Raw genomic sequence first — 144179 nt, 5'->3', positions numbered from 1 at the left:
ATGAAAAGTCTTTTTTTTTTTTTTTTCCAGAATTCCCGTGCAGTTGCCCTTCACTGTGTTAAGCAATGCCCTGGCAGCAAGCTGCTTAATCACAGGCAAAGGCTTCGATGAGCAGTAACTACAGTACATGAGACTAATGAAGCCTGGGAGTCCATACACTGTACTTAATCATCTCTTTTACATGAGCTTTGGACAGAGTGATGGAACCCCTCTATTTCTAATTAGGCTACTGGCTAAATGGGTAATGGGCAATTTGGTCCATGTCCAAAAAATAGCAGTAAACACGAACCTGGCTCACCCATTACCTTTGGTTTATTATACAATTGCTCCATTCACATTCTCTCTGGATGCACAAGTGATGTGTTTCGCGTCAGACCAAGGACACTTCATTCACTCAAAGTGCAGCCAAACCACCTCTGCTATGCTCCCACTAAACTTTCCCCATCACGACAGTTATGCACTGGCTGACACAAGTCTGCATTTCACCTTCCATCCTTTTCTGTAGTTGTCTGTTTCTGTGGTGCTTTTCTCTGACCTTGGTCCTTTATTATGTATTCTGTGTGGTCTCGGCAGTCAGTCTAATGGTCTGCATGTAGTCACGAGTACATAATCAGGCTGTCTCATAATCTCACAGCCCTGTCAAAATGCTAAATAACACCTTTAAACATCATCTGCTCCTCCTGTTTATTGCCGTGGAACAGAAAGGTTTTGACCTATGTTTTTAGTTTAATTGGAAATGGGAGACGAAGTAAACAAACCAGACAAAGATTTTTTTACCAGGACCGCATCATGGTTAAATATTTAAATCCAAAGTTATTGATTAATTTTCTATTACAGCATGTTTTTGATAATAGTTTGGACTGTAACATAAAAAATAGGTTAAAATAAATTCCCTTGTTGTAACATATTATACTTTTTTTCAATATTGAAAGCTCATTCACAGGGGCTTTCCTGGTAAGCAATCTATATAATATAATGCTGATAATATACAATTAAAAAACAAAGAAATAAAATTTTGGAATCATTAATATGGAGATATTTTTTGTTAGGACATTATTATGTTGCATTTATGAAAGGAGTCTCAGAGGTCAGCAGTTTGTAACAGTCAGTATCTTTCCACCACTGGAGAGTCTAAAGGACAGACATCAATCAGTCATGACATTAACACCACATAACATTCATGCATTAAAATGATTATTGGTTATATACCAGTAAACCAGTGACACGATAGTAGACACCCAAGGCTCATTTATGCCTGTGGGAAGCAAAAGCCTGGCCATCCCACAGAAAAGCCAGTGCAGCATAACTTGCCAAAGTTAATCTATGCTGGTCATGACAAAAAGGTAGCAGAACACCCAGTTCACCACAACCTGCCATGCACGAGCCCGGCAAGCAAAGAACCCAAGCCTCTCCCCAGATCCTGATCCAATCAAACACCCATGGGATGCTCCAAACAACCAAGACTGATCCAAGGAGGCCCTACCCCACAAGCCACAGCACCCGAAGAATCTACTGACCATCTCCTGGTGCTAGACAACACCACACACCCGAGAGGTGTAGGGGAACCTACACAATACTGGGCATAATATTTTGCTTTGTAATGTTATGGCTGATATGTGTAGGTGATAACTAGTTAGAGCTGTTCTATGCCATTAATGTTATTATAGTATGTTTTAAAAGCATGATGTAATTTATTAATAAAATAAAACGTATTCATTAGCAAATTGATGTCATATATGAGAGGTTTCAGAGTGACATCATAATAATACACTTTATGGTGGATTCACATCAGGCTATATTATACTGCTATTTTTTTTAAATTATTATTATTTTTTTTTTACAAAATTTTGTTTTATTCCTTAAATAATGTGGTATACTATACGTCCTAAAATACTTTATTGTATTCACACAGGTAACAGAGGTGGACTGGATGATTAAAGTGACAATTTGATCTGCTACATACCGTTGATTTCAATCAAGTAGAGCCACTTGTAAGCAGCCATTTCATGTCTCTCTCACTCACCAATAGAAACAAATGTGTTTACTCTCTTCATAATGAATCATCACCTGAAGAACACTTGTTTAACAGGGTTAACAGTAGCCCTGTTCACACCGATTTCTATAATTAGTGTGTAGAGCACAATGTAATTTAGTTCTACAGCCGTAATCATGCAAAAGGCACATGTGACAATGCAGCTGAAATCTCTTTTCTTGGAAAAACTGTACTGTGTAAAAAGGAAAGGTTTTGAGGATCTAATTTCATATCAAAAAGTAAATTCACTAATCTATATAAATAAAAAAAGTTTTTTCTGTACATTGGTCAGAAATCGCTCTTCAATGATATCTTTACGTTTCATACATCGGAGGACCCAAACCCAATTTTGTATGTCAGTTTGTATGTCTGTATTTCTGTATATCTGTATGTCTGTCCAGCCAATTATGTTACAGCATCATGCAAAACTGGCTGGATGGAATTGAATTAAACTTTGTTTTTTTTGGGTCTTTCTTGTCTAAGACGAAATGTAATCCTTATCTAATCTACTTTTTAGATTTCCCATCTTTGATTTACTCTAATTACCAAACAGGGAATGTACTGTATTTGTCTGATGATGGAAGAACAACTTAGCATAGACAAGGTGTAAAATACCTTACTATATTTTATTTCTTTGTATTAAATATACAAAGTACAGAAAGACAGGCAGACATCTACGTGGCCTTCAACCTAAAAGAATAATATCGCTGATTACATTAAAGCTGACCAGCTTATTTTTTTTAGCTTTAACCATTTAACTATTCCTACCAACTCTCTTCCCGTCAACTACAGGAACGACGCTACTGCTAAATATTTAGATAGTCTTATTGCAATCAGATCATTAAACCCTAGGCAGGACATTTTTTTTATTCTAGTTGTAATTGCATTTACACCTAGATGTAAAAAAAAATCAACAATAACAATAATTCCCTCTACATTTGTCTTCTATGCATTTTATTGAGCATTTTCTAAAAGCAATTTGCAAAATAACTTGCATTTCATGCCTTTCTTTGGTTTTTATTAAAATATTACAACCCACAATAATAATTTGCAAAGATAACATTTTATCCACTTCCTCTCTCCCTGTCTCCTTTTTGAATTAATCTCCTGCAATCTGCAGTCTATTTCGAGGGCAGTGGTGTGAAACGTATAGTGTTGCTTAATCTTTTGGTTGCTCCAGCTGCTGTGACTCTCCTACTCAATATTAAGTCTAATAACACTCAAACCCTTTCATCACATACATAAGAAAAAACAAAAAAACACACACACACACACACCCACAAAAAGTTCACAAAACCCACAAATGTCTCATGGACATCATCAAGATCAGGTGAGGTGATGTCTGACCTCCTCCAGTGCAAAACCTTTGATCGCTCTTCAAAACAAGATCTGATCTGACATTAGGGTGAAGTCTGGGGGAAAAAAGTTCCCTGGAATAAAACCTGGAGTGAATGCCAGTACATCAAAAGCTGCACACACACACAGACACACACACACGCACACACACACACAAATAGACACATGCATGCACACACACACACATAGACATACACAAATACACACAAATATGTTATATATAAATATGAAATCTATATTTGTTGATCTGTGTACAAGCATATTTTGGGGAAGTGGGAGGAAACTGAAATCCCCAAAGGAAACCCATATTTGACCCAGTCTGTGAAAGACCAGCTCAACGCACCAATCACTTTCAAGGCACAAGCTCACTCAATCACACTACGGGTAATTTGGAAATGCCTGTTAGCCAATTCTGCATGTCTTTGGACCGTGGCAGGAAGCCAAAGCACCCGAAGAAAAACCACCAAGCACAAGGAAAACATTCAAACTCCACACACACTATGTTGAATGTTGAATGTTTCAAACTCCACACACACAGACCCGAAGGTGGAATTCGAACCCTTGACCCTTAAATAAGATAAATATTTTTTTATGATGCTATATCCTTGGCTTATTTTAATCTAATTTTCATTCGTTCATTTAACTCCAATCACTGCTTTATCCTTGTAGATGTTTTATTCTTTATAATGGCTTTTTAGTAAAATGCTTCTAAATGATGTTTGTTCTGCCTGGGCGTTTAGCAGTAAGCTGCCATTTTGCAAAATACATGTAAAAATGCACAAGCTGTCCAGGATCCTAAAGCTAAAAACTTGACACACTGTTTGAAATTTTAATTAATGAAGTAGGTTGATTTTGTGGCATCACCTAGAACATACATAATACATAAAAAGTTTTAATGTTATTTTATGAATCTTGAAAGCAAAATGTATTCTATTCTGCTGCAGATATTATACATAACATCTATAGTTGCATATGAAAACTGCTAAACTCCCTGATTCACAAACCTACTCAGTGAGACACTGTATATTACAGTCAGTGTGAAGTTGTGTGTGTGTGTCATAGTGAGTCGATGATACTGAGTGGATGTGTGTGCGTGTATGTGCGTGTGTGTGTGTGCGTGTGTGTGTCATAGGTGTTAATCCAAAACTGGGAATCATGCCGCATGTGTATAGCTGCCTGTTTAAAGCTCACTAGTGTCCTGTATGGGTTTCAGTCTGCCTGGGTATTTTGCATAATTGACCCCCTGTTTGAATATATTTCAATATATTAAACCTGATTGGTCATAAACTCTTGCAAAAGTGTTTTATATGCAGCAGCAGGTTTTTTATCTTCAGTCTCCAAGGTGATTATTGATGTCATCTGATATCATGAATTTTGCCTCATTTGAAATGAGAGCCATAAGGAAGTGGTGGACATCTGTGGAATGAAAATGTGAAACGGAGTTCTCTGTGTAAAAAAAGAATACAGAAGAAATCACACCCTGTTGTATTTTACCACGTTACCGAAAATGATTTTTACTCAGACGAAAGAAAAATCCACCCTGAACAACTCGCACATTTTAATGAACATGCGATCTTCGGTGACATTCAAGATTTATTTTTGTAATGAAATTGAGGTGATGTTGTATTGTTCTTTTTTTTTTTTTTTTAACATTTTCATTCTGGTTCATAGATACCAAAATCACCTATAATGCTGTTCAACTACCCACCACTACTGGTGGTTCCAATGGAAGTAAAAATATAGTTTATGGCACAGAATTATTGTTTTGTAATTGGTTACAGGTAGACAAGGAACTTCAGGTTTATTGATGAAATAAAGGATACCATTAAAACACATTTCATAGAATTTCAATAACTGATTAGATAATTAACAGGAAAGGATATGATATAACAATAAGCCCACCGCCAGGTGAATTGACTGACATCGAATATCAATTATGTACCAGTAAACTGGTGACAGGATCATTGGCACCATTTATTATCTGTGATAAGCAAAGGTCCTTCAATCCCTTTTGAGCCCACAGAAAAGCTAAAATGTAGCACAAATGTCTGAAAAAAAGTCACTGCTGGCCAGGATAGAAAGGTATCAGAACACTCAGTGCATCACAGCTTGCTGTTACAGGCAAAGAATTAAAGGTTTTTGATCTGGCCTGGAAATTCCACAGATTTCACTAAGTTCCGACAGTGTGAACCTTGCAGCCTCTAAATCAGATCTAACACTACCTTCTTTGCTTCCCCATCATAGAGCTTGCATGAAGTAAAATAGATACTGCTGGGCATTATTATTATTTTTTTTCAATACAGATTTAGATTATAAAATGATAAACTGATTTAAAAGTAGTATGACATTAAATCATGTCCCATAGCTGGCACTGCATTTTGGATCTCTGAGTCCGGTGTTTGTTGTCTCTGCTACTTCTACCGTACTGAGTGAGAAAAGATGCTCCAGCTTGTCATAGACATAATGTTACACATTAAGAGATATTAACTGTTAAAGCAATAAATCTAACTCTTCACACCGGGGTAACAAAATAAAACATCTGTCAAACACCTGTACCAATACATACATTTGTTTGAAAATGAGTAGGTTTATACAAAATGTGTTGTGTGTCTAAGTTGTTTGACACATCTGGATTAAACCAATCTAGAAAAATAATGCAAAAATTTTGATCTGTCATCTCTTATTTATCTATTACTCTTAAACCCAAATGTTTTAGTGTATGGCAAAACCAACAAACTGGCCTTGCTGTTCCAACACCTTCAGATGGGACTGTATAATCTCAGTGCTTGTGAACCTGCAGTTGCTTTGTGCTGGTTAAAGCATGGAACATTCTGTATGTGGAAAGAGTGAGCAGAGCCGTGAGTCTCAGACTGACCCTGAAACGTTTAATAACCGTTCTTACAGCTTGAATTGAAACTCTTGTGAAAAGAAAGATCTCTCCTTTACAAGCTCTTCAACTAATAAACTTTAACTGGCTGAGTTTGGCCCATGTACTGCAGTTAGAGTGAATAGGATATAAAGACATTTATATAGACCTTTGGATAATTTGATAATAAATGTCAGCATCTGCTTGGTCATTACTGTTATGGTCAAGTTACTGTGCCTGGTTTAGAATAAGTATACTGTATATACTGCGTGTACTATACAGTACATGCTGGTGTGCTGTGGGTCAGTATCCGGGTGATCTACAGAGGAGCTCCATTCAGTAAGTGTAGCCATATAACAACCCATGAACAATACAGTAGTCATCATTGCTGGTGTTTCCAATAAAATAGTATTGGAGAAGATATTTAATATCCATACCATACATCCATACATACAGTATAACCCTCAAAAACCATTACTCCTAATAAAACCTAATTTCAGATCCTCAATATTCTGTCAAACTGCAAAATTGCCCTTTCTACTTTAACTGTCACAGACTGCAGCATATTACTTCTTTATTACTTGCTCTTTCAATTGTGAGTCATTTAAATGCCTTGATTAGTGAACAGAATGGTCTATTAGCATATAAAATCACAGTACACCTAAAAAAAATTAAGTGCGTATGTGTAGGTGTGACAAGAATATCTGGTTCGTGCGAGCCTTAGCCCAAGGCTTGACGAGTCATATTTCTCAACTCTTGTAGCGTAGAGGCAAGTGGCCATGCTTCAGTGGCCCTGATAATTATTTCTTATCTCCTCCGCCCTGCTCTTTCTTTCAATTTCTTAAAATTTCACTTTCATGTAGGGCTGGACTTCCTGTCCTTATCCCAGTGGAGATGGCATAGAAGTAGGAGCATCAGTACGTCTAAAGTAGATTAGATCGCATTCACTAAAAGAAAAATAAAGGAATTAAATATAAATGTACTTTCTTATCACTCTGGTTGGGTGATTGTGGTCCACACTTGATAAGAAGCCTCCATTGGCTATCACAGCAGCTCTTTTTTTCCACAGCTATATCTAAGAGGGAACATGATACAAACAAAATGATCAGAAGACCAGATTTAGTGTTTGTTTGTGAATAATATGTCCTTGTGGTGGACAAAGTCAATTAAAGGTTTAATGGCATGATGCGCATGAAATGTAGGGTTGTGGTCAGCACGACTGCCAGATCTCACTGTGACCAAAAAAAGGTTTTCTGCCAAAATGTACTGGAAATATTAATATTTTTACAAAACTCAACTCTATTTTAATGAAACAGTCAGGAGAATGCTTAAACGTCGGCAACTAAATGTGATTTCATCACACAATTAATATCATAATTTGATCAAATTGTTATGTAGTTATTTCATGTGGTATCATGAGGAAATGATCAAAAGTCTAATCAGTTCAGTTTGTAATCAGATACAGGCTGAAAATGTCTATAAAGCTCATGCATGGTTGCATCAACATCATCATCAAAATAGAGAGGAGTGATTACTCACACACACACACACACGCACACGCACACAGTACAGAGAATGTTTTAAATGATCTAAAAAAGAAAAAAGTATCAATTTAGATTAGTGACAAATTTAGCCAAAGGAAGAGAGCAGCTGAATTATCAGCAATTATTTTCCCACTGATGTACAGGGCACCAGTGATTCAGCTGTGTGAAGAGATGGCAATGAGGCTTGTGTTTAACGGTCATGATTGACTTTTACCTCATACGATGAGACAGAAAATGATGGTAATAGTGTTAATCATCAAAGTGAGAACTCATTACTCAACAGTGGCAGCCAACAGCGCTGAGAAAAAAGTGAAATTCAATGTTTTAATGACATTTAATGACAAAAATATATATATTTTTAAATAATGCTTATCTAGATAATTAAAATAATTAGTTATACAGCAGTGCTATAAAGCAATCGACATTTAGTATGAAGTCTTTATTTCTTCAAAATCTGCTGGATCTGGCTGGGTCTCCGTTTAAACCTAATTTAATGTTGTGCACAGAGAGGACTAATACAGATGGTGAATGTTGTCCTAATACTTTTGGCTACCATTGTTCAAGTTCAAGATTCATATATTCAAGATTAGGTTATAAATGTAGACGCAGGTACTGTAGAGTGCCTTTCAGTGGAATTGGGGGTTACCATCTGGTTAGCGTCTAACAGTGTAAGGATATATTTAATGATAGAAACATCAAAGCACTTCTGTAAGTGCTCTGATAAAAGCATCTGCCAAATGCCTAAATGTAAAGGTAAATGCTTGGGATGTATACAGAAGGGGAAAAAAATGTTCTGTTCAGAAGAAATTAGACCATATGACGCCTGCGATGTCACATATACAGCAATCGGCCATAACAATGATCAAAACCATCACCAGGTGAGCGGAACAACAGTGATCACTAATTACACACCAGCAAACTGGTGACAGGATCAGGGGCATCCAGGGGTCACCCATGCCTGCAGGCATCAAAGGGCAGCCCCTCCAGGCAATTCCACGAAAAACCAATAAGGTATAAATCTCCAGGTTGGCCAGAAAAAGAAAGGTACCAGAACATTCAGTGTACCACAGCCCACCATGCATGGTGCCCAGAAGACAACGAGCCCACAGCCGCGGACCCAGCCTCTGAACTCCCCAGATCATCATTTAATTGAACACCCACAGAATGCACCGGGCCAACAGGACAGCTCAACAGAGATCTCCCTATGCAACCCACAGCACTCAAAGGATTGGTGGCAAACTTCTTGGTGCCAGACACCACCGCACAACCCAGTGGTCTTGTGGAGTCATGGCCCAAGGAGCCAGAGCCTCCCTGGTGGCCAAGGGGAGCCTAAAAAAAGACCTAGGTAGTTTTGATGTTAACGTTCTTAATGTTATGGCTGATCGGTGTATATTTATAGCTTAATCTTGTTTAAAAGCCAAGTTTGGAAACCTGTGGTTTAGTAAAATGCATACTTAATTTAAACATGCATGTAAGCCTACAGTAGGACTGGAGACCCCTAAAACAGTCCTTATTAAAAAACAAACAGAAATGTTACATAACTATAGAGTAAAAAAAAAAAATCACATATTGATATATCTTGGCCTGAGTGCTCATTTAAACAAAATGCCTTTAGTCTTTCGGCTGCTCCCTTCAAGGGGTTGCCATATCCAATCCACACATAACTTTGGCACAGGTTTTATACCGGATGACTGACCTGATGAAACCCTTCCATTTTATCACGGCTTGGAATCGGCACTGCATCCAGTGGCTGAGGTTTGGGCATTGAGTGGGAATTGAACCCAGGCTTCCCTCATGGCTGGCAAGAAATCTACCACTGAGCCACCAATGGTGAAACAAAATGGCTTTAATTCAAACCTCAAAAACGTAAAAACAAGTAAGCTACTTGGACATAAAATGTTCTGTCTGTGGAAAGGCCAGTAATAAAAAATAAGTCTAAATAGGCAGAATGTTATTGTACAAAGCTCATATTGAAATAGTTTAATCTCATTTAATACAAAAACATACAGAAATGGTCCATGAATATACTATGTAAAGGGCTTTCCGGTTGCAAAAACTATGAGAACCCTCGATATAAAGAGCAAAGATTATTGAGCCCATTGTGGACTGTAGTGTGTGAAATGTCCTGAACATTCCACCATTGAACAGCATCTAAACCTGACCTACATTGTACTCTGTGTAAGTATGTTGAAGTACGTTTGGTCAAGTACTTTCGACTTACAGCTGAATATATTATCTCTGTCCTATACCGTCCTGCTTTAACTTGTGTGATGCAAAGATGTTCGCTTAATAAAGTGATATACGAGTTTGTGGTCTGACATATCCCACAGCTTGAATTATTTTAACTGTCATTACTGCTTGTATTAATATGAATTAATATGAGTTTCCCCCCTGCAGGTTATCTAAGTATAGTTAAAAAGATGTAAATGCTGATGACAGTCAGTAAGCGGTGAGTGTCCGCACTTATCCACCCCACAGACATTCATTTGTGCCAACAACAAACACCACACACACACACACAAACAAAAAGTCCTGTATTTTATTATGGATATGCAGAATAGCTTGTGTTGATTGGCAGCTGTTAACACTGAACCCTGAGCCTTAAATGAACCAGCGAATATATTTGTGCAAGACTGGCTTGTTTGGATGAACACTGTGTGAATTTCTGTTCTCCGTCCCGAATGTGTGGCTGGCATCTCCTTCCATACACACACACACACACACACACACATACAGGATTACTTTCTCTCCCTCTCTCTCTCTCTCTCTCTGTACAAGCACAGCGTCTGCATGCTGCACTCCACAGATAAAATTCTACACAATGCCTCTAAAGGACTCCATAAAGACTCAGAACACAATGTTTCAGTCACACGTCTTTGTTTTCATAAAGACTGAAAGGTAGATTAGTTGTGTCAGGCTGGGTTACAGTATTGTTGCTTCTGAAAGATGTTGTAAATGTGGATTCGGATGATAATTCACGCTTTCATATAATCCCATGGGGACGAGTCTCTGATGCCTCAGACGAGCATGAAATGTGATGGCTTCGTGTAAAAAAAAAAAAAAAAACGATATATAATCCACTGTTGTTTTATTTGTTTAGCATTGTCAAGTGTGTTTATATATTGCTTCTAAGTATGCTACAGTTTAATCTCCTTTCATCCTGACTTAAAAGAAGCCCCAACTATCCTGACTGCTTGCCATGAATCCCAGCAGTAAGCATGTTAAAAGAACACGAATGCATTAGGTACACACTGGAAATGTCTCCTTCGGACATTTTAAATCACTGCCTCGACAGTACACACTGGCTAATAAATGTGCTATAACCTACTGTATAAGCATGGCTGCTATCTTTCTTCAGCTGATATCTGTATCTCTGAGGTACTGTAGTAGCTTTGTGTGTGTGTGTGTGTGTGTGTGTGTGTGTGTACTCAAATGCGCAGGTGTTTTTTTCTGAGCATCTCAGAGACGGATTGTGGCATGTCAGAACAGCGCTGCCTGACCCAGATAGATGACACTTTCCAGCCTTCCAGCTTTCTCCTTCCCTCCACATCTCCCATGGGTCCATTCTCTCGTCCCTCTTTTCATATATGACTTCTCTACGGAGCAAACAGCATCCGATGCTGAGGTGAAAAAAAAAACAACAACTGTAAGCACAAATGTGCCTCAGTGAGCTTGTTCTTTATATTCCATGCGCTTTTGTTAGGAAGCACATTGTTCCTTAATCCTACAAACAGATGCAGCTCATTATACTCATTAAAGCTCTGATGATGGCTGTGAAGTCTGAGATTCTTGTTCCTCGTTGGTATAAAATGCTTCTTTTGTTTGTACACTGACCAACTTTATTTGAAAAAAAAAAAAGAAATATGGAAGAAATGTAATTAATATTCCATTCTAGATGATGGCTTATGCTTCGTGACTAGCGTTTATAGCACCACTGAGCATTAGCATATACTACAGACTACGTGTTTACTTGTGGTTCTCTTTTGTCTGCTGTCGGTTTATTTATCACTCACTCATCATCTATACTGCTTTATTCTGGATACATGGTACACCAAATTGGTGCCAAATTGATTAATCCATCGCAGGGCACACAAACGCTAATTCACACACTATGGGCAATTTGTGAAAACAGCCTAATCTGCATGTCTTTGGACTGTGGGAGGAAACCAGAGTACCAGGAGGAAACCCACCAAACACGGGGAGAACATGCAAACTCCATGCACACAGACCCCAAGGCGGGAATCGAACCAGCACCCTGGAGCTGTAGGGCGACATCGCTAACCATTAAACCATAGCGCTAGCTTTAATCATGTTATTGGAATTGTATCTCTGAGTTTTAATATGGAGTGCCCCTCCATACTTTTCAAAAGTTAGTGCCCCCTCTTTTAATTCTTTGTGGGGTTGTTTTGTGTGTAAAAACATAAAAAAAATCCTCAGATCAGAGCCGGTTGCAGTATTAGGCAAATACAACCTCAGACAAATACCACTGTATAACTTATATACATCACATTTGTTCTTCCTGTATATTTATTACCCTTTTTGTTTGAGCTACAGGTATAAGTGTAATCTAATTCACAGAAGGATCATATCCGCACAGAGATGTTTTCTCTGTCTTTAATAAATTGTTTTATTTGCCATTTAAATACTCTTAGGATCTACTTTTAGGATAGTTATTAAAAAAGACATTACATAAGGCATAAAGACATTACATCCAGATCCATTATCCTTTTTGCAGCCTTCTCACTTCTGCAACCCTGCCATGGAGTGTTTCTTCTCAAATAGGGCTCTATTATTAATAGTGAAAAATCACCTGATTATTCACTTCAATTTTATTTATATAGAGCTTTTAATAAAGGTCATTGTCTCAAAGCAGCTTCACAAAATCAAAAGAAAATTATGGAAGTGGGTATGAGTGAGAAAATTGTGCATAAATCATAATGATAATGAGCAAGCCAAGGGGGACGGTGGCAAGGAAAAACTCCCTGAGACGGCAATAGAAAGAAACCTTGAGAGGAACCAGAATCAACATGGAACCCATCCTTATTTGGGTGATAACGGATATTCTATGGTGACATACTGTATCATGTGTTAGGCAGCTGGAAGCTCAATATTACAGAAGATGACTAACATGGAGTCCAGTTCAGTTGGGGATCAGGATGGCACAAAGATGAGTCAGACAGGTGCAGAGGGCAGCGAGGGTCTGGATCACTGGGAGCTCAGGAGCAGTGTGTGTGGCCCCGAACCATCACGAAGCAGAATCCAGCTGGAGGCGGTCCTTCTCTGGATGTCTTAGGATCCTCGCAGAGTTGGCGTCTGTCTACTGGAGATGGCACAATCTCCAGATGCTTCGGCATGGGTAGTAAAAGAAAAAAAAGGTTAAAAAGAATTAGTGTAGCTGCCATTCATTATATTAGCAGCACTAGATGAGAGTGTGCATTTAAATGTACTGGAGTATAAGGTTATGGGTTAAATTACTGTATGTGTAAGCCAGGTTAAAGATAAGTTACCATTAATCGTCCTACATCATTTCCAGGGTGCTGGAGTCTGTCCTCAGGGCACAAGGCTGGGTACACCCTGGGTAAGGAACCAACCCATTACAGGGCAAAAGCACACACACTCAGACACCCACTTATACACTACAGGCAAATTGATATTGCCAATTAATCTCACGTTTTTGATCTGTGAGAGAAAAGGATATCCAGAGGTTGCCTGTAGAACATGCACACAAGGAAGATCACAAAGTGTTAACCACCAAGCAACCCTGCCTTGACCTTTATGTCCAAAATCCTACATAAAATGAAGAAGATAAATGTTTGTTAAAATTGCATCACATTTTATTTGCAATATGATAATAAAAGGCGAGTTAAAAAATATATAGAAATGTGTGTGAAGTACTGTATATTGTTTATTAAGAACCATTTCTCATAAGTGAGCAAGCCAAAATTGATCCAGTAAGTGATATCAGTTGGATAAAAATATAATGTGTATCACCAAAATAATCACTGAACAGTTTAAAAGAAGGATCTCACCTCTAAGCCTCTGAAATGCACATGTGGCAGTGAGATCTAGTTAAAACCAATGGGTGTCGCGGAAATTGCCAAACATCTGTTTGTTTTAGAGCAGATTAACTGGCATCAATCAGGCTTTAGTTCATGTAATCACAGTCCGTATGCTTAGCAAAGAGATTAACAGGCTGTAACCGGTATTTCACACGTTTCTTGTCAGCTCAGTGTCACCATTATGCTTTCATTCAAAACTCATCTAAATTGAATCTTAACTCTAATTAAAGGTAAGCAGTTATGAACGAGTTTGCATCTTGCAGATTGAAAGAACACTTCTACCTACAAATCCACCTGAGGACATAAAATGTAATGTTCAGACTGGAACCAATATAAGGTGTAGTCAAAGATGACTGAAATTGCTTCATATAATTTACATATAAACATATAACCCTGAGGCAGTCTGAAAAAAAAATGCAAAACTACAAAGAAATAAGAAAGTGGAAAGCATGTATGGAGTGCAAATGTATAAATCACTAACAAAAATAAATATGGTAATGATCATGCCTGGGTACTTAGAATTAAATGAATGCCTCTGTCTCAATGTTTCATTTTGTTATTTTGAACCTTTTATGAACAAAACATCTAATTTATACTCTCACTATAAACATTAGTGTTGTGTTCCTTGAGAACAATTCAGTCTCGAGACAACAAAACAATGGCCCAGTGCTGTCGTCAAACCAGAAGGAAATTTTATTTGTTTCAGCCTGAAATGTTTTTCAGATATCACCCAAGATCCCCCATCATGAGCTCTATCTGTATAAACCATCTATAATTATTCATTTAATGCACTACTATAAAATATGAATGCCTATCTCTGCCTGTGGAGTTATATTAAGCCTAGAAATTTCACGTGACGTTTTCACATGTACTAAAACGCATCATCTCCCCATGTTCAAACTCATACAGCACTAGAACTTGTAATGCACAGCTGTATTTGGTCTAACATCATAGTATTAGTTGAAACTAATTCTAGTTTCGAATGCATTTTATTTATCTGCTGTTTGCTTGAATCAAATCCATCCTTAGATTTAAAATCTTTTTTTTTAGTTTGTTGTTCTAATTTTGTTTTTGTATAATGAGCAAACTTTATTTAATTTCATTTACCTAATGCTTGCTCACTAGCCTCCTAATGCAGGGCTGTCAAATTGATTCCAGAAAGGGCCGGCGTGGGTGCAGGCTTTCATTCCAACCAGGCAGAAGCCACACCTGATAGTCTATTCCCGGCCAAGAACGACTAATTAAACAGGTGGAATCAGGTGTGGCTTCTGTTTGGTTGGAATGAAAGGCTGCATCCACACCAGCCCATTCTGGATCCAGTTTGGCACTGCTACCCTAATGCAATGATCTGATTACACTGCAGCACAATGGCCTATATGCAAGTCCTATGTATAACTTGTGTAATCATTTGCACAAAGGATAATACCAAAGAAGATGGTTTCTTATAGTTAATTCAAGAGAAACTTAATCTGTTAGGCTAAAAAACTATTATTACCAGCTAATGAAGATGTCAAATCCTCTGGTTTTGGTCTTTAGATAACTTCTCCATGTGCGACAACGGTCTCGTTTTGGTCTTGCCAACATACCATGCTTTGTTTTGGCTGAGATGGTCTTCAAGGCAGCGCTATAATGTTCCTAGTGTGTTTATTAAAGAATTCAGCATATATAGCCTTGTAAAGCATTTACCCTGGTTCAGTGCTACCCCCTGGTGGTGACTTTGTGGTTTGCAGTCACATTCTTGAAATCTGGAAAGCAAAGTCAATCAACCTGCTGATAAGATTTACAACTAATGATACTCATAACTGAAACTGGCTACACTGTCTAATTTAAAAGCAAGAAAGAAAATTTATCTTTCTGAGGCAAAAAGGTGCCTTTGGAATTTTGAGCCATCCTGTATACATTCACCAGGCTCTTTGCTGTAGGCATAAGCACACTTGCACATTCATGCAGTTCTGCAGACGGAAATGTCTTACTGATGAGAGAGGTCAGTGGAGAAAATCCACACTGGTTTGACCTGACAGGAAGTTTACTAGAACTCAAATAAGCATGCTTTACAACTAGGCTCTGTTTCATTAATTACTACTAGTAGATAAGCTAGCGCTCCCAAGTGGAAGGTCTCAGGTTCAACCCTGCTGTTGGGCCACCGAGCCCTTAACACTCAACTGCTCATATGTAAAATAAGATTAAATGTAAGTCGATATGAGATAAAATGTAAATGTCTGCCCAAAGCTGTAAATGTGCCGAGCAAAAAAACAAAACAAAACAAAAAAAACATGCACCATAAGGTGGATTAACTCCAACAGCAGAAAACAGATTCGGAAATTCTTGCAATATGGACTCTTTAAAGGTAAATAATAAGTGATGTAAAAAAAGAAAAATGCCTGTTTCATATCTTTAATTGTTCAGTTTAGTGATCAGATCCAGTGGATAACGGTAACATTTTACAAAAAAAAAATCTACAAAAATGGGAAGCTTGCCAGTCTAATGTACTGTACACTTCTTTAGTGTTGCATGTAGGGTCACATAGTTGCAGAATTATAACACTTTCTCAGCTTTTCAGAAAGATATTTTATTAGTTATTTGATTATCTGCAGTACACCCTGTGTCTAATCTGATCAGGATCTTGATAATGCACTTTAGGCACTTCCTAGAACAGAAAAATGTCTGGTACTGCCCTGAAGAGCTAATTTACTCACACAGTCAGGTTAATTTTTGGAAAAATCAGAGCAGGATTTATAAAAAAAAAAAATATCTACAGACTTCCAGTGGTTTCAAAAAAACCATAAAGCAGCAGAACCTTAACTCAGGGAGTCCTGAGGGGGAAAACTGCAATACACTGAGACTGGGGATGCTCATCTGGCTCTATTCCATTAACCCATTTAATTTTGAAACACACACACACGGCCTACAGAGCTGTCTCTTCCCCTCTGTGTGAGGTCTGGTCTCTCCTTCTTATGGCTGCATCCGGATGGCTCCATCCAAGCGAATCACTTCACCATTGATCATGGGGTTTTCAGCAATGGAGGTCACAAGGTGAGCGAATTCGGCAGGGTCGCCCAGGCGTGACGGGAAAGGCACCTGTCGTGCGAGGAAACTCTGCACCTTCTCAGGCAGACCAGCCAGCAGGGGCGTAGAGAACAGACCTGCAGTGTGGTAAAAAGGGATGAAACGTAATGTATGATAAGTGTGATAGATTACCCCAATACAGTATATATTCAGTAAACTTGTATTTACTGCTATTCAACACTGAAACTGTCATGTAACTAAAAGCTGATCAGTTCAACCAGAGATCAGTACAAAAAGCCAGATCAGAACCGTCTGATACTCAGTGATGCCACAAAAGTTCATAGTTTAAAAAATCTGTCTTGTAGGTATAAATGATTTTACTATTACATTAATTATGTTTTAGATTTTTTTTAATTAAATATTTAATTATTTAATTTTGTTCATATTAAATTCGCAGAGCCTTGCTTGGTTAGACTGTGAGTAACGTAGGAATACATCCTGCATTTGACCCCAGAGCAATTTCCCAAAGCTAATCCGGCTTTGATGTTTGGAAGGTGGGAAGAAATTGGAAAACCCAAAAGAAACCCATATAAACATAGAAAAAACATGCACTACAACTCCACACTAAGGAGCAACATCTTATCTGAATCTTTGCTTTGATGGTTATCTAGGTTAAAATGTTATATGTGTGCAAGCTATTAATTTCAAACAATCGCAATCTTAACAGAATATATTTTTTTAGGGGGATTTGGGTCTGGATGATGATAAGCAGTGAGTCAGCTATATTTGTTGAGGTCCAGAAAAAGGATGAAAGCCAGCTGTTTTAGCAGCTATTGCTAGCGCTGCTGCCGGCGCTGAATGACATCAGCGTGTATATTCTAGCCTAACACATACAAAAATGACTCAGATGTGATCAAAAAAATCTATTTGTGCGTTCACACAGCACTAAAAAACAACAAAAAAATCAGTTCTGTGTCAGATTTGAGTCACTTTAGGCTGATGTGAACGTAGCCTCAGGATATATATTTAAAATACCACATTTAGCAAATTTTTACATATTTCACATTCATCCATAATTTGTAAGCTCTTAAAGAGGAATTCCCTGAAATGTCAATTAGCTATAATAAAAGTTTAGATTAATAAAATGCTATAAACATGTTATGTTTAAACAGCATTTTTTGTTAAAAATATAGAAACAATTCTTTCTTTTAAAAGCATCTTTACAGCAAAACATTTAACTTGACTAGAATTATTTATAGACTAGAATTGAAGAATAAAAGCCTTATTTGCATGCATACTTTTATAATATCAGGCATCAGCTGTATTACTTAAGAAATCTTAAAAAAAGAAAGTGTTACTTTGTATTGAATATACATCTGAGCCTGTGAAAGGTAGAATGCATTACGGTCAGGTGTACAGCATGCTCAGCATCAACAGACTTGCCAACCTGGAGCAATAGTGACCACACGGATGCCCATGGGAGCGAGATCTCGAGCAATTGGTAGAGTCATTCCCACAATACCGCCTTTAGATGCAGAGTACGCAGCCTGACCCACCTAATAAACAGAGGAAAGAGAAAATGAAGTGCCACAGCAGCACTCAAAAGCACTGGAGAGCTTGGAGGTTTCAGTGTCTGATTTACCTGCCCATCAAAAGCTGCAACGCTGGCTGTGTTAATGATGCATCCTCTGTGACCATCAGAATCTGGCTCATTCTTGCCCATCATCCCTGCTGCCAGCCTTATTACATTAAAGCTGCCTGCAATATTTACCTTGATGAGATAAAAAGAACAGAAGAAAGAACCAAACAAGATAATTACTTATATTTTACTTCTTTACTTATTATTACGTTTTATATATATATATATATATATATATATATATATATATAAACATATATATGATATAATTATATATCATCATAAATAAACAATGCATACTTTGTACATGTGTACATGTTTAAGCATGTATATATATTATACACTGCGTTTCAAATTATTATGCTAAAAGTGTTTAGGAGTGATAAGGTAAGAATTTTTTTGTTTGTCAGTTGAACTCATGGATGGTGATGTGTGTCGGGGCTCTTTATATCACTGAAAGCAATTGCAGACACCTGTGCTAATTAGTTTGGCAGGTGTGTCCATTTAAAAGCAACACTACTTAAGAAGGCTGTCCCACATTATTAAGCAGCCTACATTTTCAACCAAAATGGGAAGGAAAAAGGACCTGTTGGCTGCTGAGAAGCAACAAATTGTTGAGTGTTTAGGTCAAGGCATGAGAACAATCAACATTGCCAAGACACTTTATCGCGATCATCGCACAATCAAGAAGTATGTAGCTGATTCAGAGCACACACGTGTGCGTGCTGATAAGGGAAGATTGAGGACTCTTTCCAACAGGCAATTACATCGGGTTAAAAAAGCAGCTGCAAAAATGCCTTGTCTTAGCAGCAGACAAGTTTTTGAAGCTACTGGTGCCTCCGACGTGCCTCGAACAACAAGATGCAGGGTCCTCCAGAGGTTTGCAGCTGTGCATAAGCCATCCTTTCGACCTCCCCTATCCACTGCACACAAGCAGAAACGGCTCCAGTGGGCAGAACAATACATGAAGACTAACTTCAAAACTGTTTTGTTCACTGATGAGTGCCGTGCAACCCTCGATGGTCCAGATGGATGGAGTGGTGGATGGCTGGTTGATGGCCACCCCATGCAAACAAGGCTATGGCGCCAACAAGAAGGAGGTGGAGTAATGTTTTGGGCTGGAATCATGGGGAGAGAAATTGTCAGCCCCTTTAGGATCCCTGACGGGGTAAAAATGACATCCATAAAGTATGTGGAGTTTCTTAAAGCGCAATTCCTGCCATGGTTTAAAAAGAAGAACCGTGCATTCCGCAGCAAGATCATTTTCATGCATGATAATGCACCGTCTCATGCTGCAAAGAACACATCTGCATCTCTGGCTGCTATGGGCATAAAAGGGGACAAACTTATGGCATGGCCCCCATCCTCCCCTGACCTCAAATTACCTAACCCTGGAAAATTACAATGACTGCAATTCATACAGGTAATTTGGAAAATCTAAGAAAAATATGTTTTTCATAATAATTTGGAGCGCAGTGTATATATGCTTAAACACGTACACCTTTCATTAATGACAATTCATATAACCAAGTATGCATTGTTTATTTATGATGAAACCAAACGAAGTAAAGTAGAGTGTCCTAAAGCAATTACTTCAAAGGAACATTTCACATTTAGAATAATATTTTACATCTAAAATTTATTCATGGTCAACTTCTTGATAGTCTTTCAGCTGTTCGAGTCTAGGATTTGACACAGCGGACCATTTGATCCTCACAACAGATGAGAGACCTACCACTGAGCTACCAGTGCATCTGTCTTCTGGTGGATCTAAAAACCTAACCCAGGATCACTTGGCACGAGGTAGGAGAATTCAGCCCAAATAAGTATAATCTTCATTTTCCATCAATCCATCCATCCATCTAGGGATCTCTGTAGTCCAACTAGGGACTGTGGAGGCCAATGGTGACCACGTGTGCGTATTCCCATTTTCACTATCGTAGTAGGACCTCCTGTCAACATTCACATGCACTTTCACACACTGGGGGCACACTGGACGTGCAAGGCGACAGTGCTAACAACCTCCTTTTTTACGAACAATAATCCAGTTCTACAACATTAGCGTGGTGCTTGGAGAGAGAAAAAACGTACATTAATGACCCTACTGAAGTCCTCCAGACTGTGAGGGATGTCCTTTTTGAAGTTGTATGTCTTAACGGCGACAGCAATACCAGCGCAGTTCACCGCCAAGTCCAGTCGACCAAACTTCTCCTTAGCCAAACCCACAGCTGAGAGCACATCTGACTCTGACGTCACCTGGATCAAGTAAAGCACATTAAAAAGATCAATTTATTTCCACGCCTACAACAGGCAGCTGTACAATAAAATATCTAAAAGATTTTTTACAAAGATAAATTCCAGTCTAAACAAGTCTTATGGCTTCACATGCCTGTAACAATCAGGAATACGTACCTATTTCTGTTTCAACTTATTACAATATGCTTTTATATCAGGTTCAGTAATTATGCATTAGCCAATTGAATTTTTTGCATATTTGTCACAATTAAATGAATGAGATTATCAAATTTTAATATTACACAGACACCTGACTAAATACGAAATGCAGTTTTCATTTATTTAGGGCTAAAAAGCTGTCAAAACATTCCTGACCCTATGTGAAAAAGTAACTACCCCCTAAACCTAATAACTGGCAATGAGTCGTTCACATTGCAGTGGAGGAATTTTGAATCTCAATCAGATTCAAGCCTTTTTTTTTATTTAATTTTTTTTATCATTGTCCAGCTTTATAACCTAAGTGCACTTGAGCTTGAGGTCAAGAACTCATGGCTGGACATGAAGGACTTCTCCTTCAAGATTTTCTGGTAGAGCGCAGAATTCATGGTTCCATCAATTATGGCAAGTTGTCCAGGTCCTGAACCTTTCTCACAAAGGGCCAGGTAGGTTTGTACAGTGTTTTTCCCATAATGAATTAATGAAATCATTTTAAAACTGCATTTTGTATTTACTTGAGTTATCTTTGTGTAATATTCAAATTTGTATGATGATCTCCATCATTTACTGTAAGTGTGACAAATATGCAAAAAAATGTTTTTATCAGAACTAAAAAGTAAGATACAATGTTCGCCTAAAATCTAAAGCCTTGGGATGACAAAGATACTTTAACTGAATAGTGGTACTTACATCAGCTGGAGCGAATGCACAGCGCTCGCCAAGACCTGCAGCCACACTCTGGCCATCTGAGCTGGGCAAGTCAAGGATTACAGCGCTCGCTCCATGCTTGATCAGCCTCTCCACTGTTGCCTTGCCCAAACCTGAGGCGCCTCCTGTGACCAGCCCCACCATACCCTTAAAACATAGAACAAAACAAGGGCGTACAGACAGACAGAATTAACTATTTTCACCTAGACGAGATACAGACACTTTCTACTGCTGTATCATAAACATGCAATCATATTAGTAGGACACAAAGTAAGACTTAAGTATTAGTACTTGGGTAATAAATATACATTGAAATGGACACAGAAATCGAGGGCAGTCCCTTCCACCCTTCCACCATTTAGGTGCTCTGGATCCACTGCAACCCTGACCAGAAAATAGTGGTTACCAAAAAAAAAAAAAAGCATGAATAATGATTTGCCACCTCACATCTATATCTGATTTGCCTCTCAGTTCAAACTATATCTGGGATTGCTGTTCTTATATAATTCCTTGCTGTATCCATGTGGCTTTTCTCCAGTTTTTTCCAAAATTCCCAAAATCATTCGAGGAGGTGAAACAATGTCTCCAAGTTATCTCAATTTGTGAATTCATTTATTCATTGTTGTTGGAGGTCGCAACAAAGCGCAACAGCTTGGGTTACGCGTTGGATGGCCTTTCTTAAGGAACCGTCCTATTTTATACGGGCTTGGGCCCGGCACTGCATCCAGTGACTGGGGTTTGGGCAGTGGGTGGAAATTGAACCCGCATGACCTGCAAGGCGAGAATCCTACCACTGATCTACCCATGCCCAAATTCCTTCATTCATCTGTATACTGCTTATCCTGATACAGGGTCGTGATGTACCTGCAACTTATCCCAGGAGACTTTGGGCATGAGGCAGGGTACAGCCATTGTAGGACACACACACACACACACACACAACCTGCGATTTGGGAACGGCAGTTAGCCTAATCGACATGTCTTTGGACTGCATGGGGAGAACCACACACAGACCTGAGGAAGGAATCGAACCCTTAACCCTGGAGGTGCGTTCCCCAGTGCCACCCAAGTGGTGATCATGTGTGTGCATCGTGCCCTGTGATGGACTGGCATCCCCTACAGGATGTCTCACCTTGCAGACCCCAACAATATTAAAGCAGTTACTGAAGATGAATGAATGAATAAATGAAATAGAGAAATTGATGGATATACTTAAATGATCCCATGTGGAAGGTGTAATGGACAAAAACTTTGCAGGAAGTCCAGTTTAATAAGTAAGTAATAGTGTTAGGAGAGGGCATGTTCAGATTGACCTCACCAGCGCTACACATCAGCATGTTTCAGCTCTTATTACAGAAACACGCAGGGGTCTGTACCCCCTCAGGTGAGGTTCGGCTCCGTATCCTAACTGACACACTGTGCACGCGATGCTGTAGTGAATTAGCAGAAGCTACAGGCTATAGCTTAAAGCTCACTCACCGGCTCTGCACTAGCAGCACCATACTGTCTATCTGCTTACTATGACACAAATACGGCGTCGAAAATTTACCTTTAACTTAGAAGCAATGCTTCAATATGTATATCACAGAATATAACGCCGCTTGGATATATGGGTTATTCATTATTCTCATTCAACTGCTTTCTCACCTTGAGATTTCTGATGTTCGCCATGTTTGCAGACGGCACCGCTTCCGCGTCAGAAACACGTCATTAAAAAAAACGACACAAACTAAGTTTCAGACCAATCACGGACACGTACACTGCCCCTCCCTTTATCCTATTGGCTAAGGGTTATTTGATTGACACGCGCTCAATCACGCAGAATAAAGACAAGGGTCGTTAAGGTCACTAATGCACTTGTGTATGGTTATACCACCATATACTGATGTTTATTAACACAACACAGAATTATAAATTAATTCTTAACTGATTCCTAAAAATATTACAATTTTAACTACTTAAAAAATTACTAATTTTTCCAAACGAAAACAGGAGATTTCTATAGATATTAAAACATACACCAAGCCAATACTAGCAGTAGGTCTGTGCAGTAATCATCACAGCAGGTTACCTGGTGTGTATCCCTCAGATTATCATTACACAATGATGTCCGTGTGAGCTTCCTTCAGGTTGTCAGATTTCCTCCTACCTCCAAAATCATAGCAAAAAAGGTAGACTGGTTGGACTAACTTAGTCACCCTGGGGTTTGTGTCTGTGTGGCTGCTCTGCTGCTCCGGATTCAGTCCAAACCTGATCATAAAATTAGAGTGCTTATAAAAGATAAATGATTCGATGAGAATCATCCATCCATCACACCCATATACATTCAAATTTAAGCATCTCAATTTTATTTTGTAAAATTTTAGTTTTGACGCTCATTTCAAAAAGTGAAATATTTCAAGCCTTTTTTTCTTTTTGATTACTACAGCTTATGAAAATAAAATCAGTATCTAATATTGTATTATTTAAAGATTAAGTAAATTACAATACAGTATATTGTGCATCACTTTGTTTAATTTAATACAAAAAACATGATCAGACTGCTGCCTTGACAATCGTCCAGAAGACGATCATCGACACCCTGCACCAACAAGAAAAGCCACATAAAATAATCACTTTCTGTTCAGAGTGCTTTATTGAAAAATGCTTATTTATGGGAAGCTGAACGATAAGGAAGTGTGGTTGGAAAAGGTACACTAAGAAAACTTCAGGAGCTTCACCAGAAGTGGAGTGAGGCTGGAGTCAGTGTATGAAGAGCTATCATGCACAGATGTCTTCAGGAAATGGGCTACAACTGTTACATTCCTTATCTAAACCTGGGTTTAATGTTCTCTTTACAAATTAAAGTAAATTTTGTTTTTCATTTGGAAATGTTTAAAAAAATAAGAATTGAGAGGCACAGAATGCAAGTTGCTTTATGTCTACGGTGAATTTTTCTCATCAGTGATAATTTTAGGTGCCATGTCTTCTGCTGGTGTTGGTCCACTGTTATTTATCAAGTCGGAAGTTAACACTTTTTTTTTTATTATATAATCTTACAATAAAAGGGCAAAGATAAACTTATGTCGTTTATTGAAATTGCTCCATGAAGAAAAGACAACATAACATCCAGAAGCAATACATAATACTATTGATGATGAAATTTTTTTTACAGTAATTGCTGCTGTTCAGGACTCTGGCATGGAAGGCAGTAAGATGTATAGTTATCTCCAAAAAAAGGGCAAATCATAGCAAGTCCCTAAAACAACACAACTTACTACCTCAACACAACCAAGCCACACATGGACACATTCTATCCTTCACATTAGATCAAAGCATGAGTATTTAATTTTCTCTTCTCCCATAATGGAGCGCAGGATGCAACGCAGTAGCCGTGAGAAAGACAGTAGACTGTATAGTTATCTCCTAGATCTGGTGTGATCCCAAACTATACAAACTACTACCTCAGCTCACAACCCCCAGCACCACTGTCCACAATCCAGGCACCATGGCAGAAGGACCCACAGATGTAGTCTCTTCAGTATCGTATATACATCAGGTGAAAGAATAGTAAACAGAAAAAAGTGCTGAATGTGCATTTTGAGAGGTGAAGATTTATCAAAGTAAGCAAGAGAAAAATTTACATTTTAGATTTACATACATTATATTTAACATTGTAGTTATACAAACTTAAAGTTGCAAAATTTATTTGCTCAAATAGACTAGAGTCTAGCCTTTATGCTGAGTGAAATAATCTATTTCTCAGTCTCTATGCATTTTTTTCATACCTAGAGGTGTTAGAACACATGTTTAATTAAAGGTATCACAGTATATACATTATATAATTATACAGTATATACATTATATCCAAAGAGGAGTTTTTATTAATCATTACTGAACCGACACCAACAGTAGAGAAGAAATACCGGCTGCGTTCAGATGCAAAATCATCTTTCCAAAGCTCGGCCAAACTGTTCACACCATCTTTAGGAAAACATGGGTGGATCCTCAGCATGAGCCTAGACAGAAAAACACAACAAACAAAAACTGATATTTAAGGAGGCACAAAGAAAACTAAGGAAAAAGGCAGGTTAAACTAAAGGCACTTTCATTTATAATGAAATGGATAAATAACTGCTTTTAAGCAAATCTGGACCCTCATCTCAAAATACAAATATATACAGGTAATGGTTTATTAAAGCAGTCTTCGCTCTTTGACAGGAATACAATGAAATGGTGTACATGCATACTAACAATTTATGCTTTAGATTTTTAGCACCTGTTAATGCATAATGAACAAGCACAAAAGTTTCATTTTAGTAGCTACAAACTGATTTAATTTTGACAGTAATATTTTCCCACCAAGTGCTTGAATATGAAACAGATGCAATAAACAGAAGTCTTTAGCAGATTTGCCCGATTTAATGGATTATCCAAATTTGTAAATGTTTTGTTGGTCAATTTGATTAACTGAACTGATTCATCAGTTTTAAATTCAGAATTGATTCACACTTTGTTTACATAAAAATTAAAACATTAAAAGCTCTAACTCTAGCTAACTAACTCTGAACTAATTGTTTAAATTCTAAAATGAATGAACCAGCAACTTTTTACACTTTCATCAAATTTATGAGTGATTGCACAATACTTCCACAGACTGGACCGCAGTAAGAAGCATAGGATTGTTAGAGAGAAAAGGCAGGGGATTGTCTGTTTGTCTGGTTTGCCCCCCAAACATTTTTCCCATTAACTAACTCATTACCATGAAACAGATGCAATAAACAGAGGTCTGTTATTTCTTCAAATACATAATGCTGTGACAAATTGTAATTCATAATTATACCACAAGGCGGCTCTGTGATGACCTCAGCATGTGCCATGGTTTCCTAAGAGAAGGACTGCACTTTTGCCTTACTTTAAGCACAAAATGCAATGGATTATAAAATGTTCACCAACATGACCAAGTAACAAATAAGAACCTTAAAAATGAGTTGACAGCTATTTAGAGAATGATTAACTTTACCCAATTTGTAGAATTAGTAAAAGTAGTGCAATTTATGCCTATGTAGTTGTACTGTTGTTGGTTACTTCATTAACCATGATGGTTCAGTATACGTCTTGATATACTGGGTTTGGTGGTTCAGCACCCATCTAACCAAGTGTCTGTAGAACCAAATTAACCTTCACAATCAATAAATAATTTTCTGCCATCACTGTGATCTGGGATGATCCTAATGGGGCATTCCATCAGATAGTGAGGATAAAGGACTTTCTTCAGATGTTACAGAAAATGATTGTAAATATTCTGATAAGAATTATGAATATGATTGGAAGACTGATGTTAGAAAGCATGTTTATGCTGTTGAATATGACTGAATAGATCTGATCAGACTGCTGATCTGTGTATAAGGAAATAGCTTTTTTGATATGATGTTAAAAAAATGGAAAGACAATTATATTAAAAGCAAACATTTCTGCTGTGTTTTTAAAGCTGTAAATGTTTTTTTTTTTCTTTTTTAAGACCTCCGTTCCCCATACACAATCACTAAAGTAACCAAGCTAAAACTCTGAAGTTGCGACGCAGGTAATCAAATCTATTAAAAAACAATTTTCCTATTATTTTATACAAATCATTAAAAAAATATATACAGTATATTCAGGCCAATATCCATAGTAATGCATTGATGGGCCATGCAAGTACTTAGATCTTCAGAGGAAGCGTGTTGCCATAATTCAATTTAATAATTTTTTTTTTAAAAAAGGGCATTAATAACTGTTAAAGTATGTATACATTTTGGGGGGCCCTACTTATACAACCTACTATCTTCTACACATAGCTAAAAACTTTATTTAAAAAGAATTGAAAGTTAAAAGGCAGAGATACAAGTGCTTGCAAACAAGTTTTCATATATGGGAACAAGTTGATGTTTTTAAATCTTTGCCAAGTCAAGTCAACTTTAAATGAGTTTCATTTTTGTGACTGACTCCAGGTTTTTTTTTTCTTTTACTCTTTGCTTAGCGTCATCAAAACACACAGACATTTTTTAAAGATATTGTTTTGCAAAATGTATTTTGGTGCAACAGGACTCCCCTGAACACATTAACAGAAAATATCCACTAATAGTCGAATTTGTAAATGCATCAAATATTGATGCATTTACAAAAAGGGGGGGGGGTTGGGGATCCTTCTTGGCTTCTTGTTTTTTGTAATACAGAATCGGTCACACTTGTTAAGCTTTGAAAAGTAAACGGCAAACAGAGTCAAGTTTATATTTGACTGAACTTTAATTACATTCTGATGCAGGAAACTGCCGGTCCAAATCGATTTTTGTCACTCATCTGTATGCAGCAAAACTAACTTATCTATTTAAACATGCTGCTCGTAACTCACTGCCTTTGGTGAAATGAAATGGAATTCTAATGTGGAATGTGAGGAAGCGAGTTCATAGTGTCGCTCGGCGCACACACAGCCGAGCCTGCACACTGAAAGGCTTTAGAGTTTGGCCAAATGTTGTTTTGCAATCATTAGAAAACTATTTTAAAGGAATTTCTTTAAAAAAATAAGATAGAAGTCAAAACCTTGCCTGCACAATCCTATTAAACACCAACAATAAAATATGTACACTGAATTAAAAATGCCACTAATCTACTCCCTCAAGACAAACACTTTAGAAGGCTGGTAGTATTTGATCTCTGATGCATCGCATCAGCTCTGTATAGCTTATCCAGGTCTACCTGAGACTCTCAAGGCTACAAAGATATCGTTGTATACATGAAGGAACTGAATACACACGAAAAGCATTCAGTTGTGCACCTGAAGAAAACCTACTGAGAAATCTCAGCACTGGGAGCAACAAAATCACCATATTGCTATGTTCTCACTGTCACCAAGAATTCCCCAACAAACTTTTTAGTAAGTTAGTTTTTTTTAGTTTAGTAAACAAATTAGTAAACATGTTGTACTTTTAATCTCATACAACATTTAATATCAAGAAATGATCATAAGTCCATCCGCTCATTACTTATAATGATAAAACAGTGTCATTCCCTCAACATCCTCTCAAAGTTGAGGTAAAAACACACACAGATCACCACAAAATATCAAGGACTCATTTTTCTTTAAAGTTTTAATCGATTTATTATTCAATTATGCCAATAATAGCTCTCTGCATTTATGTTTTATGCTTTTCATGGAACGTAGTATGGACGTATTATATAAACCTACCGAATACAGTAGGTGCAGTTTTACCAAATCTTTTGCTATGCACAGTTCATCCACTTTAACCCAGGAAGCAGTGGAAAGGAACCCGAGCAAGTCGACCACTGACCTTTCCTTCATTTTCTTGTGATTCTGTAATGCTGCTCCTCGACAATGACCATTGTTAAAATCGCTGTATAAATAAAACTGAATTGAATGGAATATTCTAGGTGATGGAGCATTTTCAACACAACATTGACAAGGACATGAAGGAACTGCAGGAAACCACATGCACAAGCATGCACACCAAACTACTATTTTGGACATGGGTTAATTTCCTCCGTATTGTTTTGAATATTGTGCAAGCATGCTAAGTGCTGTACAGTAACTTTAAATACAACCATTTGCGTTATGACTTGACATAATGCAATGCAAATGTTCACCCATAAAACAGTACTTCAATTCATACAAATTTTATTTACGACTGAAAATACAAGCAATTTTTTTTCTCGCAACCTTCCGCTTAGCAGACCAAAACCTTAACTACTTCCTTCTCTTACTTCTCAGGTTTTCTTTATTCTGCGATGCTCAAAAGCCCAGCAACACTTCGGGACATGTCCTTCTCTACCATGCAACCCAGCATGCTGAAAATGGTCGCTCACAGAAATATCATCAGGTTAGAGTTGGTCTGGGAGTGACCAACAACCTGACAAACTGTTCATAGCAGCAGATCAACTACAATTGAAGACATATAAAATAAGAGTGCAACCTTATACTGCTATATCGTATCAGATAAACTGCTTGGCTCAAAAACAAAAAAAAAAGGTATGGAAGCATAAATATTTGTCCTTGGAGCAATGGAAAAAGGTCATGTGGTCTGATGAGTCCAGACAGACCTTATCCCAGGGTGCGTCAGGGTTAGAAGAAAAGCATGTGAAATGATTCATCCATCATGCATAGAGGCCACTCAGAAGAGATCTGCGGTTGTTTCCGTTGATCATGGCTAGGTTCAACAATAGCAAAAGCTGTTGACTTGAATATACTGATAGACCGAGTTATAGCTGGCCTATGGATTTTTTTTCCCCCTTACTCATGACATGGGCATATTCCAGCAAAGCCAGCGGCACCCAAACAAAATCTGTGCAACTTTTTTTTTGCCAGGCAGTGTATTTGATCTGTATCTAACCCGGATATGAGCAGGATGTTTTTTTTTTGGTTGGTTTGTTTGTAATTGCTAACATTTCCTAACAAATTTAGTCATCTCTGAAACCTCTAATCTAAACCAGATGCCATATCGAAATTTCTGTATTTTTATAGTTTTCGAAATCTCACCTAATATTGGAGAATAATAGATAAATATACCTAATAAATTATGTAATTAGACTAAAAAGCAGAAAAATAAGGGTGTGTGTCTGTACAAGTATGGCCTTTCTGGTGATTTCACTGGTGTTACTAAGTCTACTGCAGTGCAGGGATAATTGAGGGGCTTTCACATTAGGGCCCTGGGGCCGTTTCCTAGAACACTTGACCCCTGGTTCATTATGATCAGTGAGAACACAATTGGTCCACGCTCCGGAAGCTACACAGGCATAGCTGATAAAATAAGAAGGCACGTAATAGAACTGCTCTTGATTTTTTTTTTTTTACATACATAATAATATTAGACATTGCACGAAGGTTAACTCACTCATTCTCATTTTCCCTGGTGTTTCATGGCAACTTACAGATCAAGCAGGTGCATACAGTCGAGAACAAAAAAACATTGGCCAGCGGTGGAGCAACCGTTCCTGTCGTCGTAGTGATTACTAGACAAGATTGCATTACAGCAGAGACGCATTTTACTACACATCTTGCCATTTAACTTTTCTTCTATCCAAGTGCCAGATGAGGTAGAACCTACAGCTTACAGACATTTTTCTTTCTATAGGTAGTGTATGTACAGTGTCCCGTGTATGTACTGTGCCCTGTTCTGCATTCGGCTTAGAAGCTCTGCGCCCTATTATTAGTTTACGGTTTATGTACAGCAATGATAAACCTCCCATGACTTAAGTCATAGAGTCGAATGTGCAGTTCCTAAACATGAACACAATGCTAGAGTATCCCTGCATTAACTCGTTACACAGGAACATTTAGATAACAGACCAAGTTCAATGCTAAAACTCCAAAGTCACTAGCTAGCTTAAGTCAGTAACGTTAACAGGCCAGCATAATCCCACCTGTCTGATTATTAAATGTAGAGCTCTATAACCTGTATATTATGAGAGTCTGGATGTCTTGGTTAATATTACTAACTGGCCATAATATACAAGTATAAAGCTGTACATTAAATCACAGCTTCATCCTCACGCTTTCCTCAGCTAAGTTAGCCTTAGCACGCTAAAACGGTGAAAACAGCGCTATTCACGTTATACGCCTTAATAAAAAAATACACAAATAAATAAAGCGTCTTAGGTTAATAGACATTTTCTGGAAAATATGCTGATTAAGGCTAGCTTAGTACAAGCTGATAAATCATTTAGCTAACGTAGTTTTTGTTTTAAAAATGGCCGCTGAAGATGATGGGCAATAAATTGCACGTTTCAGAGATCCGCCCTTTCCATTCGAGATGTTTCTTTCCGCGTTTTTATTTCCAAATTAATGCCAACAGAATGGAAGAGCTGCTCTCGAACATTCTCGAACCTGAAACTGAATAAAGAAACGGTTTAATTTTGCTCACCTGAGACACTGACTCCTACATGTCTTCGCCATCTTAGAAGAGCAGCCAGCCAGCCAGACAATCCCGTCCTATCGCGAGATTTGGATTCTCGCAGCGGGGGGCGTCGGCCATCAGGGGGCGTTTCTATAGAAACCGGAACACTAAAAACTGCAGCCAAGTTAGATCAGTTTGGCCAAAATAAAAGTCGCACAAATCTCTAAGGTTCCATTCAATCACATTTAGCTTTAATTAACAGTGCATAATGTGGTGGCCAGTTCGTGTGTTGTAATAATTGCTTATGCTCACAGAACCACTGTTTTAAAATTTGAGTCCTGAAATATCCCTGTGCCATCAGGGAAGAAAAACTCAGTTGATATAATAACCTGGTCATTCTGTACATTCAGCTCATTAGTTGACTTTATTTCATTAATTACCACATTAATGTTTTTGAGTCTGGACTCATGTTCAGAAATGCTCTTACGTTCACTATTGAACATAGCTATGCTTTTTTTTTTTTTTTTTTACTGTTGAACTTTGTTTTACTTTAAAACTTCACCAATTGTTAACGTGATTTCCATTCATTAATTTTTTCGATCATATGTCTTCCACAAAATTGATGGTCAGCACTGTTCTTCAGGTTTTTATAATGGGTTGAAGAATTTTTAACCCAGTTTTAGGAACTTCACAACTCCTTAGTTGTTCTCTTTGCATGTTTTAGTCCAATAATTTGACCACCTGAAATGGCAATTTCTTTAAATTTTAGCCAGGAAGTGTAGATTACTAAATAAGTTTTCCTCTGTTAAGTGACAACACGATCTTTCACTGACCAAAACATTTATACAACAGTAAAATATATACTCATGTAAACATACATGTATGCAAGTGATTATGTTTATATTTCAGGCTATGTTTATAATACAGAGTGCATTCATGACTTCAAAGTTTCCAGAAGCAAGAGAAGTTTATTGCATACAGGGAAACAATGTTTTTCTCAGTTTCTTTCTTGCTATATATAGCCATTATAAGTACAGCAGGTAAAACAAGGAGAGATATGAAACAGCCACATTTGGAGAAATTTAATTGTTTGTCGATGGTATAGAAAATTGTCTAATATGCATTTGTGCACTCGGGCTGAGTAACCAGAGCCACAGAGAGCAAAGGCTAAGAATTGGGACCAAGAGATTCATAAAGGGACACAGAAAGTATTTACTATAAATACCTTTCTTTCACTAGATCTTGGAGCTCTTCTGTGCAGCTTAGGAGTATGGTCAGTGCTCACTTTCGTCTTTTAAAGCTGTGATAATTTCTTTTTAGCTTACACTGCACAGTGTTAGAGACTGCTCTATTACATCCTCACAGCATTGAGCCATCAAAACAGCCAGAGAGAATCTGGTTCTCACTAGCAGCTCAACCTTCCAACATCAAGAATGGAAAAAAGGGGGAAATGCAGAATACTTAATTTGATAGTCTATGTTTGTTGGTTTGGCCACACAGAATGGGGCAGACTGTGATATAGCAGTCCAGACTATACTCTATATCCTAAGAACTGGTCGACAAATGGGGTTTAACCCATCAGCTGGTCTAAAGTGCTGCCATTTTTACAAGGTCTTCTGGAAATTGACAAGTCCCCACTGACAATGTGTAAGATAGACATTTTAGTTAACTACAGCACCGTGTAGGGCACCTCGGTGGAAACATGAGACAACAGTTTTCTGAAAGGAGCCGGGTGCCTTCTTCCACAAAGCTCATGCTGTAACCCATGCAGGATGAGAATTTAAAATTGGTGTCATTAGACCACATTTTTTAAATAAGCGGACCCTGTGTATTCTGGCAGGATTTCCAAGTGATCTTGTGCCCAAACCAAAGTTTATGCCTAAGGTTATTTTACTCAAATTACACTCCCTGCTGTGCAGCACCTACTCTTCGATTGGTCACAATGCAAAGACACTAGGTGCTCCAATGTCTTCGCAAAGACTGGTCCACTGGGTAAGCAAGGCTGTCACTACATGCAGCACCCATAATCCATGATTGCTTTAACTACACTGGGGCAATTCTCTCAGACAACTCCTATCTTCGCTTAAAAATGCTTAGCTGGGATTCCTAGACTAAAAGTGATTAAGGAAACTTCTCAGAGCAACTCTAAGTAAGGAAAGTACAAAACCCTTTATCTTTGTTAGAAGATGTGGTTGACCCCATTGCTAGAGATGATGCATCAATTCATTGCTCCTCCTAGTATGTGTGTGTGATGAAGTTGGCCACATGTAATTGGGTATCTTTTAACCTTGTAGCAAAGGATATCTGACTTGGTGTCAGAAGACCACTGTGGTGTGCCATTCCAGGAGTGATTTATTCTCAATAGATTCAACAAGGTCCTCTCTACTGAAAGACTGTGCAATCCGTTTGAAGTACAGTGAACTCATTGCCATGTTCAAGCAACCAGTTCAAGTTAATTTTAGCCTTGTGACAGGGTGTGTTACCTGGCTGGAAGTAGCCATTAAAAAAAGGGTAGACTGTGGTCATGGACATGAGGCCCAAAAAAAAATTATCATATGGTTACAACATCATTAATACAAGGCAGGATGGATTCATGCCTTCATCTCGTTTACACCAAATTCTGATCATACCATTCAAATGTTGACAGTTCCTTGTTCTCAACAGACAGGAGTGGCACATGGTGTGGTCTTCTTCCACTGTAGCCCATCTGCTTCAAGGTTGTGCATGCTGAAACGCACTTCAGCATAACTCATCTATAATGAAGCGTTATTTGAGTTAATGTTGTAGAAGCTCAAAGCAGTCTGCCCATTCTCCTCTAACCGCTGTCATCAACAAGGCATTGTTTACCCAGAACTTCGATGTTTAAGAAGTTTTGCACGATGTTTAGCACTAAAAATGATTTGGACATTTAATAAAGAAAGATATTGACAAATTAGGGTGTATACAGTATGTTTCACACAATACATAATAGCTCTTTAAGCATGTCTAACTGTATACTCTTTAGCCTTAAATCAAAACGTACATTAAAAAAGGAAATACACAATATGCATACAGTACACTTAAGAAAAAAAGAGGAAAACCAACTTTTACTAAAAGAATAAATTTTATTTCAGCACTGTAAGTCATTTTCCAACCATACAAACATGACTGCCAACTTCAACTCTTTCTCTCTCAGCCTTTTGGCTTTCTTCTCAATGCATCGTGAATTCAGACCACAACAGCAAGACAAATAAAAAAAGGTTTCTTTCCCCAAACAACCTGGTGCTTTCTTCTGACTAAAAATGAGAAACTGTTAATAACGATCATAACCATAACAGCAATAATAATAATAATGAAGTTTTACCCTTCACTACACAAGTTCTTTTGGAGACCTTGATGCATGCATCATCGCGTTTATCCTGGTGAACAGATCAGATGACAGAATGTGTTGCCTACAAATGAGACTGGGTCGTCACTTGAAAATGTTGACAACATTGCAGGGGCAACATGCTCTAAAAACATAAGGATAAAACAAGGGCACTCGTCCAGCAAACGTAGGGGAGAATGGCAGGAAGCCATTATACACAACACACTGCTGTTTTCGCTAACGGGCTCAAAACCTTACAACACTGGTCAAAAGCACACAGACGGTCCTGTGAGGTGAAGGGCTTCAAAGCTAGGATAGAAGGGAAACTTTTCAAAGCAAAAATCAAATCTAATCTGCAGACACAAGTCTATAGGAATGCACAGGTAGGGATTCTTCACTTGTGAACAGAACCTGTTAACAGTTAGGTGCTTACATTTATCCTAGCCATGACTACTGACAAAGCTTCGTTTCCCAAACTGTAACTGTAGTGGGTGCTAGGATTTAACCGCATCAAGACTTGCATCTGAGGCTACACTTCATAAAAAGGGAAAAACTGTTAGCGAAGAAACCGGACAACACATACCTCTGCCACATTTCACTAAAAAGATGTAAATACATTGTTTCCTTCATTTAATATTTGCAAATGGACCCATAATGTACGTTATGATTTTAATTACCGAGGAATAGAACTCTCATTTCCACAAACGAAAGAAAGTGGAATTTGGGTTGACAATTAGTAAGATAGTATGCACTTTGGTTTTTAGTATCAGAGATAACTCTGTTCTGTGCAAGGACGCAAGGGTTAAATGTTGAATTTATCAGCTTTTAAAAGATCTTCACCGATTAATTGCATCTTAAAAATGTTCGACAAAGTTGTGGTTTAGTCTGATGGCTACAATTTTACCCTAATGGTGAAGTGGTTTAAAACAATAGCAATAAGGTAAAGATACCTATAATCATTACAGTTTCAAATATCTACCTGTGCTAAGTGTATTTAATACTAACTGTAGCAATGGTCAAAGGAGTAATATATATATATATATATATATATATATATATATATAAAAAAAAAGAAAAGCAAGAATTTTTTTTTTTTGCACAATTTCAAACCAAAGTTGGTTAGGTTACTTTTTTTTTTTGTTAGTTTTTGGTTGTTTTTCTTTTCCGATGCTGAAAAATATCCGTTTCCAACTTCTGGCTACAATTACATACAGACTGATAATAAGCGTAATTATTATTGTCGGTAATATCTTTACTGTTAGTATGATGGGGGTAAGGAGACAACACTGCAGCAGGAGCAAGAGAATCCACAACCAAGACATGATAAGAGAAAAGATAAGAGTTTAGACATGATGGAACAAGAGAAAGAAGAAAAGGTGATGGGCTTTTTTTGATGTGTTTTTTTTCTCCTTTATATAGATATGGAGGAAATCTGGTTGCTATTTTAAAACTACAGAAAGCGAGCATGTGAACTTTAAGAGTGTGTATTAGTAACAATATATTCAACACCAAGACAGGGATGATTTCTTAAATCAGCAACGAATAGTGCAGTGAACTAACTACCGCCATATGAATAAATCCGCACATGTTCTATATTACCACCGTTTTTAATATGACCGATTAGGATAAGGGGGGAAAAGGTTTAGTTGTACCTCAAAAATCCGAAACATAGATCCTTTAATATACTTAATACTGTAAATTATCATACATCTGCAGCTAGGTTGGGTATAGTGAACTCTTAACAAATGTCTGATTAAAATGGCAAATAAGAAAGAGGTTAGAACAGTGGAAAAAAAATACATAAAAGCCAGATAAGAAGCTCTGCAGAGAGTAACTTGGGAACCACACATCTGAAATCACTAATTAAGCATTACAAGTAATCAACTATATCGAATACAAAAAGAAATCCTAAATAACGTTACATTTTCTCTTGTACTAAAAGGTGTCTCTCTAAAAGAAAACATCTACATATGCATGTAAGTGTGTGTGTGTGTGTGTGTGTGTGTGTGCGCGCACTTGTGTATATGTGTATGTGTGTATGTGTACATGTTCATGTCCATTTCTGGGTGTGTAAATGTCTTCAAGACTAAGATTAAGTTAAATGAACTTTGATGTCTGGTAAATCTATGACGATCTATATTTGTTTAATGAACTTACTGAAATTTTTATCTACTGTAAATGGAAACTGAAAACTGAAGAATGATCTACAGAAAGTCTGAAGCAGTTCAAAGTTGTTTGTCCAAAGGTACAAACAAGTGTATGTGTGTATGTTTAGGTGCATTTTAGCATGCTTAATTCATGATGGAAGATTCTTCCATTATGAGCACTGCTGAAATTATCATCAAATGCCACAACCGAAGCCTGAAGTTCAGAAGAATTGGTTGTGCATGATTAGTACAGTATCGGGCTTAAATACAATTTGCAATGGTACGGTCTCGATTAATACCGATAGATCATGGTTCATGTTATATCCAAGACGGACACATCATGTCGTTGCCAATAACAAACGAATTGTGTAAAAGTTGCTTTTTGTGTATGTCTCTGCGTACACGTATATAAACTTAAAGTTAAGCTAATGGAGGGGTTTCGGCAAAACCTTTAGACTATACAAACATAAATATGTCTGTCATTCTGCAATATTTAGAGCTTTGATATACAATTTGTGGCACATGATATACTATCATCTATCCATATTGTAACAAAATAAGGTGCATCTTATTAACATGCCTGCACAGACACTAATGAAAATCAGTATTAAAGATTTCTAATTAAAATTATTTGTCAAAAGATCCTCTATCTAGTGTATTTGTTCTTTGATACAAATTGAAGCTCAATACCAACATCCCATTCATTACTAGTACAAAAAAAGGTCACAAAGAAGCACTTCCTTTGTGTGAAGGTGTCAGATTGTTTTGAAGCTAGAGGATTTTCATGTTAGATGGATTTAAACCCATAATCCCTCAATAAAATGCTCTCGCAAAGTGCACAAGGTCCACGGGCAGTCATAGAAACAACACATATGGGCTTAAATTTACAAAAAATATATATAGAGAGAAATTAATGTAATGAAATAACTAGAAGTTATTTCATTAGAAGGGTTTTTTTTTCTTTTCACCCAGCTGTCAGAAATTTAGGAGTTCCACTTCTTTTCCCTAATTTCTTGGTCTGTGGACTGGTGACTGTGGTTGTACTGATATATAATTATACATAAATAACATAAGTGCTTTACGTTGGGTTACAATCAGTTTCATAGAGCATTTCTTTTAACATTTTGGTGCTGGGGCTTGCACATCAATATTTATATCTTGGGGCATAAGGTGCTTTGAAAAAATAAAAATAAAAACAAAATATGAAATATCATTCCCGTTAAAGGGAAAATTTAAACATACAGTGTGGCTGCCTGATGAATAAATTCTGGTGCTATGCTCACTGTTAAGCAGCTATAAGGACAATTATGAGGACAATTCCATTGATGCTAAGCTACGACAGCACTGGAGTGTCTCACTATGTGCGCTGCTTAAATCAGAGATAATGTATTAACTCTAAACAGGGTCCTATTTCAATATTTACCTTGGCTGCAATACAGTCACAGGGTTTTTGCTTAATTTCTATGAATTAGGTTATAAGAATGTCATTTAAAAGAAAAAGAACCGTGCAAGTTTTGATAGCTACTGCGATCCAATTAGCCAAAACTACGTTTGCTTAAAATTACAAAAAAAGATCAAAAGAAAAACAAAAAAAGAGGGATCTATATCTACATCTAAGCATTTTAGATGCATATAATAAATGTCAATGCAATTTGTTTGATATACTTAAGTAATATTAATTACAAAGCTCATGACAACAATTAAATGTTGTGTATAAATGAAGGGAGAAGCCATGGTGCACTAATTATGCATGAAGGCTCATGGTTCAACTGTCAGATGCGTGATGTGTGACTGACAGCCAGGGTGATAAACAGCATTGGTTAGGTGATGCTGGGTTCCCTGGAATCAATTAAAAAATGTTTTGGGGCTTTAAGGGTAAGTATGCTGCTCTTAAAATGCACTGGCTGTAAGTGTGGATTTAAGTAGGATATACTTTGGGCAAAAAGGGGCCTACTGTCGCCATTTTTAGACAATATTACAAATATTACCAGGAACCTAAAGTGTTCTAAAAGTAAAAAAAAAAAAAAAAAAAAAAATGCTAGAAAGGTGAAAAGACTGAGAGCTTGTCACAATGCTACAACCCTGATGGGGCAGTGGAAAGGCTGAGGTCCAGAATCAAAAAGATTCAGTGCAATGTGCAATCAAAAGGTTGTGATTTTTAACTTTGCTCAGTTTCAAATCAGAACCTACTGTTAAGGTGACACAGACCGCACCCCTTCTCACACTGTCCATCTCTAGTTTCCAGCATCTGTAACATCATAAATTATTCTTATGACGACAACACGAAGTGGCTACTGTGCCTAATTATGTTTTGCAAGGAAAAAGGCAGTCAAACTTGGAACATTTCCTCTCAACTCGATCATTCTTGTTAAACTATGGGATGTAATTACTCCTCTTTTTGTAGTGCACCATCTGACGAGCAGTCGTCAAGGCAACATGGGGCCTCCACCTCCACCCCGTCTCCTGATTGGTTTTCTTTGCTGGCTAAGGCACACTGGATTGGCTGGGCCAGTGGTGGCAGGTCAACGGGTTGGCCAGTGGCACTTCCTGAAGAACTGCCATTCAACTGCTGGGATACGACGCCGGCTCTCTCAGCAGGCCTCCCCACTGTTTTTGGCTCCTCTGCCAGCTTTGGGGGGCTGGATGAGGGAGGTGAGGAAGAGAGAGTCTACAGAGAAAAAGATTAAAATGAAGGGAAATATCATGATAAACTTGTATCATAAATTGATTAAGCATAAATTGTTGACCTGATAGAAATCATATGAATGGTGTAGGGAATAAAAGAAATTGGACAAACAAACTTTTTTTTTTGTTAAATAATCTGTTCAAAAACAACTCAAAAATGTATTAAATGCAAAGTGGTTTCACTCTCTTAAATTAACCCTTCTCACTATGTAACTATGACTTATATAAAAGATATTTTATAAATTAAGTAATGTTAAGATGCGGTCACAGAATTTTCGCATGTTTGTAAAATGATGACCTGAGGTTTTTTAGTACGTTATATTAGAAAGCATATATTTTCATTACCTGTGGTCGATTTGTGGTAATTTTCTTTCCTCCTCTTCCTTTGGGTATCATTTCTTTGCCCCTTCTATAACAGAGACAGACCGGAATGCTTCAAGTCCTTAGTATTTTTGTTTGATATTAAGTTTGCCTCGCTAGGTAAAATAAAGTAACCTATTAATGCTGAGGTAACTTACCCTTTTCCTCCTCCCACTGATACCACCTGTACATTAAATCCTCCTCTGCCACGCACTGGCTTGTTTCCAGCCCATTGGCCAACAACCATGCCAGCAATCTCTAGCTTCCCACCTTGAGGAGGTATAGACTGGATACCTGTCAACAGTGAAAAACTTTAAGTGTCAAAGCTTTACAGTGCAAAAAAAAATTACTTGTAAACAAAACAGCCTTTAGATAAATCTGCAATTCATGATATAACAGCCTTAAACATCATACTGGTTTAAAATGAAGGACATTCATAATACCATCTCTACTGATTCTAAGTAAATAAACTGTTAAGAAATGAAATGAGAACTTAAGTACATTCCAACTAAGGCAAGTGGGCTAAAACATAACAGTCATTAAAACATTTTTTAACCTAATCTTCAACTTCTGCATCTGAATATGTGCAATTACCATAGACAAGAATTTCCCTTTATGAAGAAGGGGGGTGGGCGGTTAATTTTCATATTTCACAAGAAAAGCCGATTTAACAATTTGTTCATGTTACCAACTGCACCAACCTAGCTTTTTTTTTTTGTGGTGTTCTCTTTTCTTTTCTTTGTCAGTTCAGGGAACCATGTACAATTTTTTTGCTTTGGTAATAGAAATGCTGTGAATAGACATTAGGTTCAAGGGTACAGGAGTATCTTCTTAAGTAGCTCACCTGTCATCTCACCAAAAGTACGAGCTCTGATTAAACAGAACCTTTAATCATAATGTGTGACTGTGATCAAACCTGGGAAAGCTCTTGGTCGGTGCTGGTGGTGAGGAGGAGGCATAGAACCCAAGGGTCGAGGTGGGTACAGAGGGTGCATAGGGTAGAACGGTGGCACCATAGCAGGGGGCAGGAAGGCTGGGGGTGGCAAAGGTGGGGGTGGTGGAGGAGGCCGAGAGAGGTTGATGCCCTCCAGAATAGCCTGCCTCATCTTCTCGACTCTGGACACCAGCTCCTCCTGTCAGAGTGAAGCGTTGTCTTTTAAATCATTAAAAAAAAAAAATCTGAGGTTATTAAAAGGTAGCAGAAACAAAAATGAAGAGCTCTGTACCTGGCCTTCACACATGTCCAGCAGAGCAGCCCTGTCTCTGGTAGCCTTTGCAAGTTTGCTCTGAAATAGTTTGCCATCGAAGAAGCCCCATGGGCAGCAGTGATCCCAAGGAAGAGGCTGGCCACACACATCATTCACAAAAAGAGCAGTGTCCACGCCACTCATAAACAGAGAGGCCAGCTGCACACCTCGGTTGTCAACTTTCTCCACCTAGCCATTGCAATATCAGACAGACATCCACTTCAGGATCCACTTCACTTTATTACAAGCAAGCAACCAATCACTAGTGTTCTATACATGGAAATGCTGTGCAGTGTAATTGAGTTACGATTTCTGGACACCTACCTTGAGTTCCTGCAGTTGATCAGGCTCATAGAGCTGATTGGACACCGCTTGAGCCAAAAAAGCGTCAAGCTCATGACGTTGGAGAATGCGGCCACCAGGCCACTGCATCATATACCTGCATGCAAGGAATAAGATTTTCTGTAATTTCCACTGACTATAATTGAACTCATAAAAAAGAAACGTAAAATGCTGGAAGAGAAAGGGGTCGCCAAAGCGGACAATCCAGTCCACACATACAAGCTTGGCACAAGTTTTACACCGGCCTTTTATCTGGGCTTAGGACCAGCACTGCATTCAGTGGCCTTAATTAAGTTAAAATGTTTCATTTATGAAGATACATTTGTTAAAATATTTTTTTCTTTATGCTAAAGTACTAGAAGCTATACAATGTTGTTGGTTGAAGCTATAAGACGTTGAGGTTGAAGATGCTGAGGTTCTCTCCGGGGGTGACAAAGATGGATAGGATCAAGAATGAGTCCATCAGAGGTACAACCCATGCTAGATGTATTAAAGATAAAGTCAGAGAGGCCAGATTGAGGTGGTTTGGACTGAGAAGAGATTGAGAGCATATCGGTAGAAGCATGTTGAAGTTGGTACTGCCAGGCAGGAGGTTTAGATGAAGACCAAAGAGAAGATTTATGAATGCAGTGAAAAAGGACATCAAGTTGGTGTGAGAGATGACGGTAAAACAGATGTCTCTGTGGCGACTCCTAAAAGGGAACAGTCGAAAGACAAAGAAGACTAGAAGTTATACTATGTGTCATAAATTCATGTATCTGTTTTCACTACCTGAGTACACAGCACATGAGCAGCAGGTGTGATGGCACACAGGACGGGTTAAGCAAGGCAGGGCAGTCTGATCTCATGCAGGCCAAGAAGGCCCGCGTGCGTCGACTGCGATCCTCAGAGGCACGACCAAGCCACAGACGCCTCAGATTAGGACAGGTCCACTCACGGAAACACATGGCTGGAACCAGCTCAGGAGTTAAGGCTGACTTGGCCTTACTGGCACACCACTCCTTAACTATTACTGGGGGCACTGTGGAGGCACATAGAAAGAGAGAGAGAGAGAAACAAACAACTTGCGTTAATCAAATATTACAAAAAGATCCAATGGAAAACATCTTTTTTTTTTTTTTTAAACAATGAGTAAGCCAGTGCCAGATTATATATAAGCAATTTTCTTTAAACTATGTAAACAGTTTGCTTAATTGCAAACATCGTAAAAGTAATAAAACCTTCAAAAACATTGAACAGTGCATTATTTTTAATAACTTTGTAATGGACTTAAGCAAAGTATGAAAAAAACTTCATCTGTGCTTCAATCCTTACATGAACACTTCTACACATACAATGCAGTCAGAAATCTACATACACTCATCATTACCATGAACGTGATGCCAATATTGGGGTTTAAAACTTTTTGAAATGGTATTTTTCTGTGGCAGAATGATTGTACAACAAACATCTTAAATAGAAGAAAACCTCAAGAATTTGGTGCAAAGATCTAATTTATTTTTAATCTTATTTATTTTTTATTATTATAATTTGTGTAAATCTACATTCTGATACTCATATCCTTACTAAGCTCCTTGGACTTGCCAATCAGACTGTGTGTTGGATAATCCAGTAAGTTATATCCAGTCAAACGAACTATTTTATGTTGGCACAGAGAAGCTACCAGCTGGAGTCACTAAAAAGTGGCTGAGAAGCCTTGGCAAATTAAAAGATGCTTTAGGAACACAAGGGGGTGTAGGTTTGCACTCTATACACTTTAGCTTGTGATATAAGAAAACCCAAAATGAACATCTTGTTCCATTACTAGAGTTTTATTTTATTACAAATATATCCGGTATGATCATCCTGAAACCCTCCCTGCCTCTCTGCAAAAAAGACTTGAGTTTTCTCCATTATAAATGCGAGACGAGTTTAGTCCGGGGTTCGTGAAAAAAGGAAAGCGTCATGCAGTGGAGCTACGGAGGGTGGTGTGTGTCTGTGTGTGTGTGTATATATATATATATATATATATATATATACACATACACACACACGCGCACACACACACACACACACACACATATATATACATACATACCTATATATACACACACACACACGTACACAACTTGTGTATAAATATATAAATTCCAATTATTAAGCTGTTCCAATTACACTCTTGAGCCAACACTTACCCTCTAGTGGAGCGCGCTTGCGCATGGCCATCCTTTCCAATCTCCGCTGAGTCTCAGCCAGGCTAAACAGCACGCCATAGGCATACTGCCGTGCTGAGCGGAACAGCAAAGAAGCAGGAGGCAGGTCAGGGTTGCACTCATCTTCTATACATACTGGCATCTTCATCTCCCCCTACATTACACAGTGAGCAATCAGAAAAGATTTTAACAAAATGTGACACTGTAAGGCTGAACATCTAATTATTTTTATTTAAAGCAGTGATCTATCACTGCTGCTGTTGAAAAACTATAATATAGATTGTACCCATGCTGGACTCTCCTTGTCGTAAAGATCTTCCAAATATTGGCTTTTGACCACTGACAGATGTATCTCAATTTTTTTTTACTGACTTACATGACAGACATTGCTCACTGGGGGTTTCTTTGGAATGACTTACATTTGCAGAATTTATTAATTTCAAATCACAACACCACTGTAAGGGAAAAAAAGTCAGTACAGTTTTATAAACTGTATTTAAAAAAAAAAAAAACAGTAGAAGAATACACCTTAGAACATAGTAGAGAAGTCACTCAAGTTCAGAGATCTTTTTAAAGGACCGCACGGGGAGCGAGAGACTTGAAAGGGTTACGGGGTGGTAGAACAAGTAAACTATTTGTTAAATAAATTTTACTAAATAAATACAGGCATAATGACTCAGATGGATAATAGGATCTGGATACTGACTTTTATTTCCCCAGATCATAAATTTAAATATGATTTTTAAAACCATGTTAGTCCAAGAAGCATGGCAAAACCATAACATATGTTCTGAGGAATCTGCTAATATTTTTATCTACTTTGCCCAGTTTTTTTTTTTCATGACTATAAAATTAGCCTAACCATTTCAAGGATTTTCGGGACATGTGGAACCACTGCATAAGTATCAAATTTGTAAATGCGAAATATATAAAAGTAATGCACAAACATAAAATCCTATTAAAATAGTAAAAAACAGGCATAACAATTTGGCCTCGTCAAATTAGTTCTGATCCTTCTAATCACCAATCCTTCTGTTATAATGACTATAACAAAAAAGTTTTTGTACCTAAGCACTTATATGTGCAGCCAAAAGCCTTCAATCTTTTGTACAGTTTTGTGTAAATGTTTGGATAAGCCAAACCAGACAAAGGTCTCTACTGGGTTTACAAATGTTTTGTGAATGCATTCATGTATGCTGATCACGCGCAAAGTGCAAAGCCCTTTTCTGATGCCGCTGATTTGCTAGTAGCGACATGCAGAAAAACTCGATATAACTGTACAGACAATAGGACCAAGTATAAATGCTGAAAGACAGAAGAAAAGATTATGCACTATAGAGAAGAGTTGCAGTATAATCTAGATTTTCCTCTAGTTGCCTTCCCCATAGGGTTGAAAAAGAATCTAGATTTTTTTTTACTTGTTATAAAATGCAAGTGTTTTTATTTATTAGATGGACTTTGAAAAATATAACCTTGGTGTATTATTTCCAACTTCGAGTTTTCTTCCTAGTTCATGAAGTGATGTTAAATCAACATGGCTGAGCACAAAATCAGAAATAAAGTAAAACCTCTTACCTTTAACTGAGCTATACTGTATATATTTACTGTATACTATATTTAGCTTAATCAAAATAAACACATTCTTAAATCTAAAACCCTGAGGACACAATCTGCCATGAAAGAAAAACATTTATCACTCACTTATCGGTGTTAGCTGCCTATGTTACTACATAAATACGAACATTAGCACATCACTCAGCCTATCGAATGCATTGGATTAGGTCATAAATAAACATGGCTTTTTAAACCTGTATCAATTCTAAACCCCTAAATCAAGTGATAAGTTAACATTTTGCTATGAGCTCTGTCCTTAGCGAGATGTGATCTGTTTCGCTATTTCTATGTGCTTGTGCACTGGAAATTTTTTATAATTCTTTTTTTTTATTTTAACAATATTCCTGAATGAATTGATTTGATTGAAAATCTGTATAGAAACTCTAAAAATCATGTTAACATATTAATTAAAATTGAGCTAATTACTCGAGTCACAAGCAAAAGGAACAGTGAAGATAATGTCAGTTTGAACATTTACATTTTAAGTAAGATTAACCACAGAGAAGAGGAAAACTGCAGTACCTTTGTGAGGATGTGGTATATCTGTGGGTACATGAGACCTCTTCTGTGTCTGTGCTCTGCCACTCGTAGCACCTCAGCGCTGACCTGTGGAAGGGGTGGAGTTGTAATGTCCATGTGACTCCGTGTTGCCATGGACAGCAGTGACGGAATAGTTGACCCGCTCCCGTTGCCTTGGGGACCCTCTCCGGAGGTGCCACCCCCACGGCCAGTGGGCTCTTCCCATCTAGAGGACTTGTCAGCCAAATGACTGAGAAGGACATAGAAGGCAAGAAAGGACATGGTTAAAGGCACAAACAAAGTATTCTTAAATCAATCATGGTAGTACATATGTGTACACATGGTATCGGCCAAAACACAGTATCCTTCCTGTTTGTTTTGTTAGACATATAATACGGAAAATGGGTGAGCCAAAGAAGCTTCTACTTAAGTTTATGCATCACAGAGGTAACCAATCTTCCATAAAAATATCAAGTTGCTAACTTCAGCTGTTTTAAAAAGATTATTTTATCTTGTGCCCCCAAAATGGCCTTTTTAGGCATTAAACTGTCTCGCTTCAAACAATAATAATTTAAAACGCACATTCATATTTCTTTACGAGTTTTGATACTTAAAATGGTGTAAGCTTCTAAGAGCATATGACCTGTAAAAATTGTTGCTTAAATTAAACCATTTTCTTCCCCAAATTACCAACAGTGGTTTTGTTTAAATGCTCCAAATTAGACAGATTATGTGGCCATAAAACATAAAAAACTATAGTTTATTCAGGTAAAATTGCTACCTCAGAGCTTTGCATAAGAGATGGTTTTTGGTAAAGGCTAAAAAAAAAAAAAAAAAGGCAAAAAATCTGTAGTGTCCGTAACCATGTCAAATTTATTTTTTATTTTTTTAAATTTAAAATAATACCCTTTTTCAGGTTTATGTCCTTTCCTGTGAAATCGTAATCGGCTAACTTTCATCTGAATAACAATTAAGATAACTACATTTACATTTAGGCATTTGGCAGACGCTCTTATCCAGAGCGACTTACATTTTTATCTCATTACACATCTGAGCAGTTGAGGGTTAAGGGCCTTGCTCAAGGGCCCAACAGTGGCAACTTGGTGATTGTGGGATTTGAACCTGGGATCTTTCGAATTGTAGTCCAATGCCTTGACCACTAAGCTACCCCTGGCCCTAAAAGATGTAAATTCAAAAAAGGCACCGACACTACATAAACGTGCAAGAAATTGTATTTAGCAAATACAATTTCTTTTTATCTGGGAAAAAAAAAAAAAAAAAAAAAAAAAATCAACTGTGGATCAGGAGATAAGAAGCAAAAAGTGGTGTTAAATGATCCCATACAAAAATTCACTTGTATACTTGTGAGACATTTTTTTAGAATCAATACCATGTTTTATGCAATATAAAGTTATCCCTTTACTGTTACGTCGAAGATACAGCATAAAACCTGAACTTCAATATGTGACCTTTTGACCCTGATGCTTGGGAATAAAAGGACAAATGAGTGCTGTTCCTGCTGTGTTTTTAAACACTCCTGAATCTTCCTAATTGTGTGTTTTTTTTAAATGCATTTTCTGCATCATTGTAGGTCTTGTATTATAAATATTGCTTTATCTGGACAATTATAATCCTACGAGTTCCTATATTTGAAGAAAAGGTCCTGAACAGCAACGCATTTGCTGATACCCAGTTTAAATAGAACTACAATGACTACCTGTAGCCAGAAACTCTCAAAAGGAGTGGGGCACTCTCACATCCATTATATTAGCACTAGTCAATCAGTTGGGGGTGCGCTTTACTTCTGCACTTAATGGTGCATGTGTAGCAGGTCAAGAAGCTGGCGTCTTGGTGGAAACAAATGACAGCCTTCATTCTCCCTGTCCAATTGAAAGTCCTGTAATCTTTTGCAGTTTCTGATAAAATGTCTTAATAAAAGGAGAAAATCTGTACTGGCCATCGGTATCGGCCAAGAAAAATGTAATCAGCGCATCTTTAGTGAAGACATTGACCACTGATCCTACCTCCAAAGTGTTAAATGTCAGAACATGCACATGCTGAACAGCAGCACTTTACTGTGAAATCATAAAATCTGATTTTTAAACTGAAGGTTAAAGACTAATGCACAAGATTTTTTTAAAACTAATTTGTGTACTTTGTTGTTAATGCATCTGGCTTTTGAAACTAATTTAACTAGAGATGCAAATTAAATAACATTTTCCTGAAAATTTTACAAGTAACAGGACTTTCTCTCACACTCAAACAAATCTCAAAATATAAAAGTGCTCCAGGTTATTAGCTTTTTTTGTACAAATAAAATCCAATTAAAAATTGAGGCAACAGCTGCCAACCAGGGAAAATGCAGTAAAAATGCCACCCCGCATCGAGAGCACAGTCAATCAGCTCCCAAGACTTATCCAGAATATTTACTTGTGATCTCTGATTATAAGGGCCAAACACTTTTCTCTTGCATCACTCTCTCTTGCATGTTTGGCAAAAAAAACCTGCCATGGCCAACCAAGTTTTAAAAAAAAAACAGCTGATTCTAGTCATGAGCCGTTTGTTTTGGTCCATTTTTTAATTTAATGCCATGATATTTACCCACGTGGTAACGTCAATGCTGATATAGTAGGCCACCACGAATAAATGTATAAATGTGTTTTTTTTTTTTTTAAGTGACCATGTAAAAAACAAATAGGAAACACTGAGATGAATGTTCAAAAATAATCTTACTTAGTGCTGGTGTCATTTTGCTCCTCCCCATCTGAAGAAGACGACGGTGATGGAGAAGGGCCTGAAGGAGCAGCAGTGTGGTGATTGGGCATTCGGTTGCCAACTTGAGTGGAATCATAAGGAGCAGACCAATCACCAAATCCCATTTTTCCAACAAGAGAATCGTTGCATTCCTGCAGTGGTGGAGGCGGGTTCTGGAAAAGAAGGGCAGAGGCTGGGCCGGGGCCATAAGGCCCACCGGGATAAGGCACCTTAACACCTGATACCTGGGGTGGACCAACCTAAAAGAGAGAGAAAAAAATTAGGTAAGAAGAAGATTAAGAAAAACTGAAAACAAAAAAGAGAGAGAAAAAAAATTCTTATTGAAAATACTAAAGAGATTTTATATTAAACTACCTGGGCTTTCCCAGACTGTACTGGCCCCATGTGGCCCAGAGGACCACCAAACTGACAAGGCCCAAAACCTGGCACTGTGAACAAAGAGAAAAGAAAAGACTAATTATGGGTGAAAAAAAGAAGAAGAAAAAAACAGTAAGATTGCACACACTCAGTTTAAGGCAAGGGGTCAGACAAACATTACCCGAAATACATACTTAACACTACCCGATAATGACCATTTGAATTTAAATAAGCAATTATTTAATGAGTGAAAGACATTTCCCCTGATTGTAGAAAAGATGTTACTGCATTTCAGAAGGGTCAAATTACTGGCCTGCATCAAGCAAATAATTAATGAAATTACAGAAACTTGGTTATGAGCAGTAAATAAATAGCAGTAAAACATACTTAGAAAAAAATGGTGCATCATTTAAGAGAAAGAAAGACAAATTCAAACAAATCAACAGCACAAATGTTTATTAGGAAAGTAAGAATTTCTATATGTATAATGTGATTAGCCTCCCAATCCTGTGAGTTTTCATAAAAAAAAAGATGATGTGGTCCAATGAGGTCAGAGACGCTATTCCAGAGCAATAGGTGCATCAGAGTAAGAAGTGATGCCCCCATCATTCATAGTGCGCACTGTAAAAGGCTTGGGGAGGCAGTGTTTTGATCTGGGGTTGCTTCAGCTGATCAGGTCTAGGCTCAGCAATGTAATGTGGCAATAAAATAAAGCCAGCTGACTGTCTGAATGTACTTGAATGTACTAAATGACAAGGTTATCACATCAGCAGATTTTCTTTCTTCCCTGATGGTACAGGCATATTCTAGTTCTCAGAGCAACAAAAGGAGTCAACCAGAAACAGGTTGTCAGAATGTATACCAAAGAGTCTGATTGGCTTGTAACATCCCTCCTCTAGCCTCTGACTGACTGAAATTAAGTGAGTAAGCATGTGTACATGAGAGAAAGAGTGTAAACTGACTTGTATGTTTACCCCTGGCTCAGTGTCACATGAGTGACAGTGGAATGCAGTGAATAAGGGCAGGGAGACGAGAGAAGTGATTAAGTTGTAAGTCTGAATTAGTCGCCTATCTCTGGCATGAACAGTGAATTAATAGTGTTTTATGTTACACTGTGTGAGTGTGACCAATGAGTGAGACTGATATAGCAAGCTGGGATTGTTGTCAAGTAAATAAGAGAACACGTGAATGCAGCGTGATATGAACACAGGGAATGAGATCACATTTATGTACGAATCAAGGTTTTTCTCAATTAATTGTGCAGCCCTACTAGTGAGAGAGATTTTTTTTCAAGGCCAGGCAGTACACAAGCCATCCAGTTTTACAAAAGCATCAAATAAAAAAAAAACAATACTCACAGAGGTAAGGAGAAGGTCCCATGGTAAGAGGTCTGGGTTTACTGGCCGCTGAAAAATATTCCACTGCCTTCTTAAATCTTTCAATTTTATCTTCGGTCCGAGACTAAGCAAGGGATAAGTATGACAGTCAAATATACTTTTCTATTACAGGACAATTAATTTTGTTTTCCATTTCTTTTTGTAACTCGACACCACCGTCATGAAGATTCAATGAACATAAGAATTATGATGTACCTGAGACTGTTTGAATACATCTCTGGCCACAGCATCTAGGTTTCCAAGATCCTGAATAGAGGCGACGTACTCTGATACAGCTTTAATCACAACCTCACAGGGAGGGAGGACTAACTGGTGAGCCCTTACCTAAAATAAACAGGAGATAAAAATTAAAGCTCATTTTCTGACATTTTACATATGAACTAGTTATCAGTGGGTAAATGGAAAAAAAAAATATTAAAATGGAAAGAATAACAGCACCTTGAGAGAGGCAAGAGGATGTTCTGGACCCAAGAGACTCCAATGAAAGGCAGCCAGGTCTTCATCTGGCAGAATGTGGTTACCTGAGAAAAGAAGTAAGATTAGATAAGATCATTCAAAACAAGCTTACATGTATCAGACACCTGTCAGAGCTGTTATCCTGCTTACTGAGGTGAGTAACTTACCAAGTAGGGCAGCAAAGATGGGCAAGTGCTGGGTTTTAAGGCCCAGCTGGCGAGCAGCCTCAGACAGCAGGTACTGGTGAGTGGTCAGATTTTTGCCGTTCCAGGAGAGCTTAAGCGCATGAGAGCTAAAATAGGCCGGGACATTGCATAGAGCAAACTCGGAGTCCTGTGCAATCAGGCCCTGAAATCCAAAGTCTCTGTACAGAGATAGCACCTCCTGGTGGTGGTCCTCAAGGGTCTGAACCACCTGTAGTAAGAAAGGAAAACAGATTATAGCCAAGGAATTTCCCTGTCTTATTTATCTTATATTATACTCCATTCTGGTTGAACAATAAGTACAAGGGCTTAACGGGACACATGGGTATAAATATATATATGTTTTTATTTGGTTATAAAAATGACCAAGACGTTAATATTATCACACTCCTTCTAGTCCATTATTGCTTCTACAGTTCTAAAGTAATAGAAGGGCATGAGTTTGTCTTTTATGAAAGTCTCAGGTTTAAGCATAGGAAAGGCTTCAGATCATGCAAGTTTACACTATCCTAGTTCTCAATGAAATTATGTTTTTTAGAGAGAGGAGGGCTGGCAATGGAATGACTAGGAATTAATTTCTCTCTCAGATATCCCAGAGTATGAAATCTAACCAAACCTTTAAAGTGTGAATTGTAACCACTGGCAAATAACTGTATAGTATATACGTATTGTGAAATAACACACTCCAGACTGTGCAGTAATCTGGAAATAAGGAATTTTTGAGGGTTGATTGGGGGATACAATCCACATTTACACTTCAACAGAGTCCATCACTTCTGCAAATAGGAGTAATGAACAAATTTCAGACTCTGTATCATGTTCCTTTAGCGGTTTCCTTAACAGAAACTGATAAATCATTATTTACTTGAGACCTCACTATCAATGAGTTAAGCACTCACATTTTTTAAAAGCTGATTATTGTGGGTTATCGATTAGGTTTGACATGGGTCCAAGTTCTCACTAAATACTGTTCAAGACCCCTGACACTTCAATATTGGATCCAAAGAAAAAACTACATGAGGCCTAAAATTCTTGCACTTGACCAAAGCCACAACATATCCCTTTTTACATGAAACTTGCGATAAAATCGGTAGTCATGTTTAAAAAAATTCTGACAAACACAATACCACATCACAAGCATTCCCTGAAGTGGAAAGTCTTAGTTATTAGAAGTACTTCCTAGTAATGTGTTTAATGTAGGAAATCATATTTGTGACCTGAGGAAAACAACAGAAAGACACTGAACAGTGTTTTGGTTGCTTCTCCTTGCAATACATAAAAGAGATGTTTTTCAAGCTGGGCTAGTGTGTTCACTTTAGCTGAGCATGTTCAGCTGTGAGTTGATTGCATGTTGTACATTTGGTTGAGATGCATGATGTCTTGTGCTACACCGTACTGTATTATGCTCTGTTTTCTCAGCGTTTCCAAGATACTAACTGTGAAAAGCCTGCCCAGGTATATAATTTGCTTGTCCTGAGAGCCTGGGTTAGTGATTTGTCCATCCTCGAAAATAATACATCAGTATGACACTTAACATACAGCTGCAGTTTCCTGATTCAGGATAAGGTCTGCTAAGTTCAGTGTGCACTTCTTTCATTTGAGCTAAAAGGTACCTTGGTTTTGTTTTGGCTAAAGACACTGTCTCCTATTTATCCAGAATAATGATTGGCTGACTGTTAAAGAATCGTGTCTCATCAGGTTTAGACTTGGTTCTGGTAAACTATTTTTTTCCAAAACAGACTCTAAAATAAAACCGGCAATTACAAATATTGTAAACTAAACCATGAACTATTTTCAACCAAACACCAAGTAGAACTAAATTAAAAGAAATGTTTGAGTAACCACATCAGAGTGAAACATTTGGGCAAAGTGTTAATATCTGTCAAAGTAAATTAGCCATAATGTCATTTTGTATAATGTTGCCCTCTAAGCTTTGCCTGTCAAAGATTAAAGGCAAACTCACAGGCTGTTACCTGACAACACCACTTACATAGATGACAAATTAACATTTCCTTAAATGGCTACAAAATATGATCACATCTTTTTAATTGATTTTGAGAGACAGACCTTACTTGTAAACAACACAAGTCAATGTTTTTTCTCCACATTTTTTTTTACAACTTTAGATGATGCTAAGTAAAGAATTACAGAGGTATGTTATAGGACAAGGACCAATGATTTAATGGGTGTGATATTACCAACACAAAGTTAAACATTTTTTTTTTCGATACTGGAACATTCATAAGCATTACTCTTACACCAGAGTGTAAGAGTAATGCTGTAAAGTAGTGTAGTTACCAGTAAATACAGTTATTTAATGACATTATAATTTTAACTATTTATAGTTATATTCAATGTTGAGCTAGCAACTATAAAAGATTATTCCCTTAGCAGGCTCTCTCAATCCTGAAGTAAAGAAAATCAATCTCTCTCATGCACGCTATCTCTTTCTCACACACACATACCTTGCAATGTTACTGAGAGAAACCTGGGTAGCAGAAATTCCTCTGCTTTGAAAACTTTCCTATTGCGGAAAACTTACTGACCTTTGCAAATCGTTGACACCAGAGACTCTATGAATGTTAAATGTCTCCCAACAGAAACCTTGACTACAACAGGGATTAAAGTGGTTTTTTTTGGTAAATAATACTTCTAACACGCTAATTAGTAAGCTTAGCCTGTGTGGGAATTAAATAAAAAGACCGGTGCAAGTTACTGCAGAAACAATAAGGTATTAGAAAGAGTATAATGTAACAAAGCTGAAATTTGCAGAAGAACTACTGTGTGATGATGTTACAGAAAATTAAACACCACCTTCTGACCAATCAAATTGAGAGAGAAAAGGCGCTTTAATATGTCAAACTTATAATTGGGGGGAAGGGGGGTAAATCAGAGTGTGTAACTAACTCAGAATAGTCAGTAAGTATTATGAGGCGCACGCACTCACCCGCACGCGGAAGCGGAACATGGCGAGGCGGACGCAGTGGCTGAGGCAGGCGGGCGGCAGGAACCAGGCGCGTGGGGGCGGTGTGCCTTTGCTGCCCACGTGGTTGACGATGAGCTGCGCCGTCTGTCTGTGGGCCTGTGCTCGGCGCGCCCACTCGGGCCAGCGCTCTTTGCCCAGCGTGCCATTGAATGCCACGACGAGCTCCAGGCCGCCCTGGTACAGGCAGGCCTGCGACAGCGCCGCCAAGTAGCCGAGCATGGCGTTCCACTCGCCGCCGCAAACCCAGTCGGTCTGGTAGCCGCCGTAGAGGCGCTGCAGGCCTGAGTCCGCGTCCACGAGGATGCGCGCGGGCGGCGGAGGAGGAGGAGGCGCGGGCAGCGCGTTCGGGTGATGAGGATGATGGTGGGGATGGGGATGATGGTGGTGGTGCGGAGGATTTCGGCTCGCGGTTCGACCCAGTTTGAGAAGATCTACCGGAACCGAGGCGCCCGGGCATCGCTTCTCCAAATACTCCTGAAAGCCCTGCACTCCCATATTTTCGCACTTCGGTCCTGTTTACGTCTCAAGAGTGTGTGTGCGCGTTTGTGCGCGCGTAGTAGATGTGGCAGGCGAGCACGCCCTTTCCAGAGTTATTAATCAGTGTATTAATCGAACGTTCCTATTTGGGTAAAGAAGTGTGCAGCTAGTAATCGGGGTTGTAAAAAGAAAAAATAATAATCGTGTCTACTGAACGTGAAAATCTGAAATTCTAGTCGTGGGCGAGGCTATGGTCTAAATCTAAACGTGCAACGTCTATCCATTCTTCACTGTACGTTTTAGTGTAACGGCTAGAATATCTGTCCAAATTACAGACCAATGGATTGATTATAATGTCGCGCAGTGAGAAAGCATGTCCAAGTTTACAATGTTACGGTGGGAGATAACGGCGGCACTACTGATGTCGACGGCAGCGAAAAGGTCCAAAATATAATCCTACATGCTAGCAAACTTTACAGTAGCTAACTTACAAACAGAACAATGGCAGTCGATTTGGCTGGACAGTTTCCCAATTTAGTATCCGATTGTAATCGTTCAAGTGTGTAAAGTCTAAACCGAATGTGTTTGAAATCGACAAGAAGCTAGCCAACTGATTTAACCTAAACCTGCAGCTTTGCAGCGAACACACCAGCTAGCTAGCTGACTTAGCTCGTTAGCCCGGTGTGACTGACGACTCAACTATCTTAAAGAAATCTGAGACATGTGCGCTTCGGAATGAAATGGTTGGATAAACATAAAATAAAGTAAAATAACTAAAAGAAAACAAAAACAAAACGCCACCGTAAGCTCCCTCGCTCTCTATCTCACTCACAACTTCATACTGAGGAGAGGAACGTACTTTCAAGCGACGTCGGCCATCTTGCGACTTCCCCGCGGACCAAGAAATAGTGGGCGTGGTGCTGAGCGCGGAGAATGGGAGGAGTTGGTTTGTCGGCGTTCTGGGAGATGTAGTGTATGGTTGATTAACAGCAGCCAGAAGATTGCGTACAAAACTACAATTACCAAGATCTTGACCAGTGACCTCGATTCCATGACAAATCCAAAAATGAATAGTATTTTCAAAATATATAGGTTTATCCGTAACACGAAACAATAAATTTTAAGTGTTGGTCCTCACGACTGAAGTAAATTGGTTATGTATCTGGTTAAGTCAATCGAACCTGTGAATTTGGCTGACCAACAGTGGCCTACAAACAGTGAACAGACTGCAGTGTCCACCCCCTGTCCTAACACTCAGCCATGCTTATTACTGTTGTGTGTGTACAGCACAGGTTTACGCCTAAGAAATAACTTAAATCTCTGCAAGTTTCATTCATTTTTTTGTAATATGAGCTTTATAAGTATCCAATGTTCTTTTTAAGCAGAATGAGAATGGTACAATATTCACATTTAGGAATAAAATTTGTCTGTTAACTCAGCATATATTAAAATTCTATATGTTCATCACAGTTGTACACTTAACATTTTAAGAAAATGTTGTCTGTATTAAAAATGAATTTACTAAAATGAGATTAAATGATGTGACCTATTAAAATGTAGTTAATTTGATTACTTTTTGTGTTGACCCTTCTATATTTTTGGGCTACAATTTGTTTAAATAGAGAGAGAGAGAGAGAGATGTTTTAAGCTATTGGAACAGCTAATAGTTTTTCACATTTTCATATACGAGTTTCTTCCTCATTTTGGCTTCAAATCCACAAAGATAATAATAAATCTTCTTTCCCCTATTTATCAAGGTTCTTCTGCACGTTCTAATCTTAGAAATAGAACCTAGCTTTACACTTTTATTAAGGATTTGAATGTTTAATTTGTCTTGGAACATTTACAGAACAGAAAGCCCTAAAGGTTCTATATAGTAGTTTCAAATAAATAAATAAATAAATAAATAAAAAGCCCACGTGCTCGATTAAAACGTTAATGTTCTTACTGTAACTCGATGAGCTGGCATTATTTTAGTCACGTGACAATTAAATGACAAACCTCTAGTTTATAGACAGCAAATGGTGAATATAGCATGGTGTAAATGACGTAATGATGTAAAAATACATTTATGTACTCGTTTAAAAAAAATAGCCATAATTAAGTCATGATCAGCAGCACATATCTTCCTTTCCTGTTGTCTAGAAGCCTTAAAGGTTTGGTCAGTTGCGACATTCAGACGGCAGGGGGCGCTGAGGTAAAAGCGTCCTTCCAAAAGGCAAACAGTCCTAAAGGATTGTCCTTGTACGGATTCTGACACGTCTTTACGTTATTGTACAGTATATTGTTTGGTCTGCTGGCGAACTGTTTTGTTTTTATTAATAATATTCTGATATTTGGAAGTCAGATGTCACCTGCTAGGTCAGTGCTTTCTCTCTCCAAGGTTTTCCAGCCCTGGGCCGGACTAAAGGGTAACACGGTCAATGTAAGACTCTTCGTATGATTCCGATGGTTTGATATGTCTGATATTCCTCGTACTGTATGTTCCATGAGAGTGGCTGTAGGGCCACGTGCGCGCTAGTGTGTGGCTTCATGCGGCCACGTCTGCAAGGTCATTGACATTCAGTGGTCTGTTACTTCCTCCTAACTGCCAAGGCGGCTGTGTGGATTACTGTAGCGCTGGAGCCGCCGTTAACCCTGTAGTCTACAAACCGACTCCAAACAAGTCAAACCGCATGCAAATATTAGATCCGGAGTAATGGAAATGTTCCCCCAAGACATTAAACCTGCTGTTTTATCAACTGAAGTGATGGCAGTCTATCTACAGTATATCACTAACTGTGTTCTCTGTAAACGACAGGTGATAAGACCAATTACATGCAGCAGGAGAGAGACCTCTTCTTACACTGTAAGTGTCCTGCCATGTACTGTGTTATTCCCTAATTTCCCCCTACTTCTTTTTCTGTTAAATAGTATTTAGTTTATTGCAATAGTCTTGTGCCCATGCAAATAAATGCTGTAGAGCAAAAAGGTCTTCAAACAAACCAACAGAATCTATAAAGTTCAGTAAACATTCATGAATTGAACAAAGTCAGTATTTGGTGTGACAGTGCTGTGTGTCAGGTTCCATTTTTTTATTACACAGTTTTATAGGGATATTAGTTACTAGTTTAATAATTAGTTTTACTGAGCAATCTGCAGAACCAGCCCAAGTTATTCTGAGCAATTTCACTGTTGCATCTGCTTCTTTTGTGCGCGCAAACCCAGCTGCTTCCATATTTTTTTTTTGTTTTTGTCTAAAAGTGGTCACTTATATAATAATCTGCTCCTTTTTCTGGCATACAAATATTTTTCTGTCTTTTAAGTTTGTGGTGGATTACTCGTTTCGAAATCAAAAATGTTTCAACATTCTGTCTCAAAGTTATACATAAATAATAATTAAAAAAAAGGTCAATAAACTTGACAAAGTTTGTACTAAAAACACTGGGTGTCTAAGACTTTTGCATAATACCGTTACTAAAGCCCTGGGAGCCTTTTTGTTGTTGTCATTGTTGTTGCTCATGTTGTTGTTCAGTGTGAGTTTGTGTACTATATACTGTATATGGCATTGCTGGTAAGCATTTTTTGCCTTGCACCTTAAGGGTTGGGGGTTTGAATCCCACCACTGGTCTGTGTGCGTGGAGTCTTCATGTTCTCCTTGTGCCTGCTGGGTTTTTGCTGGGTATACTCATTTCTCCCACAGTCCAATGACATGAATTTTACATGTGGGGATTCTAGCAATGACCACTGGTGTACAGTCACTATTCAAAAATAGCCACCTTTTACCTTGATGATAGCTTGCAGGTGTGTTTAGACTTTCACACTGTCCTGTATACAGCCACAACACTAACACCACTGCTAGGTGAGTTAAAAATTGAATAAAATTGATTATCAATTGTAAAAAAAAAAAAAGCTGATGCAGGCTATGACAAAAAGGCATTTAAAGGGACCAGTGCTAACATCTCAGGTTCAGACATCACAGCACACCCTGATTCTTGCCCCAATGGGCCAGAGCAGCCTTGGTGGCACAAGGGGGAACCTACACAATATTGGGTTTTAATCTTATGGCTAATTGACACATGTCAGTTATACGTGCATGCCATTACATTTAGTTAAAGTGTGATAGATGATACAGATTTAAGTAAAGTATGACATCATTACGTCCCTCCCTCGGTTCATTTTCCTTAAGAGAAAGGGGAAGAAAGTGAGCTTACAGATTATACATAGCAAGAGGTACTTTATGGGCAAAAGTATGTTGACCTCACACTCGTATGTACCCACTCCAAAACCACGGACATTAACACAACGTTAAAGCTACAACAGCCTCCATTTTTCCAAGAAGCCTTTCCACTAGATTTTGTGGAAGTGTGGATTGTCTATTGAGCTATTCAGCCCACAAGTATTAATGAGGTCAGGCACTGTGAGGAATCCATTAAGCATTCTAATTCCCTTTAATTCTAAACTCTCAGTGGTGTTTACTGAGGATGAGGTCAAGGTTCACATCACATTTGCCAAACCACACCTTCAAAGAGCTTTCATTGTGCTCAATGGCACTGTCATGAAACAGGTTTGGGTTCTTTAGTTTCAGTCAAGGGAAATATTAAAACTGCATGCTTTGCTTTTTCTTCAGAAATGTTAGCGTTGACTCTAATATTCCACATTTTCCCATGACTAACTTGTTCTCTTCATCACATGCACATCTAATCATCTAATCATCTTCAATCCCTGAAAGGGTTATCGTGAGTACTGTGTGTGGATGTAGTGCATTAAGCCACTATATTATAAAGGTGCACTAAGCTTAAAGGTCACCCTTTGTTAATTGAATAAGGGCAAGTCCTATTTAGAATAATGCACCTTCAAAATATAGTGGCGGATGGCAGACATGTGCCGCAGACACAAGAACTCTAACATGCTTCATTTCTACCTAAATCAGATTAAAATGAAAATGTCTTTAGCACATGTGTGCAGTGGCGTATAATAGTTTTTCTTGTGGTTTTAACTAGCATTAGAGTATTTGCATGTTCACACTTACAGCAGCTTTGAAGTGCAAATCCATTTGTCCCTATAATATATGTTGATTTCATTATGTCAGTCTTTCTTGTTTCCACACTGCAGCCCCCTCCTGCAAAGTACGGAGGCCGACACACAGTAACCCTGATCCCTGGAGACGGCATCGGTCCTGAACTTCTGAGTCATGTCCGGGAGCTTTTCAGGTCTGGGAACAGATCATAGTTTGGGCCTTGGGAAATTTGGATAGTTTGACAGATTTAGGGTCTTCACAGGTTCTCCTGCGTCCCTGTGGATTTTGAAGTAGTGAACGTCGACTCAACAGCTACCTCAGAGGATGACATAAATAATGCTGTCACAGCCATCAGACGCAATGGGGTTGCACTCAAGGGTACGGTATGGTTGTAGAGATGGATACATTTAAAAATATATGCTCTTAACTGCAAATGGCTTACACATGTCTTACTATCTTACAATTCTTCATGCTACTCTACTTTTTTCCCCTAGGTAATATAGAGACCAATCACAAACTTCCACCCTCTCACAAGTCCAGAAACAACTTGCTACGGTAACATTATTATGGGTTTTTATAGAAACAGTTCTATTTGTCTCTCCAGCTGTGGACAGTCTTGCATGAAATATTGGCGAACATCCCCTTAGTGAAAAAATTGTGACAATATGTGTCAAAATAATCACTGTGATTTATTTTATTTTTATTATTATTACTATTATTATTATTATTATTTTATAAATCAAATCATGCAGTCGTAATCTAAGTCTGTATCCAGATATCTGTAGAGTTGTTTTGTGGTTAAAGTAAGTTTTAACAGTCTATTATAAATACAGATTAATTGAATACATACTGTAATAGCAATAAAAAGTATTAGTAAGTAATAGTAAGTTTAACTGGCATTATGATTTAATCCTAGTTCACATAACAAATACTATCGTCCCTTTTTTAAAACCTCAGCACATCGCTAGATCTATATGCTAATGTGATGCACTGCCAGACTCTCCCTGGTGTCCAAACCCGGCACAAGGACATAGACATCATCATCATCAGAGAGAATACAGAAGGAGAGTACAGCAGCTTAGAGCATGAGGTTTGTGATTGTTACATTTTTGGTTTGTCATTCATACATGACCTACAAGGGGAATTGTGAAAAAACTGATTGGCATTTACAGTAGCCCCAGTAAAACATTTGAATGGTGCAAACTTTTTAAAGAAGTCTCTTAGTAAGTCTGTGAATGATGATCCTGTGTAAGGTGGCTTGGAGCCTACTGCAGCTGTTCCTATAACGATTCACCAAATATAACACCTCATCCTTGAACATCAACAGATCACCTGTCGTCCACTTACAGAAGAGACTTATCTGTCTGTGGGAACTGAACACACATTAATTCACGGGCACCACTTGTACATTACAGGAACTCCGCTGGGAATTATTTTCATTTTCACATGTTCGGGTCATTAAAGGAGTTCCTGGGAAGTCTGCATTTCACACGTGAAGCAGGAAGTCTGATCATGGCTCTGCCTGCGAAAACTTTCTACCTTGATGGTCTCCAAGGTTACTGAAACAATGAAAATAAGTGTTTTATGACTCTTTATAATAACTTTGTTCTGTTATTCTGTACAGAAGTTCAGAAGTCTTGGTTTGACCTAAACACCTCTTGAATTTCATAGACATGTGCCTCTAATTGACAAAATAAACAATCAATTATAAAGTTGATTTAGGTATAAATCAATATATAGTACTGTGTGTATTATCAGTAGTAGTAGTACTTTTAAATATTTTTATTTTACAGAATGTCCCAGGAGTCGTAGAATGTCTGAAGATCATCACCAGGACGAACTCATTGCGGATCGCTGAATATGCCTTCAAACTTGCCCGGGAAAAAGGTCGTCGCAGGGTCACTGCCGTACATAAAGCCAACATCATGTCAGTTTCACTCTACAATATTTATTGTTTGTCTCTATTATATATTTTGTATTTCACCTTCTGAGGCCCTACTGGCGTGTACATTTCATTTTCCTCATACTATTTCTCTTTATTGAGACTTGATAACTACAGTATGATAAATCAATAAATGTATTAAAGAGGTTTATATACTGAATCTTTTGAGGACGCTTGGGTCCCAAAAGGTTAAAGAAAAATCTTACATAATTATTTTACACTGTACTGTAAAAATACTGTATAAGCTTTTGCATCTGACATGACTACATCTGTCCAGCATGTTGCGTCCACTTCTGTGTGCCAAAAGTGACGCTACTTACAAGATGTTGTAGATGCCAGGGGGAAAATCCACATGCAAAACTAGTCGCAGAAGCACTTTTAGCAAGATGAAAAAATTATACACACTGTGTCTCCATAGTAATTGCTTTTAAGTCATTTCAAACTGCATCTCAACCATCCATGTTGTTTCACAGCTAACACCATCTAACAACGCTAAATAGTTCCTAGGAACACAAGGCTGAATCCCAAATCCCTCTCCAACTCCTTTTTATGAGCACTAACTGATGTGAAACAGTGGATCCTATACTCCCTACATAGTGCACCAGCTTTCCACTTACCACTATTTGGGATTAAACAATTAGTTGGCTATTAATTAGAAAGGTTGAAATATTATTGGTTAGCGTTAGCTGCCCATCATTTTATTTAGTGTAAAGCAAAGCAATTCCATCTCATTATATGTCACATTTTTCTTCCAGGTTGTAATGCTACAAAATGTAGATAACGTGAATATAAAAGACAGTGAATATTTCTGCAAGGCGCTCTATTAAGCTTAATATATGCATAAATGCAATCAATACTATTTTTACTATTTTCAATAATTATTTTATGGTTTAGAGCTTCTAAGACCCCGTTCTGTCCTGTATTTGCTCTGATAGGAAGCTGGGTGATGGTCTCTTCCTGCAGTGCTGTAAAGAGGTAGCAGCAGGATATCCAGACATTACTTTTGACAACATGATTGTGGATAACACTACCATGCAGGTATCAGCTTAAGAGCATGCACTCCCAGAGTAAGAATATTTTTATTACTGCAAAATTTTGGTTTTGCATCAAATCAGCTGGAAGTTCAAATAGTGTTTTAAGTGTAGCATATCAGCAATTAATTTTTCTGTAAAATGGTAACACCTGGATGAGCTCCAATATTTTTGTAGGTACTGTCTAAAGGCTGACGTGGCTCGTAGCTGCAGGTGAGCCATAACAGTACGCTGTGTGTGTGTTTATTTCTGTGTATGCAGCTCGTCTCCAAGCCCCAGCAGTTCGACGTGATGGTGATGCCAAACCTCTATGGTAACGTAGTGAGCAATGTGTGCGCCGGACTTGTGGGTGGCCCAGGTTTAGTTCCAGGAGCCAACTATGGCAAAGACTATGCTGTTTTTGAAACAGTAAGAGAGAGGAATTGCACTCCAACTGTTGATAAAGGAGTTCTCTGAATAGGTCCAGACATTCTGATCATTTTTGTGCTTTGTGCTGCAGGCCACAAGGAACACTGGGAAAAGCATTGCAAACAAGAACGTTGCAAACCCAACGGCTACATTGTTGGCCAGCTGCCTCATGCTGGATCATTTAAAGTGTGTAAAGTTGGATTATGCATCCTCTTATTTAAAAATGCAGTTTGTAGTAATGCAAAACTATTTCTAGAAATATAATAATGAGATTTTAATAACACCTGCAATGGATCTGTCCATTTTCTAAATTTCAAACGTCCCCCCCCCCCCTTTCTTTTTTTTCTTCTGGCCGAGACATTTGCTCAGCTCATACCCAGAACAGAGCTGTCCAACCTCATGCCTTTGCCTTAGAAGGCAAAGCATTTGACCTAGTCCACAGGTACACAGGTATTTTTTTATATATATATATACAAGGATCGTTTTAAAAACATCCTTAAAAAATGTTTTTCATCCTTGAAAAAAAACGTAGTCCACATGAAAACACTTAAACGTGTCGATCATGCCAAACCAACAGGTGGCAATATAACCCCATGTTGTTCAGTGACGTAAAATGTACTTTTAATGTGGATAAAAGGCCAAAACACATATTAATACCTGTGTACATGTAGCTTAGACACAGAGGTGGGATCGAAAATGGTGGGGGAAATGGAAAACCGATCTCATTGCAATTGCATTCTGCTTCACAGGCAGTAGAATGCTCTAAAAATGACAAACTACTCCTTTAAAATATTTTCTTCGGTTTAATTAGTTTAAATTCAACGTTTTTCCAAAATTTATTCTAGACACATGCTATCTAAAGTGCCGGTATGGTCATTAACATTTATTTCTGTCTCTATGTTCGTTTCTAGACTTCATGATTATGCCAGTATAATTCGAAAAGCAGTCCATACAACTTTATCTGAGACGAAGGTACGATTAAACCTCATTAACTACATTACTAAGTGTGTAATTCTGATTCTGTATTAAAAGTTGGGTAAAAAAATTTAAACAATCAGAAATGTACTTTGTGGGGGACAGGAAATGAAAAGAACATCTAATAACCTGACTGGTTTTCAGTTGAATCTTTGACTTGAAATTTATTAGGCATGTGTAAACTTTTTATATGCATTATATGTTGTATATTATAACATGCTTATACGTAACATGAAGTAGATCGATATAGTAAATATGATGAAAACTACAAGGGGGTATTAAACAGTTTCGAGATTAGCTCTGTTTACTTTAGTAAAGTATTTTACTCGCATGTCGCTCCTCTCAGACGCCTGGAAGTGGAATTCGTCTGGCCACTGAAGACGAATTCTTAACGCACAAGGCCACAATTGTTTTTTTGGTAGTGAAGATGATGAGCTCTTCCACTGTGAAGACTGTTGTTCCGTCTCAGGGTCACACTCGTACACAAAAGTTTCGTCACCGGTAACAATCCTCAACATGAACGACGGGTCATCCATGGCACATTGACCTGTTCACAGTACGATGGATGTTCGTTCTGCTCCTGTGTCAGCAGCCTCGATGTCAGAAGAACTTGGGAGCAACACGGCGAATGACACGTTAGGATTGCGTGAACTATTCACCGGCAACGGCAGCAATGTCACGGATCGTTGTCAGATGTTATCATCACACACAAGCTGACAAACGATTAGACATTCTCGGGGCTTGACCTCATTGAAGGTCTTCCCAATCTCTCCACATCTTTTAGTGATGTTCTTCCAGTCTTGAAGCCTGCGTGTTACTCTATGCCGTCTGTGTGGCAGATTTTACAAGGAATTTCATTTTCGCTTGTTGTTCTAATTTGGTGTCCATAATGACAACGCATGGGCACAGACTTTTCCTTTGCCAGAGTGGACCATCTAATCCGCACATTGGACCCGTCATAGGAACAGTCGGGACACTGGTGGGGTTCTGTGTCCAGAGTATCTTGATTCTGTGTTAAGCAATTGTTGAGAAAGGAGAGTGATGTAATCCTGCTGCTGGGAGAACGATTCACACCTCTCCAATATAACACTGGTACAAAGATAAAATGTGTCCAACACAAAGCTGAAGTTTTCTTATTTGATATTTTTATTTTGCCATTGTAAAGTCCAAAGAATAGATTGTGTATTAAAAATGTAATTACATTTTAATTTAATTTAATTTAATCCAATTTAAAACATATGAAAAACTGCAAGTTCTTTAAGCCTTGAGTGTCTGTTTTCATATGAGCCATTAACTACCGCTGTGAAGTATGACATCACAAATGATTTCAGTGCTGAATATGGACACACCCATAACAGATGGGATTGAAACTTTTTTGGCCTCTGGTAAAAAGAAACAAGTTTAAATAAATTAGCATCAAAGATGTGCAGAGTATTAAATCAGAGGAACATTACAGCATGGGTTGGTGTGTGTGTGTGTGTGTGGTCTGTCTCTTTTTATTTCTTCCTCACCATGCAGTTACACACGGCTGATCTTGGGGGTCAAGGCACAACGTCCGAGGTGGTCCAAGCCGTGATGCAGGTGGTTCAGAGGAACAGACTGCATATCTCCAAACCTGTCTGAACAAATGTGACACCTGAACATAAGGTAGGAAGATTTCCCCGATAGCACTCTGTATAAACAAGTGCAACATTATGTACTGTGCTGTATGTATAAATACTTTTACAGTATAATAGTCAGGCCACAGTTCTGTTGCGGAGACTGGAGAGAAGGTGCCGAGTGGTTTTTCTATAACAGCGGCTGTGATGTTTATATTAACGCACGCATTCGAATGTGGTAGATTTCTATAGTAACAGACAGGGGCTTCTATAGCAGATAGTCAATGTGAGCAGAATCTTGGAACATTTGTACTGAATTGAATTGTCGTGTTTTCTGTGAGAACACATTTATGTGCTATCTTATGGAAAGATCAGTGTTTGAGCTTGTGTTGTAGTTAAGCTGTAGCTTTAAATGTTCAAACATGGGAAAGTATTTGTTTTTGTTTTTTTTCTTTTGGTCGCATTAACTTCAAGGAAGAGGGAAAAAAACGAGAAGCATTTGATAGCTGCTATGACATACGTGGTAACAGGAACTAAAATTCCCAAGCCAACATTAAATATATAAATAAAAACCTGTATGAACTTACTCTCATGCACACTAACCCTAGCTTAAGTATGCCCCAGAAATAACCATTTGTTGTTGTGTTTTTTTTTATGCCTTTTAGGTCGACACCTTCAATCAATATATACTACAAAACTGTGTGAAGCTTATGTATATGTGTGTTCGGTTATGTGTGTGTGTGTGTGTGTGTGTAGCATTACAACTTCAAACTATCACATTTTAATTCAATTGCTTTCCATGTGGGTAAAATCCTAAATATGCAAGACTGTAATTAAAAAAAATGTAGCAGCAGTGAGTGTAGAGATTTAGAATTTTTAAATATCCAGAGTTTACTTGAAAGCACTAATGCTGCATTTGACTCAACTCAGAAGTGGAAAGCCAGAACTTGAACTAACACAAATGCCTCAACTAACTTTGACGAGGAATGTATAATTATCTCCTGTATAGTCGGTGTTATAGACTCAACAAACTAATATACACATATTATGATTTACCTAAAGGAAATGCTTGTATGGTATAACTCATGTAAAAGTAAAGAACGCCATCTTGCTTATGTGAACCGCCATGTTGATGTGATATCACTAGGAGAACTCTCTGACTTTCCAAGTAGCAATCCTGAGTTCCGCTTTAGTCCAGTGCAGCTCAAGATCATGACATATGAAAGAACACACCAGGTATACAACAAACACTCCTCATACTACAGTAGGAACCTACGTACATACTCAGTACATTGAGACATGGAATATGACGACGCACCTGCTACAAGCACTTTTGCACCTTTAACAGGATATCAAAGGGATTCATGGACACGTCTGTCTTTACTATTTATACAAACGTTTCATATCGTATATGGACACAACACTGGTCTAAAGTTAGAGCGTTAAGCACGTTGTTTAGCTGTAATATGTAATTCAATCTCCAGCATGCAGGTGATTGTAAAGTTCCTCTCAATTTTCCAGGCTTTTTTAGAGCTTCCTCTGGCAACAAAACAATCCAACGTTTATTTTTAGTTTTATTTTATGGAACCGAGCATGACTGTGTTCTTAACTTAAGGTGTGATTTATGCGCAGGCTGGTCTCTTGACGTAAAGGTGCTTTAATCCTGGACCAACAAACACTGCAATTCTTTAACACGGTTAACACACCAACACTAATTAATCTTTAAGAAACATCATTTGCACCTTAAGGTGTGGATTTGTTAGAGACGGATAGTTACATAAGCAGGGGTAAGCTGTGGAGGAAAAATAGTACCAGTTACTGCGATGAGTGATGTTTCCTGTATGTGAATACCAAACAGAATGTCTCTACTCTGCTTTTTGACTTACATAATTCCGTGCTGGAAACCATTGCTCACTGAGTGATAAGGTTCGGGAAAACACATAAAACCTCGAATCTGTACCTCAAAAACGAGAATCTGTAGCAACATCAGTAGTGTATGACACACATTGTTTTTCATTAATGTAGCATTATGGAAGAAATGTAAACCAATGAGATTGTGTGTAATAAATAATCAACTAAAAACCTCAACTATTTTTCACCATTTTATCTACATGCTTTAAAAAAAAAAAGGATGCCTGATTGTTCATTGCCTATAGATGGTGCTAAAATCTTGTTATCATCCTAAAGCAAGTTTAAGAAAACAGCCAGTAAGGTTGTGTAACATTATAAAAGCATACATCTGTACACACATATGGACAAAATATGCTCTGGCTTGCAGGAATGAAAGCTGCTTATTTATTACTGGGCAGTGTTAAAGGGAGGGAAAAGCATCTTGACAGCAGCCCAACACCTCGCGGAGAACATCATCCATAAACCTGCTATTTAAAAGAACATTTCCATAAAATCCGATTTTAAAAGCAGTTTAAATGCAGTTTAAAAACTAAAGTAAACCATGATCTCACATCTAGGGTATTTTAAATATAGTTCAGACCGTTGTGTTTCTTAGTCTAAAGCAGAATGCTGGTCAAATATGTTTACTTATGCCTAATTTCCATCATAAAATAGATTTGGGACATCGCTCAAAACATCAATTCACAACATTGGAAAATAAAGCATGCATGAAAGCATTTCACTCAAACATTTAACGTCATAATAGGCTCAAAGGAAATCTATCAGCCAGTGGCATAATACAATAATCATTCAAACTGAGTCACAGGGTATATTAAATGTCTACTCAATTGCTGCAGATGTTGTAGTTTTACTTTATTCATTTTAAAGTGGCCTTGTGCAGAGTCAAGGATCGAATTTATACACCACACACAAACATAAATATACATACAGTGCATCTCTAAAAATTAAAAAGTTTATAATATTATCTATAGGATAAAAGTTTTTTTTTTTTGTAATTCATTTAAAAAAAAAAAAAAGAAACTCCTAGCCCTGTGATGGATTGGCACCCTGTCCAGGGTGTGTCCCGCCTCATGCCCAAGGTCTTCTGAGATAGGCTGCAGGTCCCCTGCGAGATGAAGCAGCTCGTATATTCTAGATTTATTACACGTAGTTTTTATTATGCTTACAGCACATTAAAATCTAAAATCCAGTGTCAATATCTCAAATAATGTAATATTTTCTATGATCAATTAAAAAAGGATTTACAATTTCTGAAAAATATAACATTCATTTATGCACTCAATACTGGACTCCAAATTACTGTATCATTGCAGCATGGCATGGTGGGTATCAGCCTGTGGCACTGTTGAAGCTTTACTAAAAACAGATTGCTTTGAGTCTTCAGCTCATCTATTATTGTTGGGACAGGTATTTCCTTATCTTTCTCTTGACAATAGTCCATATATTCTCTATGGGGATCAAGTCAGCAAAATTGGCTGCCAAGTAAGTACAGTAATATTGTAGTCAGCAAACCAGATAGGGAGACTTTTGGCACTCTGTGCAGATGTCTAAGCCCTGCTGAAAAAGAAATCAACAAACAGCGTGTCTGCAGACCATGCTCTAAAGTATGACATGCTTTAAAATCTCCTGGTAGATGGCTGCAATGACTTTAGACTTGATAAAACACAGTGAACCAACACTAGCAGATGACAAGGCACCCCAAATCATCACAGACTGTGGAAACGTCAAACTGGACTTAAAGCAACTTGGATTCTGTGGCTCTCAACTTTTTCTGCAGAATCTGGAATCTAAACTTTGCAACTGATATGCAAAATGTACATTTTCCTTAAAAGAAGTTTGGACCATGAGTTACAACCTGTAATCACCTGTAATTAAACCTGTAATCTTAAAAAAGGATTGAAATATTATAATAATAATTTTATATTCAATCCAAAAAAAAAATTAACCTTTTCATAATGTTATTTTTTTTGAAAGGCACAGTATAATGTTAAATAATAGTGTATATATAATATAAAACCATAACAAAATGTACTAGTAAATAAATAAGTAAACTATAATAAATAAATATTATAAAAGAATTCTGCGATGCTTAGGACCTAGTAGCTATGCCTTCATCTTTCCCTCAATTTTACTCCTTGCTTATTGTTAAAAGGGATCAAGGCTTACATCTGGGGTAACAGGAGCTCAGTGGTTAGCACAGTGATGTTAACACTCCTCTTCTGACCTGCAGAGACCTGTTAGCCATTAACATGCATTCTTTTTTAAATTAACAATGTAGTAATGTAATTGTAACCTACTGTATGGTCTGATGATGGTGCAATCATTCAGTGTTGCAGCATGTCTGCGGTCGCCGACTTGCAGCATTGATTATAATCATAGACAGACATTGCATCTGTATGTCGTTTCATGTTAAGTAAGCATACAAACACAAACGATCTGCGCCCAATGTCCCAGTGCCAGATACCACAGCATATACCCAGAAATCCACACAATGGGAATTTAAAACCAAGGTGGGTTTAATGTTAATGGTTTTAATGTTATGGCTGATAAGTGTAATTGGTTTTAATGTTATGGCTTATTGGTGTAAATAAATGGTGCATTTATTCAAATTTATGTCATTCGGTGCAGTGTACGTTGCAATTCGAATGAATACAGTCGAGCTTTACCTACAGTAGTGCTGGGAAATATTCATGCAAGCTACAAAATGTTTAAGCCAGTATGAGGGAAAAGCACAGCCTTCATATTCTGAAAAACGCCCTTGTACATCCCATGCTACGCCAACACTCTGTGTGCCGAGATTGAAAAATTATGCCAAGTTAAACAGGCAGCACATCACTGAGGTCTGAGCTTGCAGTATTAAATCTCACTTCAAAGATATGGATTTTTACCAGATTTGAAAATTTTGATTAACAAAGCTGATTTTAAATACAGTGGTACACTATGTGGTTTATTGATACCTGGAAGGATAGTGCTTGAACCGTTTGCAGGAAAGATTTGCAGCAAGAAGTAAGTATAAAAAAAAAAAAACATGCATTAAACACTTTGCATTATACAAATCTGACAACAAAAATCACAGCTATGTTTAATAGTGAAGGTAGCATTTCTGCACATGAAATGTGACAAGAACACCAATGTATGGCCACATAGCCTGTTAAAAATCTTCAGTTTGCTAGGAAGCATAAAGATTGGAATTTGAAGTACTAAAAAAGGTCATGTGGTGTGATGAATTTAGATTGATCCTATTCCAGAGTGATGGATGCATCACGGTAAGAAGGGAAGTGCATGAAGCAATACACTCATCATGCATAGTGCTCACTGTACAAGCCTCTGAAAGCAAGTGGAATGTGGTAAGTGCATGCCAGAATCAAACCTAAAGATGAGCCTCAAAATATTACAGTGTGTAACTTTTTTTCTGGATCTTGATTCTGGAAACATGATTTATCAGACCAGGCCAGGCCATCTGACATTGCTCTGTGGTCCATTAGATTATGCCATGTGTGTTCTGACACCTTTCCGCTATAGGCAGGATTACGTTTTTCATCAATTTGTACTAAAGTAACCATGGCATGTTGTTGTAGTGGTTACTGTCGCCTTGCACCTCCAGGGTCCGGGTTCGATTCCCGGACAGGTTTGATTCCCGTCTCGGTTTGCATGTTCTTCCTGTGCTTGGTGGGTTTCCTTAAGGTAATCCAGTTTCCTCCTACAGTACAAAGACATACAGAGTAGGCTGATTGGCATTTTAAAATTGCCCGTAGTGTGTGTGTGTACGTGCCCTCCGATGGATTGGCACCCTGCCTCGTGCCCTAAGTCTCCTGGAATAAGCTCCGGGTCCCCCGCGACCCTGAATACAGGATAAAGCGGTATAAATGAAGAGTGAGTGAGAGTGCTTTTCTGAGTAATAAGACCAGACAACCTAGCTTTTGCTCCCCACAAACGCCATCCTGTTGCCAGTTAATTTTGTTATGTAATAGCCACTGCACACTGGGGATACTCCAGAAGAACTGCCGTTTTGAACACCTTTTGACCCTTTTCAGAGTCGCTTAGATCTTCACGCTTTGCTATTGTCCCTGCATTCAACTTAGCAACTTAAGGAATTGACTCCTGATATATCCTATCCCATGACAGGTGCCACTTTAATGAGATATTGTTATCCAGTTCACCTGTCAGTAGTTTATAGATGATTGACGTAAAGTGAATGGCTTACACTAGTGAAGTGAGAGGTTTACACTACTATAGAAAAGCATAGTGTGAGACAGAGCCAAAAAAGTTGAGTATTTTAATGAACATAAAGACTTGTGTATATCAAGTCGAATTTGACCTTAAAAAAAAAAAAAAAAAAAAAAAACAATATCGCTGCCAGCAAAGCAATGCCAGAGAAGTGTGGAAAGAAAGGAAACAGTTTGCTGGATAAGGACAGAGTACTTAAAAGAAAGAGGACCTGTGGAGTGTGTTGTTATTTTAAGGATTTTTCTTACAGCTTTGTTTCTTACAAAATTTTGGTATGTCCATGTTTGGCTCATTTAGCATATGTTTGGGTATCTTTGTCCAAACGAAAGAAAGTGAATTTGTCTGGAGAGTAAGAAAGTCACTTTAAAGGGATCAGAAGAGGAAAAACACTTAGTACCTAAAGATGACATGAGATTGGTACGGTATAGAAGATTGATACAGAAGACGGGATCTTTAGAACTGTAGGTGTTTCTTCATATGTTAAACTATGTAATGTGTGTGTGTGCGTGTGTACGCCAGGTGCCAAGTGCAACAAAGTGATGAATGTGGTTCGGTTCCATTCCATGAGCTGAATGTGATCTCCCACATGAGCCATCAAGACCACTGCCATCTTTGCCAGTTTTTTCTCACCCACTACATGCTGGAACTCTTATTTGATTGCAATTCCACACCAGATCCGACCAAAACAGGCTGTTTTTTCCAGCTTTATCCCTGCTTTATCCCTACGATCAAATTGCATGGATAGAAAATCCATCTACAGCAGCTGTCTTCGGAAATCAAAACAAAATCTTTAGATGATGCATGAAGACAGTTTCTTGCTTGTCTTAGTTGTAGCTCATCATTAAACAAAAGCCAACATGGGGCAAGATTAATTTACCCTTGTCACATCCATAATAAAAATGAGTACTCGTACACATAAGTCAAAGCTATTATAATGTGTGTAACTTGAGACAATGCCATATAGTGTGTTGCTACACTGTGCAGCACTCCACTTTCATCTCTGGGGAGCCTTATCACTCTTATGAGCACTTTAAAGCACACACACACATACATACACACACAGCTCCTTTTGTGTTATCATAGTACACAGCCCACTGATGAACATGTAGGGCATGTGGCACTGACTTTGGGACCTGCGGTAATGTCCCATCATGCTCAGCAGCAGCAGTGAGGTTCAGGATTTTCTGCCTGGTCCAGAGATCTAGAGCACAACTTAAAAATAAATAAATAAATAAATAAAAGAATGTTGTTTTTTTTCTCTCCTTTTTCTTGCTTTTGATATGATGAACCCTACTGTGCGTTGCACCTGTGAAGGGAAAAAAAGAACTCCTTGCCAACACTTGGCCACCAAAGCTGTATCTGATTTCTGATTCTGATTTCAGGGAAACACACAGGAAAGATCAGTGTGAACTCAGCAATCCAGTCACCGGGAGAGCAAGACTAAAGTGTGTGGTTTGACTTTCGCACATCCTGGCCCTCTCCCAGGGCCCCTTAGTTGCCTAAACAGCTGCTTCTTTTTCTATCCCTCTTCCCCTACTTGCACAGCTTCCGCTCTCTTGCTCCGACTCGAAACACTTGCTGTCGGTCCAGCTGTCTTTTTTTGTGCAGCCCAGATTCGAGGGCTTTCTTCATTCCTACCAGGTGTGTTATGCCTATAAACCTCTGCATGATCACATAGTGTGTCCTTATTAGAGAAGCATGTTGTCATCACAGCTTTTCCTTTGGTCTCCTCTCACTCATGCGCATGACAAGAATTTGATCCACTTCCTCGAATTCTGAAGGGCTATTTCCATTTGCGCTTCAATTGAAAAACTCAGTCTAAAGTTATCGATCATACTTGTTTAAACGGGTTTTAATGGAAAGCTGACAGATCGAGCGTAAGCCGTATACTAGATGTCTGTGTGTGGTGTTCATGCTGTGGGGGGGTGGTGATGGTGAGAGATTTCATGGGTATGTGTGTCTCATTAGTTATTTTGGAAGAATCCAGCTGTAGTTATGTGCTGGCAAATAGAGCAGACACCTGTTACACTATGTCTTTGATGCAACTCAAGAAAACGTTCCAAGATCAAATTCTAATCACTAGCCTGGGATGCACTTAAAAAGTATGTTAATTACTTCTTTCTTTTTTTTAAAAAACCGTGTTCTCTGCTTTGCCCTGCATTTCCCATCTGTTTTTTCTTCCTTCATTATCGTAAGAATTCCTTCCTTGGGTAATTACGGAATCTTTTCCTCCATTTCCTCCATTAATAAGCAATTGTTTCATAAAGGAAAGCATTCGGATAATACTCTTCCGCTGGAATTATTTAGTTCCCCATGATCACACCCTTCTTCACTTCATTCTCTTCCCTAAACTGGGTTCGCTTGTCCACTCATCTGTTGTCCATTGCTGACTTTATTCGCCCATCCGGTGCATTCCCCTAAATTTCATGAAAGCATACCTTCTACCCGCACAGGACGTTACTTAAACTCAATCGAGTCGTGGAAGATTTAATGACAGACTAATTCTTCATAAAATTCCAACTTTAATAAAGGACTCAGTCCTCATTTGTGGTGGCTCCCAGACAAACTGCTAGTATATCCAGCTGTTTATTACAGACACCTGGCAACTGGGTCTGTTACACAATATCAGATTATTCTTCTCTTCCTCCACCCTACTCAGAGTTTCTCCAACACAATGTGTATCGCTGGTCCCAGCTACTCTGAAATCAGATTCGTTTCTTTATGTCTGCAGTAGAAAAAATGTACAAATTTAATATAAATATGACAAATTAAATAATAAAACCTCGTAGTGAGTGTTGTGAATGGAACTGTTTCAATCGCTCTATTCGCTTCAGCTTCCTGGCGAGCACTAAATTTGGAAATGACTGTCCAGGTTGAATCAAGCATCTATTTTCAATAATTAGTGCCGCAGCAACCCAAACATCATTTCTGGACCTGGTTGTGTTAGGTTCTCTAATAAAGCATAATAGCTTAACATCACATTCCTGGAAACCAGGACTCTTACTACATTTTGCTCACTAGCAAAAAAATGATGTACTGTTCTGGCAGTGAACAAGCATGCAGACAGCTTTAAAAGAAACAAGTTTCAAACGATGCGTTTTACTGGCATGCAAGCTAGAACTGTATAAAAGATGTAATGAAAAATGTTTTACTTGCATTTGGCAGATGCTCTTATCCAGAGTGACTTACATTTTTATCTTATTACACATTTGAGCAGTAGAGGGTTAATGGCCTTGCTCAAGGGCCCAACAGTGGCAAGTTGGTGGTCGTGGGGCTTGAACCTGGAACTTTCTAGACCATAGTCCAATGCCATAACTACTGAGCCTGACCAGGATGTAAGATCAGTTACAAAATGCTACATAATGTTTGAAAATGCTCTGGCTAAAAAGTGATGTACTGTTTCAGTTAATGCTCAGGTTGGGAAAAATGGGATCATTTTTTATGGTGGTGCGGTTGATGTTGTCACGACGTTGATGTTGTAACCTCAGATTCTTGTTCTTAAATGACCAAGTTGAAAGGAGTGCTTATTGGACTTACCATAGCCTCCATATCAACTCAATAAAGTTTCTGACCTCTCTCATCAACGAGGTGTTTGGCCTAGAAAAACTGGCCCACACTGCATGTTTTTCCTTTCTTTTTACTGTATGTACTTTTTATACTTTGTATACTGTTATGTGTGAAAATTCCAGGAAATCAGCAGTTCATGAAGTACTTAAATAAGCCCATATGCCACCAGTAACCATGGCATCGACAAAGACACTGAGATCACTTTTCCCACACACTATGAATGTTAACCAAAGCCCTAGAGATGTAGTGCATGCTTTTATGCACAACCCTCCTTCCGCTTGTTGGGGGATAATTGCATGAATGAACAGGTATGAGCAAGTACTTCTAATAAGTGCTCCTATAATAACACTATAGCGAGTGTATATTATTAGAAATGATGTATGTACACTGCACAGTTGCAGGGTAGGAGGCAATGCAATCAGTGAATGTTTGAAGGGTTTATTATTTTTGCTAAAACATGGTTTCTAAAACCAGGACATGTGCGATCTGATCGACCTAAACCAATTACAAGAAGGAAACAAACAGTGAGTGTGGTGTTGATGCTTGCGTCTACTTTTCCTTTTTTGATGCTTTCAGAGAGAGAGAGTTTATTCCTCAGTCTAATTACTTGGGGTACTGAAAAGGCTTTCTATTAGATGAATATTTATCAGAGAAGAGATGCATATAAAAATGCTTTTAACCCTCCCAAAGAGTTCTAGCATCCACATCTTTTCCCAATTAGGAGCAAAAAAATAAAGATATATCAGCTTCCATCTTTTTTTTTATTCCATGTGATATTGACTGAATAAATGCAGTACTTATAAAAACACCTATGTAAAATTAGCTCCAACCTTGACCAAGGGGAACCGGTCAATTTTCTCTAGTGGGTCGCAGCTGAATAGGGCAGGGTTGAAAAATGAGGCATTCGTCTAAGAAGGAATTCATGTATGTTTGATAAATAGCTCTTCAGTGCACAACCTTAACACAACCACAGCATATGGATCAAGCCAGATACGATAAGTACGTACCACAATCTACAAAATACACATATTCACCAACTTTAAGCACTGAATCCTGTGACAAACCGAATAGAGGACATATTCACATTTTTTCATAATATAAATGCAATACATTTTTTACCAACCAAGTCCTGCTCTATTAATTTCTCAATAAAAAAAAAATCTCATAACTAAACCCGTAGAGGAGCAGGCTCTCCCTGTTAAAGAGAAAACTGTTATCCAGTCTCAACATTACCAATTTACATGTTTTCTCTTGTAACCCAGCTTGCATTTCATATGTTGTCAGGACAACCTGGCTGGACATAATAGAGTGGTGAATCTGGAACTGATTAATTGACACCGCCTTTGCAACCTGGTGGCTGAAAAGGCTATACAGCGTAGCGTCTCGCATATTTTGATGTAAATCTTCACTTTGGGCCGTGAACTGCGAAGGCCCAAGTAACTGACAATAATCAGGACATGACACAGCAAGACAAAGTGAAGGAAATGAAGGAAATCATCTTTCAATGAATGCGGCAGATGCAAACAGAGGACTCTCCTAATGAAGCACGTCCAATGCTCCACTCAACCCAATCACACCCGGCAGACGGGCTCCAACAAAAACAACAGCGCACACAGCCTGGGTCATTCAGTTAAACCTCCAAAGGCTTCCAGGGAACTGAGTGATTAGAATGGATTGCCACCCATAGTGATCGCTGCTAATGACCATAACTGAAGGCCCATTAATTAAAATTAAATCAGCTGATATGAGGGCCACAGACTACTCATAGGACTCAAGGGACAAGTGGCTGTATTACTCTTGCAAGTGGTCTATCTATAGCTTGGTGTGGTATGCAGCCTCTATAGCAGCTTTGTTTTTTCAGACAGAATGCTTAGATTGCATTATATTATGATCAGAGTTCACACTTCTCCCCTTCACTGATAATCTATTAATCTTCGTCAGATTCATTAATCTCTTTGACTTCCTGCTCAGCTGCCTTTATGCCTCTACGGATTTATACACCTGCAGTGTGAACCATCTGCCTCCTCTACTGTACCACTGTCTTAATTAAACAAGAATGTTTACAGTCCAATCTAGAATGACAGTTGACCTACTCAAAGGTAATATCTTTAACACTCGATCAAACGATCAAATGATACCTAAATGATATACGTATTAAGAAGCAATATTTGATTTTATTAAATCAGCCATTAATAAAATGGCTCATTCTGGATCATGTGTTGTTTTATACTATGTGAGCTAGTGCAGTACTTTACTTTATACTATTTACTGTTATAAAGTTAATAAAAGTTGCAATGGAACTTCAATCACAGAATCACCTTTCTCAATCCTCCCCACATTGTCTGTTACAGTCACGGTAGCTGACATTGAATGACAATGTGCCTCCTTGAAGCCCACAGTGGCACTGCTGCCTAAGGCCAAATCCATTTAGCCAGTGCAATGTAAAACGAACATTTGACACACTTCCCAGTAGAGTCATTATACAGATGCCTGCCTTCTGTCTAACTCACTTCACATGCTGTAGTATTAGTCAGATTTTTTCCCCCTCTATTTTATGCTGGTTATGATTACGGATGCATCAAGGTGCATTCCCTAGAAGGAGCATGTGTTCCTGTGAATGAATGGTTTACAGAGGGCCAAGCAAGTCTAAGAATAAACAGTGTTGCAGGGAAAAATATAATGTTAGTTGCTAGTGGAGGACTGGCTTCTACAATGCCTTGCATAAGTATTCGTCCCCTTTGACTTTCAATATTTTACTGTGTTACACTCTTTAATCCAATATAAATAATTCATGTCACTGAGTTCATTGGAAATTTTACAAGCTGTTGTACCAACAAACAACCCCCCTGGGTAAATCTTTAATACCATTACTTCTAGGACTGCCTTGCATTTGGCAGTCCCTGCTGCTGGAAAGCATCTCAACACAACACAACACAACACATCTCGCACCATTTATACATACATTTATAACTGCTTCACTGCAGGTAGGGTGTAGGACAACTTTACTCTTATTGAATGACTAAACACACACACAAGTACAGAACGGCTAATGTGATCTAAGGTACATGAAGAAAATGTAATAAAGTGCCCTATAAGTTGCCTTCGTAAATGGGCTGAGCTGAAAGTTTCTATACTGTATGTCTTTGTGTGAATGTGCCATTTGTGAAAAATAAACAATAAAAAGGTACCCATTCCTAATATTTTAACACAGATATATTTTTGCAAAATAAATGTGAAAAAAGAGAGCAAATTTCAATACTGAAGTCCTGATTTTCTGAATAAACTCAGACAGCCCGAGTCCTGATCCCAGACATGTTTTAATTGCTCTATGATCTTAAGGATGCTGGTTGTATGGGTATGCCCTTTATGCTCAACATACGAGACCTTTCTGGAGTATTGAGATGATTTCGCTCGTACACAGGTGCACTACATTCAGCAACCTCTGTGACTCTGTAGAAAAACGTTAAAGGGGGTGAATACTTATACAACACGCTTTATTGATCTGATATGTAGAGCTGCATTATACTACTCGTTTAGATAAGCCTAGGTAGACACCGGCTGCAAATATTGGACCACTCATAGAATAAGGAGAGAATTAGTCACTAAGGCACCAATTTAAAATAGACATAATAAAGCATCATTGAAGTGGAGAGATGATGATAAAGATGCTACCTCTTTTAATTAACCCACAATATATTAATCGAAAAATGACTAATGAAACTTAGCTTTGTGTGGAAGTGGATGAGGAGGCAGTGATAGAGGAGGACACAGAGAACAGCAACGCAGTATAAACAAATAGAAAAGCTACTTTGTCACTGCATAAACAAGGAGTGTGCATGCCTTCAGGAGCTTGTTCGATTAATCTGAATGTGTGTACACATTGTTTTTATGTTGTGTAAAATAAAAAATAAAAAATTAATCCCTATCCTAGGATACTTGTATTCTTGGATCCTTGTATTTTTTTTTTTGGCTCACATTAATATGGACAACAGCTTTTTGTTTGCTTAAAATGAGATCTCTAATAGAATGTCAGTGTAATCATAGCCCGGGGCCCAACTTGGGAATGACATTTTACAATACTTGGAACTGAGCTATTAGTCTTGCTTCCAGAATTCCATGCCTTTGTTTTCCCCTAAGAACTGCAATGTAGATATCAGTCATTCATTCTATTCATTCGTATATTTTAGAAAAACCAGCCATGTACGGCTTGTGGCTCTTCCAAAACATCTCACTATTTAATAGCCATGAACTCCCTAATGTATCATCTACGCTGGAATTGGTGTCAAATTCCACTTCTCAGAGTCTACAAACATGACCACCAGCGATTACAACACTCCACCATTACAGACATTCTCACATTCCAAACTGCTTAAAAAAAGACCCGTAAGAAAACCCTCACACACATACAAAATGTAAATGGGTGTTATTGTTTATGTATTTTTCCTTTTGTTTGTCTGACTGTTGTATCATTTTATATAGAGACTTGTGCATATCCGAAACCCCAAAGTATCCCAAACTCTACGTACTGTACCTTTGAAGTACCTAAAACACCCTGTGATTTGCTTGAATTGTCAAGTCTTGTGTACCTCATTAATAAATGTCGTACATAGTGTAGTAGTTATAAAAGCATGCTATTTAATAGGTTTAAAAGATTTCCTCCACCCTCCTGTGTAAGAGTGTTTTTATTTTTATTTTTATACAAGTGCCCCGGTATTGGAAATTGCCATGTTAGCATCAAACAAGACATTCTGCACTCTATTATAAAGATTTACGAACCACATCCAAAGTCTGCAATATGCTTAAAAACTGCCACAATTCACCTTTGAATAATTAAAATCTGCAATAATGTTTTTAATGTCGGTGATCACAATTCAAATTCTTTCCAAGCACAGTCGAAATCGTTGACATCTAGGATTTGTCCCACACATCAATACTCTACAGCAAACTATATATTTTTATGATCTTAAGATTGAGGAATGTGAGAAAACCCACTCATTTTTTTTTTTTAAATACAAATTAAAAAAACATGTTTAACCGGCCCATCATTTACTCAGTTTACTCATTTCAATCTTTTCTTCTCCTTCCAGGAGAAATCTAAGCTGAGTTTAATAAAATGTAAATGACAGAATTCAATAGCCGAGAGGCTATTTTTGATGGCAGGGAAAGGAAATAAGAGTAAGGATAAATGAGACAATATAAGAAATCTTCTTGTGTAAGTTTAAAACCAAGCCCCAGGTGGAACTTTCCACTTAGCAGACAAATCCCCATGCAGTCTCTGCATTCTTAATCATGCTTCAAATCCTATATGTACTTACTTCGGGGAGGGTCAGAGCATCTGCATATACTGTAGTGGATGTATGTTGGATGTGTGAAGACACGTATGAAGGCATTACCTCACTAACAGAACATTACAAAAAAACATAACATAACTAGAGAGGAACAGGAAAGATAGTGCAAATCATGTCTGTTTCCAGAAAACACTCTCACACAGAGAGAGATAATGTCAGTCGAGATTTAGGGGAATGGCTCATGCTGAGAATTTTTGGAGAGGCTGAAGACAAACGTGACCCCCTCCTAGGGAAGACTCATAACCGCTGCCAACAGTTTGAGTAAACAAAGAAGTGTTGCACATTTGTCATTTGATTTACATAAGTTTCAACCATGTGTGCACCAAATGTGTGTTTGCACAACAAGTCCATGGTGTATAGCTCGCTTAAACGTCAAGTAATATTTGGAGAGGATGGAGGGAGAGCTGATTAGAATAACAATGATAACAGTAACACTGCGCCAACTAGGAGAGGACAAACTTTGTTTTGGATAAATAATAAAAAGCAGAACTAATGAGAAAAAACACAACGCTTTTTTATTATTATTATTATTATTATTATATTTTATTTTTTACGAACGTTTATATTTTTTTTTCCTGTTTTAGGCAGCAGTGCACATCTCTAAAACAACTTTCCTACCAGCACTGCTGACATATAAACGCACTTTCACTCAGCCTTTTGAGAGCTGATTAAAAGTGTATTTTTAAAAAAGATGGCCAAGCCTTAATGTATAAAGAAAGCTTGTAAAAGATAGACATATATCAAGACATGCATAAAGACTAAAAAAAAAAGGTAGTTCTGCTGATGTAAGCAATTTGCTGTTAATGTTAACACATGTTATGTTAACACATAACACAGTAACGTCTCAGCTCACTGTTTATCTATTAATCATAATGTACTGAAAGGGGAAACAATAGAAAAAGTGAGTAAAACAAATTTAAGTCTCTTAAGCTCAATGGGTTTACATAGCAAATGAGTCAAAAAAATAGAAAATATATTTACATTATATATATAGACTTACATTTTTGTTTTTGTTTTTGCTTTTGGTGTTCAATTATATTTTACTAATTTTTGCTTATTTTTTAAATCAGATTCAAAGTTCCAGAATCCAATGCAGTCATATGACATAACTGCACCAATTTACAAAAGAGACTTAGTTCAGTTAATTAGCAGTCTAGGAAATAAAAAGCAACATGGTGTTAATAATGGTACTAGCTTGTAAGATGAAAATATAGTGTTCAGTACGATCAGTTTGAGCAGAGTATGCGGATGAAGAGGTGGGCAAATTTTTACGTACAAATAAAGAAAGGACTAAATGTTACTGCTGCTACAATCATCAGGTAGGGAAGTGTTATTAGTCCAGTCTAAGAAGTCCATGCCAATGAACAGAGTTTAAATTTTTTAAATCAGCATTTTAGAATTTTTTTTTATGTAATAAATCAAAGGTCGTGTGTTTCTTGTAAGGATTCATGATAAAGTCATTTAGGGTGGATTTTTCCTAAAATACTGAGTAAATCACTGTTCATGAAAAAGAGCTGAGTGAAAAGAGAAGAACAGACTGGGAGGAAATGTCAAAGCTCATGTTGATAGAGCACACATACACTGGAGCATGCATAACACATAATGTACACACACTCAGTCTTTGAAGTGTGAAAGAAGTCTGTAACAGGCCGACAAGCGAAGGCAGGCCACATGCACCAGGTCAGCCAAACCAGCCCAGTGTCCTGTGGTTAGAGTAAGGGGGTACAAAGTTCACATAAATCCACCACTAAGGGTCAGTACTTAGCCAAACATCACAGATCTCCCACTTATTCACTCCAGCCCTCCCGCTCCAGTGCAACACAATTTCAACATCTGAAACAATAATGCTCTTTCCCCATTTGTTTCCATTTATGAGATTATGAGGACCTGAGCGGTGGGATAGGGTGGGGGGGATAAAAAAATTGTTTTTGTTGGCTAATGCAAAAGTGTTTTAAGCTCATGCAAACTACAGAAAAAATACAGCTGGTAAATTTGTTTCACTTTTTTTCCTGTATGGTTCCTGTCAGAAGAGCAGGTGTTTGAATTGTGTTCAGAAACATAATATGAAATGTGTTCGGATATTTAAGTTACATGACTTAATATTGCCATATGCTCACCATTCTATGAAATATGATTAATTCTATTGCCAGATGAAACTGTCTAAACTAACGTACTTATTTTGTCTCTAAATCTTTTTAAATGCTAAACTTGGCATCTCTTCTGTGGGCTGATCAAGCCTCATAATATTGGCAGGTTACTTGTGAGAATCAGGTAATGTTCCTCAGCCTTTTTTTTTCAGAGTCTATTTCTGCCACAGAAGGCTAAATTTAACTGAGAAGGCACTGCCAATGATTCTACATGTAAGTAAACCATCAACTGTTGTCATATATTATCAGTGTACTAAAAGCAAAGCTATACAGTATGGTGACAAAAAAAGTCACACTTGACATTTACAGATCAGAGATCTTCCAGTAACAACAGTAATTTGTATTTTTAAATTTCAGTCAAAAAGGGAACCAAACATTAATTAAGGCTATTACTGCATCTACTGTATATTTGTATTTCTTAAAAGTTACAATAACTTTCAACACAATCTAGCTTGCATGCAGACCACTCCATCATAGTGGTGCAGCAGGTAAGATATGTTCTTAATTAAGCCTAAATATTGCTTTGGTTAAAACTATTAAAACTATTAGTTAAATAAAGTGTAATTAGTAATTCAATATAAATTTTTATTGATCAAATCACAGCTAATAATCATTCTGATTGCTTACTTTACCAACCTAATGCTGAATAAACAAATCACTGATTCCAATAAATTACTGACTTAAGATCAATACACATTAATCAAAATAGTGACATAGGCTCCATTACTGATTAAGTAATGATGTAATATTGATTCTAATTAAACTACTTACTTTATACTAAGGCTGTTTTTTATTTTAAATAAACTTCTGATTTGTTACGTACACTCTTCTAGCAAGTACTGAGTTTAGATTCCTTTGAAATTAACTAATTTGTACTTGATTGAACTTAATACTAATCACTGAAAGGATGTTGATTCTGACTAAACTATGGATGTAATACTAATACTGATTAATTACTGACATTATATTGATTCTAATTAAACTACTGACTTAATACTTAATATGACCGATGCTTTTTCCACCAGGCTATAAAGGTATTAAACACATAACCTCACACTGTTGCACAGTTGCACAGACACACAGTCACTTTAACACAGTCACTTAATCACATATCATTGCACATGTATCACAAATTACAATATAATTATGTATAAATTATATTTATATTATATTGTATATGATTTATTGTTTTTGTACATACTTATTCTTTAGTCATTTTCATAGTCTGGAGTTTATTGCAATTGCATTGCAAGTTGTACTTGTACAACCATGTATGTGACAAAAAAAATTCTTGAATCTTAAATCTAATACTGATACTGATTAATCACTGACATGATATTGATTTTAATGAAATTATTGAATTAATACTAATACTGATTAATCACTGACATGATGTTGATTCTGATTAAACTACTGACTTAATACTAATACTGATTAATCACTGACGTGATATTGATTCTGATTAAACTACTGACTTAATACTAATACTGATTAATCACTGATGTGATATTTATTCTGATTAAACTACTGACTTAATACTAATACTGATTAATCACTGACATGATGTTGATTCTGATTAAACTACTGACTTAATACTGATACTGATTAATCACTGACATGATATTGATTCTGATTAAACTACTGACTTAATACTAATACTGATTAATCACTGACATGATGTTGATTCTGATTAAACTACTAACTTAATACTAATACTGATTAATCACTGACATGGTGTTAATTTTGATTAAACTATTGACTTAATACTGATACTGATTAATCACCGACATGATATTGATTCTAAATAAACAACATACTTAAACTGATGCTGATTAATCACTGACATGATATTGATTCTAATTAAACTACTGACTTAATATTGATACTGATTCTTCATATGACTGATAATAGATTATGTAAATGAATTAAACTACCGACCTAATTCTGATAATGAGTACAAAAATCACTGATAAATATATATTCTTATTAAACTGATAACTTAAGGTTGGCTTCGTTCAATCAGATAAATTAGGAAATATTTATTCTTTTCCGAAAAACTGTATTCTTCCACTTCATAGAGAGAGAGAGAGAGAGAGAGAGACAGAGGGAGGAGTCAGTAGTTTATTGGAGCCGTTGGCGTTTAGGTAAGACACATAAATAGAGAAGGGGAACGCCAACAATCGATGGCTCATGCAAACGTGGTGGTATTATTCCTTCTTGCCTCCTTTCTTTTTCACATTTTATAAAATCTTGCTAAGCTTCAGCAACGGTGTAAAACCATAGTGCAGTAATAACCCCGTAGAGAAGTTTACCTCAAGGTCCGAGCAGCACTAGAATGAATTGGCAGCTCGGCGGCGGTTTTGTTCGACTTCCGACGAAATTGTGAATGAAACTTCGGCGGGTAACCGACTGATGGCAGAAATGGGATGTAAACGCACCTCTGGTGGTGATAGCCATGACGGACACGGACTCGGTGTTCATTAGGACAGTGTGCAGTGTGGATGAAACAGCGGCACTGAGCGCTGGGACAGTGACGGAGGAGGTCAGTGGGGAAGACGGCTCAGGGCAGCAGTTGAAGCTCCAGCAGACACGTGAATGTAGCGAAGATTCCAGAAGATCACCCTGATCAGGCTTCAGTAAGTCACACTATCTGTCTTACACTAACGGGATTTTAGTGATAGTGGAATATCTTATGTTGAAGACTTTCATTTAGAGATGTGTTTATGTATAAGAAGTGTTCTTACAAGAACTTGTGATGGTGTAGTTTGTATTTTGATGTTCTGCAGATGTTTTGGTCGCGTAGCCCAGATATTCCCACGCTCTCTGTTTATCCAGTTCAGGATGCTTTTACATGTAAAAACTGGCTCCAAGAAGTCACTTCTAAATTAAGTAGTAGTAAACAACAAGATTAATAATAATGATAATAATGATAATAACAAAGTAGTAGGATAGCAACTATACACATACAGTATATACTGTACCATTATATTAAAATAATAATAATAACAATAATAATAATAATAATAATGTTTTTGTTATTTTGTTGTTGATGATGATTATGTTTACTAAAACAAGTAATTTGATCCACATTACTTGATCGCCCTGGCAAGTTCTTTAATTTTTTTTGTTTTTTTTTTACAATCCCGAAAGGAGCAATAAAAAATCGTGGCAGCTCTTGATTTATTGGCAGCTCTCGAGTAAACAAATCCCAAGTGGAAATAAATCAACAATAAGCTATTCACACTACAGCCGGGAAGTTTTCCATAATTTTAAGAAAACGGTGTTTCCTTTTGGCAGACACCCTGATTTAAAAAAATAGTAAAATAAAAAATTGTACAAGCCTTTAGGTTGCTGTATTGTTTAAACAGTCATTGCCGCAGGGCTGTATTTCCATGCACAGTGCCTGCTTTCTCGTATTTCTGCCCTAAAGTCCTGTACGGGTGACATCAGTGAAATGAACTTTGAATCAAGCCTAATTAACTGATTTAATTAGGTGTTGTTGTGCATTAGCAACTGACCTTCTGTATGTGTTGGTTATGTCATTTGTAATAAACAGACTCTGTAGTCATTTATAGCATATTTGCCTGTTTTTGTCAGCCTTGTATTGGCATAGGAGTTAAGCTGGCACAGTTTGTAAACGTAAAAAAATAAACGTTTGCCGGTGGTAAAAAAGTGATAAATGTTTAAAAGGGTTTTGAAGGTACTCTGAAGTTGTTCATTAAGTGATGTGTAGTGCATTGATGCCTCAGTGGTTTCAGACACAGGATGTCGATGCTTCTAATAAATTAGGCAACGGTACAGATGTTTTCTAGTCTTTCTTTGGCTGAATGCAGAGATCTTGACCTACATGCACATGGCTGTGGGTACATGTGTTTGTTTTTCAGGCCACCACTACTATACAAACATTTCTTACTGTTGTGCACTAGGTGAATACAAATGTTCAAAATAACCAATGGTGTTTCTGTCTCCTTTTAATGTGTTAAAAAGTATGTTGTTTAAGAAAAATAACAAAAAGTATTCATTTATCATCAGAAACTGATTTATCCTGATCAGTGGCAGGGAGAGTCCGAAACCTAATCAGGTTACACTGGGTGTGAGGCAGGAATACACACTTGATTGGACGCCAGCGAACATGACACACACACACACACACACGCACACACACAAACACTCACTCACACACTGGGCCAATTTCATATACCTGACTACTGTATTTTTTTTTTTTTTGCGAGAAGGCACGAAACCGGAGAGCTACACGGTCATGAGGATAAAATGCACAGAAACTCCATACAGACAGTAACGAGAGCTCAGGATTAAACTGGGCCCCTGGAGCTGTAAAGCAGAAACATTACCTGCTGTGCCAGCATGTTGCTGTAAAAAAAGGGGGGAAAAAATCTTATAACTGTTTTTTCCCCCCTTTTTTAAACCATGAATACAACTGGGTTTAAGCTTGTAAATTAGACTGAAGTCTAGTGGGCAAATTCAGCGTGTGCAACTCATGCAATGTAACATATACATGTAAGATAAACCAATGCTGACTCATTTACCTTATAACAAAACATATTTAATATCTTTAATGTGCATCCATGCATTATTTGGAGTCTTGATATATCTTTATAAAAAAGATTTTTTTTTTTTATATAAAACATTTTGGAGAACTTTGAGACAAGGATATGTGAGACAAGTGGTTTCTAAGTTGCATTAGTGAACGCTGCTGCATTCATGTGTGGGGATGAACTACAAACCACATAAGAAGGTACAAGGTTTGGTTTTGGCAACAGGGAAATAGAAATCTGTCATCCATGTCAAAGGGAAAGTCATTAAGAATTGGTTTTATGTGTAGTGTAACACATTATGCAACAGTGCAGCAGTTTAAGATAGGTTAATATGTGTATGCTTTGGTCATTAGTGCATATTAGGGTCGTTTTTCAAGATGAAAGCAACTGTATGTTTGTGCTTGGTCACTACACTCTCTCCTTCCATCTTCCATCATGTGCAATTACCTTCCAGCTTTATGCTTGCTTTATTGGCACATACTTATGTTGTTGTTTGGCCTTCTTCATCTTTTCTTAAAATGCTTAAATTGCAATTGCAAAAAAAAAAATATTTACACATTAAGTTGCATGTAAGAAAAACAAACTTTCCAGGTCACTAAATACAATCCTGTAACACCGGGAAAGAAATAAAGGTGTGGTTGCCTATAGAACTATAGGAGGGAGCCGAACAGGGCCTGAGGGTCACCGACCACATGAGGTTGAACATTAAAGGAGGAAATGGGTGGAAGCGGGTTAGTCAAACATAAGAGGCAACCAGATGCTGAGAGGTAAAACACATGTCCTAGTTTTTTTATGTGCTATTAAGATTTTTCGTTCTCAAGCGATGCACAAAACATGACTAGAGGGCTGGGGGTTCTATGAGTTGTGAGACTCGTGCAACCCAGGGGTGGTTTTACTTTAGCAATAGAGCTAGGAAGTGTGAAATGAGATTTCTTTGGCAAAGTGAGGAATCTCCTCTCCTCTGCTTTTTAACTGACGGAATTGTAATAATTAAAAGCGTATTATAGCATAGAGTGTATAAAAAAACAGCTTAATCTTCATCCACACCTTTTAATCATCTCCAATCCATTCCTTTCATTATTAACTTCTGTTTTAAGAGAAACAAAAATATAACCCACTTTATAATATATTGCTGTTTTTTTCCCCCCTTGGGCATTTTTGAAAGAACATAGCACAAAAACGCAGTGGGAAAACAAGATGGAGAGAGACAGAGCAGATCGGCAGCAGAAGATAAACAGATGAGCAGCAGGTGAAAATGCTTCTGGTCTCAGCGGTTGGCCCAGACCTTCCTACTCGCTCTGTCCTTTTTATCTTTCACCTCTTTGACCCCAAAGAGGAGCACAACAGGGATTTTAAAGTATATTTAGAAACCTATCACTGGCTGCCGCTGTTCTTGAGCAGGCTGAAGAGAGAAATAGAGAGAACGCTAAGGCAGAGAAAAGCGGCTCTAATATAAAATGGTAAGGTAGTTTTTAATGGGACAGATATAGGAGGAAAAAAAACAGACATGTTAAAGATTTTTTTATTTCGGAACTCAGTTAAAGGCTGCTTAAATTTCTAGCAAACTGCATGGAGCTAGTTCCTGCAGACACCTCTTGAGATTCCCAGTGGACTCAGTCTTAGCACCTGCGGAGCTTACATTCAGGAAATTGATCGAATAGAGGCATCTGTTTTTCGGGAAGCCTTTGGCTAGTGGCATGGTGGGAATGTGCGTGCGGGCATGAAGGAACGTATGATGCTTGAAAGTGCCTTATGAGAGATTGGGGTTGTGTATTTTTAAATGCATTTAACTGCATTTAACATTTAACTGCATTTAATATGAATGAATTATGCAACTTATATCTAATGTTTTGTAAAAGAAAAAAGAACAGTCACTCACATCACTCGCTTAATACACAATCAAGGTCAAGGTTGAGTGTATACTTACTGGCCACTTTAATAAGAACACATGTGTCCCCGCTTAGTCGTCTAGCAATTCATGCACTAACTGATTGTAAATGGTAAAGTATGGTATGTTTAAATTAGACTCATTACAGAGACCTAGGTATATTAACAAACTTTAAATTTATTGTAGACAAAATTATATGTAAAAGCTATGTGAGGCCAAAATCGTTTTTGATTGTGCCAGGAACTTCATACATGTCAAACATCTGTTAATAAAGAACAATAATCTTTACAAAGATTACAACTGAAAAAAGGGTGACAAACATCACTCACCAGACATTTTTTGTTTTTGTTGTCTGCACCTAACTTTTTTGTTTTTGTTTCTGCGAATATTCTATGAATAGGTGAAATTTTTTACATTTTTATAATACTCACATCGTCCTATCTGACATAAACAAATATGCCCTGGTCAATGAGATTTTTCTAATATTTGATGTGAATATTACCCAAACTACCCACCATGATATAGGCCATTCATAGGTGTTTATTGAAATGTGGCAATTGCGTTTAGCAAATAACAATTCAAATTGTTCTGACACAAATTTTTTCCTGCTTCCACAATTTCAAACATGCAACACAAACATACAGTACAAGGGTAATAGACTAGACTAGTAAAGACTAATAAACAGGAATAAATAAAGACTGATAAATACAAACACAACGTGTGCTTTTGGATCATGGCGCTGTGTATTCAGTGATGTACATTTGCCTTATCTGTGTTGTGAAATTGCTACAGATTTCTTAATGGCCATACTGTTAATCCGCAGTCAGCAAGCCACTTTTAGCACTGGAAGAGGAATAACATTAACAATAATAGGACCACACACTACGCTGATACACACATGCATTTACCGTATCCTTGGTTAGTAAATTCTGAACAGCTGCAGTGTTTGTCAGCACTTATTGATTGTTTCTTTGAATTTCTCACTTAATCCACTGCAGTTGATCCTACATCATTGCTTGTTCTCATCAATATCTCTTGAGAGCTTTCTTAATAGCTTTACAGAACACTTAAGAAAGATTATTTTGAAGGCATTGTTTTTTTTTCTTTTTACATGAGCATAATGACAATAACTGTTGTTACTCTTCACCAAGTGTCATCCAGTAGTGAACCATGGTTCAGGTACCAAACTTGAAATAGTACTGATGCAAAGCCGTTAAACATATGAAAAAAAATGCTTTATAAGCACCAGCTTGGCATCTGTGGAAGATTTGTTTAGCTTAACCAGTCAAATGCATGTATATAAATTTGCTAAAAGGAAGGAATGCCAAAAATAAACTACAAGGCTGCGAACATTGGGTCAATGAACATTTTTCTAATTAAATAAATGTAAATTTTATTTATATATGGTTTTTAAAACTGGTAATTATTATGAAGCAGCTTTACAGAATGAAAAAAATATAGAAATAATTTATAAAGATCTAGGGAAATACGTGGCGACACTGGCAAAAAACTCCCCGTGGTGAAAATAGGAAGCAATCTTGAAAGGAAACAGACTCAACAGGGAACATCAGGTGATATCAATCAGTGACTGTTTTTTCTGTGTGCTATAAGACTCAGGTACAAAAATGTTCGTGGGATCTTCAGTCCTATACAGTTTAGTGACTTTAGTCACAAGCCATCACAGAAAAACTGCCCACATCAGACTACACAAAGACAATTTTCGTGGTTATTGAGTTGCATAGTACTATAGTGGTATTTTAAAATCAATGCAAAATTTCACCGGAAGCCAATGCAGTGTGGATAAGATAGGGAAGATGTGCATACAGTATATCTTCTGGTTATAGTAAGAACTCTGGCTGTACAGCTGTTACAGTAGTGCAACCTAGAGGTAACGACAGCAAGTTGTCCTGCATGACATTATATTTAGTATCTTGTTCATTCAAGATTTATGAGATCAAAAAAGGATATTGTAGTAATATTATCGACATGGGCTTTAAATGTAAGACTGGAATCAATAATCACACCCGGGTCTTTTACTGCTGCACAAGATGAAACAGACAGTTCATCCAGAGTTACTGTTATGTGATCAGGAAGATTACTTCTACATAGTACCAGTACTTTTGTCTTTAAAAGAAAGTTGAAAAGCATTCAGTCGCTAATGTCTTTCACACATTTCTCAACTTTTCAACTATTAAGCTGGTGTCTTTCATCTGGCTTTAAAAATTATGTTTATAGAGAGGAAATAGCAGTGGGCCCAAAACAGGACTCTGTGGAATACCAAACATCACTTTATTACTTAAAGAATAGTCACCAATTACATCTACAAACTGACAATGATCAGTCAAATAAGACCAGATCCAGGAAAGTGCCCTGCCCCTAACTTCTACATTTTCTAATCTATTTAGGAAAACAGTATGACCAGTGGTGTTGAAAGCTGCACTGAGGTTAAGCAACACAAGCAAGGAAACAGGTCATTTACCACTTTAACCATCCCTGTCTCTTCACCTCAGTGTCTCGGTTTCTGTGTAGATATTAGCATAGCTGCTGTGCTACTGGACAACCTTTTCTAGGAACTTGGATACAAAGGCGAAATTTTATATTGGCCTACAAGATACTTGGACAGTTGACAGTGTTCAAGGTCAGATTTAATTACTGCTAAATTAAAAGATTTAGATACGAATGAAGAGTTGAGTAAAAGGGGGTCAGTTATTTCTGGTATTATTTGTTTAAATAAATTTATAGGTACAGAATCAAGTACACAGGTTGTTGATTTTGCTAACAATAATTAGTTAAGTCTAATGAAGGGAAGTAAAGTATTTACTAACCATAAACCTAACCCATCAGTTTTTCACCTGCACCAAATTATAAAATTGTCTGATTTTAAAGTCAGAAATTTTTGCTTGATATTTTGTTTTTTTGATGTTACCTGAAAAATTAATGTTTCTGTGTTAGTCATATTCCTGGCTAATTGTGCTACAGTTCTAAATAAGAATCTAGAGTCTATCGAGTAGTCTGTTTTAAGGTCTGTATGTGATTATTATACCAGGGTGCTAGTTATTTCCCTATAATTCGTTTTTATTTTAACTTGAGTGACATTATCTAAGGTAGAGTGTAACACTGACTCAAAACATTCAGTCATCTGATCAAGTTCTGTAAGGTCAGACAGTGTTTCAATTATAGTTGATAACTCTGGGAAATTACTGCTAGAGCTTAGTGCAGTGGTTGATGTGAGTGTGGTATGCGCCTGAATACATAAGTTTTTACTAAGACACTCTTTAAATGAGATATGATAATGATCTGAGATAATTTCGGACTGTGGAAATGTCTCTATAATTCCTGTATTTAATTCGTAGGTTAGTATAAAATTACATTAAAGTATTAGATTTTGAACACCTTTACGAGTGGGTCCTGCTACACACTGATTTACTCCTTCTGAGTCCAGAATGGATATAAATGCTATTCTTAGACAGTCTTCTGGATTCTCAGAAGTTTAGCCCTGGGGGTCTGTAAATATTAATTAGCAGAATTGACTGAGCTAGAGAACTTCAAATGCACTGAATTGGTATCCATGTTTTATATGGTAGTTAAACTACCTTAGATGGTAAGAGTGTTTAATTAGGAAAGGCCATAGCAGCAAGGTTTATATTTCTGTTTGTATCCACAAACTAATCAATTAATGATTAAGCAGTAAAAGGTTGCTTACCTGTAACAGGAATTTACTCCAAAATAAGGAAGACAATGTAGACAGGACAGGTTCAAAAGTCACAAGGGAAAAAAACTAAGTTTGCAGTTTTTGAAAGCCACATTTTTAGCAAGTCTATTTTAATTATTCCCTCCATCTTTCATGTTGACTTTGACGTGTGAGGGAAAAAATGCCTCAGAACCGATCCACAGGACATGATGGAGATTTAATTGCATTCATGTTTTGGTTGAAAGACAGATTGGATTTGAAAAGAGCCTTAAGCACTTTCTGTGTAACAGTGCTAAAACAATAGCTGAGGCTGCACAGTTAATCTGCTGAGCATGATGGAGATGTATTTTTTAATGAGCTTATTTGATATATGCAATCTGTTTTTCTTCATTGTTGCCTCTGTATATACCCTGCCAAATGAGGACCGATTCAAGAGAATAGCAATCTGACAACTGAAATCTCATTGGACTTAGGCTTTGCTGTGGAAGATTTAAGCTTGTTTTTTGTGAACAGTTTGTCTTAATTGGTGCAGGTACGCACCCCGTTCTTTTTCCCCCTAACCTTCTTGATGTTTGTTTCTAGGCCACAGACATGACAGCAGCCTCTTGGGAAGGGGATTCAGCGCGGGCCAATCAGTCTCTGTTTAACCTGAGCAGTAGCTTCAGCAGCACTGAGACCTTCCTGTGGTTGTTGCCTTCCCTGAACAGCACCGGGGTGACATGGAGCCCCACCCCACACCCGGGGGCAGCCAGGGTACGGGACCCAGCTTTGGCCCAGGCTAAGATCGGAGTGCTGAGCCTGGTGCTGGCACTTACCACCCTGGGCAACAGCTTTGTCCTGTGGGTGCTACTGCGCAGAAGAAAGCACCATGCGCCCATGCACCTGTTCATGATCAACCTGTGCTTGGCTGACCTTGTTGTGGCCTTCTTCCAGGTACTTCTTTGTAAATGAAGAAATGGATAGTGCATATAAAGAAGGGGGAAACATTTAAAGAAAAATAATTATAAATCAGTCTAAGCATCTGTTGGTGTTTGTTTCTGTTTTATCCTTTTAGTTAAGTAAGTTTGGGCTTTTTCTCAGCTAACAGTCCAGCGGAATATTTTTTAAACTTACGCAACGTTCCCAATACATCCGCAAAAATCGTGTGAACGTAGAATGCAAGAACTTTTTAGTACAATTTGGCAGAAAAGCAGTACTGTAAAATCTGGTAAGAACATAAGTAAGGATGTAAAGTCATAGTAACAATAGCCTTGCCCAGTTAACAGCATAACTAACATCTCCAAAGGACTTCATTAACTCACTACAAGCACGGTGAGGATGGGAAAAATTGGGCGCAAAAAGAAAAAAAGCCTGTGCTATGACCAAGGTGGGTTCATTTTAATTTTTTTAGAAGTACACATTAAGTTCATAATATGTTCTTCTAGTGCTTACCACGTTTATTGCACTCATGCAGCGGGTTATCATTGTGTCTATAGTAATTACATTGTTACATTGTTCTTAATTGACCTGGTGAGCGCTTGATCGTGTCTGTGATAGGAAATGAATGACAACATGATAGACACATTGAGAACCTGACAGGGTCGTGGATAGGAAGTAGTATGAACTTGATAAACGCACATTTTTCTCTTTTGACCCCATTCCCATTGCGTTCTGCGATATTTTTAGGATGCCGTGAGAACCGTCGCAGTCTGACGGGAGTTTTTTGTGTGCTGTGAGATACAGGACTATGATTGTAAAAACTAAAATAATTTAACCGTAGAATTTATGACTGAAACTAATTTATTTAAATGCGTCCTGGCTGAATTACCCTGAACTGGAATCAGTTGTTTTCTTCAAAGAAAATGTATAATGCTGTTACATTTATTGATTACATTTATTGATTGAATATTGATGAGACTTTGATGATGCAAAATGTTTTTTTGTGTTTCAATAATGTTAATTTTGTCACTTCCCAAGTAAATATTGACTAACTAGTCACTTTAATAGGAACACTCATGTCATCAATTATGCCAATCAACAGTAATATGCAGTAGCATAAAGCATGCAGTCATAAAGATTCACTTGGAGGCTACATTTCTAATAACCACCTTTCACAACAGTATACATATACATATATACATTATGTATTCATTCTGTCCCATATAATTTTTTTTATCACAGCAACAGTATATACAGTATATATAACACTGTATATATATTGCAGCATATCATGTGATGAAATGTCAATTTTAGAAATGAAAGGTTTGATAAGTATAGAAATGTTTTTTTCAACCAATAAAAAATGGATTAGTAAAATTAACGAATAAAAAAAAATACATTACAGCCACCATTTTTTTATTAATCAGTGTCAGTACATTTTGGAATAACGCAGAAAGGTTACTAAGGAACAATGTTCCTGCAAGTTTGGAGAACCTATGCACTATACAGGGAGTAATTACCACTATCCTGAACATATTGGAGATCTTGCCATTGTTTCCTCCATTTCTCAGAGTCACAGTTGGAAGCCTTGGACAATAAATTGGCAGCGAGCTTCAGAGTGTGCCATTCATCTACTTGGTTCCATCTCTGTTACTCCCACAGGTGCTGCCACAGCTGCTGTGGGATATCACAGAGCGCTTCCAGGGCCCCGATGCTCTGTGCCGCCTTATCAAGTACTTGCAGATTGTGGGCATGTTTGCTTCCTCGTACATGATTGTCGCCATGACAGTGGACCGCCATTATGCCATTTGCTGCCCTCTTCAAGCGTATCGTGGAGGCAAAACTTCGTGCTGGAACACGCCCATCATGGTGGCCTGGGGTCTGGCCCTTGTTCTCAGTTTACCACAGGTGTGAAGGACAGGATATGATGAGCATATTTGTCTTTGAAGTCCGTCCTTGGTTGAAATACTGCCGGCAAGTTATATCTGGAATATACTATTTGCCGTCATGGGGGTTATTATAAACTGTCTGGCCCTAAAAAAGTCACACATTTTAATATATCCTTTGAACTTTAGCTTTGATTACAGCATGCACTGTCATGGCCAGGTCATGTGTGAAAATGATTCCTGCTTCCAGGAGCATTTTTTCACACTTTTGAGTGGAATATGCCATGCCATCAGGATAAAACATTCTGAAAAAAACATTGATGTGATAACCTGGTCATTCAGTACATTCGGGTCGTCAGCTGACTTATTTTATACATCATTTAATTACCACATAATGTTGCTGAGCCTAGACCTGACCAGCTTCCAGAGGCTTTTTGCACTGAACACTATGTACTGTATGCCTGGTCTATCACATTTGGGCATTTAGCAGACACCTGTATCCAGAGCGACTTACAATTTTATTTCATTGTACATCAAGGGCCTAACAGTGGAAACTTGATGGTTTGGACCTGGGACCTTCCGAACCATAGTCCAATGCCTTAACCACCAGCTCAGTGTGTTCATTCTTATCCTGACATGCTCACCACCAGTATTGGGTGTAACGCTTTACAAAGTGAGTTGATGTTACAAGTAATCTAACGTGTTAGATGCGCCATTTAAGTACTCAGTCATTTATTTATTTTTTCAAAAATGTAATCCAAAATTGTAATTTAGACAATTTATGTAATCTGTGAGCCAGACAGCAGCATTCCCAGTCCGTTATTGTGTGTGTGTTAAAGACCCCCCCCCCTTTGTTATTCCTGCTGAAACTGCGTAGGTGAGATAGGGGTATTAATAGTTAACAGATTCTGGGCCAAACTTCGCTGAGTGATGATGGTAGGATAATTATAAAGGTCTGGACTAAAACAACATGCATGAGGAATCACAAAGGAGTTTTTATTTTCTGCAATGGAAAACTACTCTAACTAGTTACTTTTATCAGAAAGTAACGCTGTAATGTAACTGATTAATTTTTAAAGACAGTAATTTTGTCTTTAAAAAGTAACGTCCCCCAACACGGGTCATCACTCTGGAATAAGGTCTGTCTGAACGCATCAGACCACATGACCTTTTTTCACCGCTCTAAAGTCCACTTGTTATATTCCCTAGCAAATTTTCGGATTAGCCTGATTAACAGATGATTATTATATGGACACACAGGTGTATAATTTCAATCCTGCGATTCTTTATTTTTTCAAACACATCTCCTATGCGAAGTTGCACTCTCCTTCCATGTTATTATTTATATGTTGGACAGGTCTCAACCAAATTCCACAGTTGGTCCCTTTGCAGGATATAGGCTTTTCAGAAATGGTGACTTTTTTTGGCAAGGCAGTGTAAATGATGGGTGATAAAGGGTTATATTTTGCTCTAAATAAGTGATTAAAACTCATTTTATTTGAGGTGTAAAAAAGATCATTTGAGATATCGTGCATACCACAACTCTTTTTTCATAGGTCTTCATCTTCTCCCGGACTGAAGTGTCCCCTGGAGAGTTTGAGTGCTGGGGCCACTTTATTGAGCCATGGGGCCTCAAAACCTATGTGACCTGGATGACTATAGTCGTCTTCATTCTACCAGCAATCATCATTACAGTCTGTCAGGTACAGATATTTGGCCAATCTTCCTTTTATTTTAAAGTTTTTTGTTTTCCTTTTGTTCTTCTTTGGCAGCATAACACTTTTTTTTCTGGGGTCTGTTGGCTAACAACATATTTTCTATTTTTATCTTCACTGTGCATTATCTGGAGCTAGTCCCCATGTCTGTATCCTCCAGATTGACTGGATTAATGTAGGACTTTTCTCCCATGGCTTGTGTGTAAATCTACAGCATGTATTGATAGCATCAAGTTAAAATCAACTATTTGCCAAGTCACAGTAATGTGCCTCCTAACCCTTATCAGATCAGTCTACATTATCTGTGTCAGCAGTTACATTTTGTAGCAGAAGCTGTTTCCATCGCTCTATGGCAATGCTGTTTTTAAATCATTTCAACTAATTAGATACAAAAACATTCCCACAGAGATTCGTTCTGGATCTTGTTACATTATAAGACTCTCAAAATTATTGATGTTATTATAGCAACTATTACAGCCGATTGTATAGCACAGTAAATAATGAGATGAGCACTGGGTGAACAAAAAAAATTGCATTACTTCCATAATTTCCACTTAAAGTAAATACAACAAAGAGTTATCCTGGTCATTATAGCAGTATTTCATTATAATCCTAAATTTCAATCATGGAATAACTGTTTCATCCCTCCATCTCAGGTGCGTATATTCAGAGAGATCCATGACAATATCTACCTGAAGTCGGAGAGAATGGTGACAGCGGAGTTTAAGAGGAACTCTGTGGTTTTCCATTTTCCTCAGAAGGAAGGTCATCATGGGATTTCTGAGAGAGACAGAGACTCACAAGGCACCCACAATCATCAGACTGACATCCATGGACGTTGCTGCAGTAACTCTGCCCTTACGGACCTTCGGAATTCATATGAGGGCCTATCAAGCTCTGAGCCATTCGGAAACTCCACTTATAACCCCTGTGATTCCTGTGATCCCTGCTCTGTCCCTCTCGCATCCACAGAAATCTCCACATCAACCAGTCCTCCCTCAGATAAATTCACTCCTGATACTTCTAATGCACATGGTGTGACAGCCAGTAGTGCTCAGTCTAGAGGGTCATCCTCAGTGGTTGGCCAGCTTTCAGGAACTTCTGAACTCTGGCCAGATGTGTTACCCGATCTTCCCCTGTCGCCTCCTCCTGGCATTTCTAAAGCCATGTCAAAGACTGTGAGGATGACTTTGGTCATAGTGTTGGTCTACACTGTCTGCTGGTCTCCTTTTTTCATCGTCCAGCTGTGGGCAGCCTGGGATCCAAACCCTCCAGACCAAGGTTAGAAAGAAGATCTTGTTTCTGTGAATCAAACGCATTACATGATAACACCTGCACTCTCCCAGTTACGGACAACAGCAGAGGTGTGTTTGTTCCTTGCGTCAACTGCTTTCTTCAGCACTTTACTCATGTGGCCTCATGTTACATGTTATGTGGCTTCATGTTATTACAGGCCATGGCCTCATGTTACAGGCCATGGCCCGTAATAAATAGCTTGGTTGCGTTCCCGGTGTTTGTTTTCATCCGTGTCAAGTGCTCTTAAAACAGACTGCACATTTCACTAATTTCAGTGCACACTAGGAGATGTTCACAAAAAAAGTTAAAGCTTAGGTTAAAGCTCTTTTTCTGTCCGTGATATCAACACTCCTTAGGGAATCTTGCATAAATCTTTTTGTTTTTGCGATTTCTAATCAACGGAAATACACTCACATATATCATTTCTGTGTATTGACTATACTATTAATATTACAATATAATAATATTACAGTTATTACACAGAATTAAATATATTGCTCCAGCAAATATTAAACAAAACTAAATATTTTCTGCTTGGTATAAAAATGGGTCATGTTTGTAAAGCTGGTTATAGAGATGTGATCAAATGTAGATTTATCTATCGCTAAGTCGTGTGTGGTGTAATGATTCAATAATGTGTTATGTGACCTATTTGCTTGTGGCTGTCAGTTATAAGGATTGCTTCATTGGGTAACTAAATAAATGTACAGATTTTCTCAAGACTAAAAACATCTGTACATGTATTTAGTTATACAGTGAGTCAATCATTTGTTAGCAGCACAATGCATAAATCATGCAGGTGTAGGGAAAAAGTTTCAGTTACAATTCACCCCAGACATCAGAATGAAGAAACATGTTGATCCCTGTGACTTTAATTGCCGAGGTGGGCAAGGTACACAAATCCTTTACTTGAGGAAAGTAACGAACCCCTAGGGAAAATATTCCTTAAGTAAAAATAGAAGTCCTCCATTTATAATTCTAATTGAGTAAAATACAGAAGTACTTATCTTCAAATTTAATTAAGCTTCTATTAGCTTAAAGTAGCCTTTAAGTAATTGCAAAAAAAGAAGTCTCCCTCTCTCTCTCTCTCTCTCTCTCTCTGTGTGTGTGTGTTTGTGTTTGTGTGTGTGCTTCCCGAATGTGGATGTGCCGTTTCGTTGCTATCTACAACTGTCTGCATTTCTAATATCGCACACGTGCTACATCCGGGATCTCCTGTCAAGAGAGTACGCTGTCCAACAGTTTGGTGTTCCTTCTGGTCTAACACAGCTGAATCTGTTACTAATCTGTACTAAGTTCAGTGGGGGGGTTTAGGTGTGGAATTACAAACTGTGCTGGACACTGGCTCTCCAGGATTGTGCTACATAATGAAGCATTTCCCGGAGAAAAGGCAAAACAAGCAGTTATGCGTTATTAGCCCTTCGATTACTTCACACTACTCTGGTTAGGTAATATAACCATGCATAAATGTAGTGAAGTAGAAAGTACAGATAAACTCCAGAACAATTACCGGGTTGATGGATCAGAAATGCTTCAAAATGTCAAAAAAGACAAAAAACAGATATTGGCAATTTATTGAAAACTACATTTAAACTTAAACAGGCTGTTTATCAGCTGATTACAGGTTTAAGATCATAGCCCAAAAATACCCACAACAAAAAAGGACTCAGTAGTGAATATCGTCAAAGGTTTGTCGATAGGTTCAAACACTCGTTTCGGCACGCTTGATGCAACTGTTTCCAGGTGTCTGGTGGGAACGTTGCTCCATAAGTGAAGATGTCTTCACGAATGGCATCCACAGTCTGGACCTGACGTCCGTTTCTGTAAACTTCCCTTGCCATCCAAGCCCAAAAATTCTTAAGGGAATTTAGATCAGGGGATTGTGCAGGATGGTCCAGAAGTGCAACATAATTGTCCTGGAAGAAGTCCTTCATCAGTCGGGCATTGTGAACTACAGCATTGTCCTGCTGAAAGACCAAGTCATTACCACACAGACGAGGGCCCTCAGTCAAGAAGGATGCCTTCTGCAACATGTCCTCATAGCCAGCCGCCATTTGATGCCCCTGCACAGCCTAAAGCTCCATACTTCCCATTGAAAGAAAACCCACCCCTCCTCCACTGTGCCGCTTAGAAAACATCTCCAGTGGGATCTCCTTCTCTTGCCAGTATCGTTGGAAGCCATCAGGAAGCCATCCAGATTAAATAAGTCCGAGAATAAACTTTCTTTCCTCTTTGGTGCCATGTTTGGTGCTCCCTTGCAAATTCTAAATGGGCCAGTTTTCTGGTGTGGGAATAGACATGGCTTTTGAAGACATTTTTTGTTCTTTGAGCTCTTCTCTCGCAGATGCCGTCTTATGGTTATTGGGCTGCAGTCGCATCAGTAAGGGCCTTAATTTGCGTCAAGGATCGGCCTATGTCTTAATGGACAGCCCATCGGATCCTCAGGCTTAGTGCAGGTGAAATTGTTTTGGATCTACCACTTGATTTTTTTTGTCCCATAACTCTCAGGATCTTTAAAAAAATTAAAAATCTCTTACTGCGTCCAAAACTGGGAGCAATGGCGCGTTGCAAGAGCCCTTGATTGTGCAGCTCAGCAATCCTGTCAAGTTCAAAAACAGAAAGCCTTGCATCAGAAGATCATGACAGTGTGACTGGCTGAAGGACAATGACATTAAATCCATATTTCTGCACAGATTTTTAATTTTAAAGGTTTTGATCAGCTAATGACCAGCCTGTTTGAATTTAAAAGCAGTTTTTATTTTAAAGAAGTACTTACAACCTAGTTGCCATCCACCAGTGAATACTTGTAATATTTTCCCTGGTCTTAAGATTTTGTTCAGGAGTGGATTTATTAGGATGTCGTAGAACAAATGTAAGAAGTATATTCTGACAAAACTACTTGAAGTACAGATACATCAAACAGTAAATATTAGGGATGCACCGAAATTTCGGCCGCCGAAAATTTTCGGCCGAAATAGCATTATCGGTTTCGGCCGAAACATAAGAAAGCGCCGAAAATAAAAGCCGAAATTGTCGCCACGCCTCTCCCATCCTCCCGTCTCGTTCGCGCTGTCATTACGCATTAAACACGGAGTATGTCGGCGGTTTGGGAGCACTTCAAAGTTTCAAATGAGGACAGCAAAGTTGCAATAATTTTAATTAATTTGTAGTTTTTTTAATACAAACAAAAAGAAAATATTTTAAACATACATTTCACTACATTTCGTACTGTGTATGTTTGTGTATGTGACAAATAAAATTTGAATTTGAATTTGATTTGAAACATGTTTTTTAATGAAGCCATTTTCGGTTTCGGTATCGGTTTTCGGCCAAGTGCATCCAAAAATTTCAGTTTCGTTTCTCGGCTCAGAATTTTCATTTCGGTGCATCCCTAGTAAATATACTTAGTTACCTTCTACCTTTGTTTAATTGTGGTTTTATTGTTGGTGCCGGATGGGCTGAATCAAATGCTGAGGCCATCATAGGCACAGGTTGGACAGATGAACATTGGAAATAGACCAGGTGATTTTCAGATGTCTAGTTTGGGTGATCCGCTTCCTATGATAGCCATCATGTCTGTTCTTGGCTACTGAACGTAGAGAGGAACCTGATGGGGTTTTTTTTTTGTTGTTGTTGTTGTAACACTTTCACGTCATGATTCAATGTTTTGTGCAAATTCCTCATGAGATGCTTTTATGCTCCCCATGGTTGAAGTAAGTGATTGTATGAGGAACTACAGTATATCATTCATGGCAACTCAAACCAATCTGGTCATTTTCCTCTGACCTTTATTACCAGCACTTCTATCCACGAAACGTGTTGCTTAGAGTTACTCAGTGTTTTTTTTTTTTCCCACCCCATTCTGGGTAACCTCTAAAGACTCTTGAAAAATCTGTGAAAATTTCTAGGGAGATCAGCAGCTTCTGAAATACACAAAACAGTCCATCTGGCACCAATAGGAATGCCATGATCAAAGTCTGGAGAGCATACAGTACTTTTTCCTTTTTCTGATGTTTAATGTGACCATTAAAACTATCTGTATGATTTCATCCATTGTGCTGCTGCTACATGATTGCTTGATTGACTACCTACATTAATATTTAGGTGAACAGTAGGTGTATATTATTTAAAGCTATTACAGATGGTACAATAACATGTTTTCTTCTGCGATATCAATACTGAAATCTTGAGAATCAGGCAAAATGCATATCCAATATTATGTTTTAAGCTTCATATTTTTTTTCTTCCCTGAAACACTTCAGGGTTAACCTCACTCATCATGCACCAATCAGTTGCACTGATGAATATAATATACTGTAAATTATAAATATAAGAAAATGTAAATAAAAAAGGCAAGTCTGATTATAAAATACGTCTTTGCTATTTGTTACTGGGTCTATGGGTTTGCTACCTTGTCACCGGGTGTGTTTTCTCCAATACCCAGTCCACAATTTTTTTAATGGTTTCCATCAAAACCAAATTACTGGTAATCAGATTGGCACCATATATTTACTATTGCAAATACATCTTAACATGGAAATTATGTTTTTCAGCATCTTTTTTTTATTCTTTTTTTAATGTAAGATATATTTTCTCCTTTTATTATTACAGTATTATTATTATTATTATTATTATTATTTTAAAAAATATTCTTCGGTTTCCAAAATCTCAGTTAGGCCTTGTTTTCTTGAGGAACAACTGACACATATTAAACCTCTTTGCTGTTCATCAAAAATAAGTTGTTGTTTTTTTAATTGTGTCTGTATATGAGATGATACTCTGCAAATGTTTGTTTTTAAAAAAGGCATTACAGCCATTAATGGCAATCGCAGCCAAGGTGACTCAGAGACCACTGTAGTCAATCCCATAAACATTTAGTGAGTGCAAAGCCTTATCATTGAAAACTGACAGACAATTTGTCGCCAGCTTATGGAAGAGACGCATCTGTTTGTGGGAACTGTACGCACAATCATTCATAGCCACATTCCCCGCCCAGTCCTGACCTCGCTCCAAGCCAGTTCCACATGTTTTGGGGGAGTTCCGGGGAGGCCAGCATTTTAGACCTGAGGCAGGCAGTCCGATCATGGCTCTGGTGTTCTTAAAAAAGTTCTACCTTGATGGTATTCAAGCACTAATGAAACAGTGGGATAAGTGCATTAATGTAAGAGGGGATTATACGAAAATTTGAAGGACATTTTTAGGTAAAACATGTAACAGTGTTCTTTTATTCTGCTCAATTAAAACACTTTAGAACACTTTCGGTGTATAGTAAAAATTCATAAAAGGTGCAACATTTGTTAGTTGACTGTGTGTACACATGTACAGATGTCCTCCCACCTAGGTGCTCTGTAATCTCACTGGCCCTGTTCAGCATTTCCATGTCTAAATTAGAGTGGGTTTCTTGCAATTTGCCCAGCCGGTTGCCAAGTAACTATTGCTTCACTAAACAGATGGTCTTTGAGTTGGGAGTAGGACTAGTACCGTATGCCCATGCTCTCATGTTGCTCTAATGATCTATTATTCCAGATTACTCAGGGACAAATTTTTTTTTTGTCAGCTGGCCTAATGTGTGCCGTTTAATACCTACATGCAGAATTCTTCTTAAAATGTATGTGAATTAGCGCTCTGATCTAACTAAAAGAGCATGGATGAAAAATCTTAAATGATGAAAGATTAGCTAGCAGAGAACATGGCTAACCAGGAACACAATAATAATGCACGATCCAAGACTAACTTGCACAGAGTCTCGATAAAGCTACTGCTCTGCTTCCTTTTATACAGGAATTTTCCCATTTCCTCATTTACTTTCCGAGTACTAATAATGTGACATGGGACATGACCAGCTAGTCTCTAAAAGGTCCCCAGGAGGCTGCCCGTCTCCTCTTTCCCATTCTCGTCTTCCGTAATTGGATTCACGACACTGAGAACAGTGGGCTAATCCTCAGCGCTTTGCTAATTTTATTATCGCTATGTAGGTGAAGGAATTTCCGCTGGTTATTTTATGACATATATTTCATATATTTAAAAAATCTATCTAAAGCTGGTGCCTACCTTTAAAGATTCCTGAAGACAGTTACCAACCCTAAATTTAATTTGATACCACATATGCTTATTGTTGTCTTCTGAAATGTTTGTTTAAATGATACGGCCTGTGATTACCGTGTTGTGTAAATGGCTCAGGTTGTGTAATCTTTAGCAGTAACCAGCTTTCCTGGTAAGCTGGAACAAATTTTGATGTGTGCTTTCAAAAATAGATAGCCAATTGTCCTCTTTTACTTACCAGAATCAGATTACCAAAGAAAAAGGTTAAATATTATGCTTGCATAAGCACAGTGTTGCAGGATTAGACATGATTTGTAGCCCAGATCTGAAGGCAGTTTTATTGAGGTCTTTGCCTGAGACACTCTATATCTGGCTGGCATGGGAGAGTGAGCGAGGACCTAAAAATATGCCGAAGCTGAAAAAACATCCCCACCAAACCTAATTAAGAATGAGTGGCGAACATGTATAATACAACCTAGATTTTGATAAATATTTTAAAATCCCAGTCTTACTGTAGATCTAAGCTTTCAGATACCACATATATTTAAATACTTTGTCCCTATATGTAACTATTAATCAGAAAGTATTTTTTAAAAATAACATTGTCCTCTTTCACTAATACGTATTTGTGTTTTCCAGGAGTAGCATTCACCATCCTGATGCTGCTGGCCAGCTTGAACTCATGCACAAATCCCTGGATCTACACTGCTTTTTCCAGCAGTGTGTCACGCGAGCTGCTTACTCTGCTGCGCTGCCACGTGCCCACACCACGCCGTGGCTCACTGCCTGACGACTCCATTGCCACACACACATCGACCACCACCAAGGACAGTATCTACTAACATGCACACGAGCAGACAGGGATGAACCCACCAGATTCAAATCCATGACTTTTTCCAGTTCTCACAGCGCTTTTAGGATTTAAGATCCGCCCGGTGGATGTACTTAAAAAGGGCAGTGCCCAGTGGGCAGCAAGCAAAGCAGGAATGGTATAGGTTCGGTAATATAAAAGTATGCAGTGGAGCAGACTTTTGTTCATGGATGTATGGGTGTGTGAATGTGTGTGTTGGGCGATAGGTCAAGAATAAGCTGTGAGAATGTGAGACATTGCCAGTTGGCTGAACAGGAAAACTACTCTAGACTGGGAGAGGACCAGCCAAAGGGCAGATGCCACTGTTAAAAACCGAGCTGTGGCTAAGCAGGCGCCTCCGACATTACCGAACAGGATTATGTTACCAAATAATGGCAGTATTAATTTGCAAGAAATGTTGGAAGGTGCTGGGAAAAGTCATAGTCTCCAAACAGTAAAGAAATATTCTAAAGATGTCAACGTTAACTAAACACAACATTGTTTTAAGTCCATTCATTCTGGACTGCCAGTGAAATGTGTTTCATAACTAATGGAGTATACATTTATTTGTGTCTTTGCTGGGTTTCGATATCAAAGTTGTCATCTTGCGACCGTGCCTGTGACCTCCAAGTCACTCTTATCCTCTTTCCTATTCTAGTCTTATTCGCGTAAACGAGGAAGAGGATGCAAAATGCTATTTAAATACTGCTGACTATTGTTTATCTTTCCTTTGACACTGCATGTTTGTAGCAGGGAGTGAAATGACCAGCAGATATGTCTCCCCTAGGAATCGAAAAGAAACAGGAATAGGCAGAAAGCTCAGCCCCCTTCAAACAGGAAGAGTGAGAGCCCTTACAGTGTCAGAATGAACAGGAGTTTACAGCAGGCATGAGACAAATGCGAGCGCTTCAATGCAGCAGCCCAATAAAGAGCAGGGTTTTTTTTATTGCTGCCTTACACACTGTATGGAGACGGACTCCTGTGACTGATTCTCATTCCCTAAACATAAATAATGAGCCGACCCCATCAGTGAGTGCTGACAGGACGCCATCAGAGTGCTCTGATGATTCAAGCGAAATGCTGGAATGTGTCTCAGCAGCACCGAATGCCCGGCTGACCAATATTAAAGCTGTCGTAGAGAAACTAAGAGAAAACCTAAGTCAGGTCTTCCACTCAACATAGCTGATTGGATCTGTAGCTCATTTTCAAAGTATATTCACCTGAACAAGTTACAGGGCTTTACAATAATTTCTCAACCTCAAAAAGCGCATTGAAGCCGAGACTCAAAGGAAAACGAATGCATATCGGCTGCAGTGGCAGTGCACTTATGGAGATTAATATCCCAGGTACAGACGCTGAGGAGCTCGTGAATATTAGGGCATGGGCATAAATCTAAGGAGTCTACGGTGAGAGGACATGCAGGACAAGCAGAGGACATTTATAGGCTAGCCATATGGTTTTATCTTGATGGTTATCAGGTGATGATCGCTTTTGGCATTCATCAACGAAAGAAGCAAATAGTTGAGAAAACCAGCCTAGTGGTAATTGTACAATAAATAAATGAACAAATAAATTAAAAAATGCAACCATGGTATGTCCCAATAGAAAACTGATTAGCAGTATGGAAGCGAGCCCAACTGCTAGACTTTTGGTCGAAGTGAAATACTTACCATCAGGGCCGTGGTGCTGAGAAAATTACAAGCCCAGCACAGACACCCGCATGGCCACGTGGCACAGGCTGAGGCGAACCCAAAGCACTGAGGTACTGTCACACAATATAGTGATGTGTTAATGAAATGGCCTGGTGAAACCCCCACTTTCTTAAACTGGTGCAACCAATATAGTGTACTTCGAGCTTAAACGTTTTATTTTACAATAAAAAATTACACTCCAAAAATACATAAAAAAGCACTCTCTAATAACCGCCTTTCTCAATGATGAGTTTCTGTGAACAGTAACTTTTTGAATTTCTGCTCACCTTCGGTACCCCCCGGTGTATAATATAAAGGCTCTACACCAGTTCTATTATAGAGCAGAATAAAGATAAGAGATGATAACTTGTTCTACAGTTTCAGCTCCGCTTTCAGCCCTTATCTGCTCTCACAGACGTATTTCATGGTTGGAATTAGGGGACCATTTTTATCATGTTCAGAATTTATGGAATAACTTATTTGTATAAAAAGGAAAGATATTATAAATGTTCTAATTTAACAATATGATAAAGGGTTAAAAAATATGCATAGGTTAATATATCATACTGAGAAAAACTTACCTCCGCAAAGTGTCCATATTCTATGTTCTGTTTTTCTTCCTTAAACTGTAGCATCATGTAAATTGTTGTCACTATATTGAACATTTTGCATCTTTGACCTCAATGGATCAAAGAATAAAAAAACAACACTTGCACTTAGTAGTTGTAGGTCATAATATTTTTATATTACTCATTTGAAGACTATAATATTGAGCTGCTGGTCTTTCAATATTTTGTTGGTATCATAAATTACTCAGTATGAGAATATGAAAGCGAGTTATTGTGCAGTTTAACATCTACTTAAGAAGCTTTCGTGTCTGTATTTTGAACATCCATACAGCATTTTAAGTATAATCATAAATTTGTTTTTTTTTCCACAGAAGGAGATTTTATTTGAAATACCTACCTGATGTACGATATCTGCATTATACTAAATATTGTAATAAATGTTTTGAATACCTAAAGGAGTTGTCTTGTTTCATTTAAGTAATGAACTGAATCTAAAATAAAATAATAATTTGAAAAATTTAAAACATCAAATGTTTCATAATCAGACCACAGGCTACCATTATTCTTTCATACATATAATATGAAAATATGATAATACAGCACAGAACAAAGATGAGCACAAAGGTTATATGGTTTATGTATTTACTCTGAGAAATGCAGAAGAGAAAAATAAAAGATCAGATCAGAACTCGGGTACGGAACGTGAAAAAATGGAGAATGAGACTAAACAATAAAAACAAAAGAGGATGAAAGGAAAATAGATGAGAGAAAAAAGGAACCTGTCTCCTGTCTTTCTGTCTCACAAAATAAAACATAATTATCCTGCTACATTTGAGTTTTTTTTTTTTTTTTTTTAACTTGTGCCCTGGTCTCAGATAAGTACAAGACACTATACATGTTTTTCCTCTCATTCATTTCAGCTCTGTTCTACAGAAACCAGTGAGACAGGACAGCAAACAAGACTGTGTCGGCTCAAACACACCAGCTGCCACATTAACACACCATCATCATCAATCAGCACTGGCAGGGCCAACCCACAGGGAAATGCAGTTACTGTCACCATTATACCGCTTTCAAAGTATTGGAACGGCAAGTCCAGTTCTGTTGTTTTTTTCTATATATTGAGGACAAAAGATGAATATGAGATCAGAATTTTATTTTTCGTTTCCTAATAATTACAACTAGATGTGTTTAAGAATGTGGAGCCAATCAGAGAGCAGACATATCAAGGCCATACTGTAAGATGCAAAACTCTCATCAGCAGTAAGGTGATGGTAGCTGTAGCGCATGTTCAGATTTCTACAGCTAATTTTGCAGTCTGCTTAATTTACGCAGAAATGCATCCAATGGAACTGGCAGGAACTTCATCATGAAGCAAGACAATGACCCGAGGGAAAAAGTGCAAGGTTTCAGATTGGCCAAGTCAATAACCACTTCATGTCCTAAAGAGGAGAATGAAGGGAAAAACACTGTCAGAACAAAACAACAACTGGAAGAATTATAATACAAGCCTGGAAACACATCTCAGGGGAATATTGTTGGGTCACCAGATTGATGCAGTTATTGTGAGCAAAGTCTATGCAACCATGTATTAAATATTATGGATTTCTGTTACAGTGCTGTTACTCACTTAATGAGTGGGTGGTCTGCCATCAGAGTTTGCAGGTTGATTAAAATGTCTAAATAGATATAAAGAAATTAAAGTTAGAGTTTTGATCTATCATCTCATATTTCTCGTAAGGACTCAAACCCAAATGTCTTCACTGTACAGCGAAAACAACAGGAAAAAAAGAATCGGCCTTGCTAAAGAATTCGCCTTGTGGGTAATTTAAAAAATCCAAAAACAATTTCAAATGAATCATTTTTATTAGAAAATAAATGACAGACATCCCAAGAGTGATCTGGTTCATAAGGATGCGCAGAGTCCTAAGAACAGCTGCAGCGGGTGAGCTTTGGAGAATAACGAACATAAATCACATGCAGTATCTGATACAGAGTCAATCTACAAAAGCCCTTATCAGTCTTTCTACAAATTTTCATTTGCACAGTTACATCACACACACACATATACAGTGAAACCTCGGATTGCGAGTAAAGCAGTTTGCGATGTTCCGCAAGACGAGCAAAGATTTTTAATAAATTTTGACTTAAAAAACAAGCAAGTCTTGGTTTACGAGTACCGCATGTGCTTCTTGTTTTGAAGCCGAGTGTCACGTGATCACAACTGAGCCAATGTCTCTTGCGCTGCGGAAGTGTGTAATCGTCTCCCCTGCTGGGTCTTAGTCTCTCACTTGTATAATCAGCATCCGTGCACGCATTTTCTCCCTCAGCCTGTCGTTATGTGTGTGCGCGCATAACGACAGAACCAAACACACACACACAGCGCCTGCACGCATAAACGGAAACACTTATCTGTCTGGATTTATTTTTTACTTTTTTTAAAAGGTAAAGTGCAGGTTAATTTGTTTTATTTTTACTTCATATTTTGTATTAATTATTTTTATGTATTTATTTTTTTGGGCTTTGGAACGAATAATTTGAGTTTCCATTATTTTTATGGGAAAATTATTTTCAAATTAATTTGGTTTACGAGTGTTTTGGAATACAAGCCCACTTCTGGAACAAATTATGCTTGTAATCCAAGGTTCCACTGTATATACATATTCTGAAGTCACCAAGTTGCCTATACTAAAAAAAAAATCTGATATTTAATTCAGAGGAAAGTAAAGCAAAGGAAAGAAGGTAGCATGAAGCCATTTTAAAGTCTCTGCTGACACACTATTAGAAGATGAGTCATTGTTTGTCTGGTTAGTGCTAATGAGCTCTATCCTTAAAGCCAATTGTTGGTATTGATATCGCACACAGGCAAGTAGACTCCGGAGGCAAGACAGGTTGAGATCAGACAGAGGATTTGTGAAAAGTTCCAAAAAAAAAGTATTCTTTGTTTTGGAAGAAGAAAAAAAGAATGTATGGAGTAAATGGGGTGTCATCAAGGAGAGAAACACATGTGGGCAATTAAGGACCTATTTCTTCAGGAATGGAAAACATGCCAAATGAAAAAGGATAGATGGGAGCAGATGGACGGATTAAGAAAAACAAAATGAGTTTTTAGTTAATAGCAGGACAGAAAAGAACCTGTCACTGGCTGAATCCCAAATTGCTCATATTGAACATATTATACACTAGGTATTGTGGGGGGAATCATAGTTGTTGACTATATGTGCACAAAACACACAAAAACAGAATTCTTAGTTTATAGATATTTTCATTCTATTTTAAAGTTTTTTTATTTTTTTATGTTGGATTGCGTTAATTGAGAACATAGCTACGAAATTGCTATGCAGGTTTGAAGCACTGCCATCATGGCGCGGGACAACCAGGGAATCTGTCCTGGGTTCAAGATGCATGGGTGTTTAGAGAGCAATGATATGCATAATTAATCTAAAATGCGTCTTTTTTCTATATACCCATACCATTTTATAATGGTAAAACTGCAGGCCTACAGTATGTAACTCTTGAGTAAAAATGAAAGCAAGTTACTACTAAAATACTACATTTTTGCAGTATGAGCTTCAATGCCTACTGACACTTTAGCTAATTACAAACACCTAGAGGCTCAGGGGCTGTTAATTGCTTCCATTTGAATAAGCCTGCTAAGATCATGCATATGTATGGTGCACAGGAACGAAAAGAAGGAAATAAATGGAAAAAGGATTGTATGTGTGCGTGTGTGTGGTGGGGGAGCGTTCCTTGGAGACCCATTTTTAAAAGCATGGAGGGCCAGCCTGTGTGCGCAGTGAGGAGAAACAGGGAGAACATTCACAATATGAAAAAGTTATGAAAATGTGAAATGAGCAACCCATCTGTTTGGCAAGGATGTACATACAGCATGAACGTTTCCAGCTATGTGAATACTGGAAGATGACTTAAACAATTAATTTCTGTAGACAAATTGGCCAAATACTATGTGTGACCAGAGATATGTTTTTTTTGTTGTTTTCTTTTTACACATCTCTCTCTATGTCATGTTACCCTGTTTTCACTGTGCATTACTTCGTCTGGCGCGTGTTGTTTTCCGGTGTGTGATATAAATCATTACATGTATGACCTGTCTCATAAAACGAAAACAGAAGTCAAACAAATGTAACGGGTTTATGAACTCCTGGATAACATGGCACTAAAGCAGCATGGAGTTGGAAGATCTATCAATCAGACCAATATTTTCCCATAGTGTCCTCTCTTACAGTAGTTTAAAAAAGTGGCACAAATCCTGAAGAAGAAATCCACAGCCTCTCAGTCTTCGTGATCTAGAGGGGAAACTGGTTATATTTCATCATAAACTGTGCACTTCGGTTTACTTTCAAGAAAAACAGCCAGTAATACATTCATTCATCTTGAGTCAGAGCTTTATCCTGGTCAGAGAGATCTGCAGTAGATCCAGAGTTAATCACACACAGCACACATATATGGCCAGCTAGTTGGATTTAACAACTTTGCAAAGGCCACATAGACTTTCAAAATTACCCATGATGAATTCAGTGCTGCACTAACTATTCCTTGGAATCTTTTGATGTGAGAGCTGCCAAGATATCATGTAGAGCGTATTCATTTTACGATGCTGCGAACATTTTACTGAGTATTGCTTATCCTTTTTTCATTAAGGTCACTTTTACTGCTGCGCAAGAATAAAATATGGAGGGAATGTGATGAGGAGAAGCAAGAGAGCTCTGCAGGCATGTCATCTGGGTTTCACCATTGCTATTTTATTACAGACATAATGAACTTGAATCATTATGCAGCGATCATAAAAAAAATTTAAAAAAAACGTTACTTCTAATATTTATGTCCCTCTGTGCCTATGAGACTCCATATCTGTTATGAGCACATCATTTTTACATGAACTACACCTAATTTTAAGGCACTTTTAAGGTTTCCTTGTTTCCAAGAGTTACAAAAGTTACAAATGAAAAATGGTCACTAAAATAGACGCCAAATATTCTAGGTCTCAGTAGGACATGTCTTTATAGTTTCTTATCCAACCTGACAAATTATTTCAATGCAGTTCCAAAGAAGCATAAACTAATCTCCGCAAATCAGAATTGATCCAGCATCTTTATATAACTAACTTTTAATATTTATTTACACTCATAAAAGACTTTAAATGATCTCTAGATTTAGGACAAAGCAATACTGACTAAAGACAGTCCAGTGATAGTGAAACCTGAACATACCTTAGAACTCCACTGAGGAAGGAATATCCTGATATACAGTAGGATGCCTTGGTATACTGAAGTTTTGTTTCCTTCACTAATGCTATAATGGCTAAACATGACCTCCAAAACTGAAGTGGAAGAGCTCAAGAAGCCTGCACAGAGCCCTGACTCCAAATCTACTGAACACCTTTGAGATGAACTTCAATCCTGACTGCACCTTCACCGAACATCAGATCTCCCTAATGCTCTCCATAGCTATACTCCAAAAACTAATGGAAAGTCCTTCTAGAAGAGTGAAGAGAAAGCCCACCATGGTCAGGTGTTCTCATAGTTTTGGTTATACACTTACCTATTTAATAGAAGAATTAGACTTGTTCATTCTTTACGTGATTGCAACATTAAACAATAGATGGGATTTGGGGAAAGAAAGATATTAGCTGTGACAAGCTTTACATCTGTGTCTCTCAGCTTTTTGAAAGCTGAAATTAATATGTATAACATAATGTGTGATCTGAGATTTGTTTGGGCATTGTGTCCAAAAGGAACAATTTTTCATGGGGACATTATCCGAAACCCCGCCCGCCCGGTTCCACTTAACAGGGGTCAACTAGCGGTGAATGCAACGAGCAAATGTAACTACTTTTCTCTATCAGCTGGCCGTTTAATCATTTATAAAGATTATATACACCAATCAGCCGTAACATTAAAACCACCTGCCTAATATTGGGTAGGTGCCACCAAAACACTTCTCTTTAAAGTGGTCTGTTAGTTTCTTTTCTTTCATACATAATACATACAAGATATTTCACTAATACAGTACTGACTCAATCGTTAAAAAAACATTTCTAATAAAATTTGTAAAGATAACATTAGCACACTCTAGGCATTCTCCCTTTATGAGGTAGTCTGGAATGATTTTGGGGGAATAAAGCTTGGAAGAAATTCCCTTATACAGTGCCTTGCAAAAGTATTTATACCCCTTGAACTTTTTATTAACTGATGCCTTTTTATTTTATTATGGTTTTATGACAGATAAACACAATGCGGCTCATTTACATTTAGGCGTTTGGCAGATGATCTTATCCAGAGCGACTTACATTTTTTTTTAACCTCATTACACATCTGAGCAGTTGAGGGTTAAGGAACTTGATCAAGGGCCCAACAGGGACAACATGGTGGTCGTAAAATTTGAACCTGGGACCTTCTGAACTATAGTCCAATGGTAATCGTTCAACTACACCTGATAATCGAAAAGTGGAAGAAAAATGATAAATGTTTTTTTTTTAAATGTATAAAATATTTTTACAAATAAAAACATTCCTTCAAAATAAAAACATCTACCAGAGTAAAGGGGGGCTGATGCCCATATCAGCAATTTTCAGATAGATTGAACAGTGCTTTGTAAGATGTTCAAAACTTGGGATATTTTTTTTATAACCTAACCCTACAACTTTATCCCTGACCTGTCTGGTGTGTTCCTTGAGCTTCATGATGCTGTTTGTTCACCACTGTTCTCTAACACTGTTCTCACTGCATATCACACTGTGTATGAGACAAATAAAATTTGAATTTGAACAAAACTCTGAGGGTTTCACAGAACACACAGAACAACTGGATTTATACCGAGATTAAATTACACACTGAAGCTTTTTTTTTTTTTTTTTGCTTTTGGCCACACAGCAGTTTAGCCCCAATCCTAAATTCTTTTCACATTGTGCATGTGGAAATGCTCTTAATTTCATTATTAAGTCTTAATGGTGTCATCATCTGTGCATGATTTTTTTTCTGACCACATTTCGACACTGATTGTCGAAGACAATACCCTTCCATAATTTAAGAATGTATTGAACAGTTCTTTCATTAATTAAAGCAATCTGCTTAGTTATTTCCTTTGCTTAATGTAGGCCAGTAATTTGACCCTTTTGAAACACAGTAATATCATCATGCCTACAGCATATGTCTTTCCACAAGAATATTTAAGGAACTACAGTACTTCATTATTTAGGGGTAAAAATAAATAAGTAAATTTCATCCTTCAGTGATCATCCAATTCAAGACTCTTAAGTACTTATTTAAATCCAGTATGTTTTTTTTGGCTAAGCAGTATATTTATTTATTTATACCACATAATTCCACTTATTTCATAGTTTGTCCCTATTGTTCTACAAAGTATAAAATAATAATAGTAAAAATAATAATCATAGGAAACACTGTAATTAGTAAGTATCCAAAATTTAAATTCCACTATTTTAATAAAAGTTTGTATGTCAGAAATTATAAATAATGAAGGGTTGTCACACCACACTATTTTTCTTTATTACTAAGTATTGTGTTTTTATATTGTAGAAATATTTATCCAAGGCATATTTGTTTTACCATTGCACAATACTGTGTATGTGTGATTTGTTTGACAGTTATATAATTGATATATAGCTAAGTTTTTCAAAACCAGACCAGACAGCTGTAAGTATTAGTTCATGTCACTGTCATAAATCTTAAGCTTATATGGTCATCTGCTTGGGCAGACATGGGCCAGGTCTAATGACTACACGATGAGTGGAAACCAAGCATCTCCTACAGCAGTGCAAGTGGATCAGCTACTTCACTCCGCTGCCACCTTGTGGGGAAACATCGTTATTACATTTACAGCATACATATGATAGTAATGGTACTGAATACACTAAGTAAATAAGCAAAATTGAGACCATTTACACAAACCCCTTCTGGTTTATTGTTTTATGATGACATATAAATTAGGTCAACACCTGAATCAACTGAAAATGACCAAGTAGACCAATTCCCACCCATCCTTAAAAGTAACATCAACTTCTCCCATCCCCATTGGTATGGGGTTTAACAGGAAATGCATCATGATCAGGAAGGGTGCGTGTTTCTGATCCACTGCAGCCATTCAGCTGATGCCTCTGGGTTTCCAGCTTCACCCACAGGACCAGAGAGAGCTGCTCAATCCTCTCTCTGATACATGGGGGAGTCAGACATCAGAATTCCCACTGATTACAATGAGAATGCTAGCACAGAGGGGAGGAGTAACATATGCCTCAGCATTATTAGGAAATCAGGCTTGCCATACTTTGAAATATCGCACAAAATCAGGTACACACCTCCCAAAAGCTGCTCCAGCCTAAATACCTAATGAAAGAAAATGCACCGTTATTAGCTAGGATGTCCTAAAGCTGACCTCAGTAAAGATGCACAGCACATGATCAAATGCAAAATCTTTTACAAATTAATACTAATGAACACATTCCAGAGATCTACATGGATGTAAACATTTAACAAGTCATTCAAAGAAGCCAGACATAAATGAATCATGCTGATCAGGACTAAAACAACAGCACAGGAATAATCAGTTAATTAACCTTGCCTAATTTGGTTGATTCAAAGCTATCAATTTGGCATTCAAATCTACGACACAATCATAAATTATATAATTAAATACCAAATAAATATTTTTCTATTAAAAATTATTGTCAGAAATTTGTTTAGTTCGGTTTTGATTGTATTTTAACTGCTCAAGGTTTGCTGAAAGAATGGCTCTTAGTGAATTAAATGAGTTTGATTGTCAGGAAAAAAAAAAAGATGCATTTTTCAGAAAATGTGACAAAGAAATGAAAACAAGCCTCTCCAACATGCCATGAGTCTGAGTTCTGCAACTTGTGCCAACTGTTTTAACTACAACTGCGGAGAGAACATTCGTTTCAGCAAAACTGATGAGAACATTTCTATCACTGAATCAACAGGACAAATTGGATGAAAGAAAAAAAAAGAAAGAAAAACGACGCGCAATTCATTCCATCTCCCACCAGGTAAAAAGAAAATTTTTGGTCTGTTGCTCTCAACCCATCGGCTGAACAGGGAGATGAAATGAAAAGCGAAGTGAATGCACAAAACCCCTCTCTCACATTCCCTCAGAGTCTCTCTTTCTCACACACACACACACTATAGTAGCACACTTACTCTCCACATGCATGCATTCTCATTCTCTCTCACACACACACACACACACACACTATCGCAGTCTAACCGGCATAAACTACAGACCATACTTTTCAGAGTAGGCACAGCCTGAGAGAGGTGAAATGTACAAAGCAAAAGATGAAGAGCGAACATTTCTACTACACTCTTGTGTTAGAGGCTGTGTCACTGCGCCATGCTGGCCTGAGCGTCAGCGGGATTGCTGCCGGTGTTGGCAGGAGTGGTGACAGTGTTGGTGCCCTCCTGTGCGTTGCCTGCTGCAAGGCCACGATACGGCACCTCAATGATGCGTGGCTTGTCGATGATGCGGGCGCAGCGGCTGCCCTTTTCCACGATTCCAATTATCCAGGCCTGCTGTCCATCGCCCAGTGAGCTCGACCGGCTCGCCTTCATCTCGGCACAGAAGCGTGCCGCCTGCTCACGAGGTAGACAGATCAACAGACCACCTGGGAGATGCACAGAAATGCCTTAAAGACTGTACACTGCTTGCATTTTTATTTTGCAGCACAAGGTTTTTCGTCACTAGGACTGACCTGAGGTCTCGGAGGAAGTGCCATGCAGAAGGCCAAACAGGTTTCCCCCGGCTTTACTCACGGCAGCCATCTTGGCGAGGATTGGCAGGTTGTGGATAACGAAGGCCACTTCATTGCGCTGCTGCTTGGCCAGGTTCCGTGCGTGCCCGATGATCCCGAAGCCGGTGATGTCGGTGGCAGCATGTGCGTTGAACTTGTGCATTAGTGCAGCAGCTAAATTGAAAATCATGAGTGAAATTAAACCCACTGCTTTTATCTGACTGGCTTATAATATAATATTTCAACTATAATTAGGAAAGATAATTAAAATTCTAACTAAAGCAATCCCAGAATATGCCTGCACTGCATATCTTGGTGATCTCTTCGCTCCAACACATTTCAATCAACTCAGCCTTTTAATTAACCAGTGAGTGTGTTAGAAATGTTAAATGTGTTACACAATCTATTCAGAATCATGCTGGGCTGCCAAGATGCGATAGAAGGTTTTTATTTAAAATTATGTGGTATGGACTTAAAACAGTACCATCAAAAGCAGATGACTCCACTGTAATATTTTTTTTTTGGGGGGGGGGGGGGGGGGGGTTCCAATTTTTTCCCTAATTTAGTCGTGGCCAATTCCTCCCCGTCAGTAGGGGGCTCCCACATTAAGGCTACTACTACCATTCAGCCGGGAGGGCGAAGACTATCACGCGTTTCCTCCGAACCGCGTGACGCCAGCCGACCGCATCTTTTCAAACTGCTCGCTCACGACCCGTTAACAGCATCACCCGGGGTTCGAACCAGCGATCTCCGGATGATAGGGCGAGCACTTTACCACTGCGCCACTCGGAGGCCGAATCCACTGTATATTTGTACTTATGCATCATTATGAGAACCAGTGACAATCATTCTCAGCCATGTTACCAGTGCGGTTAAGTGTGGCCATGTTCAGCATGGCCTCTTGATAAGCGTGCTCCACCTCCTCCTTCGAGATCACCAACTTGATCTTGTTCCATTTTTCTGGCTAAGTGAAAGCAGACAGAATATTAGGAAATAATTGGAAGCTACAAAAACATTCCACAGACAACGGCTTAATGGGTACAGGTGAAAAGATCTCTTACTATGTTTAGCCACTGATGAGCGTTGACAGCTACTTGGGTTCCGAGAGGTTTTGTCAGAACGAGCACGTCACCTGGTACAGCGCCGTCGGGCCTGTGTACAACGCACAGAGGAGGAGAGACAGCAGTGTTATCCTGGTTATTTCGAATCCCTCCAATCTGCTTGGTCGTCTTCTTCCTCTTGGACAAGAGCAGCTGCATATGGGATTGTTTTATTCAATTCAATAAAATTTTATTTGTATAGCGCTTTTAACAATTGCCATTGTCCCAAAGCAGCTTTACACACTCAAAAAAAAAAAATTATTTAAGTTTATATGAAATTTGAATCAAAATGGTCAGATAGTCCTGGTGAGCAAGCCGAGGGCGACGTTCAGCATAACAGTTGATGTTAATATGGAGTCCAGTTAGTTTTTTAAAAACTCAGGTAGACTTGTTTACCCTTTAGCTAATAGTTTCTTAGGGGTTTCAAATTAATGTTCTTGCCGGAAGTATTTCCCATGAATTCATTTACCTAATATGAAGGTGTAGCAAGAGGAATTGGTGACCATTGAGACAGATATGATGAGGTACAAGATAACAATCCTAAGACGGTTAAGCAATTATCATAAGAGCAATCTATAAAATTTGTCAGCTGGAACAAGAGTATCATATTTAGAATCAGGCCACATTCCACATCCCTCGTTCCATGCAAAGAAAAAATTAAATAAAAATGCATTCCACAGTAAAGGTGAGCTAAATCAAGTTGAGTAACTCTCAATGTTATGGTGCATTTAGTACACATTTAGAACTTTCTTCTTTTCCTGGTACTAGTCATACGGTTAACTGGAACTAGCTATTTGACAGAAAATGAAAGATATGTTTTTACTAAGTACTATAATTATACTTTCATTTCAGTTGACACACTTTACAGTTGATGTGCACAGCAAGAAAATTGATCTCACTGATTATCTCATTACAGTTGCACCTGCCACACGCAGCAACTGAAAAGTCACAGTTGATAAACCTGATGAGCTGGAAGCAGGAAGAATAGACAAGGGTAAGGATCTGAGTGACTTTAACTAATGTATCAATTCCCAAACACCAGTATACCCAGTATTCAGCAGTTAGTACCAAAAGTGGTCAAAGGAAGCACAACCGTTGACCCGGGGACAGGGTCACGGGCACCCAAGCCTTACTGATACACATGTTGAGCGAAGGCTAGTCTGTCTGTTTTAACTTCATATATAAGCACAAAAGGTTTATGCTGACTAAGACAGAAAGGTGTCTGAATACACAGTACATCAGAGCTTACTGCATATTAGGATGTGCATCTGAAACCTCAAACTTTTTTTACTGCAGAAAACATCTACTGTACAATGTTAAGTTAAGCCTTTATTTGTTACATATACATTATAGCACAGTGAAATTCCTTCTTCGCATATCCCAGTGTAACTGGGGTCAGAGCGCAGGGTCAGCCATGATCTTCCGGTCAGTAACTCAGTGCCTTAACTCTCTGAGCTACCCCTGCCCCTATGTGCACGTAAGCATCAGAACTAGACTAAGGAACGAAGAGAGAAGGTGGCACGGTCTGATGAACGATGTTTTCTTTTGTATTGTGTGGATGGCCAGGTGCCTAATCTATACAACACTTAACTGGGAAAAAGATCCCAGGATGCACTAATAAAAATTTAATAAGAAAGAGTGCAAGAGAGGCAACGTGATGCCTTGGGCAACATCTTGCTGGGAAACCTTGTATCCTGCCATTCAAGTAGATGTTACTATAACACCTACCCAAAACATTGTTGCGGACCAAGCCCTTTCATGGCAACAGTATTCCCTAATGTCAGTGTCCTGTTGCAGCAAAATAACACACCTAACAAAGGACTTGAAGGCTCTGGTGCTAATGTCACACACAAGCAATACCTATATAAATAAAAGAAAAGTTGTCTGTACATTGGTAAAAATTCGCTCTTTCAATTATATCTTTAGGCTTCAAACATTGGAGGACCAGAAACCAGCCTAAAGAAATGTCTGTCTGTCTACATTTTTTATGGCATCAAGCAAAACCGGATAGACAGAACTGAACTACTTTGGCAGTAGTTTTGCATTTGCCTAAAGTTAAACCTGCGCCATTAATGAAATCAAATTGTTCAATAGAAGTGGAGTTACGAGCAGTTATCTGCCAGATTACGTCCCAGCATCTAGAGCTTTCTTGGATGAATATAGCACTTTTTCCTCTCAAGGTGGATATGGCTATACAGTACGTATTACTCAACAGAGCCAATCACGCTGATATTTTACTGTATAGACAAAGTATGCAGAAGACAGCGAATAAATCTACAAGACGTAGATTAAATCGTAAGGAATCTAAAAGCCGAGCAAATCCCACACAAAACAACCTGCGACACAGCATAGCTCACCTAAAAAAAAAAAAGGAACAGTACAGTAAAAGTGCAAACTTGAAAGGACGGATCAATGTATGTTTATTCTTCCTGCGGGAACTTTAAAAACCAGTTTGTCTCACATGCTTCGAAAGCATGTGTGGCTGATAGAGAGTAATGTGAAGCAATACTATGAGATTAACGATGGGTCATTAGTGCAAATACAGCAGGTGAGGGTGTGTAAAATACCTGAACTGAGAGTGCAGTGTTATGCGTTATGTTGAGTAGAAGTAAAGCTGTTAAGAACATTTACGTATGTGCCAGATTATGTGATATCACGCAAAACTGTCTGGACAGAAATTAACAAAACTTTGGCAGTAAAAACTGTTCTTAACAGTTTTGTGCAGGATTGAATAATCTACATTAAAATAATTTACTTGCTCAAAGTAAACAAAAACCTAATATTAGAAAATCTAAACTGATTTTTAACTGGGATTAGTTAATATTTTTACCACCTTAATGGTACAAGTGAATTTTAACATGCTGGTGTCATTTTAAAACAAAACTTTAATCTTCATCCGATCAAACTTTTCTATATCTTATCTGTGATTCACTCTTCAATTACTGAACACGGAGTGTATTTGTCTGATGGCGAAAGTCAATGCATAAGATATTCAACCTTACAAAATGTTATTTCTTTGTATTAATAAGTTACAGAAAACAGACAAATATATGTGGGCTTCATCCTGAAATATCAACACTGATTACATTAAAGCTGATCAGCTGATTTTTACCTTCAACCTTTCAACTATTTTTACGAACTCTTTTCCGATTAACAACACATACTTGCGCTAGTAAGCTATATTCTATTAAACCACTCACATGATGAAGTCATTGGGCTGGCACACTACTGTGGCCACACCCCCTATGATGATCCAAGGGTTCACAACCGTCTGTCCACCCGTCACAGAAGTCCCACCTTCTTCAGCTGCATCACGGAAACCCTTCATCATTAAGGGCGTCGCCTGCTCTCTCTCCTGGGACAAAAAACAACAACAAAAAAAACACAAAAATTGAGAGTGATGAGAGTTCACTGTGCACTTTGCTTAACTAAAGTAGCAGTCTTATTTTCTACATTCAAGCATTGCAAGAACAGTATTGTCAAGTGCAATTGCAAAACTTATCAAGCACCATGATGAAATTGGCTCTTAGGAAGACCTTCCCAGCAAAGCAAGACCAAAACCTACCTCTGCTGCATTTAGAGTTCATTTAGAGTTATACCAGCCTTAAAAAAAAATCACCAATTAATAGCACCTTAATTTAAGGCTATTACAAAGGCTTCACAGAGCGTAAGTAGCAGACATCTCAATATTAACTGTTCAAAGGAGATTAGTGCATATTTCAGATGCCTTCAGAACTTTTTTACCATGTAGGAAGAAATAAAAATCAGGAAAGACCATGAAATTAGGAATAAGGTGTGTCCAAACTTTTGCTATAATTTTGCAATAATTCTGCCTGGCCTTTATTCTACACAGATAGACTAACAAATCCTATTAGTCTAATTATTTATTAGTCTATATAAGTTTCTGGCAGTTTACATGTAGCATGAATTAAAATGTCACTGGGTTAGACAAGAAGAGCCTTTATAATACCCCTTAGTCATATAATAGGTTAAATAAATATTTTTACTTAACTTGTTCTCACGAGAGAGAGAGATTACAATTTTTAACTGAGCCTCAACATTAAGGAACACCAAAACTAAAACTGTTTGGTTTAACATTTTAAAGTAAACTTGAACTCAAATTTTCACCAGTTTCATTTAGTTTTAGATTACTTTAAAATTAAAACTATAAAAAGGAGAAGTTTCAGTGGTGAAATCTTACTTTACTTAATGCAACTCGGGACCAATGCACAACATTGCATAGGAATGAAATTACAACAGAAATGTCTGATGATTTCAAGGATTAAACCAACAGACTATGAAAGTCAATGGCAAGTCGTAAAAAGTGTCCATTGTGTCCAGTTTGTAAATAGGGGAACACTCTATAAAAATATTACAATACACAGTGGGAGGCAGTAAATAGTGTGGAAAGATCCTTGAACAAAATTCATAAGCAGCAGCTCGTTCTTGCACAGCATTAACAGTTTGCACACATGGATAGATTTAACAGAGCATAAAAGCAGATGGTCAGTGTTTTTCAGCTTGATTCAGAGGTCACTTTGTGTTATTCATGTCAGCCCTGATGAAGCACTAGACAGTTGGACTGGCTTGTAAAATCACCAGGGCTCATTCTTGTGGGATCACTTAAAAAACTTAAGCTGAAAATTTGCTACATTCATCCAGGCATGCAACCTACTCTAAGATGTACACTCACCTAAAGGATTATTATGAACACCATACTAATACTGTGTTTGACCCCCTTTCGCCTTCAGAACTGCCTTAATTCTACATGGCATTGATTCAACAAGGTGCTAAAAGCATTCTTTAGAAATGTTGGCCCATATTGATAGGATAGCATCTTGCAGTTGATGGATATTTGTGAGATGCACATCCCAGGGCACGAAGCTCCCGTTCCACCACATCCCAAAGATGCTCTATTGGGTTGAGGTCTGGTGACTGTGGGGGCCATTTTAGTACAGTGAACTCATTGTCATGTTCAAGAAACCAATTTGAAATTATTTGAGCTGTGACATGGTACATTATCCTGCTGGAAGTAGCCATCAGAGAATGGGTACATGGTGGTCATAAAGGAATGGACATGGTCAGAAACGATGCTCAGGTAGCCCCTGGCATTTAAACGATGTCCAATTGGCACTAAGGGGCCTAAAGTGTGCCAAGAAAACATCCCCCACACCATTACACCACCACCACCAGCCTGCACAGTGGTAACAAGGCATGATGGATCCATGTTCCCATTCTGTTTACGCCAAATTCTGACTCTACCATTTGAATGTCTCAACAGGAATCGAGACTCATCAGACCAGGCAACATTTTTCCAGTCTTCAACTGTCCAATTTTGGTGATCTCGTTCAAATTGTAGCCTCTTTTTCCTATTTGTAGTGGAGATGAGTGGTACCCGGTGGGGTCTTCTGCTGTTGTAGCCCATCCGCCTTAAGGTTGTGTGTGTTACCTCGGTTGTAACGAGTGGTTATTTCAGTCAAAGTTGCTCTTCTATCAGCTTAAATCAGTCAGCCCATTTTCCTCTGACCTCTAGCATCAATAAGGCATTTTCGCCCACAGGACTGCCGCATACTGGATGTTTTTCCCTTTTCACACCATTCCTTGTAAACCCTAGAAATGGTTGTGCATGAAAATCCCAGTAACTGAGCAGATTGTGAAATACTCAGACCGGCCCGTCTGGCACCAACAACCATGCCACGCTCAAAATTGCTTAAATCACCTTTCTTTCCCATTCTGACATTCAGTTTGGAGTTCAGGAGATTGTCTTGACCAGGACCACACCCCTAAATGCATTGAAGCAACTGCCATGTGATTGGTTGATTAGATAATTGCATTAACGAGAAATTGAACAGGTGTTCCTAATAATCCTTTAGGTGAGTGTATATCCTTTGTAGTCTCATTTGTATAAATAAACAAGTTATGATTACAACACTTGTAACTAGGTCACAATCCAAATTATGTTACAAATAATTATGCCTGATGGTAAGAGGTGGCACCAAGTTTTCAATTATGAAACTGTGGCACACACTGCAGAGTGCGACCTTGAACTGTAATCTTGATAAAACATAAGCTGCAAATCAGTGACAGACCTTCTGCTGTTAATTGGTCCTTTATTTGTTTAAGAAACATAGGCCTGTGCATCTGCTATAATTCTGCCTGGCTCTTCAGACATCCTCCACACCCTCACACACCACAGTTCTACAAAGATAGACTAATAAATCCTATTACAATTAGACTTAATTTACCAACTGTTATTATTAACAATATAAATTTCGATATGATGAATACAATAAGAAATTAAAAGAGCAGAAGAGTAAAAAGCCTCAGTAAAGATCAGATTTATGTTATTAACTAAAACACAGCTATTTTTTTTCAAATATTTGTGGTGATGTTGCCTTAGGGTAAATGACTACAGTACACCTGGTGTTTTTGTCTAGATTTTGCAGTACCCTAGAGTAAACCATGTTAACTAAGAGCTCCTCAAACAGGACATAGTTAAGGATTCCATTTGCATTTGTAAAGAACCAGTATGCAGAGACATTATGCAAAGTACTATGGGTCCACAGACAACAATCTTATATTATACTGATATACCTGCACAAACATTTTGCTTAACCACCTTGATTGGGGCTGGTGTGGTGGCCAATTCATATGTGAAAATGATTCATTATGCTCCAAGAAGCACTCTTTAACTAGTTGAGTTCTGGAATATGCCTGTTCCTTTGGGGAGAAATAAAAACATGGATGGGAACACTCAGTACATCTAGACCTGACCAACTGATGCAACCCTAGATCATAACACTGCCTTCAGAAGTTTGTACAGTGGCCACGATGCATGATGGGTAAACTATTTTTATCTGAACTCATTACCTTTTTAAAAATGCTTAAAAGTGCAGTCTTTGGGCTCCCTCAATATCAGTTGGTTTATGGACATGCAGCTGTTTAGTCCCAGTTCTTATTTCTCATCTTATTCTATGTGTGAAAATGCTCTTACTTTCATTATTAATAAATGCTGTGATTTCTACTGACATTTATATAATCTTCAATTGCCAGGCACTGATGATAATTTTTTTTTTTTGGAGAAGTTGCAGGTTGAGCACGGCCATTCCAAGTTTTGATGATGTGTTGGAACGTTTGCCAAATTTCATTAATGTTGATGTTTTCTTTGCTTGGTGCATGAAAACCATTTGACCTTTCAAAAAAAAATAAAAATTCCTGGGCAGTGTATGACACAGATGTGTGTGTGTGTTGAATGGAGGACTTACCTTTTCACTCATTTTCTGACTAACACTCAATAGCATCAGCATGTTGTCACATTCAGTAATTCCCATGGCGTACAGATCACTTAAGACGTTTGCACATGCTATACGACCCTGTAAAGAAATACAAATGCATAATTTGCAGTAAATACTACAGTCTACTTTCAAAAGACAAGCAGGAAGTACCAATGTTAAATAAGTAACCAATACAGTGTTAATAGATGTTGGAGGAGAATGTGCAAAGTTGACAAAAACAGCAGATTTCTAGTGGGTTGCACAAAACTTACCATCATATAGGGATCTTCAACTAATGGATAGAAGAAATCTGTAGTCTGGATCAGGGACAAACCTCCATGCCTTAAAGGAATGACACAAGAATCCATCCCAATGCCTAGAACATAGACATGATTTTACATACAATGCAATCTTTGCAACATAGATCTGATACGCCATGCTCACTTATGTACATGTCAGAAAAGTTAGGACTACCATCATCAGGAAATCATTTGTTTGGATATCAAGCTGGCAGAGAGTTAATGAAGTATTTCTTGAACAAGCTATACAGTTCAGGTGTGCTAGATCACACTAGTCAGTATCAACAGGAACAAAATAGTATTGTAATCATGCAGATAACGGACATACAAGATGTATTGTAGAAATAAACCCCATGGCAAAATGAATACAGATCCAGTTTCATCTTGTTTCTTGTATCTACCAGCCTGGACTCACACATACCCACATGTGTGTGACTTGAAGCTGTTAACATGCTGAGAAATTTGCTGTATTTCCATGAAGCCAACTTCTCCTAGTTTTATTCCACCATGACATGGCAGTTTAGCTGGATTATATTAAGAATACAATATAAGCAAAACAATGACACAAAAATGTTCATCTAAGACGTGTGTATATAAAATGATTCGGTTGATCTTTTGAGGTTTGAAACAAACAGTAAATAAATATGTACGATTATCAGGTAAACAGAACCTCTCACGCTGACCTCGGATCAGTGCAGTCAGCCCAGTGTCTCGACTTTAGACAATACAAAGCTAATTACAGGACCCACTGAACTGTTATATTTTTGCGTTCCCATTAAACTGTGTGTTTACCCTTGCAAATAAGCTGGTAGTAAATTACAATTCGCGTGTGGGTTAGTATTATTTGTGATATTTTGAGGAGCTTCATTACACTGAGCTAATCAGCGCCTCGCGCTCTCGGTCCCGCGCGCTGTGGTGCAGTCTGACCTACCTAACCGGGGACCGGGGGAAACCGGAGCGAGCTGCCCGAACTCCGAGGCCTCGTCCCCGGCTCCCGTCCCCGCTCCGTCCTGTCCCAGCTGAGCCTCGGGCTCCAGTCCCTGCAGGAGTTTGAGCAGTGTCTCCTGCGGGACTTTGCACCCTCATCCTTTCATGTCAGAAAAGGCCGTGAGCCGAAACCCGCGGTCCAGGCCATGGTTTTCTGGAGCCTGGTAGCCGGCCGGATAAAAAGCCGAGTATCTTGTCGAATCGGCCAGCGGTGGCGACCCAGACATGGCTAGCGCTCACCAGTTACTCGCCTCTCATTCGGACGGCGAAATAACGAAACGGCGTGGACTAACAAATGTCGTTTCCTACAAGGAAGTGAACATGGATGAAGTAAAAACGGTTGCAACATATTGGCTGTTGTGTACATGGTTTGATACCAAATGGCCATCAGTCAGGAACAAAGTGCACTACATAGTGAATACAAACCATTATTTTCTGCCCTATGTAGGAAACTCATACAGGGCATGAGCAAGTATTTGGGATTGTGTCAAGCCGCTTATTCGGTCAATACCATTACAAGCCGGAGACAGGTAGTAAGGATGCAGTTGCGGTTTTTTTTATTAAGTACTTTATCTTTAATCATTGCACATTCACATTTTTATTTTACGAAATCATGCTGCAAAAACCCACTTAAAAAAATTAATTTGAATTAATGGGTAATATTTCATCTTGCCCAACCCTCTTATTATTTTAAATGGTATGGTCCATCTATTTCAGACACCAGACCACCTCATTTGGAGTGAAGTAATGTAAAACAAATAAAGCTTTATTACCTTACAAAATAAATTGTGCACTATGCACTACCTTCTCATTTTGAGGTCGTGTGCCGGCAAAAAATAAATAAATTTGACACCATTAAAAATTTTAATTTTTATTCAATGAATTTCATTGACAAGCAGACATTCCAAAAGCCAGAATGTGTCCTCAGAACATCAAGTACACATCTAATAACACAGATACACAGGTTATTACTCAGGCTTCTCCTAACTGCTTCCAAAAATCTCCTGGCTAGAACAAATTGCTTACAAAACATGAGCACTCTCTGATAGAAAAAAAATGGGTTATGAATTATGTTTACACGACTGAGTTGCTTTTCACGATTTCATCCACTGAGATATTTATGCCTGAATTGAGCTCTTAGTGCTGTATGCCAAGTAATACAGGACGATGCCGACGATTGCCGCCAAGACCTCAGAGGACACCCAAGGACCGTTCCATGCACCCTAAAATGACAACAATGCAGTTCAAATTAAAATACATAGTTTAAATGGCAGTGTAACTGTTCTTGTATCTCAAAAATATGTGATTACTCACCCTGTGCTCGACATTGACAGAAAACAGTGGCTTAATCGCGTCTACATCTTCATTATTTCTCTGGGCCTGAAATAAAACATTAGTGATCAGTTATATTTATGAAGATGTTAGCCTTGTACATTCCATTATTGACTCCTTTGAGCCTAGCAATGTGGCTTCATATATTAGACATTTAGAAAAAAGAAAATATAACTAATTTGCCATACCTTACGCAAGGCACTGTAAGCCTCCTCATCAAAGAACTTTACTTGATATGTTCCTGAGCTGGCTTGTTTGTGGGGAACACTCCAGGAAACCTGCGTGCAAGAAAGAAAACAATCAGTTGAATTGTACAAGAGTGTACAGCATGGGGATTGCAAGGCAACAGTTAGGTTTGAATAGGTTAATGTAAACATAATAGTATGGCATTTTGTACCTGATATTTTCCAACATCCTGACCTCTGGTTACAGGAAACTGTTTGCCATTAACATCTGCGTAAAGAGCAACACTCTAGCAAAGGGAAACAGACATACATAAAGAGATGCAGAACAGGTTGTTTAGGCAGTGTTAAATATTATATACTTATAAACTATGATAATTTCTGGATTACACTTAATGTAAGAAGACAAGATGCACTGTGTAATAAAAGGTATAATGGCAGGATATTTTAATTTCATAAGTTTACAACTAAACTGAACATTATAAAGTACATAATAATAATAATAATAATCATAATCATAATAATAATAAAAAACACTTGTTTGCATTTGATTGTGCCACCTGTCAATCATTTTATAGACACTCTACAGGCCACAATTGATTCTGGAGGCAGAGTTTCATTAATATGCATGGAAATCATTCCAATGTCAAATTCAACAGTTAGAGGAAAGGCTAAGCTTAATTAATGCATCATGGCGGTAAGCAAAGACAAGTCTTCAGCTGGGAATCTGACCAAATAAATATTCTGACTGTAGCTCTGAATTAAATGTACTGTACTGTCAGAATCCCTGGAACATTAAATAGAAACAAACTTTTATAGTTCCTGGCTTTGCACTTTTCACAATGAGGCCTCAAACAGCACCGTTTAATGAAATCAGATAAAATAAGGAAAACTAATATTGTAAACTAAAGATACAAATTTTTGGTTATGCGCAAACCAAATTAAAGCAAATTGTATCAGTTTGTTTTACCCTCAACCCTGGAGGTTGTGGGTTCTTTTCCCCCCTCGGGTCTGCGTGAAGTTTGCATGTTATCGCCTGCTTTGTGGGTTACCTCCCACAGCCCAAAGAAAAGTAAATGAGGTTAATTGCATGTATTGGCACCTAGGCCCTCCACAACCCTGTACAGTATGAGTTCTATAGAAGACGAGTAAAAGAATTAGTTTTTCCACCATGTCCGGCAAAATTAATGCCTATAGGTTAAAGTTGGTTACAACAGTATTTTACCTAGCATTTTTTTGCTTTTTACCTGAACTCCATTTCCACATGCCAGACTCAGCTCAACAATGAAGACTGTCTCGGAGGAGATCACTGCATCACCTGTTGTGTATGATGAGGTGGAGATCACTGGCTCTGTGCAAGTGTCAGCTGGCAGGAGACAAACACTTTTTACACACAAGAAAGATTTATTCAAGCCATAAAGTACCCAAGCGTTTACTAGGATTTCCCGGAAAGTCTAAACTTTTAAACGTTCAGAGAAAGAAGACTGAACTATCTGAACGTTAATTAGTTTACAGAACAGACAGACAGAAAGACTTGGTATTATAGCATAAACACCTATAATATCTAAGCAGCTTGAACAGTCATGCTCCTGGCTGGTTTAAACGTCTAAATAAACAGCATACAAATGACAGAAATACAAAGTAACACGACATTACAAGCTTTACCTGCACAAAGAGTCAGACACAGAGCCAAAACAGCTACAATTATTCGCCTCATTTTGCTTCTTAGTTGGTCGCAGTAACCCAGAGCAAGCAACTTCAGACAGGAAAGAGCAGCCAAAGAGCAGCCAATGAAACGTACACAGACACGTCATGTTTCTGGGAATTAAGTGGAGCAGGTTTGGGGAGCGCCATCTGGCGGACTCCGCCGGTACTGTAGACTATACACAGCTAACACCCTGGTAATTGGAAAATGTTTGCCTTTGACAGCACAGTTCTATCATCTGGATACACTCCAGTAGAGGAGAAGAGAGGCGTAAGGTAGGCACAACTGTCCTTTATATTGATTGTTTTAGTCTATTTTCACCTTTTCCATATTTATATATACAGTACTTTAAAAAATATTTTGCAGACCTCTGAAGACCTTTGATTTGTCAGTCATGCTAATCAGGGGCACCACTAGAGATACTGGACACCCAACCTTAAGAAACACAACCCTTTTCAAATCCCATAGTATTTTAAGGGCCCTCTGTAGCTAAACTATAACCAGTAACTATAACTAGAAATTAAAATCTGTGCATTGTAATAATTCATTAGCCAGTTTAACTCCTCTATTTTAAAATATGTACATAATGCAAGGAATGTTCCAAAGGTGGACACCAGGGGCCAAATTAGTGATTACTAGATAAAGTGTATTTATAATACTAGCAATCTGGGCTGGGAAATTAATATAACAAATCAAAACAGATATTCCTGACCTTTAATCAATATAATAGTGCCCTGTCAGTTATTTCATTTTTAATTGTTCTCTATTTTCTGAATCTCTATTTTCCTCATTCTTTATCCATGAACTGTCTCCTTAAAAACATCCCATGTGCATGAAGTGACCCCACTTCATCCTGTCTGTGACTTTGAAGCAATAAGAACTGAAACACTAAGCTAACTAATAATCATTAATTTGTCATTTCTGAGGTAGAATTTTGATCAATCATGATATAGATATAGCAACCAGCACTACCATCAACCATAATGGTGTTTCTCTAACATGATAAAAAGGTAAATGCCAGCAACAAGGCTAAACATTATGATTTTAAGGCAGGTTTGTGTACACATGTGTACTTGCAATATTTAGGTAAGTCTTTTCCTTACAATCTTTTTGATTAAACTTCAGATTTGCTCACCTACATAAAGTATATTGCTCTAGAAACCAATTTCAATTTATGTTTTTTAATCTTTAAATTTCTTCATAATAGTCTGTACAAAGTATTTATTACATTCAAGCAAGATTATAGACAATATTAACACACAAAGATATGAATCCATACATTCAGATAGACATAGCACATTTAAAAAAAAAAAAGACTTGTCACAGATAGCCTTGTGCTGTACATCGAAAACGCGTGCAGTACATTACATGTCACTGTCACAAAAAGGCAGTACACATCTTGTCTAACAGATAACTAACATACTATGTAAAATAGTACACTGTGGACAGCTCCCCAAAATAAAATGTCCATTGCAGCCGCTACATACAGTATCATCTTTCTTGGTCAGTTGCAAAGACAATCATCAGGTCTGCTCTTTTACAAACTTTAACTCTGTTCATCGATTCATCTGTGCTTAGATTGTTTACGCTAAAGTTGCTTTGATTGCATTCAGAGATTCCCTCTCTGAAGATCATGCTCATTATTCTCAAAAGGCGCCTCTCCTCTTCTCACTGGATACAGTCCATGACGTGAATCTGCAGAGTGTCCATGTCTGGAGCATTGTACTGACACTTTGGACATTGGTATTCAGGCTGCTCAGGGGCAGGGCGAATTGATGGTGCTACTGCTACCACAAAAGAAAAGAAAAGATCAGTAAGACACAAACAGTGAAGTAAAGTAATAAAGTAATTGAGGATAAAGGACAGCTTTGCAGTGGACACTGACTAGTACCGACACTCTTACTGGAGATACTACAGTGTCACACACCACACACCGTTGGCCAAGCCTGGCTTTCATGTGTTTAAATGATATTTTCATTGCATGCTGGTTTGCATTATCCCTACAGTCTCACTTTGAAGTGACAGCACCACGTGACTACTCATCATTTTCTATGGCCAAGCATGACACTGCTGACACACTACTGACACATTTTAATGGATACAGTAAAACCTCGGATTGCAAGTCACCCGGTTTTCAAGCGTTCAACAAGATAAGAAGAATTTGTAATAATTTTTTGATAAACAAGCAACTCTTGATTTAGCAAATATCCTTGAGTATCATGTGGCATGTATGCGCTTCATGTTTTGATGGCTAGAGTAACGTGATCACGACTAAGCCAATGGTTTTTCTTTAAACCATCTTTTATTTTGTGTTTGTACGTGCTCGTGCAGAGATGTGTGTGTGTGTGTGTGCGTGTGTTTGTATGTGTCCTCTCCTCTCCTCTCTCTGGCCTCAATCACTGCAGCTAAGATTCTTTTGCAACAACAATAAACCCACCTATCCAGGCAGTAGTGATGGTAATGGTAAGGATCTGCATGTTCAAAAAAATAAAAAAACAAGCAGCTAAATGCGGGAAGCAGAAAGCATATGTGTGATTAGTTTTAGTTAGTGATTAACTATTGCACGCCTTTCTGTTGTTAAATAAAGACATAACTTACAGAGCTGTCAGCTCTGCCTTAATTTGTTTTATTTTTACAGTCTTATGCAAAAGTTTAGGCACCCCTTAATAAATAACAGATTTTGGTGATTTTTTTTTTATTGAAAAGAGGTTAACATGGTCTTTCTTGGATATTTTTAGCAAACATTGATGTATAGTTACTTTTTATGCCATAAATTGAACAAAAACAAAAAAAGCAAAAATCTTTATTATGGCACTGTGCAAAAGTTTGGGCACCCTATGAGTCCCAGAGTCTCAGATTCTTTTTACAAGGTTTCAGAACTTAATCAGCCCGTTAGATCTGATGCAACAGCTGTCATTAGTAAATGACTAATTGACTCTTCAAACCTTCACACACTTGCAGACACTCAACAACCATGGGTTCCTCTAAGCAGCTGTGTAAGACTCTGAAAATGAAAGTTATTGATGCCCACAATGCTGTAGAAGGCTGCAAGAAGATATCAAAGCGTTGTCAGCTTGCAGTTTCCACAGTGAGATATGTAATTACATGGTAGTTCAGTGGAACTGTGAAGAACTGTCTAGAAGAGATCTGGAAGACCAAGAAAACTCCCAGAGAGAACTACTCATAGGCTGGTCAGAAAGACAAATCAAAACCCCCATTTGACTGCAAAATACCTTCAGGAAGATTTAGCAGACTCAGGAGTGGTGGTGCACCGTTCCACAAGACCTTCATAGAAGAGTCAGCAGAAGAAAACCTTACCTGTGTCCCCATCATAAATTCCAACGTCAGAAATATGCAACAGACCATCTACAGAAGCCTGATGCGTTTTGGAAACAAGTGCTGTGGACTGATGAAGTTAAAATAGAACTCTTTGGCCTCAATCAGCAAAGGCATATTTGGGGAAAAAAGGAGCAGCATTTCATGAAAAGCACACTTTGCCAAATATTAAGCATGGGGGTGGATCTATCATGCTTTGGGGTTGTGTTGCAGCCAATGGCACAAGAAACATTGCACTGGCGGAGGGAAGAATGGATTCCACTAAATACCAGCAAATTCTGGAAGCAATCATCACACCATCTGTAAAAAATCTGAAGCTAAAAAGAGGTTGGTTTTAGAACAGGACAATGATCCTAAACATACCTCGAAATCCACTATGGAATACCTCAAGAGACGCAAGCTGAAGGTTTTGGAATGGCCATCACAGTCCCCTGATTTTAACATCATTAAAAAATTGTGGGTAGATCTTAAAAGAGTTGTGCATGCAAGATGAACAAAGAATATTACAGAACTAGAAGCCTTTTGCAAGGAAGAATGGGAGAAAATCCCAAGTACAAGAATTGAAAGACTTTTAGCTGGCTATAAAAATCATTTGCAAGCTGTGATATCTGCCAAAGAAGGTGTAACTAAGTACTAATTGTGTAGGGTGCCCAAACTTTTGCACAGTGCCACAATTATGTTTTTATTTTTTATCTTTGTTCAATTATGACATAAAAAGTAACTAAACATATTGTGCATTTTTTCCATTTCCAAGAGAGACTGTGTCATCTTGTCAATTAAAGAAATCACCAAAATCTGTTATTTATCAAGGGGTGTCTAAACTTTTGCACAAGACTGTATATGAATTATTTTTATATGAATATTAAAATTCGCTTTAATTTGTGTAAGCATTTCATTACATTTCGTACTGTGTATGACTGTGTATGTGACAAATAAAATTTGAATTTGAATGAGTGTTTTGATATACACGCACACTTACGGAACAAATTATGCTCGCAATCCAAGGGTTCACTGTATTAGGGATAGTATATAAGATAGTGCATACCAGGAGGTGGCATGTGTGGGGGTCTGTAGCTATCCATGTGCCTTTGCTGCATCTTCTCCTGTTTGTGGAGATTGAGTTCAGTCAGTGTTTGATTCAGTTTTTCCTGCAGATCCTCCTTCTTCTGGTTAAGCTCCTCTCGTGCTCGTCTCTCCGCAAGAAAGTCTGACTTGTAGATCTCCGCCTGAGAAAGAGGTTGTGTATGAAGACATACACGTTACACGTCTCACAAGCAAGCAAAACGTCATAAGAAGGAGAAGTTGTATGTGTATAAATGTGTGTGCGTGCGTGCATACCAAAATAACCATGACTGAAGGATGGTTGGTATATTACTTACTATAGCTTATTAAAAGCACTATAAAAGATTAAAAAAAGAAGTAAAACCTGCCATCCCACACAAAACATTTAAATAAATGACTATTACGAGATGTTAATTGCTATATGGAGAAGAGCATGCAAGTTATTTATTTTTTTTGCATAATTCAGAATATACATTAAATTACCCAGGTAAAAAATATCGTAAGTAAATAAAAAAATTAAAAGGGATTTTAGCTTCAAAGTAGTATTTTACTTTGGAGCATCTAAATAAGTAGTATTTAGATGCTTCTAAGCTTTCATGCTGTTTTAGAAAGTTGTTCAAATTCCCCTCAGGGAAAGCAACAATGAGAGTAAAAAGACAGATGCTCATCTAAGCTGGCAATCTGCCATTCATAGTTGCCTTTGAGTTAATGAACATAAAGACAAAAAAAATGTGACAGGGCAAGATTTGTGGTGGCTAAATGACTGGGTCAGAGCATCTGCAAACTTAACTATGACACTCATGACATAAATATAACATAAAATGACTATTGTTTGTGAGCATAAAGACAGTCATGAATGGCAGATAGCCAGAGCAGATGAGTGCCAGTCTTTCCACTCTCATTGTTGCCCTCTTCAGTGGAATTTTAATGTCTTCCTTAGACAGCATGCAAGATCACGAGTCATACACCTACTGGTTAACTTGAGCCTCAGATCTACTGAGAATCTAAAATTCCAGTATAATATTACTTGCAAGTTGTACAAATTGTACTAAAAGTTCTTGTAACCAGTTCTGATTACACTGGAGTTAATACCATGTACTTTATGCAAAACAATCCCCAATACTTACCATGTACCTAATAACCCACATATCATATTTTAAAAATATTTTCTAAACTGGGTGATTATTATAACCTTTTTTTATTGGGGCATACCTCCTCTTTGTGGCTTTGCATTGCACTTACTGACATTTATGTATCACAAAGAAATACTGTAGGCATGCCCTAGTTCCTGCCTGAACAACCTTTCAAGCACTTGCCAACTTTGTTTCATGACTGTAGCAATTAAGTCCTAATTAGTATAGCTTTCCATTAAACTAGCTTGTAGCAGGAGACAAGCAAGCACAAACCACAATCTTACTATTTTTGCCTCTAGCACCACACCCCTAGAAAGACGTACAAGTACACTGTGCAGCTTTGCCTCACAACCTACCAAAAAAAAAAAGAAAGAAAGAAAGAAAAAAAAACAGTACTGCAAAAGATTCCTGTTATTTTGTTTATGTTACTGGAAGGAGAAAGTAAAGTAAATTGTAGTTGGAGGCTCAAAATTTTCTTAACCTTGCCTTTTGTAAATGCTTATTAAATAAGATAAGGTATTGAGGGAATCGATCAGAACATCGAGCATTCTCTCCCTCAAATCAAGGAAGAGTAAACTAGATCCAGCCAATAAAAACACATTACAGTTAGTCATGAGGGATGCATGGGTAAGAGAAAACCACAAGTAATTTTGCCTGCTGACCTGTTGCGTGAGCACATCAATGGTCTCCTGTAAGATCCTCTGCTGCTCCAATTCTTCCTTGAGTTTGTCGATATGACCTTGTTTTAGGGCGAGGGCTTTCTCAGCTTCCTCTAGTCTGAGAGTAAGCGTCTCTGTTTCTCCACTCTGACACAGAAACAGACAGACATACACAGAAAGTACACAGAAAAACATTAAATACTTCCTTTCTGGCACTCAAGCCATCCGACCTAACCAGTTTCCTTATTGGTAACCACTCCAACCACAATTGGTTTAAAAATTATTATATAATGAAAAACTCATTTCACACACCCTGTGATTGACTAGCTTTTCATTTTTCAGTTTGGAGTCATAATCCTGGAAGAGACAGGTGTAAGCATGCTGGAGTTGAGCTAGCTTCCTCCTAGAATGGAATAAACAGACAAGAAGAGCAAATTAAGATTAAACCAGCACTGATGATGTTACTAGTGGCTGAACAACATGTAAAACCCTTAAAATAATGCACTAAGTAAAGAATATTTGATATTGAACCAGTAGTGGGATGATCAGACTTGGCAGATAGTTAGGTCTGTTTATTTTGCTGTTGATATGAAAAATAGATAGAGCAGTTTTGTTTCATCATTGTAACATTTTTTAATACAACTAATGCATTTTTATAGTGGAACTATAGCAGCCCAGAAGTCAAGGCAGTTCAGGCCTCACCTCTCCTCCACAATGACAGTACGTTCTTTTTTCAGTGCTGCCTCTAGGTCCTGCTTCTGCAAAAGTAACTTGTCCACGGTCACACAATGCTGCTTCTTTTGCTCATCCATGTCACGTTCTAAAGTCTGCAGGTTCTCTGTCTTAGCGCACAGCCTAAGGAAAGACACATTAACATAATCAAACATGCACATATGTTTAAACCTTTGCTCTGTCTAAGAACACTGAAACAAACATATTTCACTCAAACAGCTGGACACAACATGCTCACTTGCCTTTCTTCTAAACGTCTTTTCTCATCTTCACACTTGTCCAGGGATGTTTGGCGTTCTTTCAGTTCACCGAGTAGAGAAGTGACCTGAGCCCTCAGAGCTTCACTGTCTTTGGTCAGCTGCAAAATAAAAAAATAGACATGTACATAAAAATATGTATGACTTTAAGCTTCAATAAAAGGGGTTGCATTAGATGTTGCATTAATCAGTCAGGAATTACAGCCATTTAAACACACACACACACATACACACACACACACACACACACACACACACACACACACACATACACACATACACACATACACACATACACACATACACACTTTGGGGGCTCATAAATACTAAAACAAATGGCTGGATAAACAGTTACATGGCTAGGTGTGGCATGTTCCCTTTTATGACTAATGAAGCAGATAAAAGGCCTGGAGATTGAGTGTTACATTTGCATTTAATGGCTGTTCATTCAAACTCTTAACATGAAGTGTCAGAGAGATAGTAAAAACAAGGGGGAGAAATGGGTGCCTATGATCCTAGCACCAGTTTACTGGTGTATCATTGCTAATCAATGTTATCTACTTGTCAGTGGTCATACATTTTTAAACAAACAACTACATTACACCAATGTCCAAAAGTCAAGAAAAACAAATAGAAGTGTGTATGTGGTCCTACCTGAATATTCTCCTTCTCTTTCTGTTTAAGTAGAGCCTCGGTTCTATCTCTTTGCATTGTGTTCTGTTCTAGTAGATTCAGTTTTTCCTGAAGCTCTCTATACCTGTGCCAAATGACAAACACAAAGCATATACATCCAGATCCAGACCTTTACTATAAACAGCAGAAAAGCATGCTCTAAATGGACCAGTGGCGACTCAACAAAGGGAAGGAGGTACTGTACATGCACACATACAGTGAAGCACAGCTCTCCTCACCTGCCTTGAGTAGCCTGAAGCTGTTCTGTTAGTTTAGCCAAGTGAAAGCTAAGCGGACACATGGAGTAAAAGGTTAAGGTGAACTTGATTAGGGACAGTCACTAAGATTTAGATTAATTAAGAGAAAACTGGGTTTTGTCCAAAAACCAGAACCCCCACATGCAGTGAAGAACTGTATAGAATCCTTATTGACCATAGCAAGCAAAAAAGCAAAAAGCAGGAGAGAACAGTGCTAGGACTGTACCTTTCTGGAGAGACATACGCATTTGTATCATCTGTAACAGCACCAGTCTATTAAAAAAAAAGACACAAACCTTTAAGCATTTTTTAACTTTAAGGTATTTTAACGGTTAATCAGTTTTCACAAAGAGAGCAGTGAGTTCTAAATTTAAAGTACTGCCTTTATCACTCTCACAGTTACACACACACACACACCAGCTACTTTACCAAAAAAAGAACCCTGATCCAAAGAGCCATGTTGCAGCAGCACAATGCATAAAATCATCCAAATACATCACATAGCCAAAAGTATATGATCTGACAGTTAGACCCATATGTGCTTACTGAACAACTCATTTTGGGTTTAGTCTCCCTTTGCTGTTCTAATAACTTGCACTCTACTATAAAGGCTATCCAGTAAATCTTTTTATTGACTTGGCCATGATTACATCAATGAGAGGATTTTAATGTCGGTTATGATTCAATTTTAATTATTTGCACACCTATATGTGACCTAAACAGATTTTTTTATACACAGCTCCTCTTTAGGGGGTCTGGACATTGACTTTTCCTCTTAAGTTCTTGTATTTTAATCCTTTCAGATACTGATAACCTGGTATGCTGGGGAACTTTGACCTGCTACTTCATCCAATTTTGATAGGGCTTGAGCTGCTGAACAGATAAACTATCTGGCTTAAAGTAGTGGATGTTGTCTTACTAAATACAAGTTTCCCAGGTCCTGTAAGACATGTTCAATTCTCCCCCAGCATGCTTGATATGACCTAATTGGTATCAGATGGCGATATGCTTTGTCTTCGTTTACCAAACATGGTGCTGTGCATGATGACCAAGCATCTCCACCTTGGTCTCATCAGTCCAAAATATACTGTTCCAGAACTTTTGTGGTTTATTCTAATGCAATTTTGGCTAAATAAATAAATAAATAAACAAATAAACTCTTTGAGCTCCCATATTCCCTAGGAGAGAAGAAGATTTTTCCAAGACACTTTTCCACAAAGGCCATATTCCTTCAGTCATTTTCTAATGATGCAATAATGAAAATAATAATACATTGTTACAAGAGCCTGTAGATCACATGATTTAGCATTTGGGGTTTTCTTAATATCATTGAACAACCTGACCTAGGACTGAATTTGCTGGAATAGTTACTTCTGGCAAGATTAGCAACTGTATTCAAGACAGAGTTGTCTGGGCAGGGTTGTGCTACCTAATACAAAGTGCACCATACAATTGTGTAATTACAGCTTCATGCCAACAGGGAAAGCCCTTGTTTGAGTGTGATGGTCAGCAGCTATATACAGCATAAATATTTCAGCCATATACAGTAGTATATGTATATAATATACCAATACTAATAATAGTAATAATTAATTATTGTACACATCAAGTTACTTCAACCAAAAATTTATCATGAAAAAATGAATATATGACTTGAGTGTTTGTGTCAGTGCAATTTTTATCATAATACTTACATCTACGAATTTACTTTTATTAATACGCTTATCAGTGGGTCAGGTCATGTGCTTTAGCTGCAATATATAGTAAATGAAAGCACCTGCGTAAGCTGTGTCAGTTTGAAGCGTAGCTGGTCCACAGTAAGAAGAAGGCATTCCTTCTCTTTTTTACTCTCCATATTCTCCTTCTCCAGTTCCTCATTTTTTTTCTTAAGCTCTCTCATTCCTTCCTCTAGCTTCTCTTTGTGACCCCTCAGCATCCTTAGGATTTCATTAGAGCCTTCATTAGGCTATAGAACACAGAGATATATAAAGTTAGCAAAACCACAAACGCGACACATATTTCCTATTCATAAGCAAGAAAGCATACTGAAACAAAGAACAAGTGCACCTTTTCCCTAATGCTTATTAAAACCATGGGTAACATCCATATATGCAGAATCATACATTAAGCTTGTGTGACCAGTAAAGATTAGGGTGTCTTTTGGAAATTAAAGTGAATTATGGTAAAGGTAATTAACAGTAATAGGTACATCATTGGGTGCTTGCTGCCATTATTATATATGATTAATCAATCTATAGGAAATGGGTAAATGACTATTCAAGGTGTTCCAAAAATTCAATTCAATTAAAAATGCAAGTGTAGAAGAAGCCGAAATTGCGATGCTATCAGATGAACCAATCAAAGTTGTTGCGGTCTGTGTCACTGTGACTGCGCTGTTACATTTTTGGGGAGGAGCACATCAAGCCGTAGGCTATGTCGTAGGGTATGTGGCTACATTAGAAGCAAAAATCAGGCTTTTCCTGACAGGCACCACCCTCTTACACATGGGGCAATCTTTTACAAAAAAAATGTGTAAATAACTCTTACTCGCACAAAATATTCTTACTAGGTCCATAAATGCACACAAAATATACATTTTATCATAAGCTTTGTAGTGTATAGTGGAAAGTGTAAATTCTCTACCAAACTTCGAGGCATTGTCTGTCTGTCGGTGTCTTGTTCTGCATCAACCTTACGGTCAATAACGGCTAAGACCTGGAAACAAAAACGAACAAACATAAAAACACAGCAATCATATTCTGGACAGATGTCATGTTTACTCAACTTATTATTGTCTGAATAAAAAAAGACTTGACTATATTTCTGCAGACTTACATTATTGTCCTCCAGCAGTCCATTACTATCTGCACAAGAACTCTCTTGGCTCCGGCTTTGACATGTTGTCTCTGTGACAACAGCTGTGCCTTGAGATGCTACATGGCCGCCATTGAGGTTGAGCTTGCCCAGCAAATTTTTATTCTCTTGAGCCAGTCGCTCAACCAAAGCCCGTGCCTCACGAAACTTGCCACTCAAAAATTCTCTCTCCTCCCTAGATCTTCGCTGCCATCCCTCCATCTCATCACACCTGTTTCTCAGGGCATCATTGCTCCTCTTTAGTGCCTCTGCAGGAGAGTCAAAAAGTTACATAACTTGCAAAAATGAAGTACAAATACAAAAATCTGACTCTGTGTTGGTGATTTTGGATGGAAAGTCATACCATACCTCGTAACTGGTGGTTATCCAAAAGAAGTCTGTTGACCACTTCATGTCCAGCTAATTCAGGTGGCACCCTAAGTGATCCTTGAGAACTGGATGTTAGAGAGCCTTGGCTGGCAGGCCCTACAGCCTCCTCTCCTGCCATGTCCCACTGGAAGGCACTGTCCCCGTAAGGCTGGGGCTGGACCATGACCTAGAACCTAGGTCACATAAAACACAACATGTTTGTATCAGGCACTTCTAGTAAATATTTAGGTTAGTAATAGTCATGAAGTTTGGAGGATGAGAAGCGTAATTCAATTCTGCACATTGCCATACTTCCTTTTAAAACAGGAAGACAGTGAGATTGTATCACAAAGGGCTTGACTGATTTCCAAAAGGGGCAACAGCGTTGATATACGCCACACCTTCCACCAAATTCAGATGAATCTAAAAGCAACTTAGCAAACTGGCCAAATAAGAGCCAAGTTTAAATAGAGCTTGTTTTCAACTTTAAAGTAGACTTATTACTAAAACACACCATGGTGGACAGGGAAAAGCACTGCAGTTTATTACAAAAAATAAAATAAATAAACCGGCACGAACCAAGTTTAAAGCAGTGTTTTAACCAAATACCATCTAGCTTGTTTTTTCATACATATATGTTAGCTGTATATTAAACTGCCCAAAAACGTGCTAGAACCATCATAGTACAACCCAGGAAGGTCATAAGTTTGAGCTGAGTGCACATAAAAGGGAAAAGGAAAGCTGCACTGGTACGCAATGTACAACCTATGTGTGTGTCACGGAAAAACAATGCTACAGAGAGCATTTAATTATTCTTTCATTTAGCTATTATACCGCTTATCCTGTGTACAGGGTCGTGGGGACCTGGAGCCTATCCCAGGAGACTTTTAATAGACGAGGCGGGGTAAACCCTGGACAGGATACACACTGTGTGCGTGTGTGTTAATTTGAGTCCAGGCAAACTCGTACAAAAACAACAATTCTGATTTAATGGGCACTGAATTTTAGATTTCATCTACACCACTGTTGACTGTTAAATCCCAGATTTAAGGGACGTGATGTTGGTGTAAATACCAAAGCTGAAATACAACAATAAAGTGGCTTCGTTTAAACTTTCACTATAATCTTGCTCAGATTGTCTAATTTCTGCCAGTCATATTGGCCTAATCCATCAACCATCAACCTTTACTCTGACTTGAATAAACAACTAGAATAATTACGTTATCTAATATTCACACGTTTAAAAAAAAAAAAAAAAAAACTTAAGAGTCATATATCTCAGTGACATTTCCCTCACCGGCTAGCTACATTTTCAGCTAGTTAACTAGCCACCTGGCTAGCAAGACAGAAGATAAACTACAGCTAATAACACGTCAACAACACAGTAACAGCTCGTGGAAAACGGAGAACGATACGTAACGTGACCGATTTAAAAAGAAAATTACAAAAAGAGAAAACCAACGAAACGTTACCTGGTAGGCTTTACGCGTATCAAAAAGCTTTAGCCGAGTTAGCTAGCTAGCAAAACAGATAGCCAACTTAGCGTTGCTCTGAGTGCGGAAGACTTGTTGAGGCGGCAGAAAAGCGTTGACTCACAAACACTGCAATGTTACTGCTTAACAATGGCTCCCGAATTCCGGTACCATATTCAATATAAATGCGCCTTACACGCAAGCTTGTTAAGGTACCACAATTTAAGCTGTTCATGTAGGTGGATAGCTCTTAGGAATTCCCCTGGTTTCTTCCGCACTTCATCACAGCAGCGCTACCGCCGCAGAGGAGTGCTGTCACTACCCGACCTGCGTCCCCTGCCCGACACGCGCTGCGCATGCGCAACACTCGAATCTGGGACGATTTTTCTGAACACACACACAGCCTCTTGCATAATAAACATAAATAATACCTACATACTACACTTTGTTTTAACACACACACACACACACACATATATATATATATATATAAGGAGATTTCGAAAAATGACATAAAACAAGTTCATTATAAAATAAACAGAATGTTGTAGATAATTGATTAAATGATTCCATAAACACATACCCATTCACTATCTATACCGCTGTATCCCTTTTAGGGTCGCGGGGGGCCTAAAGCCTATCCCAGGAAGGAGTCTTAGGCCACGGAGTGGGGTACACCCTGGATATGGTGCCAATCCATTGCAGGGCACACACACACATACACACACTCACACATTCTCACTGTTCTCAGATTAGGCTAATCAACAATTAGCCTAATCTGCATGTCTGCAGCGACGGAAATCGAACCCGGACCCTGGACGTTTAAGGAGAC

At 38.0% G+C, this 144179-nt stretch overlaps 7 protein-coding genes across 8 annotated transcripts; 2 read left to right on the top strand and 5 right to left on the bottom strand.

Moving 5' to 3' along the window:
- Positions 1-16235: 16235 nt before the first annotated feature.
- Positions 16236-23368, bottom strand: hsd17b10 (hydroxysteroid (17-beta) dehydrogenase 10). The gene is made up of 6 exons (XM_053481895.1): positions 23309-23368; positions 21644-21808; positions 20594-20758; positions 18506-18634; positions 18311-18419; positions 16236-17000 (listed from the first exon to the last, which is right to left on the bottom strand). The coding sequence occupies exons 1-6, from the start codon at positions 23330-23332 to the stop codon at positions 16810-16812; spliced, it is 783 nt and encodes a 260-aa protein (XP_053337870.1). The 5' UTR covers positions 23333-23368; the 3' UTR covers positions 16236-16809.
- Positions 23369-34611: 11243 nt separating this feature from the next.
- On the bottom strand, positions 34612-55922 carry fam120c (family with sequence similarity 120C). The gene is made up of 16 exons (XM_053481761.1): positions 54115-55922; positions 51132-51378; positions 50947-51029; positions 50704-50832; positions 50470-50572; positions 49109-49182; positions 48713-48993; positions 45983-46229; positions 43829-44000; positions 42426-42675; positions 41637-41751; positions 41292-41501; positions 40982-41198; positions 40224-40359; positions 40051-40114; positions 34612-39688 (listed from the first exon to the last, which is right to left on the bottom strand). Exons 1-16 carry the CDS (start codon positions 54646-54648, stop codon positions 39407-39409), a joined length of 3144 nt encoding a protein of 1047 aa, XP_053337736.1. The 5' UTR covers positions 54649-55922; the 3' UTR covers positions 34612-39406.
- A 912-nt stretch (positions 55923-56834) lies between these two features.
- On the top strand, positions 56835-67660 carry LOC128509896 (isocitrate dehydrogenase [NAD] subunit gamma, mitochondrial-like). The gene is made up of 13 exons (XM_053481762.1): positions 56835-57055; positions 57431-57478; positions 59725-59822; positions 59892-60007; positions 60124-60184; positions 60587-60719; positions 61423-61556; positions 62507-62609; positions 62864-63010; positions 63102-63196; positions 63922-63982; positions 65504-65632; positions 66249-67660. Exons 1-12 carry the CDS (start codon positions 56978-56980, stop codon positions 65606-65608), a joined length of 1179 nt encoding a protein of 392 aa, XP_053337737.1. The 5' UTR covers positions 56835-56977; the 3' UTR covers positions 65609-65632; positions 66249-67660.
- Positions 67661-84963: 17303 nt separating this feature from the next.
- On the top strand, positions 84964-108340 carry avpr2ab (arginine vasopressin receptor 2a, duplicate b). Its single transcript, XM_053482124.1, has 6 exons — positions 84964-85419; positions 93501-93851; positions 95499-95744; positions 97279-97425; positions 98094-98718; positions 105415-108340. The coding sequence occupies exons 2-6, from the start codon at positions 93510-93512 to the stop codon at positions 105615-105617; spliced, it is 1563 nt and encodes a 520-aa protein (XP_053338099.1). The 5' UTR covers positions 84964-85419; positions 93501-93509; the 3' UTR covers positions 105618-108340.
- A 7465-nt stretch (positions 108341-115805) lies between these two features.
- On the bottom strand, positions 115806-127662 carry sephs3 (selenophosphate synthetase 3). Its single transcript, XM_053483062.1, has 8 exons — positions 127271-127662; positions 126313-126416; positions 126032-126139; positions 121967-122121; positions 118728-118818; positions 118531-118630; positions 117628-117840; positions 115806-117540 (listed from the first exon to the last, which is right to left on the bottom strand). The coding sequence occupies exons 1-8, from the start codon at positions 127551-127553 to the stop codon at positions 117260-117262; spliced, it is 1335 nt and encodes a 444-aa protein (XP_053339037.1). The 5' UTR covers positions 127554-127662; the 3' UTR covers positions 115806-117259.
- Positions 127663-128181: 519 nt separating this feature from the next.
- ssr4 (signal sequence receptor, delta) lies at positions 128182-130642 on the bottom strand. The gene is made up of 6 exons (XM_053482872.1): positions 130506-130642; positions 130088-130206; positions 129056-129130; positions 128847-128936; positions 128641-128706; positions 128182-128549 (listed from the first exon to the last, which is right to left on the bottom strand). The coding sequence occupies exons 1-6, from the start codon at positions 130555-130557 to the stop codon at positions 128445-128447; spliced, it is 507 nt and encodes a 168-aa protein (XP_053338847.1). The 5' UTR covers positions 130558-130642; the 3' UTR covers positions 128182-128444.
- A 1110-nt stretch (positions 130643-131752) lies between these two features.
- ikbkg (inhibitor of nuclear factor kappa B kinase regulatory subunit gamma) lies at positions 131753-143678 on the bottom strand. Of its 2 annotated transcripts, none has more exons than XM_053482924.1 (13): positions 143348-143678; positions 141876-142069; positions 141489-141775; positions 141297-141368; positions 140431-140619; positions 138880-138926; positions 138379-138481; positions 137710-137825; positions 137438-137590; positions 137048-137138; positions 136739-136882; positions 134927-135107; positions 131753-132332 (listed from the first exon to the last, which is right to left on the bottom strand). In XM_053482924.1, exons 2-13 carry the CDS (start codon positions 142057-142059, stop codon positions 132214-132216), a joined length of 1686 nt encoding a protein of 561 aa, XP_053338899.1. In that variant the 5' UTR covers positions 142060-142069; positions 143348-143678; the 3' UTR covers positions 131753-132213. The 2 variants fall into 2 exon arrangements, with proteins under 2 accessions (XP_053338899.1, XP_053338900.1); XM_053482925.1 differs by having other exon boundaries at positions 131753-132329.
- Positions 143679-144179: the final 501 nt, after the last annotated feature.

Source organism: Clarias gariepinus, chromosome 22, assembly GCF_024256425.1.
Source record: "Clarias gariepinus isolate MV-2021 ecotype Netherlands chromosome 22, CGAR_prim_01v2, whole genome shotgun sequence".
NCBI classification, from domain to species: domain Eukaryota; kingdom Metazoa; phylum Chordata; class Actinopteri; order Siluriformes; family Clariidae; genus Clarias; species Clarias gariepinus.
Note: the sequence above shows the minus strand (reverse complement) of the source record. Positions and strands in the feature narration are given on the sequence as shown.

Bases quoted from the DNA above. Each gene is read 5' to 3' on its own strand.
- hsd17b10 (XM_053481895.1), bottom strand. From the start codon at position 23,332: ATGGCGAACATCAGAAATCTCAAG. The intron at 20,759-21,643 runs GTAAGTACCACT...TACTTGATCCAG, and splicing joins GTGCATTCGCTCCAGCTGAT to GTGACGTCAGAGTCAGATGT. The intron at 18,420-18,505 runs GTAAATCAGACA...TCTGTTTATTAG, and splicing joins TTGCAGCTTTTGATGGGCAG to GTGGGTCAGGCTGCGTACTC.
- fam120c (XM_053481761.1), bottom strand. From the start codon at position 54,648: ATGGGAGTGCAGGGCTTTCAGGAGTATTTGGAGAAGCGATGCCCGGGC. The intron at 49,183-50,469 runs GTGAGTATTGTT...CTTTGTTCACAG, and splicing joins GGGACCTTCTCCTTACCTCT to TGCCAGGTTTTGGGCCTTGT. The intron at 41,502-41,636 runs GTAGGTGTCCAG...TGCAATGGCTAG, and splicing joins ATCAACTGCAGGAACTCAAG to GTGGAGAAAGTTGACAACCG.
- avpr2ab (XM_053482124.1), top strand. From the start codon at position 93,510: ATGACAGCAGCCTCTTGGGAAGGGGATTCAGCGCGGGCCAATCAGTCT. The intron at 93,852-95,498 runs GTACTTCTTTGT...TTACTCCCACAG, and splicing joins TTGTTGTGGCCTTCTTCCAG to GTGCTGCCACAGCTGCTGTG. The intron at 98,719-105,414 runs GTTAGAAAGAAG...TGTGTTTTCCAG, and splicing joins TCCAAACCCTCCAGACCAAG to GAGTAGCATTCACCATCCTG.
- LOC128509896 (XM_053481762.1), top strand. From the start codon at position 56,978: ATGTCACCTGCTAGGTCAGTGCTTTCTCTCTCCAAGGTTTTCCAGCCC. The intron at 60,720-61,422 runs GTTTGTGATTGT...TTTATTTTACAG, and splicing joins ACAGCAGCTTAGAGCATGAG to AATGTCCCAGGAGTCGTAGA. The intron at 61,557-62,506 runs GTCAGTTTCACT...TTGCTCTGATAG, and splicing joins GTACATAAAGCCAACATCAT to GAAGCTGGGTGATGGTCTCT.
- ssr4 (XM_053482872.1), bottom strand. From the start codon at position 130,557: ATGAGGCGAATAATTGTAGCTGTTTTGGCTCTGTGTCTGACTCTTTGT. The intron at 129,131-130,087 runs GTAAAAAGCAAA...TCCCTTTGCTAG, and splicing joins CATGTGGAAATGGAGTTCAG to AGTGTTGCTCTTTACGCAGA. The intron at 128,937-129,055 runs GTACAAAATGCC...TCTTGCACGCAG, and splicing joins AGGATGTTGGAAAATATCAG to GTTTCCTGGAGTGTTCCCCA.
- ikbkg (XM_053482924.1), bottom strand. From the start codon at position 142,059: ATGGTCCAGCCCCAGCCTTACGGGGACAGTGCCTTCCAGTGGGACATG. The intron at 138,482-138,879 runs GTACAGTCCTAG...CATTTGGCACAG, and splicing joins GCGTATGTCTCTCCAGAAAG to GTATAGAGAGCTTCAGGAAA. The intron at 137,826-138,378 runs GTAGGACCACAT...TTTATTTTGCAG, and splicing joins AAGAGAAGGAGAATATTCAG to CTGACCAAAGACAGTGAAGC.